This window comes from Malus sylvestris, chromosome 16, assembly GCF_916048215.2.
Source record: "Malus sylvestris chromosome 16, drMalSylv7.2, whole genome shotgun sequence".
NCBI lineage: Eukaryota > Viridiplantae > Streptophyta > Magnoliopsida > Rosales > Rosaceae > Malus > Malus sylvestris.
In genome coordinates, this window is record NC_062275.1 from 11,696,689 (window position 1) to 11,798,271 (window position 101,583).

A 101,583-nucleotide genomic window follows, 5' to 3' on the forward strand; every position below is an offset into this window, starting at 1 on the left:
AAGACCAACCCCAACTCGGACTCAAGGCATCAAACCATTGATTAGTAGCTACAGGAAGAGAATAGAATTATTTCAGAATAGAAGAGCGCATTGTATATATATTATTAGAACGTGCCCGTCACATACATACATGAATAAGAGCGCATTGTATATATATATTATTAGAACGTGCCGTCCAATCTAATATCAATTAATTAGCAATAGCATGGAGAGACTTGAGATTATTAAAATATTTAGGCAAAGCTTCCTTTTTCGATGTTTAGAAGATTATTTAAAATATTTAGGCAAAGCTTTCTTTTTCGATGTAGAATATCTAAACATAGTTAATTATTAGATATTTGTGCGCACGTTGCTGCGGGATTGAAAATTTTATGAAAGATTATGTAACTTCATTCTCTTCATAAGCAATGTTTGAGTTAATTTTGTTCCACTTAAGCAACAATGAGAAATTGTAGAAAGGTAGGCTTAACGTATGTCAAATGTATTTCAATGGTACTAATTATATAGAATTGGGAAGTCAAATAAATCATATATAGTCACAAAATAGTAACAGGTACAGATAAGATTAATCAACATCTACCAAATCAAAAGTAGATGTGGAAATTGAAATAATAAACCTTGTTTTCTGTTCAAAAAGTCATGCAACTATGGGAACATGACTAACCGGATAGAACTGTGATTAACTCACTCCATCCGTAAACAAAAGAAACCCAAACCAAGTTCAGCAAGAATTTATATAGTGAGAAAAAGAGGGTTTCAAGTTTGACCCTTTGACTTTATTACCTCTCCTCTTTGTTGTGCCTTTGTAAATGAATACGTGCGTGCATTTTGATTTTAGAAATGGTTTTTTAAACAAAATGATACTTGAAATTGACATATTTTATTTTGGTGCTTGACAATGAAAATTCTTTATTTTGGTCATTGATAATGAAAATCGTTTGAAGTAGTCATTTGTCTACCGTAACTCATTTTGGTCATTTTGTAAAAAATTTGTCAATATTCTCGTTAAGTGGAATGGCTGGTTAGACAAAAATACCCTTAAAAAGGTGATCACATGGTTGTTCATGTTACAATCTAACGAGAATATTGCCATATTTTTTATGGAATGACCAAAATGATTTACGCTAGACAAACTCAATGACTACTTCTATAAATTTTCATTGTAAAAACCTAAGTGAGAAATTATGTTAGTCTTAGAAAATCATTTTGGCTAAAATTCTTTAAAAAAATAGTTTTTATATCGCCTCGAAGCATGTTTGCATTTTGTTGTTAAATTTTAATTTATTATATGGACTTGCCAAGTTCAACATTGTTATGATGATAAAGACACAATAAGGATGATAAAGACACAATAAGGTTTTCTAATAGATTACTCTGCTTTTTTCTTCTTCTATTCATATGCTTATTCTTTTGGTACAGCATGATTCTCTGATTACTTTGTCAATGAATCTTCTGCTTGCTAATTACAAATTCGAAATTTTCTCTATACAATATCAAAGAAAGAATATTAATCTAGAATCACACTTACATCATAAAAAAAACAGTACCGGTGCGTAATGATTTTTTTGAAGTATCAATAACAGCTCTTTAAACTTTATTTAATCTTCTTCTTTTCGCTTCATGGGTTGGAGATTCTAGGTTTTTTTTGTTGTGTTTCTTAATTGGAATTTCCTTGAGTACAAGAACAAATTTGTCCATCTCTTGGTGGATGCCTAATAAAAGGTTTTGCATATATCAATCTACAAGTTTAAGCTGACAATTGCAGAGATCATAGGGTGATTGAGAACCCTTTTTTGTGGTCCTATATATTAAGATCACCAACCGATATTGTACTGGCTCAGCTACTTATATACCTAGCTAGCCTTATTGCCAAATGGAAATAGAAAAACTTATCTGATCAGAAATGTAGCTTGCTATGTGAAGGGACTCCATAAATATATACACTAATTCAAGCAACTCAACCAATAGGAGACTAATTCTCATCTTATTGATTACTTTTATTCAGATTACTAGATAATATTCATTGCAAATCTTACTCAAAATAGGTAAGGCATATGAAAAAAATAACATTTTTTTTGTTTTTAGCATCAATCAATTTATAAAATAAGAGAAAAATCGAGAACGATTATATGATCACTTAAAATTTAGGGCTAACTACATTTCACATTCGACATGTTTGGAGTGATTTTTAAATGAGCTATGACATTTCAATTTTTTCACTTTGCACCGTGATGATTTGAAATTTAATCAATTTAATGATCCTTTCGTTAAACTAATAATGCAACAAGCGTATCACTCATTTGTGAGTTGACAAGTGGATCACGTTTGCACTAATGGGCCAAAACTAGTTATCATAGAGTTTCGTCTTCTCCTTGATCAATACTTCATATTCCAAAACGATAATCAATCACACAGTTTGATTCCACTGGTGTAAGTGTGGCTGTTCACGACATTGAAGCAGGTTCCACAAATGCCACATCATCCATTTAATAGAGGATCATGCGGTCATACTTTCTTTTGATGAGATAGTACTGATTAATCTCTGTTTGTTTGTTTTTCAAGCATTATCGGTTGCAACAAAGAACTCGTTTTTCTTTTCTTTTATCCGAGCACCTCTTTTCTTTTTTTTCCATTTTCCCCTTTTTTGGCAAATAATCCAAGCACCTCTCATAGCCTCAGGCTACTAATTAATAGTCACAAACCCCAAGCTACATTCTGAATCACTGATGAGTGATGAGAAGGTACAGCATTTGACTGCTCACCACCCGATTTCCCAGTGAATATGAAAATTAATCACAATTGTTAGAGCTCTAATCTTCTTATATTATTTTAGGGTGATGTGAGAGAAACCATCTAATTGAATCATATTTTGTAAACAACATAACATGGGCAGGTTGATGATTGGATTTTTTTTGTTTGTCAAATTATAGATTTTGTTAGATTAGATGTTAAATTAGCCACCGACGGGATTCGAACCCACATTGTCATGTTAGGCTCAACTCCTTTCCACCACTGTGAATTTCTTCTTTAAATCATTAAAAAAAAATCCAATTATCAATTGGAACGTTACGTGGTCTATGTGATCTACAAAAGATAGTTAAATACAGACTCCTTGATATTTTTTTTTTCTTCAGCTATCAGTCCCCACACCCTACTGTCTCCGGCTAATAGGTCAGCTTTTGTTCACCGCAACTTGGTATTGGTCCAATAATCTTGTACTAGCCTCTCCGCACGCGCTAATGCGCATGCGAGAGGCATTTTTGTATCACGGGCGCTGCGCGCCCAAAGATGTGTTGCTTTAAATATTCTTATATTTCTTAAGTGATTACTGAAAATGAATACGATCTCATTATTATGCCTAGAAGAACGACTTATATAAAAATAACTAACACAATATATTTTGAGAGGCGCGTAGCACCCGTGATTAAAAAGGCCTCTCACATGCGCGTGAGCCCCTGCGAAGAGGCTAGTGAGCATGAACGCTATGTGATGGCACACATATTCTTATATAAGTCGTTCTCCTAGGCATAATAAGATGACTACGCTACGTGATGACACGCATGCGTACTTGCTCACGTGCTTATTTCTTATTAGAACTTAGGTAAACATTTGACGTGGTTGTTGACAATTGGAATATTAACTAAGCATTGATTAACATGCTTATTTCCTATTGGTGACACATCAAATAATTTGCATATTTAATTTAAAAATTAGCCTATCTAACATTATTCTTCTGCACAAATATGAAGAAAACTCTTAAACATTTGCTATTAAAAACTAACATGTCAATCTGTGGTAATTAAATCTCTAATTACAATTGGTATATAGAGTACAATGCCCAGGTTCTTGTTATACTTGACCCTCTCTTATCTTAATCCCATGCGTCACCATGTCAGAGTCTAGTAATCTGCACACCATGATCACCTCGAACCTTATTCGAGGACGACGTCGAAGAGGAAGTGGTCGTATCCTATCACCAAGGGCTGGTAGTAAAAAAAAATTTGGTTAGAAAGAAATCAAACTTTAAACCAACTCCACCCTACTGTTTGTTAAAAAAAAAACATGAAAAATGTGAACTAAAAATAGAAAAACGAATTGGTTATCAGACAAATCCTTAAACTGCCCAAGAAAAGAATGTAAAAAAATAAAATCAAATTACCAGAAAACAGAAATGAGATGTTCTACAAAATCATAATTTCATAGTTCTTTCTTCAACTCAAGCAATTGGAATTGCACAGCCTAGCCCATACTGCAATTCCATGAATCATGAGCTCCAGGACCAGAAAATCATCCCTCTCTAATGTTGAACATTCTAGTCCTAACCCGAATTGGCACACCCATAATTATGTACTCACTCACTCCTCTAATTGTGTCAACCCTCCTATTCGCACAACCATATGAACATATGATCCACCACCTGCTCGAACGACGTCAATGCACTCACACTCTTCCCCATTTTATTTGCTCCGAATCACGTCAATCCAACCAGTTGCCCCATGTATTTCATCACATCCCTAACGCAGATCATGTGCCGGCATTCTATGTTCATCCCATGTTGTTTTATCGTATGCAGACTCGCGTCCCTTCAATCCCAAGCATCCTTTGCACTTCCAGAATGTCATTTCTTGCCAATTGGAAAACTATTCACAACCAAACTCAGAAATTAGGAGCCTTCGAGAATATAACAAACAAACTAAAAACTTAACTTTGAGAATATTAGTTTAAGTGGTACCTGAATCAGAAGCACAAAGCCAAGAAAATAAAGAGACCTATACCAAAATTAGAAGCACATAGCCAAATTGGTAAATATTAGTTTATAGATTTACAAAATATAAAGAGACCCAATTCTAGAACCAGAAGCACATAGCCAAGAAACTAAAAAGAAAAAACTCAATGGAGTGTGAAGAAATAAGTCAACCCACATACAAAACCACAAAGTAATCCAAAAAACCCAAAAATCACACAAATTAGTCAAATTCTTTTTGGCAGAAAAGAAGAACATACAATGGGAAACTTGTTGCTGGTGTAGCAAATAAGCATACAGGTCTTCCCCACAGCCCCATCTCCTAGAGTCACATACTTGATGAACCTTGAAGAGCTTCAAGCCATTGGAAACTAAGAAAATACTCAGAGAGGCAAAATCTACATAGAAAACGAAAAGAAAAGGTGGGTTGTGGTTGGGTTGTTGGGATATGCACAAACAGAATGATCCGGTAAAACTACAGGCTGCAGGATAAGATTCAAAACATATTAAACCAAAAACCAGTGTATAATTCGTACCAGTGTGAGATGATTGTTGGCAAATAAATAGAATCCAACGAAACTGAAATTCACTTAGGAGAAAGAGTAAGTTGTACCAATGTGAGATGATTCTAACCGACGGGAAATATCTGATGAATTTCAAAAGAAACTTCGAAAAACCACTCGGAGGAGATGAGTCTGCGCAGAAGACGAAAGTGAGTTTGTTTACTCTTTGTATATATTGTGGGGGTTAAGTGATGATTTAAGATCTTTAGAACGTGCGGTAAATGGCGGTTCCTTCTCCAGTATTGGCAACTGCTGCAACTGCTGTTCTGAGTGGAAGTGTGGAGAGTTTCGGTTCCATCTGGAGTGGTTTTCTTTTCTTTTTTTTTATTTACTATTTTTGTGTTTTTTTTTTTATGGTGAAAAGTGAATTTTAAAGTGTGGGTGTTTTCATCCGATGGTCCAGAATGTTCATGGTTAGGATAGGCACATATGCAGAGCATTCCGCTTTTTGTGGATAATTTATGAATGCTGTGATATTATCATTTTGACCTTATTTCTATTAGCAGTTATATGTTAGCTTTGTGTGTGAAGTGAGGACATTCTTGGCATTTCGGATTGTTTCACCATTTAGTCCTTCTCACTTTATATATATAGATTATCGGCACATTTTATTTTTAAGTTGGATTTATGTAGATATACTTTTAATGGTTTATCTATATATATAAAGTGAGAGCCCCAGTTTGGTGAAGCTTTCCAAAATGTCTAAAATGCCCTCACTTCGTACACAAAAAACCCAAAAATAACCGTCTAAAAATTAAGGTTAAAAACGTAATAGAACTGAATTCTCAACGACATTAATTCACAACCATTGGATACTTACACTTTAAATTCATTTTCAGCCTTTGGATCATAGCCTCTGTGAAGAAACACTCACAGGTAGAAAGATGGAAACCAACTATCGCACGATCAGAGCAGCAACTGCAGCGGTTCACAGACCCGACATGGAACCGCCATTTATCGCACGTTCTCGATCCCCACAAAGCATACAAAAGGGAAAATTGGATGATTTCTTCATCTGAAACTGGCAATCCTGAAAATCAATGTGCAGACGATGTGCTGAGGAAGAATGCGCACTCATTCTTTTAGACTAAAAACCCAGAAATCCTAACTTTCAAGGACGATCCGGTAAGCATTTTCTCTAATACTCACTCTGATATTTTGTGTGCTTTCCTTGGGTTTTTGCGTTTGTTCAAGTTTTTGATGGGTTTTAAGTTTATTATAGTCAATTTCGGGTTTTGTGGAGTCGGAAAATCGAAGACTAAGAAGCAGAGGAGGAGATCGGTGAAGAAAAATGGAGCGAAAGTAAAAGGAAAAAATGTGAGTTATTCTTTATTATTCTCTTTTTCCAAAAAGCAATTTTTGGATATTGTGTCTACTAGGAAATTGGGTTACTGAGTACCAAACAAATTCTGATTCCTGTTAAACTTTGTATTATTTTTGTGTTTCTCATTGCCAGGTAGCTTTGAAAACATTAGATAAATTGGATAATTTTCTCGAACAATATTATCCTTATCCTGGCCAGATTTTTAAAATGGGTTTTCGCTAGAGATTTTCACTTTCTGCTTCAATCTAGGTACTCTATGCTTAATTAAATTGTTCATCACTTACTTATTTTCATGTATACTAATTTGGAGTATTTAACTCGATTGTCATTTGAACCATTCGAAATTATTTAGATTTACCAGATTTTTTAACTGGGTTTTGGACCAATTTGTAGAAAGCTCTCTGTTTTGTGTATTGGTTATTCAGTTTGTCTTAATTTTTGCTTTTGTGGAATGCCAGAGACATTTAAGGAGTTACTGAATTACCAGTTGTTGTTTCTGTTTTACTAATGCTTTGGGGTAATGTGTGAATTGAATTCTGTTATTTAAACTAATACGTGTTAATTACTTTTGTGTTGTGTACAGACCCAACTTCTGTATGATTTCTTCATCAAACCTGCAATCCAAAAAATAAACGTGAGGATTTACACAAATCCTCGAGTATTTCTTCAACTCTTTACTTCTCTGTCATTAGGTACGTTCCATCACTCACTCTCTCTCTCTCTCAAATATTACAATGAGGAAGAACTCGCACACACTCTGTCAAATTTTCTGTATTTAGAAAATAAACCCTCAAATCGCTAACCTTGAAGAACCATTTGGTAAGCATTTTCCCCGCTACTCTATGTCAGATTTTTTGTATTTTTCTTGGTTTTTGTGGGTCTATTCAAGTTCTTGAGGGACCCGAAGTTTCTGCTAAATGACTATCTGGTTTCCATGTTTGACGCCATTTGGTTCCAACTGTTTTGTTTTCTTCCTCTTTCCTGTTTGGTCTGAATTGTGTTTTCGGATAGCTAATAATTAATTTTTGGTTAATTTTGAAGTTTTTTATATTTTGAGCCGAGCCCTGGTTTCAGATGATTTATCGGATTAAAGTTTTGTGTGAGTGGTTTTACAGCGATTCCTTGGTGGTTAATTTCTTGGTTTCGGATTAAAAGTTTTCTGCAAGTGGTTTCGAATTAAAAGTTTTCTGAAGGTAATTTCTTGGCGGGTTTTGTGTTTACTGTAATGAATTGTGGGTGATTATGCTCTTCGTTCGATTATAGTATATTCTTTTACACTAACCAACTCAACATACAGGTCTACAAAAATAGAGCAAATTATAGTTTTAATCAACTCATCTTTAACATATTTGGGTAAAATAAAGTGTTCAAAGAGAATCCAATATGTAGTGAGCTGTATTTTGTGGTATTGTGAGGATAAGATGATATATATGCCTCCGTTTTTGTCAACAGGAAACTGAGATTGTATGATGCGGTTGAAGACGCCAACATAAATGCAACAGAAAGAAGAAGGACAAATAAAGAATAGAGGGTAAATACATTAGTACTGTTAGTTGGTACTTTTCTCCTATCTTTTTTTTTCTTTTTTTTTCTTTTTTTTTAATGGACGAATACATATTCATTATTCCTATATAGAATCAGAATAACTATGTATTTCGTGTATCACCATTCTCTTTTCTTGAAATCTTATTTGGATGCTCCTGCTTATGTACCAAGTTCTTTCTTATATGATTAATGAAGTGTTCAAGTGACAAATTTGTGAACAACCATTAATTGAAAAAAAAAAAGAGGCTGTTTTCATGGCCTGACCTCAAATGAATTTGTATTAAATTAAAAGCCAAAATTTGTACACGACTTAAATTGGCACAAATTCAGCATTTGTATTTGGCTTCAAAAACCTACTTTGGCCTAATTTTTTAGAGATACCCCGTGTTTTTACAAACGCAAAACATCTTAACGCAAAACCATTTTTAGGGTCGCGTACCAAACATCTTAACAATAGATAAGATCCCAAAATATGTTAACGCAAAAATTTGGTTAGGAAACCATTTTAGCGTTAATTTATCTTAACGCGTACCATTTTTTAGGAATTTAAGATGTTTTGCGTTAAGATATCTAAAGACCAACCGTAAATATTTTGGCACAAATTTAACACAATCAGTACCTCCCAAATTACCAACATTGACCTCCCCAAGTCACATGCTTAATCAAATCCAAACAAATCCTAACCCCAAAAAATCATGAAATAATTAAAGCATCACATCTTCCACATTTCCATTCAAGTCCTAACACCAACCGGCAAGTGTATATAGGCCCGTCATTTCCTTGCACGGATAATTATTACACTTCAAAAGTATTTTGTCATCATTTTATTTTTGTTCTTTTGTATTATAGTGTTGTGTAGATAACGGTTTTTTTCTTCTCCTGTTCGTAGGCATCTGTGTAGACTTTTTCATATTTGTGGAATGTCACAGAATTTGTATTCAATTTAGGTTCAGTATGTTTATTTTTTAATTTTTTAGATAAATTTTTTCATGGAGCGTGCTCAAAATCGTGCAAGACAATGGCGTCAATCATTGAGTCCTGAAGAACATCAAAGATATCTAGCTCGACGACGTTTAATAGCACGAGAAAAAAGACAACAAATTCCAACTCTAAACGATGATCATACTATGACATCCCCCAGTAACATACAACAAGAAATTCCTGGTATTTATTTCATATTCTTTTTTCTTTAACTCATACTAATGCTAAAATAAAAAATAAAAAATAAAAACTAAAAAATAAAAAATAAAAAATAAAATATTTTTTTTTTAACTATGCAACAAGTAGGTCCCAGTAATATACAAGAACGAGTTCAGTTGGCTAACTATGATGTTGAGGTCGACCCCAATAATATACAACAACAAATTCCTGGTATTTATGTCAATTTCTTTATTTGTAATTGTTTCACACTTAAAAGACTAGGTAATTTCTTAGAACACTATTTTGTGAATTGAAATCTCATTTTATTATTTTGTTCGATACTCTCATATTGATCTCAATGTTGTAGTTATTTTTACTGGTAGTGTTACGAAATATTAGACTCACAACTAAATATATTAAATATTAAACACAAAATTTTTAACTAATCATATTATAATGTGGTCTATTTATTAGAACAAATTGAGCATGAAAGCGCGAGTTCAAGGGTTCTGTCAGATATCACAAATCGTGATGACCAAACTTCTGCTAGAATGCGTACTCATATAGGACAATTGCCACATTCGAATAGGTCACAAATATATGATGGGATGCTCTTAACTCTTCCCCATAATGGTGAGCTTAGTATATAATTCTATCTATATATAGATATATTATTAGTTACAAAGGAAATTCTTATACTGAGTGTTGGATATTCATGTAAAAATATCAGAAGAAGAACATGCAACTAGAACCAATCGTCATGTGCGACAAAGTAGAGGAAGAAGAAACCACAATTGTGCTAGAAATTATAATGAGAATCGGGGTATCCTGTGTTGCCGCTTACCTGCTCCAACCACATGTCCGTACTGCTACGCACGATTGTTTACTCGAGAAACTTTGAATATGTGTTGCTTGAAAGGAATAGTTACTTTACCCCCAATACAGTCTCCACCAGAAATGGTTGCTCTTTTCTCTGACCAAACACATGAGGGTAGACACTTCAGGCAAAATATTCGAGCCTACAATCACGCATTTGCATTCACTTAAATGGGAGTACACGTGGATGAAAGAATAAATATCGGTGGCCGTGCGATTTACACATTTCGTGCTCAAGGTGCATTATATCATAAGATTGGTGGACTTTTACCACATGAAGGAAATAGACCGTGATTTTTACAAGCTTATATATATGACACTGAGCATGAAGTTGAAAACCGAATGTGTGAAAGTGAAGTTTTAGATAGATGTGTGGTTGAAAAGATACAACAGATGTTGAACAACCATAATCCTTTTGTTCATACATTGCGAAGCCTCGGACAACGCCAAGATTTGCCGAATTGCAAGTTGATCCTAAAAGAGCAACCAATAGATCGGCGTCAGTATAGTCTACCATCAGCATCACAAGTTGCAGCAATTATAATAGATGGAGATGATGCCACCATTGCAAATGGAAGGGATATCGTGGTGGAGACAATTAGTGGAAGACTTTCTCACGTCCGAGACTATGTCGGATTTTATGATCCGTTACAGTATCCACTATTGCTACCTTACGGTACATATGGTTGGGATGTTAATAGTCGTGATGATGGTGGAAGAGCAATAACATGTTGCGACTATTATGATATGTTACAGGTTTGTACTGATAACATAATTTACTTCCCAATATATATATTTAAACTTAATTCCCATATTAAAAGCAATATATGAAATTTGCTTCTGCAGATACGCCATAATGGATCATCACTTTTGCTTCGAGGTGGGTGTCTCTTGCAACAATATGCTGTAGATAACTACATTAAAATTGAATCACAAAAACTTCGATGGCTGCGTTCTAATCAAGCCACAGTTAGAGCGGATCTCTATAAAGGACTTGAAGACTCTTTAAATGCAGGTCAACACAATGCAGGTATATATATCATTTCAGTTATCGTTATTTAAAAATATAACTTTGTTCAAAGTGTGTACAATATATACAGTTAATTGAAAATAAAAAATTCTTAGGTAGCATTGGGCGTAGAATTATTTTACCATCATCATTTGTTGGAAGCCCACGTGACATGTACCAACGATATCAAGATGCAATGACTTTGGTTCAAAGATTCGGAAAGCCAGATCTTTTTATTACCATGACATGTAACCCAAGTTGGGAAGAAATCAAAAGTGAATTACTCGCTGGACAAACTCCACAAGATCGTCCTGACTTACTCACTAGAGTATTTCGTGCAAAACTTGAGCAACTAAAAGAAGACATCATTGAAAAGGGTGTACTGGGCAGTATTGTTGCCTACACATACGTTATTGAGTTTCAGAAACGTGGTCTTCCACATGTGCATATGTTGGTGGTGTTAGATGAAAATGATAAGATCAATAACCCAGATGAGTATGACCGAATTGTTAGAGCTGAAATACCAAACGAAGACGTAGAGCCTCAACTTTACAATGTGGTGTTAAAGCATATGATTCATGGCTCGTGTGGGATTCATAATCCTCAATCTCCATGTATGAAAAATGGGAGCTGTAAAAGAAAGTATCCCAAACCATTTGCACCAGTCACTGTTCAAGGGAATGATTCGTATCCAATTTATCAAAGGCGAGGAAATCGATTGCCCGTCTCTCTTGATCGACAAGGAAACATAATGGTTGATAATAGTTGGGTCATTCCATATAATCCATGGTTGCTGTTAAGGTATGATTGTCACATCAATGTTGAAATTTGTGCAAGCATAAAAAGTGTCAAGTACTTATATAAGTATGTTTACAAAGGCCCAGATAGAGTGACAGTCGAAGTGCAATCAGACCCTGAATACGATGAAATAAAGCAGTTTCAGGATGCAAGATGGGTTTGCGCACCAGAGGCATTATGGAAGATATTCAAGTTCATTATTAATCGAATTTACCCATCTGTTGAGCGATTGCAAATACATCTTCCTAATATGCACCAAGTTCAGTTTCGTGCCGACGAGAGCATAATAAATATTCTACATGATGAGAGTACAAGAAAGACAATGTTAACTGAATTTTTTACACTTAATCATGTGGATGCAGAAGCGCGACGGTACTTATACATGGAAATCCCATCACATTACAGATGGATTCAAGCTCAAAGAAAGTGGTCTAAAAGAATGAATCGTTACAAGGTTATTGGGCGAATATATGCAGTTTCACCTGCTGAAGGTGAAAATTTTTACCTTCGGATTCTTCTTAATCATGTTAGAGGACCAACATCCTTCACAAACTTGAGAACAGTTAATGGGGTTTTGCATCCAACATTTAAGCAGGTAGCAGAACAACGAGGTTTGTTAGAAAGAGATGACAGTATTCAACAATGTTTGGTAGAGGCCTCCACAATTCAGATGCCATCGGCTTTAAGAAGATTATTCGTCACCATATTGGTATATTGTGCACCCATTGGTGTTCGAGGGTTATGGGATGAGTTCTATCCATTCATGATAGAAGATTATGTTTCCATGACTAACATAACTCCCACACTTGCTACCAACAGACTCTTGCGTGAGTTGAACATACTTTTGGTTCAATTTAATAAGAGTACAAACGAGTTTGATTTGCCCCAAATGACAAGAGGAAATGAATCAAGTTCAGGAATGACAAGATGCATTGAAGATGAGATATCCATAGGTATTCCACAACAAGATCTTGATGCAATTGAACGTTTAAATGATGACCAAAGAAGTGCGTTTAACATAATAATGGGTGCAGTTCAACGATCAGAGAATGCAACTTTTTTTTGTGGATGGTCCCGGTGGAACTGGAAAAACTTACTTATATCGCGCATTGTTAGCAAGCTTGAGAAGGTTGGGGCACATAGTATTAGCAACAACATCATCTGGAATAGCAGCTACGATATTGCCTGGTGGGAGGACAGCACATTCTAAATTCAAGATACCACTTAGTCTTGATGCATCATCGATGTGTTCGATTGGTAAGCAATCTGATTTAGCAAAGCTAATACAAAAGGCAAAGGCAATTATCTGGGATGAAGCAACAATGACGCATCGTCATGCATTTGAAGCACTCGATCGAACGTTCAGAGACCTAATAGATATTGACTTACCATTTGGGGGGAAAATAATGATATTTGGGGGAGATTTCCGACAAGTTCTTCCTGTTATCCGGAAAGGAACCAAGTCTGAACTAATCCAAGCAAGTGTTGTTAAGGCATCATTTTGGTTACAGGTAAAGATTTTAAAACTCAAACAAAACATGAGATCCATAAATGATCGTGAATTTTCAGAATTTTTACTTCGTGTTGGTGATGGGAGTGAAGATGTTATTATGGATGATATGGTAAAACTACCTGAATGCATGGTGATACCATGGGAGAGTGAGCATTCCATTAATCAATTAATTGCCAAAATCTTCCCTGACTTACAGGATCATATGAATGATGCAACCTACATGGTGGAAAGGGCAGTGGTAAGCATAACAAATGAAGATGTAAATGAAAAGATAATCAATATGTTTCCAGGTTTAGAAGAGACAATGTATTCATTTGATTCAGTTGAGGATGATGAAAGGAATTTGTATCAGCCAGAGTTCTTGAATTCAATCTCACTTGGTGGTTTGCCTCCGCACAAGTTAACTCTGAAAAGAGGTGCTCCAATCATGCTTTTAAGGAATATTGATCCGAAATTGGGATTGTGTAATGGTACAAGATTATTGTGTCGTGGTTCTTACCGAAATCTTATTGATGCTGAAATTCTGACTGGACAATTTGCCGGATCCAGAGTTTTCTTACCAAGAATCCCTCTCAAAAGTACTGATACTGCTGGGCTTCCATTTGAACTTACAAGAAAGCAGTTTCTAGTGAAACTAAGTTTCTCTATCACTATAAACAAATCTCAAGGTCAGACAATACCACATGTAGGCGTTTACCTTCCAGATCACGTCTTCAGTCATGGACAATTATATGTGGCTTTATCGAGGGGGGTCTCAAAGTCAACCACAACTGTGTTAGTAAAAAATGGCTCCATAGTCGGCCAACAAGGTGTATTTACACGGAATGTAGTATACAAAGAAGTCTTGCTTCATTCCAGCTAATTATGGTGATTCCTAATAGGTAACAACTTTATTAACGTTAACCTTTCAATATGCATTTCTCACTTATCATTTAACTCTTTCTATTTGATTTTTAATTTTCTCACTATTGTTTGTAGATTGGCAATGAAAATTTGAAGCGTCAATCAGGAACAAATGGGTGGAAATTGCAGCATTGATGTCAATTTTCATACCAAAAGAAACAGTGACATATAGACTTTATGGGTATTGTGAAAAATGTACATATTGTGATGTAGGTTTTATATTTTGACATTTAAGTTGTTTTGTATTTTGCTACGAGTACTTAATGTTTTCATCTACTCTTTTTTTATTTACATCTACTTACTATTGTTCATGGACTTTAGGTAGGAACTTGCATCCAAAATCTCATGTTGTTTGACAATTGCACGAGTAACATTTAAATCATTACTTTACACAAAGTTAAAACGAAAAACATGACAACTTTTTAGGACGTGCATGGTAAAGAAAAAGTTCCTCTTTGCAGAATACATTTAAAATATATTTTGACAACTACAATGAAAAAAAAAAACTAACACAATACACTTTTAGGGGCGCGTAGCGCCCGTGATGCAAAAATGCCTCTCGCACGCACGCTAGCGTGCGGAGAGGGTAGTACAAAATAAAACGCAGTGATAGTATTGTAACAAAAAACAGAAACTTAAAAATGGAAACTTAAAATTCTTTTTATTGAAAAAAAAAAAAACAGAAACTTAAAATTCTTTTTATTGAAAAAATGAAAAGAAAAAAAAAACTAATGAAATAGGGATCGTGGTGAATCACTCAAAAGATGGAAACTGAAAAAATTGCAACACGTTCAATGTAAAGCAGTTTCTTCAAATTGAACTGCCAATATCTCCTTCCATAAATATTTTCCCTGAACTTCTGTAAATTTTAAATTTTAAATTTCTTTTATGATCAACTTTTAGAGTTTTGGTTTGCAGACGACCATACTATTACAGATGGGGTTTTCGATTTCTTCATCAGATAAGGAAAGTGGTATCTCAAGACTTTTTACTTCTTCTGGTACTGTTTTTTATTTTTTTTATTTTTTTTATTTTTTAAATTAGGTTCTGTAAACAATTAGGACATCTGTGTGAAATTAGGCAAAAGCAGTTTCCTGGTCTGCTACGAGATGCTGAGTTTTGATTTAAAAATTAGGCACTATCAGCAATTGCTGTATAATATTTTGCAGTCTGTTTAATAGTGATATCAGTTTAGTACACTTTCGTTTTTTTCCCTTCATTTCTGTTTTTCTCTATCCCTCCCTCTCTCTATGCTTTGGGTTTTGTAGTGTTTGAATTAATGGGTTTGTGTTTGTTCTTCGATTAATGCAGAAGAATGGCGTCGGCAACAATATTTCTAAATTTTCATATTTTTCAGATCCCTTTTTTGATCAAATGGGTGGTTGAACTTTGATCCAAAGGTGTTGCTACATCGGCAATTCGACTGCAGGCGGATGTTGCATATTTTCAAGAAGATTAAGCAAGACCCATAATTGGACGGTATGCTCCCAGTATATTACTTGGTGAACTCATCTCCTAAACCTACGAGTAATGGGGTGCAGGAAAGTATAAAGACATACTAAATTCACTCGTGGGAATTTCAAGTGGGGTTTGCTTAATATTGTTGCTTACCATGCCATACTATATTATTTCTAGTTTGATCTGTTTCTGGATATCTGTCATTTACTCTATGTTGGCATTCACACGTGAGTGAACTCATCTCCTAAACCTACGAGTAATGGGGTGCAGGAAAGTATAAAGACTCATAACTGCATTGGCAGAGTGTCATCATTGGAGCGAAGTCTTGCGTCTTTATAGATTTGGAGAAAGCGTATGATAGGGTCCCAAGAGACATTCTTTGGAGGATTTTAGAGAAGAAAGGAGTACGAGTAGCATATATCCAAGCTATAAAGGATATGTATGAAGGAGCAAAGACTGCCGTAAGAACTCATGAAGGACAAATTGAAAGTTTTCCCATAACTGTAGGATTACATCAAGGCTCATCCTTAAGTCCTTACCTTTTTGCGTTGGTAATGGATGAGTTAACAGGACATATTCAAGATGATATTCCTTGGTGTATGCTTTTCGCAGACGATATAGTGTTGATAGATGAAACTCAGGAAGGGGTAAATGCAAAGCTTAACCTTTGGAGAGAAGAGTTGGAATCTAAAGGTCTTCGCCTAAGCGGATCAAAGACAGAATATATGGAGTGCAAGTTCAGTGCAAATGGAGGTCAAAACGAGTTAGGGGTGAGGATCGGAGATCAAGAAATACCAAAGAGCGACTGTTTTCGTTACCTAGGATCTATCTTGCAAAAGAACGGAGAATTAGATAGAGATCTCAACCATAGAATACAAGCTGGATGGATGAAGTGGAAGAGTGCATCCGGCGTGTTGTGTGACCGCCGTATGCCACTGAAGCTCAAGGGAAAATTTTATAGGACGGCAATAAGGCCGGCGATGCTGTATGGCACAGAATGTTGGGCGGTGAAGCATCAACACGTACACAAAATGGGTGTAGCGGAGATGAGGATGCTTCGTTGGATGTGTGGGCACACGAGAAAGGATAAGATTAGGAATGAGGATATCCGGAGTAAAGTAGGAGTAGCCGAAATTGAAGGAAAGATGAGAGAAAATCGGTTACGGTGGTTTGGACATGTGCAAAGAAGGCCTACTGACGCTCCGATTAGAAGATGCGACTATGGGACAGAGGATCAGGGCCGAAGGGGTAGAGGAAGACCTAGGAAAACTTTGGAAGAGACTCTAAGAAAAGACTTAGAGTACTTGGATCTAACGAAGGACATGACACAGGACCGAGCACAATGGCGTTCTAAGATTCATATAGCCGATCTCACTCAGTGACTTGGATTTTCCAAGTCTCCAACCGAGAAGTTTTCCCCACTCAGGAAATTAAGGGAACACTACCTCAACCTACATGCTCCACTCACAAAGCTTCAACAAAAGAAAATTCAAAGAACTTAGCGAAGAAGGCTTTGGTGTATTTAACACAATACGTTGAAATGAAGGAAAGCTTATTTATTGATATCCCCGATAAGCTACAAATATGTACATATACATAAGTCAAAATAAACAAACAAGAGGGAGCCTTCACAAAGGTTGCTTAGGAGAAGTCTCAGCAGTCGGTAGAGCCCCAGAAAGAGAAGGCACCGGAGGGGGATCATTCGGAGCCTCAGTACTGGACAAAACCCTAGAAGGAGGAGGCATCAGTGGTTGATCATTTGGAGCTTCATTACGCGGTACAGCCCCAGAAGACGAAGGCAATAAATGCCTTTGGAATAAACCCACAAATCTCTGATGATCAAGTAAAACCTGACCATCAGATTCCTTCATCTGGTCAAGCTTCCTCTTCATGTTTGTAGCATAGTCATGTGCGAGCCGGTGCAATTGTTTATTCTCATGCTTGAGCCCTCTAATCTCCTGTTTGAGACTCATCACTTCAGCCGCCAATGATTCAACTTGGCGGGTTCGAGCAAATAGGCGTTGGGCCATATTAGACACAGAACCTGCACACTGAACACTGAGAGCCAGAGAATCCTTAACAGTTAACTCATCAGACCGTTTGGAAAGTAGTCTGTTATCTTTGGGAGTGAGAAGGTTCCTGGCCACCACCGCAGCGGTCATATCATTCTTCATCACGGAATCCCCAACGGTAAGAGGACCAGTAGGGGAGACAAAGGATGGACGCCATATGTTGTCAGGAGAAGGCGGGGCTGCCTCTTCAACAAGGTTCAAGTCAAAACGACGGTCGGAGGGGTCAGACATTTTCAAAGGTGTTGAAGAGAGAAGAGGTCGGACAAATCAAGATCTTAGAAGAGCAAGAATGGAGCTTCTACTGGTGGAGATTCAAGTGTGCTTTGGAACTTAATGCCAGCCCCTATAAAAATCTGCACTCGACGGAGCTTCAGAAATCGAAGAGGCGTCTGCTCAGAAATCGAAGAGGCGTTTGCTTTCTCAAAAGCTGGGCTGCGCAAAGACCACGAAGGCCGATCTCAGAAATCGAAGAGGCGCTTGCTTTCTCAAAAGCTGGGCTGCTCAGAGACCACGAGGGCCGATCTTAAAAATCGAAGAGGCACCTACTTTTCCAGCCTTGTCAGCACCTGTCACACGCACACTCAGCTTTGCGGAAATTATGGGCATTCGGTCGAAGACTTCTGGTGAAGTAGAAAGCACATGAGTCTTACTGTTCAACCCACACGCAACAGTAGCTCATGGGTACCACAGATAACTTTGCCAAAGTTCTCTGCCAAAGTCGAACACGTGAAGCTTGCAGCTCCCACTACATCGCTATGACCAAGAAGGGTAAAAGAATAGCAAAGAAACAACACTAACAAAGTTTAGACACATAAATTTTGAAGGTCCAGCTACCATATTATTACCCACAAGGGTAAAGGAACAGTACCACTGCTGGATAATTGGAAAGTCCCTGTGTGTCAACCTCTGTGCTTCGTGGCAAGGTAGACTAGCAAACATGCCCAACCTTTAATCACATTCGAGAAAACACTCCCAACAAGATTGCTTGCTCCAAAATCGAAGAGGCACCGTCCTCCGAATCTCGAGAGCCAGACTCCCAACATGACTACTTTCTCAAAAATCGAAGAGGGTAAAGGAACAGTACCATTGCTGGATAATTGGAAAGTCCCTGTGTGTCAACCTCTGTGCTTCGTAGCAAGGTAGACTAACAAACATGCCCAACCTTTACTCACATTCGAGAAAACACTCCCAACAAGATTGCTTGCTCCAAAATCGAAGAGGCACCGCCCTCCGAATCACGAGAGCCAGACTCCCAACATGATTACTTTCTCAAAAATCGAAGAGACACTGCTCTCCGAATCTCGAGAGCCAGACCCCCAGCATGATTGCTTTCTCAAAAATCGAAGAGGCATCGTTCTCCAAATCTCGAGAGCCAGATCCCCGATGGGATTGCTTGTTCGAAAACCGAAGAGGCAACACTTTCCCAACTTCAAGAGCCGGATCTCCTTGGATAAAGCTGTCTGTAATCTTCACACGCAACATCAGCTTTCCAGATACCACAAACCACTTTTTCAAAGTGCTCTGACAGCGTTAAAACATGTGAAGCTGACAGCTCCCACTACCGTGCTATGACCAAGTAGGGTAAAGGAATAGCATTACTACTTGTTGTTAAGGAGACTCCTATATATGTCGACCTCCATCCCCAACGGACAGGCAGAACTGCAAAAATGCTCAACCCTTCCTCATATCTGAGAGGGCACTCCCAACGAAGCCTTTCGAAATATTTAGCTTTCTTTCCCCCCGATAATACCTCTGCAAACAAGCTATACTAGAGCAAGAATATCTCATATCATCAGGGTTAAAAGCAAGAGTATCCCATATCATGCTTTTTCCCTGTCTTTTCCTTTGACCTTGTTCTTACCTGCAAGACAAGGAGAAAGAGAGCAATCAGTCAGTACTTGGAATCAAGCTTCCAGCCAGGAACTGACTGCCTGGAACCCCTTACCTGATTACTTACCTGACATTGCTCTCGAGTACTCATCTTCAACATCTTATGCTTCCAAGGAAGATACCGCATCTGCCTGAGGAACAGATAGGGCAAGGGAGAAGGATACAAGGAAGCATGTGGAGACAAGCGTAACAGCACACGTGCCGATACATCCATTACTCTGTCAAAGCAAAAGTATCCCATATCAGCAGGGTCGAACGTACTCTAGATTTGATGGACTTGTTTTGACCCTCAAATTCTTCAGTCGGCCTTATACTCTGGAGGAAACCAGAAAACCCTCCAGCTCAGTTCAAGAATAAGCCTGTGGAAAGTTACTTCTTCAAAAGCAAAAGTATCCCATATCATCTCTTCTCATTTTCTTCTCTTTATCCTTCATGCTGCCTGCAAGATAGGGAGACTGTGAACAATCAGCCGGAGCTATGATTGCTTACCTTGTCTGTCACCTCTTTCAGCAGATCCCCTAGCTCGGCGACTTGGGGGACTCCCACTACATGGTTTGTATCGCGCTTGACCAAGCCTGAAACTACAAGTAAGCTTCAAGTGAAATTGATACATTACCTTGTGCATCTCCACCAGTTAAAGATACCACCCCTGGATGGAGGAAGAGTACTTCCAGAGAAAATGCCCCATCTACCTATGAGACAGATAAGGCACGTCAAGACAATACCACACTCCGATACTTAGAAGTTTCGTGATTACGAGATCATTCTCCCACAATATTTCCTAATGTCATTTGTACTAAATCATTCACTTGTACTCACTAAAGGAGAGCTTGAACCTATGTACTTGTGTAAACCCTTCACAATTAATGAGAACTCCTCTATTCCGTGAACGTAGCCAATCTGGGTGAACCACGTACATCTTGTGTTCGCTTTCCTATCTTTATCCATTTATATACTTATCCATACTAATGACCGGAGCAATCTAGCGAAGATCACAAAAAGCGACCGTTTTCGCTACCTAAGATCTATCGTGCAAGAGAACGGAGAATTAGATGGAGATCTCAACCATAGAATACAAGCTGGATGGATGAAGTGTAAGAGTGCATCCGGCGTGTTGTGTGACCGTCATAGGTCACTGAAGCTCAAGGGAAAATTTTATAGGACGGCAATAAGGCCAGCGATGTTGTATGGCACGGAATGTTGGGCGGTGAAGCATCAACACGTACAAAAAATGGGTGTGGCGGAGATGAGGATGCTTCGTGGGATGTGTGGGCACACGAGAAAGGATAAGATTGGGAATGAGGATATCCGAGGTAAAGTAGGAGTAGCCGAAATTGAAAGAAAGATGAGAGAAAATCGGTTCCGGTGATTTGGACATGTGCAAAGAAGGCCTACTGACGCTCCGGTTCGAAGATGTCACTACTGGACAGAGGTTCAGGGCCGAAGGGGTAGAGGAAGACCTAGGAAAACTTTGGAAGAGACTCTAAGAAAAGACTTAGAGTACTTGGATCTAACGGAGGACATGACACAAAACCGAGCGCAATGGCGTTCTAGGATTCATATAGCCGACCCCACTTAGTGGGAAAAGGCTTTGTTGTTGTTGTTGTTGTTGTTGTTGTTGGTCAGGAGCCATGTACGTGCCCAAACATCGATCCACATTGGAGTTTTTCATCTCAAATTCTTACGGTTCCATGTGTATGGAAGCTATTCCCCTACTTAGGAGAGGTAAACTTGAATGACTTGGTACCTATGTCTTTTGAATCGTTTTTTTTTTTTTTTTTTTTTTTTTTGTTCTTTCCCTTTTCTGTATTAAGAAAGAATTCCTGGGAATATACCATTCTGCAATTAAGGTAATCTCTTTCATTTAGGTTTTTGCAAGACGAGGGCTGAGCTAGCATTACATTAATCAGATGTCACTCTGTGTGAAAAATCATGCTGCTGTACTTCCGAAAGATGCATCAGTTGAGTTACCCAGTTATGCCTGCCTAATTGGAAATATATTGGAATCTTCTGGGGTCGCTCTGTCTCAAACTGATTGCTCATTTCAAATGGTAAATACCGGACTGCTATCAGAATTAGAAATGGCAACATGTTGATTGTTTAGCATGTTTTGTTCAAGTTGTTGCATAAATTTATGTGCTCAAAAATCAGGGAGATCTTATGTTCAATTTTAGCAACAGATCTACTATTGTGAAAATTGGAAGATTAACTTAGTACAAGTGATAGGTTTTTGACAATGCATAATTTAATCTCATATGTATGTAAAGTTTCTCGTTGTGCTCACTCATACACATGCATACATTATATACATTATATATATGTACAAGTGATAGATCCGCGCTTTCTTCTGCAATTAGTAAGCCATCTTGATATTATGTACTTCTATTTTCCATGCAAGTACAATTATGTTAAGCAAATTGGTCTTTACCGCTAAACTCTAACCAAGAGTTGTTGTTTAATGCTTTGAGCAGACAAATGTTTTGTTTGGAGGGATTTCACTTTCCAGTGGCTTGCACCACAGACCGGACGATAAAGAGGTGTCAGCTGTTGGTGCGGCTTGTGCTTTTCTACATGTTAGTTTAAACACCTTACCTCTGGAGGGAATCATGACCATACTAGCTTATAGAACGGAACTTGTTCCGGTGCTTTGGAATTTTATGAAACGGTGCCATGAAAACCAGAAATGGCAGTCAGTGTCTGAGCAGTTGGCATATCTGCTGCCCGGAGATGCACCTGGCTGGCTATTAGCTTTGGCTGTATTCTGTCCTGTGTACAAGTAATGGTTTTGCTTAGTCGACAGCCGGCACTCCATGATCACGTCGAATCCTTATGAAAATGAATCCAGAACAAAATCGCGCTAAAGCTAGGGCGTCACCCGTAAGTGGCGCGCTGTGTGGCCCGAGCACAGTGATAAGTGAGCAAGGGTCGCTGTATCTCCATCGGCACCCGGATGCAGTGTTAAATGAGCAAGGGGGCCATAGAAACTTCTTTTCGAACGACTCCACTCAAAGTTGTTTGGGAGCATATGCTCCTATCAACTTTACCCGGGACACACAAAAGAAGTACTTTGATCCTATTAGACGGGGGAGGGTGAAGAAGCTAGGACAGAAGGGTAGAGTTCAAGAGAGCAAAATGCGTTTAGGAACGTGGAATATAGGAACCTTAACGGGAAAATCTATGGAAGTAGTGGAAGTTATGGTGAGGAGAAGGATAAATATTATGTGCCTACAAGAAACTAAGTGGGTTGGTAGTAAGGCAAAGGATCTAGAAAACTCAGGGTTTAAACTTTGGTATTCGGGCACAAATAGAACGAGAAACGGTGTTGGCATCATCGTGGACAAGACCTTGGTACAAGATGTTGTAGATGTCAAGAGGGTAGGAGATAGAATCATGGCAATCAAGATTGTAATAGGACAAGAACTTATCAATGTGATTAGTGCGTACGCACCTCAAGTAGGGTTGGATACTAGTTCGAAGGAGAAATTTTGGGAAGATCTTGGAGACTTGGTGCAAGGAATTGCTCAGACGGAGAAGTTATTTATAGGAGGAGATTTAAATGGACACGTGGGCAGGGAGACAGGCAACTATGGAGGTTTTCATGGTGGCCATGGTTTTGGGGAGAGAAACGAGGATGGGGAAGCTATCTTGGATTTTGCAATGGCATATGATCTCTTCTTAGCCAACACCTTCTTTAAGAAGAGAGAAGAACATGTGATCACCTACAAGAGTGGGTCGTCAAAAACACAAATAGATTTTCTTCTAATGAGGAAAGGGGATCGTATAACTTGTAAGGATTGCAAAGTTATACCAGGAGAGAGCGTGGCTAATCAACATCGCTTGTTGGTGATGGATGTACATATTAAAAGAGTAAGACAAAAGAACAAGACTTGGAAGTGCCCAAGGACTAGATGGTGGAATCTAAAAGAAGAAAAACAAGCCATTTTCAAAGAGAAGGTAATCACCAAATGTGTGTGGGATAGAGAGGGGGAAGCTAGCCAAATGTGGGATTCCATGGCTAGTTGTATCCGAAAAGTAGCTAAAGAGGTATTAGGAGAGTCCAAGGGCTTTGCCCCACACCAAAAGGAATCTTGGTGGTGGAATGAGGAGGTACAAACAAAGGTGAAGGCTAAGAAGGAATGTTGTAAAGCCTTATACAAGGAGAGGACCGATGAAAATGGTGAAAGGTATAGAAAAGCGAAGCAAGAGGCGAAGAAAACTGTCAGAGAAGCTAAGTTAGCGGCTTACGACGATATGTATAAACGACTAGATACCAAAGAAGGAGAGTTGGATATCTATAAACTATCTAGAGCAAGGGAAAAGAAGACAAGGGACCTAAACCAAGTGAGGTGCATCAAGGATGAGGATGGAAAGGTTCTTGCTACAGAGAACGCGGTTAAAGACAGATGGAGAGGTTATTTTCATAATCTCTTCAATGAAGGACATGAAATGAGTGCTTCTTTAGGGGAGTTGAGTAACTCAGAAGAGTGTAGAAACTACTCTTTTTATCGTCGAATCCGGAAGGAAGAAGTGGTTGTAGCTTTGAAGAAGATGAAGCATAAAAAAGCAATAGGCCCAGACGATATACCAATCGAAGTGTGGAAACTTTTGGGAGAGACAGGTATAACATGGCTCACTGACCTTTTCAATAGGATTTTGAAAACGAAGAAGATGCCAAATGAGTGGCGAACGAGCACTTTGGTGCCTATCTACAAGAATAAGGGCGACGTACAAAATTGCATGAACTATAGGGGTATTAAGCTAATGAGTCATACAATGAAGCTCTGGGAGAGAGTCATTGAGCATAGATTGAGGCAAGAGACACGGGTTTCGGACAACCAATTCGGGTTCATGCCAGGGCGCTCAACCATGGAGGCAATCTATCTCTTACGAAGATTGATGGAAAGATATAGAGATGGGAAAAAGGATTTACACATGGTCTTTATAGATTTGGAAAAAGCGTATGATAGGGTCCCAAGAGACATTCTTTGGAGGATTTTAGAGAAGAAAGGAGTACGAGTAGCATATATCCAAGCTATAAAGGATATGTATGAAGGAGCAAAGACTGCCGTAAGAACTCATGAAGGACAAACCGAAAGCTTTCCCATAACTGTAGGATTACATCAAGGCTCATCCTTAAGTCCTTACCTTTTTGCGTTGGTAATGGATGAGTTAACAGGACATATTCAAGATGATATTCCTTGGTGTATGCTGTTCGCAGACGATATAGTGTTGATAGATGAAACTCAGGAAGGGGTAAATGCAAAGCTTAACCTTTGGAGAGAAGTGTTGGAATCTAAAGGTCTTCGCCTAAGCCGATCAAAGACAGAATATATGGAGTGCAAGTTCAGTGCAAATGGAGGCCAAAACGAGTTAGGGGTGAGGATCGGAGATCAAGAAATACCAAAGAGCGACCGTTTTCGTTACCTAGGATCTATCTTGCAAAAGAACGGAGAATTAGATGGAGATCTCAACCATAGAATACAAGCTGGATGGATGAAGTGGAAGAATGCATCCGGCGTGTTATGTGACCGCCGTATGCCACTGAAGCTCAAGGGAAAATTTTATAGGACGACAATAAGGCCGGCGATGCTGTATGGCACAGAATGTTGGGCGGTGAAACATCAACACGTACACAAAATGGGTGTAGCGGAGATGAGGATGCTTCGTTGGATGTGTGGGCACACGAGAAAGGATAAGATTAGGAATGAGGATATCCGGGGTAAAGTAGGAGTAGCCGAAATTGAAGGAAAGATAAGAGAAAATCGGTTACGGTGGTTTGGACATGTGCAAAGAAGGCCTACTGACGCTCTGATTAGAAGATGCGACTATGGGACAGAGGTTCAGGGCCGAAGGGGTAGAGGAAGACCTAGGAAAACTTTGGAAGAGACTCTAAGAAAAGACTTAGAGTACTTGGATCTAACGAAGGACATGACACAGGATCGAGCACAATGGCGTTCTAAGATTCATATAGCCGATCCCACTCAGTGACTTGGATTTTCCAAGTCTCCAACCGAGAAGTTTTCCTCACTCGGAAAATTAAGGGAACACTACCCCAACCTACATGCTCCACTCAGAAAGCTTCAACATACAAGCTTCAACAAAAGAAAATTCAAAGAACTTAGCGAAGAAGGCTTTGGTGTATTTAACACAATACGTTGAAATGAAGGAAAGCTTATTTATTGATATCCCCGATAAGCTACAAATATGTACATATACATGAGTCAAAATAAACACACAAGAGGGAGCCTTCACAAAGGTTGCTTAGGAGAAGTCTCAGCAGTCGGTAGAGCCCCAGAAAGAGAAGGCACCGGAGGGGGATCATTTGGAGCCTCAGTACTGGACAGAACCCTAGAAGGAGGAGGCATCAGAGGTTGATCATTTGGAGCTTCATTACGCGATACAGCCCCAGAAGACGAAGGCAATAAATGCCTTTGGAACAAACCCACAAATCTCTGATGATCAAGTAAAACCTGACCATCAGTTTCCTTCATCTGGTCAAGCTTCCTCTTCATGTTTGTAGCATAGTCATGTGCGAGCCGGTGCAACTGTTTATTCTCATGCTTGAGCCCTCTAATCTCCTGTTTGAGACTCATCACTTCAGCCGCCAATGATTCAACTTGGCGGGTTCGAGCAAATAGGCGTTGGGCCATATTAGACACAGAACCTGCACACTGAACACTGAGAGCCAGCGAATCCTTAACAGCTAACTCATCAGACCGTTTGGAAAGTAGTCGGTTATCTTTGGGAGTGAGAAGGTTCCTGGCCACCACCGCAGCGGTCATATCATTCTTCATCACGGAATCCCCAACGGTAAGAGGACCAGTAGGGGAGACGAAGGATGGGCGCCATATGTTGTCTGGAGAAGGCGGGGCTGCCTCTTCAACAAGTTTCAAGTCAAAACGACGGTCGGAGGGGCCAGACATTTTCAAAGGTGTTGAAGAGAGAAGAGGTCGGACAAATCAAGATCTTAGAAGTGCAAGAATGAAGCTTCTACTGGTGGAGTTTCAAGTGTGCTTTGGAACTTAATGCCAGCCCCTATAAAAATCTACACTCGACGGAGCTTCAGAAATCGAAGAGGCGCCTGCTCAGAAATCGAAGAGGCGTTTGCTTTCTCAAAAGCTGGGCTGCTTAGAGATCACGAGGGTTGATCTCAGAAATCGAAGAGGCGTTTGCTTTCTCAAAAGTTGGGCTGCTCAAAGACCTCGAAGGCTGATCTCAGAAATCGAAGAGGCGCTCGCTTTCTCAAAAGCTGGGCTCCCCAGAGACCACGAGGGCCGATCTCAGAAATCGAAGAGGCACCTACTTTTCCAGCCTTGTCAGCACCTGTCACACGCACACTCAGCTTTGCGGAAATTATGGGCATTCTGTCGAAGACTTCTGGGGAAGTAGAAAACACATGAATCTTACTGTTCAATCACCCACTTCCCACACGCAACAATAGCTCATGGGTACCACAGATAACTTTGCCAAAGTTCTCTGCCAAAGTTGAGCACGTGAAGCTTGCAGCTCCCACTACATCGCTCTGACCAAGAAGGGTAAAAGAATAGCAAAGAAACAGCACTAACAAAGTTTAGACCCATAAATTTTGAAGGTCTAGCTACCATATTATTACCCACAAGGGTAAAAGAATAGTACCACTGCTGGATAATTGGAAAGTCCCTGTGTGTCAACCTCTGTGATTCGTGGCAAGGTAGACTAGCAAACATGCCCAACATTTACTCACATTCGAGAAAACACTCCCAATAAGATTGCTTGCTCCAAAATCGAAGAGGCACCGTCCTCCGAATCTTGAGAGCCAGACTCCCAACATGACTACTTTCTTAAAAATCGAAGAGAGGGTAAAGGAACAGTACCATTGCTGGATAATTGGAAAGTCCCTGTGTGTCAACCTCTGTGCTTCGTGGCAAGGTAGACTAGCAAACATGCCCAACCTTTACTCACATTCGAGAAAATACTCCCAACAAGATTGCTTGCTCCAAAATCGAAGAGGTACCGCCCTCCGAATCTCGAGAGCCAGACTCCTAACATGATTACTTTCTCAAAAATCGAAGAGACACTGCTCCCCGAATCTTCGAGAGCCAGACCCCCAGCATGATTGCTTTCTCAAAAATCGATGAGGCATCGTTCTCCGAATCAATCGAAGAGGCGCTCGCTTTCTCAAAAGCTGGGCTGCTTAGAGACCACGAGGGCCGATCTCAGAAATCGAAGAGGCACCTACTTTTCTAGCCTTGTCAGCACCTGTCACACGCACACTCAGCTTTGCAGAAATTATGGGCATTCTGTCGAAGACTTCTGGTGAAGTAGAAAGCACATGAATCTTACTGTTCAATCACCCACTTCCCACACGCAACAATAGCTCATGGGTACCACAGATAACTTTGCCAAAGTTCTCTGCCAAAGTTGAGCACGTGAAGCTTGCAACTCCCACTACATCGCTCTGACCAAGAAAGGTAAAAGAATAGCAAAGAAACAGCACTAACAAAGTTTAGACACATAAATTTTGAAGGTCTAGCTACCATATTATTACCCACAAGGGTAAAGGAACAGTACCACTGCTGGATAATTGGAAAGTCCCTGTTTGTCAACCTATGTGCTTCGTGGCAAGGTAGACTAGCAAACATGCCCAACCTTTACTCACATTCGAGAAAACACTCCCAACAAGATTGCTTGCTCCAAAATCGAAGAGACACCGTCCTCCGAATCTCGAGAGCCAGACTCCCAACATGACTACTTTCTCAAAATCGAAGAGAGGGTAAAGGAACAGTACCATTGCTGGATAATTGGAAAGTCCCTGTGTGTCAACCTTTGTGCTTCGTGGCAAGGTAGACTAGCAAACATGCCCAACCTTTACTCACATTCGAGACAACACTCCCAACAGATTGCTTGCTCCAAAATCGAAGAGGCACCGCCCTCCGAATCTCGAGAGCCAAACTCCCAACATGATTACTTTCTCAAAAATCGAAGAGACACTGCTCTCCGAATCTCGAGAGCCAGACCCCCAGCATGATTGCTTTCTCAAAAATCGAAGAGGCATCGTTCTCCGAATCTCGAGAGCCAGATACCACAGACCACTTTTTCAAAGTGCTCTGACAGAGTTAAAACATGTGAAACTGGCAGCTCCCACTACCGTGCTATGACCAAGCAGGGTAAAGGAATAGCATTACTACTTCTTAGGGAGACTCCTATATATGTCGACCTTCATCCCCAACAGACAGGCAGACCTGCAAAAATGCTCAACCCTTCATCATATCTGAGAGGGCACTCCCAACGAAGCCTTTCGAAATATTCAGCTTTCCTTCCCCCCGATAATACCTCTGCAAACAAGCTATACTAGAGCAAGAATATCTCATATCATCAGGGTTAAAAGCAAGAGTATCCCATATCATGCTTTTTCCCTGTCTTTTCCTTTGGCCTTGTTTTTACCTGCAAGACAAGGAGAAAGAGAGCAATCAGTCAGCACTTGGAATCAAGCTTCCAGCCAGGAACTGACTGCCTGGAACCCCTTACCTGATTACTTACCTGGCATTGCTCTCGAGTACTCATCTTCAACATCTTATATTTCCAGGGAAGATTCCGCATCTGCTTGAGGAACAGATAGGGCAAGTGCGAAGGATACAAGGAAGCATGTGGAGACAAGCGTAACAGCACACGTGCCGATACATCCATTACTCTGTCAAAAGCAAAAGTATCCCATATCAGCAGGGTGGAACGTACTCTAGATTTGATGGACTTGTTTTGACCCTCAAATTCTTCAGTCGGCCTTATACTCTGGAGGAAACCAGAAAACCCTCCAGCTCAGTTCAAGAATAAGCCTGTGGAAAGTTACTTCTTCAAAAGCAAAAGTATCTCATATCATCTCTTCTCATTTTTCTTCTCTTTATCCTTCATGCTGCTGCAAGATGGGGAGAAGGTGAACAATCAGTCGGAGCTCTGATTGCTTACCTTGTTTGTCACCTCTTTCAGCAGACCCCCTAGCTCAGCGACTTGGGCGACTCCTACTACATGGTTTGTATCGCGCTTGACCAAGCCTGAAACTACAAGTAAGCTTCAAGTGAAATTGATACATTACCTTGTGCATCTCCACCAGTTAAAGATACCACCCCTGGATGGAGGAAGAGTACTTCCAGAGAATATGCCACATCTACCTATGAGACAGATAAGGCAAGTCAAGACGACACCACACTCCGATACTTAGAAGTTTCGTGATTACGAGATCATTCTCCCACAATATTTCCTAATGTCATTTGTACTAAATCATTCACTTGTACTCACTAAAGGAGAGCTTGAACCTATGTACTTGTGTAAACCCTTCACAATTAATGAGAACTCTTCTATTCCGTGGACGTAGCCAATCTGAGTGAACCACGTACATCTTGTGTTTGCTTTCCTATCTCTATCCATTTATATACTTATCCACGCTAATGACCGGAGCAATCTAGCGAAGATCACAAAAAGCGACCGTTTTCGCTACCTAGGATCTATCTTGCAAGAGAACGGAGAATTAGATGGAGATCTCAACCATAGAATACGAGCTGGATGGATGAAGTGTAAGAATGCATCCGGCATGTTGTGTGACCGTCGTAGGCCACTGAAGCTCAAGGGAAAATTTTATAGGACGGCAATAAGGCCAGTGATGTTGTATGACACAGAATGTTGGGCGGTGAAGCATCAACACGTACACAAAATGGGTGTAGCGGAGATGAGGATGCTTCGTGGGATGTGTGGGCACACGAGAAAGGATAAGATTGGGAATGAGGATATCCGAGGTAAAGTAGGAGTAGCCGAAATTGTAGGAAAGATGAGAGAAAATCGGCTCCGGTGATTTGGACATGTGCAAAGAAGGCCGAATGACGCTCCGGTTCGAAGATGTGACTACGGGACAGAGGTTCAGGGCCGAAGGGGTAGAGGAAGACCTAGGAAAACTTTGGAAGAGACTCTAAGAAAAGACTTAGAGTACTTGGATCTAACGGAGGACATGACACAAAACCGAGCGCAATGGCGTTCTAGGATTCATATAGCCGACCCCACTTAGTGGGAAAAGGCTTTGTTGTTGTTGTTGTTGTTGAAGTTAGTTTTATGTATTCTGGGTTGATCCTAGAGTATTGTGTAGCTGCTTGAGGTGGGATTACCTGTGATTCGTCTGTTTCCCTTTTGTTATGGATCAGGCACATGCTTACAGTAGTTGATAATGAGGAGTTCTATGAGCAGGAGAAGCCACTATCATTGAAGGATATCAGATACCTAGTTATCATACTCAGACAGGTAATTCTGTAGTAAAATTATCAAAATAATGATGTTCATTGTAGAAATGACATGTGGTTGTCCTTTGGTTAAATGTAGTCTGTAAGACTAATCAGTTGTTTCCTGTGTATGACAAACAAGATGTACAAAACTGTATCGATTGCTAATTCTGCATGTAGTGTTGATTTGTGATGTTTACTCTGTAATTTCAAATGAATAGATGCATTATCTGGACTTTCTTTCTTCTGCAGGCCCTATGGCAACTTCTTTGGGTGAATCCTACGGCTCCCAGTAATTCTTCGAAACCTGTCACAACCACCTCTTCTAAGAAGCACCCTGTGGAGTTGATTCAACATAGAGTTAGCATTGTAGCTTCTGAACTCCTCTCCCAGGTATTAACAAGCTATATGTGTTGCGTCTGTTTTCTTTGGAAAAGGATATACCCTTCTTGTTGTGCATTTTGTGTTTGCCCTCTCCCTTTGCAGGTTGTGTATTTTTGGTTCTCTTTGTAGAGATATGCCCCCCCCCCATACAATGAACAGGAAATCTTACACATTTTGTTTTTCCAATTTGTTGTGTGCAGTTGCAAGATTGGAACAATAGACGAGAATTCACATCCCCCAGTGACTTTCATGCTGATGGTGTCAATGAGTTCTTTATTACACAGGTAAACATTTCCTAGGACCAAGATCTTGCTAGCACTGGTTTTAATGTCTTTATTTTTCAGGCCATAATAGAAAATACCCGAGCAAATGACATCATGAAGCACGCTCCCTTCCTGGTACCATTCACAAAAAAAGGTCGTACCCAGTGCACAAGGCTCCCGCTTTACGCAGGGTCTGGGAGAGGTGAATGTCGGCTAGCCTTACCCCCATTTATGGAGAGGCTGCTCCCAAGCAGAGTTAAAATATTCGCTGTAAGTATTTAAGTTGTTAGAGGAAAAACGATATGCCGATCTTTATGCGCTTAAGTCTTATCATGTTGAAAAAAAATTAATCAGTTTATTCAAACCACTTTGTCAGTCACAGTTGGCAGCAGCTAGACAAAGACATGAGTCTAATTCTGTATTTACCAGAAACCGATTCAGAATACGGAGGGATCGTATCTTGGAAGATGCTTATGACCAAATGAGTGCGCTGTCTGAAGATGATCTTCGGGGACCGGTAATGCATCTGTTTTTGTTTGTATACATTCAATTGATGAAGGTTGTGGTTGGGAGTGTGTTTGACAATACTATGAATGCTATGGTTGCTACCAAACCAAAAATAGTTACTTTGTAATGTTTTGCTGATTGCTTTTTGGGGTCAAATAGGCACTGAATTTTCGGAGAAGTGATTGTCCGCCTATTTTTTGCAAGCACTTATCCTCTCCTCTTCTTATCCAATACCACAATAACCGCCTTACCACCTTGAGTCTATTTGCAGATTCGTGTAACGTTTGTAAATGAATTTGGGGTTGAGGAGGGTGGAATTGATGGTGGCGGGATTTTCAAAGACTTCATGGAGAACATTACTCGGGCAGCCTTTGATGTTCAGCATGGATTGTTTAAGGTTAGAAAGTTTTCTTTCATTCATGCTGTTGTTTTTGAGAAGAAACAAACATTTTATAAAAGAAAAGAGAAATACACTGAAGTGGATAAGAAATCTCCCATTTACAAGAAACAAGAAAAACTCTCAATAGGATTTGGCTACAGCAACAATAGCTAGACCTAACTCACTTTACTGCTGCTAACAAATCCCACAGTAATTGAGAAAGAGAGTAATTATTAAAATCATTTGAGACTGAAGCCCATAGGGCTGCCCAATATTTTACTCTTCCCCAAAGTACTTCTACCCCCACACCCGTATAAAGGTCGTACCCAATGCACAAGGCTCCCGCTGACCTAACACACTAAAAAAATCTGACCTAACACACTAAAAAAATCGAAAATAATCCACAACAAAATGGCAGAAACGATGACAATCTATGCTGACAGTAAAAAAACGAATTAAAAAAAGGAACTTATCTTTGGAAATCCAGGCATGCAGTGGCAGATTCGGACGACCCGTATGATTTTCTCTGACCATCCCCACTCTCCCACTTCTGAAATCCATCACCCATACCCCTCCCCCTCGCTCTCTCTCTTTCTTCCTCTCTCTGTCAGAGCCTCCATCCCCCGAAACCCTCATTGAAGGACAACAAATGAAAACCTACACGGCAACCCCCAAATTCCCTCAAAACCGAGAGGACAAAATTGCCCTTCCAACCCAACCCAAATTTGATGGGTTTCTTGTAAATAAGGTGAAATCAAAGGGTAATCCGTCCTAAACAATGCGGACAAAATTATCCTTCTAAGTTCTAATAAATACCCTTCAAACCCAGCCTAAATCTCATGGTTTTATTGTAAATGAGATGAAATCAAGAGGCAAACAATTGACTGTAGCTGAATGAACAGTCAAATCCTCCTCAATTTTAGAATAGATAATAATTGTTCATGGATTTGGAATATATGGTAGCCTGGCAATCAAGCTAAAACGTATGTAATATATCCTCCACTTCAATCACAGTCCTACCTACTTTAGCACCTTTTGACTTATGTCATCATCTTTTTAATAGAGTCCTTCAGGCTTACAGCTACGAACAAAAATATCAATGACATTTAGCCATCTGTTGAAGGCGTTGTGCTTGCGCAACAACAATACTACTCCAGACTCGCCATCTTGCAATTATAATCCCAACCATGAAATTAGTACAACTTCTGCACCTAACTCTTCTCATTTCATTACCGGAGATCCAGCTAATAATGAGGCTGCTCCGACGGCTCCGGACTACCACTGCCCAACACAAGCAGCCCCATGTACTGATGTGCCCTCGTTTGTTCCTCATGACAATGGCGTTGATTGCGAGTGCTTGAAGCCGCCAGGTCAAGATATTGGTAGTTGTAGTTCCTCAAGTGCTGGACTTCATGATCAACCAGCTGCTACACCTCCTCCCCTTACGCCCATGAATACTAATGAAAAGGGTAAGGGGAAAAAGAAAGGGAAGAAAAAGAGTACTAGTGGCCGATCAGCCGGAAATGTTTTCGAGGTTCGTGGGAATACCATTAACGGATGCCAAGGCGACAAGGTTGGAATTTTCGACTTTGGAAACACCTGTACATGATGAACACTGTGCATTATATATTCCCGTCGATTTGTTGGCGAAATCGTTGTTAATATTTCTGTTATGTTGTTATGGATTTTCTCTGTAGTTACAATTGAGCGGGATATTTAATTACGTGAAGAACACTTTGCATTCATGTACGTAGAGAGCATCATACAAAATTCATCCTTTCGAATACAATACTTGAAACTCTCAAAACTGAAATTGGACAAAAATCCAAAGCATCATATTACCCTTTTCTTCCACAAAAGGAGCATCTAGCTCGTCGTAAGTCAACAACGTAGAATTACATTGCTCCGCCGCAATCGCGCCGTCGCAGAGATTTTTCAACTGGGAGTCGAAGTCGCAAACTCAAATCCACCAATACGGGTTGCCGCTGCTCCAGAAGTTGGGGTTTCACCGCCCAGTGCGACATGCGTCTGATCCCACCTCGACCGTGGCCATTTTGGAGTCGCATCGGAATCTACCGACAGATTTCTGCCAGATTTTACCTCTATATTTTAGCCGTAGTTTAGACTGCAAATTTGGCCTTGATAAGCATTGTGATTTTGGGTGACTTTGATTGGTGATTTTGACGGTTTGCTGTAAAGTTAAACCATTGTTTCCAAATTAAAAGATCCTGCCATTTTGATTATAAATGTTGAGCCAACTTTATTGGGCTGTTTTAGTTTGATTTTTGTGTTAACCATTAAATAGAGTTACATGGGTTTTTTTTGTTTGTTTGTTAAGATTTTAGATATTTGAGGCCTTATCAGTAGTTTCACTGTGTTTTTAATGATCTAAATTAATGAATTTTTTATTCTTTTTATAATTGTTAAGCAGCTGATCACCGCCTTTTTAATTCCTAGACATTTGAAATTAAGAAAATGCATGTTGCCCGCCCAATCAGCCAAAACCCTCCTAGGTCGCGACCCTAACATAGATAAAAAATCAATAACTTTCTTTTTTCATTTTAATTTTTCAACAAAATGTAAGAGATGTGTTGAATACTTGAATGAACATTCATTATATGTTTGTTCCTCATGTTTTCAATATGATCTAGTACTTTATAATTTATATGTCATTTTATTTTGCAATTTATGTGTCCCAATATAATTATGTGTGTTTTTTTTTAAGTATAAGTAAGCACTTATTTATACAATATATAATAAATTTTCTTAAATCCGCTTAGGCGCTAGACCCCAACCCGTCATCCAACTAACGCCTAACATCTTTAAGAACATTGGCTATGAGTGGATAAAAAGTAGGTAGCTTGAAAGAATAACACCGACGATCGAGCCCTAGTGTCTAATATCTTGCTCGTTTAAATGCCTATTCCAATTTCACTTCTTTACATGTAAATCCTCACTCAATTAATGAAATTACATTGAAAATTCATTACAACTGCACTAAAAAAACCCTGCTAAACAAAGAACTCTCAAACAGTTCTAAAATATCTCAAATATATTGCATTTAATCATTTTCAAGTACTTCAATGTAATTTTTGTGATGTATTCTTAGCAAGTTAGCCTAAAAAATCCATGGCAACTTGTATACGTAGAATGTCTACTTGGTATTGGGATTTGTCTTTCAATAGTGAGCTTAGTTATTTATTTGTCTTGGGTAAGAGCGGAGTTAGCATGGGGTCATTGGTTGTGCTTGATATTTGTTTATATATGGCATTTGACTCCTATAAACAGCCAAGACAAACTAAATTACAACATTCTCCTCCTATATTTTATATTTTCTTCGGTCATATTTGTCTTCATTTTCTCTCTTGTATGAAATACTTCAGTTGAAAAGCCTTGACAGTCATCAACATTACACCACAGTATCTTGCATCCACCCTCGACAAGCCTTTACAAATGTCAACATATGTCGGCATATGCTAATAAGAATTGGAAGGTGTCTACTAGGTGCTCGACGAAATGGCCCAATAAAGTTTTTTTGGTTGATATTATGATCCTATTATTTGAAAATTCTGATTACGCCACTAATCTTGGGTGACTACATTCACATAAGCAAAGTTTGGTCCTTTAGGCTTAAGATGGACTCGGGTTCACTTCCACCTTTTGCCCAAACCAAATAATTCCTTTCTTGGGCTCCCTTGTTCTGGACCATTCTAGGTCTTTTGAGTTCAACTTCTTATGGGCTTTTTATACTGCAGTGATACACCCCGACAGGAGTCGAGACGTGCTGGCCGTTACGTGAGAGTGACGTAGCCATGAGCGCAAAGTGGAAGCGACAAAGAGTAAGAGAAATACCAACAATTTAAAACCAAACGATTAACAATCCCAATTAAGAAAGGATACTAGTGAGAGTTTAAGTGTATAAATACACTTTCAGAGCAATAAGAAAATCTAGTTGCAATCAAGTAGGACAATTACTAAGATACAACACCAGAGGGTGAATCCTACTTTTTCAGAATCTGTCAGAACACCGTTGGATTCCTCGTGGCCACCAAACTCTGCTAACTAAAACCTAGAGGGGCGAAAAACAAAGTTGAGTGGGTCAGTAAAACATAGTTACATGAAAACCTTATTTTCCTTTGAATATACTAACCCATCACCGTAAAACAAGTAAAATTTTTCCCATAATTAATATATAAGAATATACATAAATACATGTGTGTAATTATATCATTTCAATCATGCTTCACATAATCATAAACATATGTATGACATGCCAAGATATAATAGAGTAAGCAAATCAGGTAAGAATAATTTCATAGAAATATGATATGATAGCCGGAACTCCTGTGGTAGTCTGTACGGCTGAATTCATATCTCAAAAGTCAATCTAACCGGAGTCACTACAATGACCTATACGACAATATACTGCACAAAAGTCGAAACCAAATGCAAGGGTCTGTACGACGATAATGGGTGTAATATAATTATGCTCAATACTCCTCTCACATAATAGCCGGACGATAAATCGCTAGTCACCTACGAGTCAAAACCATAAATAATGTATGTACGACAAGACTGTGCACCTAAATTGGATTTTCTCTGTAGTTACAATTGAGCGGGATATTTAATTACGTGAAGAACACTTTGCATTCATGTACGTAGAGAGCATCACACAAAATTCATCCTTTCGAATACAATACTTGAAACTCTCAAAACTGAAATTGGACAAAAATCCAAAGCATCATATTACCCTTTTCTTCCACAAAAGGAGCATCTAGCTCGTCGTAAGTCAACAACGTAGAATTACACTGCTCCGCCGCAATCGTGCCGTCGCAGAGATTTTTCAACTGGGAGTCGAAGTCGCAAGCTCAAATCCACCAATACGGGTTGCCCGCTGCTTAGGAAGTTGGGGATTCACCGCCAAGTGCGACATGCATCTGATCCCACCTCGACCATGGCCATTTTGGAGTCGCGTCGGAATCCACCGACAGATTTCTGCCAGATTTTACCTCTATACTTTAGCCGTAATTTAGACTGCAAATTCGGCCTTGATAAGCATTGTGGTTTTGGGTGGCTTTAATTGGTGATTTTGACGGTTTGCTGTAAAGTTAAACCATTGTTTCCAAATTAAAAGATCCTGCCATTTTGATCGTAAAAGCAAAGTTTGGGGAAACCAATGGGAATACGTGGGTAGACAATTGGTTGCTGTTGAGAAAATGGCATGCATTTTCCAATCATATTGGATGTTGATATGGTGGTTACAATACCTTGTTTTTTCCCTCTTCATTTTTCTATGCAAAGCGAAGGATGGCGATTGGAAACACGGACTGAGCCAAAATTCGTCGGGAGTAAAGTTCAAAACATGATAACTTATAAACGTTGAGCCCACTTTATTGGGCTGTTTTAGTTTGATTTTTGTGTTAACCATTAAATAGAGTTACATGGTTTTTTTTGTTTTTTTTGTTTGTTTGTTAAGATTTGGATATTTGAGGCCTTATCAGTAGTTTCACTATGTTTTTAATGATCTGAATTAATGAATTTTTTATTCTTTTTATAATTGTTAGGCAGTTGGTCACCGCTCCGATTAATTCCTAGACATTTGAAATTAAGAAAGTGCACGTAGCCCGCCTAGATGCCCGCCCAGTCAGCCTAAACCCTCCTAGGTCGCAACTCTGACATAGATAAAACATCAATAACTTTCTTTTTTCATTTTAATTTTTCAACAAAATGTAAGAGATGTGTTGAATACTTGGATGAACACTCATTATATGCTTGTTCCTCATGTTTTCAATATGTTCTAGTACTTTATAATTTATATGTCATTTTATTTTGCAATTTATGTGTCCCAATATAATTATGTGTGTGTGTTTTTTTTAAGTATAAGTAAGCATTTATTTATACAATATATAATAAATTTTCTAAATCCGCTTAGGCGCTAGACCCCAACCCGTCATCCAACTAGCGCCTAACATCTTTAAGAACATTGGCTATGAGTAGATAAAAAGCAGGTAGCTTGAAAGAATAACACCGACGATCGAGCCCTAGTGTCTAATATCTTGCTCGTTTAAATGCCTATTCCAATTTCACTTCTTTACCTGTAAATCCTCACTCAATTAATGACATTACATTGAAAATTCATTACAACTGCACTAAAAAAAACCTACTAAACAAAGAACTCTCAAACGGTTCGAAAATATCTCAAATATACTGCGTTTAATCATTTTCAAGTACTTCAATGTCTACTTGGTATTGGGATTGGTCTTTCAATAGTGGGCTTAGTTATTTATTTGTCTTGTGTAAGAGCGGAGTCAGCATGGGGTCATTGGTTGTGCTTGATATTTATTTATATATGGCATTTGACTCCTATAAACAGCTAAGACAAACTAAATTACAACATTCTTCTCCTATATTTTATATTTTCTTCTATCATATTTGTCTTCATTTTCTCTCTTGTATGAAATACTTTAGTTGAAAAGCCTTGACAGTCATTAACAATACACCACAGTATGTTGCATCCACCCTCGACAAGCCTCTACAAATGTCAACATATGTCAGCATATGCCGATAAGAATTGGAAGGTGTCTACTAGATGCTCGATGAAATGGCCCAATAAAGTTTTTTTGGTTGATATTATGACTCCATTATTTGAAAATTTTGACTACGCCACTGATCTTGGGCGACTACATTCACATAAGCAAAGTTTGGTCCTTTAGGCTTAAGATGGTCTCGGGTTCACTTCCATCTTTTGCCCAAACCAAATAATTTCTCTCTTGGGCTCCCTTGGACCATTCTAGGTCTTTTGAGCTCAACTTCTTATGGACTTTTTATATTGTAGTGTATATTAAATTTGCATATTTAAATTACTCAACTTAACAAAAATCATTAGATCAATTGATCTGACAATACGGTTAGAGGGACGCTGATTAATCATATGATGGTGCCTATCAAGTTGTTGAAATATCTCTGTGAGTCTTTTAGGCCTTCGAAAGAGTAGACTGTCATGACAAATCCTCCAACTCGTCCCATTTTTTTAAATGAAAATTGATTTGACAATATTCTAATAGTTCTTGTTTCAGCATGCTAGTTATATGTGCAAATTTGATGTGCATCAGAGAATTTTCAAAACTTTTGAGGCCATCCACCCTATATAAATTTCTCGGAACTTAATCTCCACTTCTAGAATTCAATTTGAACAAAATTTCCTCCAAAAAAATTTATATTTGCAATAAATCTGTCAAGCATTGTAAATTTGTAATGCATATTGCAAAATAATAATGTTATTAAGACACAAGAAATTAATACATTTGTTAATAAAAGAAAGGTGAACTGCCGATTTAGTCTCTGAATTATCATCTAAGTGAAAATTAGGTCCCTAAATTTTTTTTTTAGAAAAATAGGTCCCTAAACTCATTACAAACAACCAATTTCATCATTCCCGTTAAATTTCAAGCTTTTCCATCCAAATTTTTATTAACTTGGGTCATGTGACTTGCACATGACATAACTTGAAGGATAAAATCGTCATTTCATCGCTCATGAAACACAACCAGGAGAAACATCCATCTCCTCACTTTTCCCGCTCAAAATTTCCCAAATTTTGAAATTTATAAAGCCTAATTTGCAACTTTTTAAGCTGGGAATCTTATACAAACATTAAGGGCTTTAGATTTGTCCATCCCAAAGCAAATTTCATGAAAATAATTTCAACTCTCAACAACAAATTTCATTAAAATAATTCCATACTATATTTTCTCTATTTTCGATCCAAAAATAAAGTCTAAGGCGCCAATTCCACATCATGCCAATAACATAACAAAACAAGGTTAGGCAAGCAAAGCAAGTCATGAACTGCCTTTCTTAAGTCCTAGGCAGTGTTTACTTTGTCATTATCTGGATGGTTTCCCTTGATGTGGCAGCCATCAAACCTAACCATAGTCCTACACCCTTCTATGAATCCATTCCTGCAAACATCATAGCATATATACATCCTATAAAAAACAAGATCATCACCCCTCAATTTTGTCTTCACTAGCATTGTACTCCCTAGATTCTGAACCTTGACCTCATGACAATAATCCCATAATTTACCATACTGCTCCTCAATGCTTACTTGTATTTTTGCAGCAACAAATGACTTAGCTTTGTAAACTTGATCCCGAGTCACATCAATGTTGTAGTGCTTTCTCACCATTTCCATGAAATTTAGAACAAATATGTTAGGATTTATCCTAAGATCCTCATCAAACCTTTCAGCCAACCAACTTGAGGTTGCAAACTTTGCCTTTTCCTCTCTACCACAAGTATGACCTTCGATGAATGTCTTAATCCTAAAAGTCGGCCCTCTTTTAACTCTGCTTGCATACAACTTCCAAGGACAAGGTCCTTCTTTAGATTCACCATCACAAACCATCTTAACTCTCACAATGTCATTTTTCGCAAGCCTAACCATCCTTGCACAACTATTTGCATAGTACTTTAAAGCTTCTCTACACTCTCCAATAGTAGGAAATTCTAATCCCAAACAAAGTTTTGGATCTCTTAAGTCATGATCTCTATTATATTGTTTAAATCTTGGGGCTTCTAAACTTTTCGACAATTTCAACTTATTTTCTTGCTCAGATTCAGACCCATGCAGACTATCAAGTTTCTCGGTATCATACTCATATGTTTCCTCCTCACCTGGTTCTTTATACCACTCTTCGGTATCTTCTGGTACAACAATTCTATGAAACTTTTTGTCATCTTCATCCTCACTTTGCTCATAATCACTATCTTTGAAATCTTTATCATCTTCATCAGGTTTTTCTGCTTTATCAACAACATCATCAACTTCTAACTCAGCATCCACCAAGGCACCACCACTAACTACATATTCTTCTCTATCATCCTCTTCATCACACTCATCATCTGCAACATACTCTCCTTCAAGGTCTACATAACCAACTTCTTGAGCAACATGTGAACCCTCAATCAAAATAACATCTTCTACATTGATCTCAGTTATAGCATTTTGCAATGATACTTGAATCTCTATATTCTACACTTCTTGTGACTTATCTGTGAGGTAAATCACTACTATGCTTCTTTTGGTTACACATTTTGCACATTGAAAGTAATCTGCATCACAAGTAATAAGAACCCACCATTTCCTTTTCTTCATATAAAAGAACTTTGTGGTCTCTGTATTGTACCCATACTCTGCTAGCTTCCATAAGTCCCACATGGTTGTACAATCTCTATTAATATTGTCCTTCCAATGCACTTTTTTCCCCAAGTAAAAGCCATCCATTAAATAACCCCTATGGTGAATTTCAAGGGAGAATAAGTATGTTGTAGCTGCATAGTCAGTAAAATGAGAGTCAAATACCACAACTTAGTGAGCCATTATTGGTTGTGGATATGCATACCGAAACTAATATTGTCACATCCCAGCCCAGGACGGACCACTTTCCAGGCCCGCTCCATCACCGTAGCACGATATTGTCCGCTTTGGGCTTACCATTCCCTCACGGTTTTATTTTTAGGAACTCACGAGCAACTTCCCAATGGGTCACCCATCATGGGAGTGTTATGGCCTCCTTCTCGCTTAACTTCGGAGTTCTTACGGAACACAAAGTCAGTGAGCTACCAAAAGGCCTCGTGCTAGGTAGGGATGAGAATATACATTTAAGGATCACTCCCCTGGGCGATGTGGGATGTTACAATCCACCCCTTTTAAGGGCTGACGTCCTCGTCAGCACACTTCCGGCTAGGGATTGGCTTTGATACCATTTGTCATATCCCAGCCCAGGGCGGACCACTTCCCGGGCCCGCTCCACCATCGTAGCACGATATTGTCCACTTTGGGCTTACCATTCCCTCATGGTTTTATTTTTGGGAACTCACGAACAACTTCCCAGTGGGTCACCCATCCTAGGAGTGCTCTGGCCTCCTTCTCGCTTAACTTCAGAGTTACTACGGAACCCAAAGCCAGTGAGCTCCCAAAAGGCCTCGTGCTAGATAGGGATGTGAATATACATTTAAGGATCACTCCCCTAGGCGATGTGAGATGTTACAATCCACCTCCTTTAGAAGCCTGACTTCCTCGTCGGCACACTTCTGGCCAGGGATTGGCTCTGATACCATTTGTCACATCCTGGCCCGGGTCCACCACATATCGGGCCCGCTCTAATATCGTAGCACGATATTTTCCGCTTTGGGCTTACCATTCCCTCACGGTTTTGTTTTTAGGAACTCACGAGCAACTTCTCAGTGGGTCACCCATCCTAAGAATGCTCTGGCCTCCTTCTCGCTTAACTTCGGAGTTCCTACGGAACCCAAAGCCAGTGAGCTTCCAAAAGGCCTCGTGCTAGGTAGGGATGAGAATATACATTTAAGGATCACTCCTCTGGGTGATGTGAGATGTTACAAATATCACCACAAGGTTTATTTCTCTAAAACAACGAAGGAATGGTTATGCCAAATGAATATGCATAATATGTATGAATTTGTTTCAATCACTAAGTTAGCAAAACCCCAAATCCCAAAGATTCAACCACAAACCAAAAAATTCAAGTCTTTTTTTTGAAAAGAAAAACCAACGCATTCAAGTATGAAAACATTAGGACCACACAAACACCAATTTAATTCATTAGGACCACCCAATTTGACATTAAAAATAATAATAATAATAATAAAAACCCTAATTTGATAGTATTAAAATCCCTAAAACCTAGTACAACGAGGGAATCTATGCAAGTACAGAGAGAGACAACATAACTTGATTTTTTATTGAACCAAATTAAGTATTCAATAAAAATTCATCTGATGAACCAAATTAAGTACACTTACTGTAACGTGGAGGCTCCCCTGGAAAGACATCTCTTCATTTAACCAACGTTGAAAATTCATAAGATAGATTTGTCAGTTTGAGAATTTTTTGAGCAAAAGTTTCAAAATCGCCTTAAAGTGCAACGCACCTAGATCATCAACCAATAGGCGCAAGAAAAGCCGATGAGCGAAGCAGGTGTTGTCTCTCTTCTCTCTTGACAGAGTCCTGGTTACCTTAAAGACCAACATCAGAGTATGGGCATAGAAAATGAGGATTTTACCCTTTTACATATGTCATGTGCAAGTAACATGGCCTAAGTTAACAAAAAATTGGATGGAAAAACTTGAAATCTAACGGCAATGATGAAATTGGCTGTTTGTAATGAGTTCAAGGATCTATTTTTCTGAAAAAATAATTCAGAGACCTAATTTTCACTTGAGTGATAATTGAAGGACTAAATCGGCAGTTCAAAAAAAAAACTGACATAAATTGTTAACATACCCACTAACACAAATGAGTCGCGGAATGATCCACTTTTATTCGATACTATGCCAAGTTTGTACATTCAAAATGGTATTATCGATTGAGAAAAACGTCTAAATTCATTCGATTTTCTTATATAGATTTGTTATTCTACTAAAAAAACCCATTGTCCATTTCTAATAAATACTAGGCGTTGTAATACTAATAGGGCAGATGATGCCCTAAACTAAACTTTTGAATTAGATTTGAGCTGTGTCATAAAGTAACAAAAGTACGATAAAAGATCATATTATAGGACTGAAAAAAAAAATAATAGAAAAAAATAATAAAAAAAGTACACATTGTTGTATGTATAATTTACTGAACAATTATATAGGCCAGAGACAGTGGCGAAGCCACAGAGGCGCGAGGAGGTGCGGCTGCCCCTCCGGTCGCCGGAATTCATGCCTAAGATCCAGATTTCCGCCCCTCTGCTAGCAGCTGCCGCTCTGCTTTGCCGGTGCTAGTTTTGGTACTTTGCGCGGCGCCGCTACGTTTCTGGTTTTTTTGTTTAAATCCTAGGCAAATGGCGTAGTTGTGGAAAGGTAGAATTAAGTGAAACAGTGCGTAGACAGCCAAAGTAAAAGGGATCGTTTTCGAGGATGGGGGCCTAGTGCAGTGGCACTAGAGCCAAGAAAACTCCCACCCATCCAAGGTTCGAATCCCCCCACCCCCAAATTTAACTAATGACAAAAAAAAAAAAAGAAAAAAAAAAGAAAACAAAACAGCAGGAGACCACACTTGTCCCCCACCCCAATTATGTTAAAACTTAAATGGTTAGTGTTTCATTTTCTTTATCTTGACCGTCCATTTCGTTTGGCAAACCCACCACTTTCATTTAAATCATGTTATTTTGTACCACACTGCAAGACCCGTCTAGGTTCCACAATTTTTAATTAATCAAAGTATAATTACAACTTTTAATTATATTAACAAGGAATAAAAATAGTGAAATTTTAACTTTTCGTGTTAGTATAATACATGTGGCATGAGTATAAGCGAGAAGGTTGAAATAAAAGACTAATGTCACATGTATTCCAACAACACAAAATCTAAAAATTTAACTATACCCACTATTTTTGTTCCTTGTCAATATAATTAAATTAAAGTGTGATTACTTATGTTTTGGTGATCTATTTGTTCGAGTTTTCCTAGCTAAGTTTTTAAATCCAATTAACAAGAGATATAACACTCGTCAAAGAAAATGATGAAATGAGATATTAATGGTTGACTGATAACATGCTTGTTTATTGATAATGAGCTTATTATGCGATATTTTTATGACATGAAACATCGTAGACAACAACTGTAACTTGTTTGTATTGATAAATTAAGAATGACATTAATGCTATTGACTATCTAAAAGGATTTGGTTATCTACAGTTTCTTGGGACTTTTACCCTTTTAAATATCGCCCCTCCCCTAAACAATTTCTGGCTTCGCCACTGGCCAGAGAGGGGTGCGGTATAGATAGAGAGAAAGAGAGAGATGTAATTGTGGGTGTGTTCTATTCCACCTTATTGTGCTTTTATTTATAGTAATAGGAAAGGGTAAAACTTTTCCTTTAGGATTATAATATTTAATAAGTAATCTACTCCTAATAAAAATATAAGATACATTCTTATATCTACTATCATTTACACAATCACATTCCTATTTCGATAGCACTGCAACACACACATGACGTGACAAATTGAAATGTAGGGAGTGGCCATACGACGCCGTTACAAGTCGCATGCAAAATGTTTAATAATTTGGTTTCGCTTGACAAGCATCTCTACAGTCGAGTGGGTCGCATAGAGGTCCAAAACGTTGCGTTTCGAGCCCCTTGCATCTTCCTCCTTTCTTTCGGTTTCCGTTCGTCCTCTGTCGCAGAGGGACTTGAAAATCCAAGCAAGTAAAGGCCCAACGCCAAAACCACAGAGCTCCCTCCCAGAATCTAAAAGAACCCCTCTTTTGGCTCGTGAAACACTCTCTGACATTCCCAATCTTCCCCTTTTACCCTTTTCAATCCAAAGAAAATAATTGAATTGATTTTTTTTTTCCAGTTTTAAATTTCTGGTTTTTCCACTTCTGGATCCTGAATCCTGGAAGCAAACGCCACACTAGTATCCTGAAAGATGCCGTCTTGAAGGTACTCACGGAAAGATGTTTTCTTTTTGGAATTTAATTATTTTCTGCAGTTTGGTATTTTTTTTTCTTGCTGTGGGAATTTAGATAAGGGCTTTGTGTTTTCGGGTTTTGTGCAAATTGTGTTTTGCTTTGTTTGTGTGCGTGTGTTTGTATTGAATTGTATTGTAGTGCAAAGGAATTGAATTTTTAGGGTTTTATTGGTTGGCACAGAGGAGTGCATTGTGGATTGTGGAATGTAAATGGTTTTTATGAGTGTAATGGTATTTTGGATTTTCTGGGATTGCTCATTTGGTTAAATCAATTGCATGACTCATTCAGCAGGTGGTTTTGGTTTCCTGATGAGGTAATTTGAGTTGATTGTTTCAATTAGGTTCAATTTAGGAGTTTCGAATAGGTATTCCAATTATATTAATGCTATCTGACATTTAATGCTGCTTATATGGTGTTGGTGTGAATGTTAAAATGGTTTGATGCACGGGACTCACTTTGCATTTTACCCTATGGTTTAGTTTAAGGTTTTGGTGTTTGTGACTCAACAAGTGTTTTCTTAGGTAGATGTTGTTTGTTGATGAGCTGAACTTAGTATGTTATGGACTCCCACCCTCCAATCGAGTTTTCAGCGTAGGGATGCATAGAGTCCATGTTTGTGATGTCGGCACTGTTTCTGTCAAGAGCATGTTTTTTCTACTTTTCTATGTCAAGTTACCGCTCTGTTCCTTAATCTTCACTTACCTTCATGGAATTTTACTTGTAGGTTTTACAGGAGCTATGGCTCTTCAAAAATTTCCGTCTCGCGATGCACCTTCTGTTAGGTTTAGTATGAAACCTTTGAGCTTTCTCAGTAAGGTTCATGACAAGAATCAACCTGAGGACCTAGAGACAACGCATATAAGTCATGCTAAGGAGCCTGATGCGGATATTGACCTGGGAGAAGTGTATTTTCTTATTATGCATTTTCTGTCTGCTGGACCGTGCCACAGAACTTGTGGACAGTTGTGGAATGAACTTCTTGAACATCAACTTTTACCTAGAAGATATCATGCTTGGTATTCAAGGAAGGGCATCCACAGTGGGGATGAAAATGATGATGGGAAATCATTTCCATTAAATTACAACATGCTAGTGCACAGGTATGTAATGTGCTTTTTTTCTTCTTCTTTTTCTTTTTTTTTATAAGTCGACTTATAATCGGCAGTTCTTAGGTAATCTTTTTTGGATTTCACTGCGACTTGTGATACTAAATATTGTGTGGCATTAGTTAATTACTTAAGACGGATTTAGATCATAAAATGATAATTGGACAGATATAAGTCATAAAAGAATTTTGTTTTCCTTAACAATGTAAAACATGAGTTGTTTTCTTTATGGTTTTTAGTTAATTACAGAGAATTATATATCCTTTTTTTGTTTGTTTTCTTCTTTTCTTTTTCTGAAAATAAACAGTGGGTTCTGAGTGCCAGTGTTCAAGTATGTATGCTGTTTTCTAAATACCAATCTGGGCGACTCTTATGTAATTTATAAATTCTTGAAACTTGATTAATACTTTTTCCTCTGGGTGGTTGGAGTGTGGTGCGATTGCTTTGGTTAGTCTACTTATAGCTCTGCTCATGACTTTTTGGGATCATGATAACTTATCCAGCAGCTGTACTCTTTGTTTCATTTCGTCTCAATTCAAATGGATGTTTTGTAGATCTTAGTTTTTCTGGTTATCCTCTTTCTAAAACCCATGTACAGAGCACACTTTTCCTTTGCTGCTTATTGTTCTGGTAGTTCTATTCCAAAAAATTTCATGCCAGTAGGTGTAGTCATTGAAAAAAAAAAGTATGATTGTATTATATTCGTTTTTTTCCTATAATATCCTATTGATTCCCTTTCCTCATCGTTTAGGTATCCTCACATTGAAAATGATCATTTGGTAAAGCTTTTGAAGCAATTGATTTCAAGTGCAGCCCCACCATCGAGGGGTATGAGTGGTGGAAATGCTCCAAATGCAGCTGATGTGCCTACTCTCTTGGGACTTGGTTCATTTTCACTTCTGACCTGTAGGTGACATTTATTTAAGCTTTGAATTTTTTAATTCATATCACTACCTTTAATTGTTGAACTTACGATTTTCAAGTAATTGACCAATGTTTTCCTTATTTGCAAATTTGTTTGTTATATGAGTGTGTATGTGTATGTATGTGTGTGTGTGTGTGTGTGTGTGTGTTACATATCTTACATTCATTTTCAAGTTTTCATACTGTTATCATGTTCAGTCATCCGTTGGGGGTTTGAAAGTGTTTCCCTCTCTTTTTGGAAGTTATTTCTGCAACATATACATTTGTTTTACCGGTTATCATTCTCATTTTCATTCACTGGTCGAAAAAGGTGTGATTCTTCATTATATCTAAAAAGGAAAACCTTCTGCTTTTCCAGATGAAAGGGATCAAGTGCACAATGAAATGAAGCGCCCTCCTGCTCATATGCGTTGGCCTCACATGAAATCTCATCAGGTTCAAGGGCTACGGTTGAGAGAAATTGGGGGAGGTTTCACCCGACATCATCGTGCACCGTCTATTCGTGCTGCATCCTATGCCATTGCAAAGCCCTCGACCATGTTTGAGAAGATGCAATTTACCAAGAGGCTAAGGGGTCATCGAAACTCTGTCTACTGTGGTATGTTTTCTCATTTGTCAGAGTTCACAGTTGTTAGGTAGACGTGAAAGTTCGTTTTACATATCTTACTACTATTAGCAACGAATTGAGTTGCTTCAGTTCGTAATGAATAATAGGGTTTTTTTTATACTTTCTCTCTCTGTCTAGTTTGTCTGCTTATACATTTTTAGTATCTAGTTTCTGCCCTTGTTGATCTAGGATTCAGAGAAATTGATATATGAAAAGGAGAGGGAAATAATGGTTTTTTTTTTTTTTTTTTTAAAAAAAAGGAGAGAATTATTGTAAGCTTTTGCCTGCTGTTTCATTTGATCAAGTTTGTAGTTCACACCTTTAAAATGTTGTATATATCTCATGGTGGTTTTATCTGGACATGAATGGTGCAGCAACATTTGATTGCTCAGGGAGGTATGTGATTACTGGTTCAGATGATCGCTTAGTGAAGATCTGGTTAATGGAAACTGCATTTTGCTTGGCCAGCTGCCGTGGACATGAAGTAAGTCATTAATGGCCCCTCAAAGATATAGTTTTCCCTTGTCGCGCTTTATTTATAATTTTATACTCATTTTATGATTGAAGGGAGACATCACGGATCTGGCTGTGAGTTCCAACAATGCTTTGGTGGCATCCTCCTCAAATGACTGTATGATTCGAGTAGTAAGATTCATCTTTTGCCAATATATAAGGATTCTGTGTCTATTTTTGCTTTTTTACTTTTTAGTTTTGACCTTTGCTGGAAACTCAATGTTGACTTGCTTTAATTTTTCATGTTTACCAGTGGCGCTTGCCAGACGGGCTGCCAATTTCAGTATTGCGAGGACATACTGCAGCTGTTACTGCCATTACATTTAATCCCAGGCCAGGCTCTATGTACCACCTTCTATCGTAAGGCCTATTCTCTCACTCTATTTAAATATATTTCCATGTGGAGTTTCTAATTAGCTGCCGGTAATTTACTCTCCTGTTCGACCTTGCTGATCATTATGCAATTGCAATGTGATGCTGTTATTCTTTTGTTTTTCACTGATTATCTTTTTGTGATGCTGATTTCAGTGACTTCTGTGTGTGCAAACAATTTGTTATTGAAATTTTGTACTACTAAAACCATTTTTTGAATGTGAGAGATCTTTAGGGATGTGAGAGTAGAAAATGGAAATGGAGGATCTCTGAATTCGATAAGTTAGAGGATGACTTTGGGAGGGGAAATATCCAAGATTAGAATAAGATTTGAGGTAATGGTTTGTTCAATGTATTAAAAGCGTGAGGCGTGGGCGAGGCGTCCGAGGGGAAGCCCAGCCTAGGCGTGAGGCGAAGCCTCACGGGACCTAAATTTTTTAATATATACACTGAGCGTACACATATATTATATTAAAAATAAGAAGATTATTAATCAATAATCACCCTGAGCACACACATATATTATAAATATATATATACACACATATATATACATATATTATATTATATATGCATAAAATAGAGGATGAAAAGCACAATGAGCACACATATAACAATGCATGCAAACAACACACACATCCATTATATAAAAAATAAAAATCAGAAAAAAGGCATAGAGACAAAAGTGCAAGGAAGAGGTATGAGGCAGTTAAAATCCTACCCAAAATTTGGGTTTGGGAGTAAAGAAAAAAAAAAAAAAAAAAACTCACTAAGGCGCGCCTAGGCGGCTCCGGCGAAGCCTAGGCGGCTCCGGCGAAGCCTTTCGCCCACTCCAGCAAAACTGAGGCGTTAGCCATGACGCCCAGCCTCAAGGGCGCCCTAGGCGCGCCTCAAGGCGAGTTTTTTAAAACATTGGGTTTGTTAAAGAAAACCTATTTGGAGACGGAAAGCCCTTGGCTAAGGAAGGAAATAGAATTCTAGACTGGTTGACAGGGTGGTGAAGTATCAGCATAAGCTGAATGTGAATGGTAAACTAGACACCAGAGGTCGTAGCATTGCTGAGGATGGGAAGGCTATTGTGATATGAGGGATTTTAAGATGGATTTCATGGGTTTCTTTGTTCTTTGAGAATTTATGCTTTTGGTTGATGATAAGAAGGTAATGGTTTTGTAAATTGGATTGTAATAGGCAATTTATATGGGTGGTTTGGATGGTGAGGACTTGAAGAAACTCTTGGAATAAATGTAGTGTAGAGGTAGATGTTTTGAGGGGTCACATCACAAGAAGGATTCTTTGTGAGCTGCAGTTTTTACTGTATATTCCCAAAGACCATTTTCTTTTGTTTATGGATTGGATGGCTTCGAGACTAAAGAGATTCTTTTACGTTAGCTGTGTTTAGCTGTGTAATTTTTGTTTTCCTATTTAGCTGGACTGCGTGTTCAATATCATTGTAGTTTCTAGTTAAAGAATTCTGTTTTCACTCTCTCTTGCTTTCTATATTTGTATATTTATTTATATGTTTCTAAACTCAATCGATTCTTTATTTTACTGATGCTGTTAAATAATGTTAATCTTATATTTTGTTAGCTTGCAACGTGTTTTTGGTGGAAACCATTATGATTGGAATTGTTAGGCCTTTCTCCTTGTAATTAACCTTGTGCTGTTTTTTGGTCATTTGCAGTTCATCTGATGATGGAACTTGTAGGATATGGGATGCCAGGAGTTCTCAAGTGAGTCCAAAGATGTACATTCCAAGACCTTCAGATGCTGTAGTTGGTCAGTTGTTTCTCTGCTGCAGCAGCTAAGTTCAATAAACTTATTAAGTGGTGAAAGAGAACTCAGTTCGGTCATACAATTGCTTTACTGCAGGGAGAAACAGTGGTCCATCTTCAAGCACTGTTACACAGGACCATCATATCTTCTGTTGTGCATTCAATGCTAATGGAACAGTCTTTGTCACCGGTAGCTCGGACACTCTTGCAAGGGTATTTAAAACCTTCATGTTCCTTGTTATTATTTCTGCAGTCTTCGGTTTAGTCACTATCTTCACTTACTTTTGCTTCAGTATAATGCAAATTTTCTGCCTCTAATGAGTACTGAATAAACTCATGAATTGTATCTTAAATAGTTTTCAGTTCAAAAATAAATCAGGAAAATAAAACCATTTATATATTTCTACTAAGAGCTTGCTGGTTTAAGGTGTGGACTGCTTCTAAGCCAGGCTCAGATGAGCCAGACCAACCAAATCATGAGATTGATGTGTTATCTGGCCATGAGAATGATGTCAATTACGTACAATTTAGGTTAGTTTGTGCTGAAATTTTGCTGACAACATATCTATCAATCTTTGCATGCTGATTATGTTGCTTCATACACTGCAGTGGTTGTGCTGTAGTATCTAGATTTATGGCAGCTGACCCCTCAAAGGAAGAGAACGCTCCCAAATTTAAAAATTCGTGGTTTGTTTCTCCTCTTCCTTGTGATTGTAATGTTAACTTTTTCTCTGATATGTTAAATTTTTTCTCTCATCTCTGTGCCCTTATATTCTACACTTTTCCTTTCGGGTTTAGATTCACTACCAATAGTATATAATCCACTTTATTTTCCAGGTTCAATCATGACAATATAGTCACTTGTTCTCGCGATGGGAGTGCAATTATCTGGATTCCCAGATCACGAAGATCACATGTAAGTTTTAACAAAGATAACTTATAACTTCCTTTCTAGCCTGCCCATTTTCTCAACAAGCTTTTCTAATGAAACAGTTGTATCCACCAACTTTTGAATTTTTCGCTTTGTATGGAAAAAAAAATGTATAGCTAATTTCACATTCCAGGGAAAAGCTGGTCGTTGGACTCGGGCTTATCATTTGAAAGTTCCACCTCCACCAATGCCCCCTCAGCCTCCACGAGGAGGCCCTCGCCAGAGGATTCTTCCAACTCCTCGTGGTGTTAATATGATTACCTGGAGTCTTGACAATCGCTTTGTACTTGCTGCTATCATGGGTAATTTGTTTGTTGTTTCTCATGTATAGTTTATGTATTAGAATATTATTTCTATGCACCGTAGTAATTTTCTAATGCCTTTGCATAGAGTAAATAAACCTAGGCCTCGCAACCTTTCACGGACTAGGATTAAGTTGAAGGCCTTAAATTCTGTAAAAAGGTCGTACCCAGTGCACAAGGCTCCCGCTTTACGCAGGGTCTGGGAGAGGTGAATGTCGGCTAGCCTTACCCCCATTTATGGAGAGGCTGCTCCCAAGTCTCGAACCCGAGACCTACCGCTCATGGGCGAAGGCACTTTCATAGGCGAAGGCCTTAAATTCTGTAATTATTTCAAAATTATTCTTGTAATGCAGATTGCAGAATATGCGTGTGGAATGCTTCTGATGGTAGCTTGGTGCATTCTCTGACAGGTCATACTGAATCTGTATGTGGCTCAATCTCTTCGTTATTGATTATCCTTTTTTTTTTCCCTTAATTCTCTGTTCGAGAATTTTGTTATTTGATCTTGTTATTTGATCAAGTAGTGTGCCTCCAGAAGTGGAAAAAATATATATCTTACTGAACACTTTTCTGGTAGCTTATCTTTTCAATTGGTTGCCATAGTCGTCCTTCTTTATCTATTGCTGCCTTGTCTACAATGTGTTAGTTCTGTACAGAAACTGGGGCTGTTTTGATCATCCGTATCTCATGTGCTAGTATACTTACGTATTGCTTCTGCTGTTTATTTTTTCCCATCATCTTAATGTAGTATTCTAGTCTTCTAGCTATTTCCATTTCCTTTTGTTGATTTATTGTCTGTCATATTGTGTCAAAAGTCTAGGTCTAACAACCTTTCACGAACAAGTAAACTTAAATCACTAAATATTCAATTCTGTTATTGATAGACATATGTGCTGGATGTTCATCCCTTCAACCCCAGGATAGCAATGAGTGCTGGCTATGACGGAAAAACAATTGTCTGGGATGTGAGTTTCCAGTATAATTATTCTGCTTGCAATTTCAATTTATGTTATATGGTTCTGAATGCTTTGCTGACTTGTGATTTCAGATATGGGAAGGCATACCTATTCGGATATTTGAAACTTCCCACTACAAATTGGTAGATGGAAAGTTCTCGCCGTAAGTGACTAATAAGAATTCTCTATTTTGGAAGCTTTTCTGCTAAACCTCTCGTATTGTCACTAAATGTTCTTTATTCTCTATAGATTTATGACTATGAGATCCTGAATCATTGGTATTCAAATTGGCTATATGATATCTTTTTTATATGGCACTTTTTGCCCTCATTTTTGATGATTCTATGTAGCTTTAACTCTAACTTTCCATGACTAGTTGTTTTTTGCTTCTCTTTTGCCTGGAAGATCTATCAGTTGGTATCCCCGCACCCCATTTTTCTCTTTTCTTTCTGGCTACTATTTGGTGAAATATACTTTGCTTTCCTAACTGCTTTCCTGTACTTACAAAGGATTCTTTCTTTGTAATATAGGGATGGAACATCAATTGTCCTCTCTGATGATGTTGGCCAATTGTACATATTGGACAGTGGCCAAGGGGAGTCCCAGAATGATGCAAAATATGATCAGGTATGCTTTTTCCCTTCAAATTTTCTAGCAAAATACGAATGTATGCCTTTAGTTCAGTTGGATTTTGTTTTCATGCTTTGTTTTTCAAGTTGTACTTAATTGTGCATGCACTTTGACAGTTTTTTCTTGGTGATTATCGCCCACTCGTTCATGATAGCTTTGGAAATGTTCTTGACCAGGTTAGTTGGCCATTTGCACTATTGTTTGTAATTGGTTTTCATTTTCTGGTTAGCTCAACTAGTGAATAAATTACGTAAGTGATAATTCAATGGTAGGGACTATTGAATAAAATATACATTACCAGTAAATAGAAAATAAATAAACCAAGGTGAACTGTCATGTTTGTTCTTTTGATGTGTGGTTGATGTACAAACAAAGACCCCTCATTTTGGCCATGCAATTTCCGTGCATGACAAAGTTCACTGTGTGTGGTCTCAGTGGTGGTTATGATGGATGGGTAACCGTATGCAGGAGACTGGCTAAGAGAGGTTAGTTTAGCTGTTTGGGATAGTGGGACCAGTTTCAATATTCCTTTTAGAGAGTTGAAAGTTTTTGGTGTGTGCCAAAACTCAGTGCCACCTTAAAATTATAGTATAGATGTATACATGATTGACGAAACATAATTTAATTCTAATATATTTGCAATGCTCCTACGTTAGATGTATAGTAGTATTATTTGTATTACATGATGTGGCCACTTCTTAGCTTGAAATATCCACAACGTTTGATTCAGGAAACTCAGCTTCCAGCATACCGGCGGAATATGCAAGATCTACTTTGCGATTCAGGTTTCTCTCTACTCCTTGTTTTGTAGGAATTATTCTCTTCTGGAAGTTTATTTTCTCAAGCACTGTTTTATGGTGGCAACGCTAGGCATGATACCGTATGAAGAACCCTACCAGAGTGCATACCAGAAGAGGCGGTTAGGAACTCTGGGTGCCGAGTGGCGTCCTTCCTCTTTAAAACTTGCTGTTGGGCCTGACTTCAGTCTAGATCCAGATTACCAAATTTTGCCTTTGGCAGACTTGGATATGTTGGCTGAACCTCTTCCAGAATTTTTAGACGCCATGGATTGGGAACCAGAAACTGAAATACGTAGTGATGATACGGATTCAGAGTACCATATTGCTGAAGATTATTCCACCGGAGGGGAGCAAGGAAGTTTAAGTTCAAATCCCTCTATTGATCCAGAGTGCAGTGAAGAAAGTGAGGATGAGGATGCTGAAATGGATGGACTTCGAAGATCAAAAAGGAAAAAACAAAGGGCTGACGTAAGTTCTCTTTCAATAACAATTTATATTTCAGAATTTGGTTAGGATCTGGCTGAATGTCTCTCCTTTCTGTTATCTCTTTCCTCAGATTGAAGTCATGACTTCTTCCGGGAGGTGTGTCAAAAGAAGGAATTTGGATGAGTGTGCTGGCAATTCATTCAGAAGTAACAGAACAAGGAAATCAAGACATGGACGAAAAGCTTCAAGAAAGAAATGTTCCTCATCATTGAGACCTCAAAGAGCTGCTGCACGCAATGCTCTTAATCTATTTTCTAAGATTACTGGAAGATCTGCAGATGGAGAAGATGAAGATGGATTGGAAGATGATATGTCAGGAAGTGAATCCCCACTTCAGGATTCAAACATTGAGAGTGATGAATCTGATAAACAAAATCAGCAAGGCAAGCGTTTGAAAGGAAAAGAGGTTTTTCTGGATGAGTCTGAGGACATGGCTAAACCTATTGAACGCCCTGAGTTTCTAGTAAATACTGGGAGCAGTAGGAGGTTGGTGCTTAAATTGCCAAGACGGGAGTCAAATAAGCTCGCGTCTAGAGAAAGCACTGTACATAATTGTCGTAATGAGGATTTGGTTGATCAATCATATAGAGTGCCTCAAGAAGCAAATGAAAATGATATAAGTCCTCAGGATCCAATTTCTGTTCCGGGGGATAAAAAATGCAGCACATTTGAAACAGCAGTGAGTGGGCAATCACACAAAGTAGAAAATCATTTAGACTTCAAAGGGAGAATTAGTTGGGGAGGGTCCAGAGCACGAACAGCGAAGCGCCAGAGATCAGGAGAATTCATGTCATTGGATGCACTTGCCAGAGCCAGTGCAGTTGTTGGGCACAATGAAAAAGACTACACAAAACCTGAAAATATTTCTCCTCGTTCAGAAAGCCAACGGTACAGGGATAGGATGGACACAGCTGTAGTGAATGAGGAAACCACTGGTGCTAGTATCTCCGAAGGCTTTATTGGTGAAGCCAATGTTAAAGAGCATTCAAATTTTAGTGAATGCAAGGATCATGATCAATCGCCTAAATCTGTTTACATGGCTCCTTGGGATGCAAGTACTTCATCCTGCCTTGATAAGGATGGGACTGGTTTCTCTTTCGAACAAAATGAGAAGCTCATACCTGTCTCAACGAAATTAAGGTTGAGGAGGATTTCAAGGGATCCTAGTCCATGCAAAGAGGAAATTAACTCTGTGGTAGAGATGGAAAATGGTTGGACGATGGAACAGGGTCCAGTTGTGCCAGAGGTTAATGGAACCCATAAATTTATTCCGGATCATAGATATGATGGTTCACGAGAACCAGACAATCAATCTGATAAGAATGTTATTGGTGGCACACATGAATCTGCCGAATCCAGTTTACAAAACAACAAAATGTTCAGTGCTGTTTATAGAAGGGTGAAACCACATAGGGGTAGAAGTAATTCAGAAGGTGATAGTGGTGTTAAGGGAGAAGGTTGTTCGTATACTTCAAATACAAGCAACCACAATATCATTGCTGGAGACATTCAGGATGACACAACTGATGGAGGCCGCAGGACACGGTCCATGGGGTTGAAGGCGTCTGCATGTGATCCAAGTAGTCCAGATCATGATCCTAAGTTAGCGGAAGGACATGAGCCAGGTTATACATTTAGAATTAACCGGAAAAGTTCATTGGACAAGTTTCAACTTGGGAATGAAGAATGGGGATCAAGTTCAAGGACAACAGTTGGGTTGAGGTCTAGTAGAAACAGAAGAAGCAGTTATCTTGACATGAGCCCAATGGATAAAAGGAAGCCGCATCAGTCAGCAAAGAAAGTATCATGGTTAATGTTGTCAACACATGAGGAGAGCTCTAGATATATTCCCCAGATAGGGGACGAAGTTGTTTATCTGAGACAGGTTTCTCTATATCTTTCTGCTGGCTTTTTTTTCCTTTTTATTTCTTCCTTTGCGCAGAGGAGGGTGGAGCTTGTACCTTAGCGCCACAATACGGCATCCCTAAGTGACCCATTGGTCGCACAAGTTGCTTAAACAGCTTTTCTTGAATAGGGATAGAGCTGCATCTGTTTGCCCTCCCCCCGCCCTGCAATGTCCCAAGCTTGTGCACTGGGCACCCTTGTTTTGGTTTTGTTGTATGAATGTCGATAATATCGCTTACTGTGGTAACCTCCTTTTCTCTTTCCTTTCTTACCAGGGGCATCAAGAGTATTTCGATCTAGGTGGATTGAGAGAAAACCCACCATGGAGGTTTATAAAGGGGAGAATAAGAGCTGTAGAATTTTGCAATGTTCAAGACCTAGAGTATTCTTCACTTGCAGGGTCTGGGGATAGCTGCTGTAAATTGACGCTTCAATTTGTAGATCCTTCTTCTGATGTGTATGGTAAATCTTTTAAAGTGACCCTGCCGGAAGTTACTGGTTTCCCAGACTTCATTGTTGAAAGAACACGCTATGACTCTTCCATAGAGAGAAATTGGTCATGTAGGGATCATTGCAAAGTCTGGTGGAAAAATGAGGGTGAGGATGACGGTAAGTGGTGGCATGGCAGGGTTACGTCTAAACGGTCTAAATCGCCCGAGTTCCCAGACAGTCCTTGGGAGATGTACACTGTTCAGTACAAGAGTGATCCTAGTGATACACAGCTGCATAGTCCTTGGGAGCTTTTTGACGAAAATACTCTATGGGAGCCTCCTCGCATTGATGATAAAAGCAAAAAGAAGCTGAATGCGGCCTTTTCCAAACTAGAGCGATCAGCCGGAAGTCGCCAGGTATAAGGAGAAAAAACCTTTTACTTCTAAATTTTAATAACTCGAAAAAAGAATTTGGCCAATGGCCTCATTTAGTAAACTCTGAAGATTTACAAGGATTTTTATCAACATTGTTGTGTACAATTCAGGATCCTTTTGGGGTTGACAAACTGATGCAACTTCAACAGAAGCCAAAGTTTACAAACTGGTATGTCTGTCATCCTTACAGCGTGACTCGTACGTACCGTTGGATTTCCATGTCGTGCACGCTCTGTCCGTCAAACTGATGGTGATGGAACTTCTTTTTTTCAAATGCTGTCTGGGTATTGACTTGTAGTCTTGTTTTATGGAATTCTCTCAGGTGCGTGGTTCCGATATCTCTTGATGTGATCCAGTCTAGGTTAGAGAACGACTACTATCGAAGCCTGGAAGCGCTGAAGCATGACTTTAAGGTTTTGCTGTTAAATGCTGAAACCTATCTCGAGAGCAATGCGGTCAAACGCGCATCAGATAAAGAGCTTTTAGGGAAATTGAAATGCCTATCAGACTGGTTCACAGAGACAATATTATCCTTGTAGGTTGTAGCTCCCATGGTTTTGTAAAGAATTTGAGTCATTAATCTTGATTTTAGGTTTTACCCCCTTCTATTCTTTCTTCCTTAGTTCAATTTTGGGTATTCTGTAGTTAGAGAAATGGTAGTGTAATTTTTTTTTTACCAGGGAATTCATTCTTGTACAGACATTCGGTTTATTTTTGCAATGGGAAAAAAGAGTCAGCCTTGCAAGTCTCGTTTTTTCTCTCGTGATTTTCGCACTCCATTTTTTTCTTCACTCTTGTTTTCGCCTCCTGATACTCCTTTGATTTATTTAAAATAGAAGTGCGAAAATCACTTCCGATTCATTACTTGTATCCGGGGTGGATTTCACCTTCCCCGCCCCGGGATTTCACACAGAAAAATGGCCGCGCCTGTTACCCTTTGTGATTCGAAACTGCAAGGAAGCATAGTATTGTGGCAAAAACAAAAGTAATATTTGAATCGACACCAAATTGGATGTCAAAGGATGGTCTGAACAAATGCAGAAGTGCCTTCAACACAAAGTCTTTAGAACTAATCTCCATCCCAGTTACATTTTTGGAAAACGATACATTCGTTTTGAACAACATGTGTTTCCGGTAGAAGGAGAAGTGAGAACATTAAGTGGGGGTCTTGAATCCTAGTCTCGCCACCTGTGGCCGCAGTTGGGGTTGCAGCAAACAAAGAACAATGTCATACCCTCCTCTCCTCTAGCAGTTGCCTGCACATGGACAATCAACTTACAGAATTAGCAGCAGTTATAAATCTCCATTATATAGAGTAAACAAACAGCTATGAGGTGCAAGTTTATGGCACGTGACGTCAGCTGACATTTCAAAATGGTATCACTGCATGTATGGTCTAAGCGGACATATATGTTGAATCCCACGTCGGCCATACAAAAAGAAAAGTAATAGTTTAAATATCCTAACCCCACTCTAACTAATACCGAGGCTTTTTGTGATAAAACCTCATACCTGACGGATTGTACAGATGGTAATTACTAAGTTGAGGACAATATCGGTGTTGTTGAAAGTGGGCCGTATGGCCTGTCTCTTTGATAATTCTACAATATACCCCCCAGAGACGGAAAGAATCCGACTTCCCAGTGATACAATGGTGGAAATTTGGTCAAAACAAGAACTCGTGCTGAATACAAGTTAAGCGTCTTGTCCAAGAACCCACACTCATGGTCGCTCATTTAATAGAGACTTGTTAAATAGTCAACTGAAATCTGAATCCAAAGGCGGGAAGCAATAATCCATGGAGTTCTAAAACTTTACGAACTCCTGAAAAAATCTTCTAACCTTGATGCATTTCTAGAGTTAGCTAAACCATAGTAATAGCAAATAACGTCATGAACCCAATTGTCTAATGATAAAGAGAGAGTTGGAATTTCATCAAACAAGGGACGACTTGGAATATTTAGCCTTGCGCTCTTGAACACCAAAAGTTAAATGAAAACTAGCAATAAAATTCACCACAACAGACAGAGGATAGGGCATATATAACCTGAAAGAATACAGCTTCTCCATGTTTGCACTTTGCACAACGCACGGCTTTAGTTCGAGGAAGAGTAGGATCTGCCGCTACATCCTGCAATATCTGAGTGTGCTCGCCAACGGGGTGGTGTATCTCATTTCTATAGACACAGTTGTTCTCAGCAACCTCCTGCAAACAAAGAAAAAACATAAAATCTAATAAATTCATAAAACATTCTCTAATGTATGGTTCCTTTTCTTGTCAGCCCTATGAATTAACTGGTCACCTTAATTTATATGTTAAAAGAACAACTAAATAAAAACGAACAGAGAAGAGTGCAAATTATCGGAATTTTGTTTTCGGGTTCTAGCAGAAGAAATTAATAGCAAAATGGAAAGACATTGGGAACCCTAACTCAATTCCAAAATGTGGGTTTCAGAACAATCTACATTTGTAAAAAGGAAGAGGACTAATACAACTTACTCAAAAGAAACCAAGAAAAAAGTTCCATCCTTGTAAGACGCTTGAGTAGAGGCCAGATTAACCTCAGGTTATGGGAATTAATTATCTTAGTCCTAATTACCCAAATGGATTACGAAGCATTAGGGAAAACTGAAGAAAGTCGAGGTTCCACTATAAAATGAAGGGAACTTTAACGAAAAGCTTCTGGTACTGTTCACTTTAACGAAAAACCATATTTTTACACTAAAAAGTCAATCCTGGTACTATTCACTTTACCCTTTATTTTATCCTTATCTTTAAAAATCAAAGTTTTCAAGTTTTTTTCATTAGTTTTCCTTAAAAAAATTGACAATATAGAAAGTAGTCCAGTTACTTATATTATAAGTACATGCAATAAATTTTTTTTTTCTTGACATGGGATTAATACTATTGACACGCACCTCACGTGTGGAGAGATGAGAAGTTCCAACGTAAAACTAATTGGCAATACGAGGAGTAGTCCAATTAAGCACATGCAAGGTCCTATCTTTCCCGTTGGATTAATACTCCCAACACAAACCACAGCACTAAAATTGAACAAATCATGCAAAAAACTTGCAAAAGAAGAATGAGAGAAAGTGCTGACCTGGTGATCGCAGTTGCGGCAGGCGTAGAGGAGAATCTTATGCTCCTTGTCCTCCTTCGGGTACAGAATGTTGTTACTGAAAACTAACAAAGTTTAAAAGGAAACTTCACCAAAAAAAAATGATAAACTGAAATTAAAAATTAAATACAGTCTGGTGGGATTTACAGACCATTCGCGGCAAAATTTCATGGTACTCATCGTGGACAAGCACTGAGTTTTAGGGCTTGGGAGCTCTCTCTCTCTCTCTCTCTCTCTCTCTCTCTCTCTCTCTCTCTCTGTGAGTGTTCTGATTAATGGCGGGTTTTCTGCTCTTCTTCTTCTTCTTCTGGTGGTTTCTTTCTTTACAAGTTTAGATGTTTCTGGCGGCACTATAAAATTAAAAATAGTCTGCTTCAGTCTTAAGCGTAATTCTATTTAAGGGTATTTTAGGTAAACTACAGACGTGGAGGTATAAACAGTAAAGCGCCAAAGGACTTTTTACCTTTTTTTTTTATAATTTTTTTAACATATAGAAACGATATATTTACACTTCGAGAGTGAGAATTAAATTCATTTCAAATTCGTTATTTACGATATTCAAACTTAATCTCAAACACAAGTAATGTTAGGCCAATTAACTAGAACACTTCCAATATAATATTAGAGTAATTTGATTTGTCAAATTATTTTGAACAGCTAAGAATACAATAGTGAATAGCTAAGAATGCGCTCGATGAGAAGCCATCACGATTTCTGAAAGAATCATCGACTGTTATGAAACACTCATTTGGGCATATGCCGATAGCCAGTGGTACAATCAACTCGCTCTCACAAAGAAACAACATTTCAAACAAAAACGCAGGCTTCCATCGTCAAACCAACTTAGTTTTTGAAGAACAATAATGGATACCAAAGAAAATCTTGATCTATAGAAACAGCCACGGCAAAGTACGGTACAAGTTCAAATACTGCAAGAGCGAGAAGAAAGATATCGCAAGGAAACACCTACAAAGATTATTTTGGTCTAAATTCGCAACACGGAAAATCCTTTAGGACGCCTCAAAATCACAACTGAACTAAATCGAAACACGACACATGTTGAACCAAATACACAACTACTCTTCACTATGCTGCTCGATCACCTCATTTAATGCTTTCTGCTGTGCCTCTTGCTCTTCTTCCGGCTCCTCCTATCATCAGAATCAGATTCGGAAACTGACTCAGAATCAGAAGATTCAGATGATGAGCTGTACCTTCTTCTACGCCTTGCCATCTTTTGCTTCTTTTTCTTCCTTTGGCGCCTCCTGTCCCCCTCTGAGTCAGAAGATGAACTGTAATCTGAACTACTCTCCTCCGAAGAAGAGTCAGATCCAGTAACTGATGATGCCCCACTATCAGTCTCAAAAACTGAAGCCTCGCTATCGCTGCCAGAATCAGAAGCTGACCGATGCTTCCTCTTGCTTATTTTTGGCTGCTTTTCACTCTTCTCTTCCTTGATTTCTGGACCGTCCAAATCATACGATATTTCAACCTTCATCTTCAGTTTAGGATTTTTGAGTTGCTGGGTCCTAGACGGTCGCGAGATGTAAACACGTTCATTCTTGCATTCATATGTCCAATGCCCAGGTTGGTAACACTTCTGGCATTGTGAAGCTGCACCACCAACAGTAGATACATTTGACTTGAGGTCTTTCCGTTCACCCAATCTCACAGCCTTTTCAGTACTCATCAAATACATCTGTCTCTTGGCTTCCCTTTTCTCCTGCCATCTGCTGGGTCCTTCTTCCTTCTGCCCATAAGCATTAACATTCCGAGCAGCTGCAGCAGCCGCCCTTTCAGCCTGAGCTCGACTAAGACCTTTTGCAGCACTCATGGCTGCAGCCTTGATCCTCTCCGCTGCAGCTTGAGCTTTCTCTTCTTTCTTACTCGACATGTTCTAATTCACAATGTTCAAATCCGAATACAAGCAATTGCCTACTCGACAAATGCCAACTGCCTGAAGTTCCAAAAAAAGTATCAACACCACAATCTCCAAAGCACTCACACTCTGCATTTAAATGATAATTAGGGCATTCACATTCATTGAATATTGCCATGCCCTGGTCAACAAAGTAAGAAATCCCGAAATAAAAACAAGTATTTTGCTTTTCAGTAAATATAAAAGGCCAGAAAAAAAAACATTTAAATCAACTAGTTTTAAAACACATGGTATACACAGAATGCAGCATTAAAACCGACAAAACTAACCAACTTTGTATGGCTGGTAGAACTTTCAAACTGCCAAAATCAGTCAACACAAATCATAATAAACATTTCATTCACACACAAAATCTACTCCAAAATAGAACTAAGCTTATCGGATGGTAATTTGTCCACGATGAAAGCGACAAGAGTTACACAAGATCTCCCTGTAAAAAGTAGGGCTGATAAATCTACAAGAATCCTCGGACTACATATGTAACGGAAACGAATCCATATTCGAACATTAAATATTTATGCTTTGATATACCTTAGTATAAACAAAACCTAGTACATTAAAAACTTTTCTTACGTCGATTTCTGAACTTAATAATTCATTCAATCGGCATCATCAGTTTTAATTCAAAATGTAACCTACAATTAAGCATTTTCTTCAACAAGACTATCAATTCAACCTAATTCTGAGTTGAGGAAACTGCAATCTATACACTTTTCCCCCTCAACCTACTATGGTCGATAATTCCAAACAACATCGAATTACAGCAATACTTGAAAAACAAGACCCGAAATTTCCCCCAAATCCCACAATCGAGAACCCAAAACAATTGAAAAGAGCATGCTTTCCCTACCGATCTGCTCACAAAATGTTGCCGAGCCGGAGATTTGGCCAATTCAAGGAAGGATCTTTACAGCAATAAATTTGCACCAGAACCCTAATCACTAGTAAAACAATAAAATAAAGAAAAATCCAAGAAAATAGAGAGAGAGGTTACCTTCTTCTGTTCGGGTATCGGCGAGGGAACTTGAATTAGGGCAAGAAACGCAACGCTGTCGATTTGGTCTCGAGGGTCAAGGGTGGTGCTTTGCACCTTTTTAATTAAGATTTACAAAAATGGGGTCTCTTTTTTTATATCGACACGAAAAAAGTTGATTTTTTTTTTTTTTTTTTGGTATACACGCAAAAATTGATTTTGACACGGCTTAATTAGACATTTGATTGGGTAGCCTTGTATTACCGTTTAGAGACTAAATATAGTCTTGTTCAGAATTTTAGTCTGATAAAAAATTTCTTGTAAACTATAATTCTGAACAAAAGTTATGTTTAGTTCATTCGGTTGAAGATGACCTAACAATATAAGCGGTAATATAAGTTTTCATATTCCTCTTAGAGTAGAGAAATTATTGCTTTTCAATAAAAAAAAATGTTTGTTTATGACGGTAATCTTATCACAAAGTTACCATGTTACTAATTAAGATGTTATAACATGAATAAACGAATTATACTTGGGAGTATACTAGTATTAAAATTACTTACATGTTATGAGTGGATTGTTAACACTAAACTCTATTATTATAATCACATATTAATTAGTTTATCTATTGTATTGGACTGCATGGTCTACAATTGGTCATCAACCACTTGATTTAAGTACCTAAGACCCAAAATTGTTATTTGGTGTTGGGATCAACTAAATTGAAGATCAACTCAAACAAGTAAGGAATTTTCTTCACAATCAATTAAAGATGCTTTCATCATCATTCCAATATATTATATCCTAATTAAATATCTTGGGGAAATTCTTTCCTTATTCATCCTACTACGGATGACACAACCTGACCAATAGAAAGCTGCCCGTGTAAACAAAATCTTACACCTAGGCCGGCCACCTCCTTAAAAATACTCTATCTACAACATTTACTGGTAAACATTGGCCACACACTTAAGATCTAATTAATGCTCACTCTTTTCAGAGTTACTGAATTAGGTATCGGAGATTCATTGGCCAACCTCCCACCTCATGGGCTCGTGAGGCTTTGATTTTGATCAAAGGTGTTTATTATTTTGTAAGTACAAATTTGTCAAAATTGAAGTGGGCATATTTTTATTGCCATAGTAGCATCCTACGACAATGATGCATAACATAGAGCTACATGATGTGCACAAGACGCCATTGTCATATTAGTTGCTCTCAGTCTTGGACCCAAGACAGTTTGCACATTGGGATGTAACTTGTATTTTGCAGTACCTGCAACTGATTTTGCTTACATGGAAGGTGGGCAATAACCAAAAATCCACTTTTATTGGGTCCTGTGGACGGAAATGGATCATCTCCGCATATTTTTCATTAAATCTACTAAATTGGGGATCTGGACCATTGAAATTTAATCTAATGGCTACAAACAGGGTCCCTTTTAAAAGTTATAATAATGTTAGCCATTTAATCAAATTTTAATAGCCCGAATCTCCTGATTTAGTGAATTTGGTGAAAGGGATCCGTAGATGATATTGCTGTAAATATTATTAATCATAGATTCATAGCTGTCCATTTGGGGTTAATATGTAAGTAGTTAGAATTTTTTTGTACAGTAAATCATACAAATGAGAAGAAAAAAAATAAACGCTTTGATTTCTCCTTCTATAAAGTAAACTTTATAGGCTTCTAATGATAAAATAAAATAAAATCACTTTGAGTTCTCCTAATCTCGGACTTGGATTCTCTGCCCTTCCAATCCGATGCCCTCCCCGTGCCCTCCTGTTTGTGTAGTCACGGTTAAGCCACGTCAATATTTTATATTACTTTTTTTTTTGTCTTATTATTTTTATAAAAAACAATATAAAATGTTAGCATGGATTAACCGTGACCACACAAAACAGGAGGGCATGGGGAGGGCGCCGAAATGGGAGGGCAGAGAATCCAAGTCCCCTAATCTCTCGTATCCTTGCATTTCTCTGTACTCTTTTTTATATTTTATTTCCAAAATGTTATCAGCATAAATGTTTCTTAATTCTATACTCTCTTTTTTTTTAATTTTAAATTCTGCTTTTTTTTATATTTTATTTTCAACAAGCTTATTCTCTTAGTTTTAGTTTTTATCAAATAGATAAGAGAATGGCACAAAACTACAAAATCAAATGAGCGCAGAAAGAACTGTTCTTTGAAGGATTGTGCTCCCTATACATTTCTAACTAGAACTTTTGCACTGATAACACCAATTATTTATCCTTTAATCCTACAATATATATTTTTAAATATTTTGGCCTTAGTTGCAGATTCATTCCAATGAAAATACGTTGTAATATTCATAAATATTCCATGTTTTTTTTCCTTTAATTTTCTGAAGTATGTACTGTTTTTAAGGGCTCGTGCATGAAAACCTAAAACTGGGACGAGGGTAGGACTGCGGCTCCGCCGATACCTGAAAAAGGGTCCTCTGTCGAGCTGGATGAGGATGCTCATAACAAACTGATGAGCTACTTTCATGAATAATGATCTTAATATATAAAAAACAATGCTTAGTTAGGCCAAAAAGGTTGCCCGACTACGAAAAAGGAACCTTCGATAACCATCATCCGAAGTCCTCGATACTAAACCAGTAAGTTAAATCCAGAAAGCAAAATCCTAACCAGAAGTTTCTTAAACAAGAGATGGATGGCAGTACAGTCGCATCTCTACATTATCAAAAAAAGAAGAAGGCGGGACTATATATGACCCCAATCAGCAGCCTAAAATATCCCAGAAAGAAGATTTGCAGCGGTTGATATGGCAGCTCCGGTGATAGCGCCATGCACAATCTGCTCATGGGACGAACCCTCCGATGTGAGGGCCAGGGCCACTCCTGTAATTGCTCCCGCAACTGCACTGTTTTTCTGCACCGAAGAACCAAGCAACAATGGCTATAAGCAAAATACAAGTAGCAAGATCTTAGTAATGCTTGCAGCGTTCAATCCATGATAGAACATAGTTAAGCATTACCCAATCGTGAGCTCCACGAGCCTCTGCCAGGCCATATGTGAGACCTGAATACACCCCCGCAGCCAGCCCTGAAAATTAAAATGTGTCAACTTCCTTCCAATCGCAGTGGTACATGACACTGTCTCCAAACTGCGCACACGTAATTGTAAGCAGGAAAAACTGAAACCTCTAGCTTGTCTAATGTCCATACTAGAAAAAGGTTACTTCGGTACAAAACGAATTACAAACATTGTTAGCGTTAGCGTTAGCTAAGGTACTATGTAAAACTGATGCATATATTTCATGTTTTGCAATTTAATTTAGAAAATGTACTTACCCCATTGTAAGGATTCCTTTCCTGTATTCTTCACCTATAAAACATTGTGACAATGAATCAGTGACCACTAACAGCATCACAACTTCGTTAGACCTTATTCTAGCTAGAATTCGAAGAAGTACAAAATTCACCAATGGTGGACAAACCAAAAAGCTCCAATGTAGATAAGGCCAGACCACCAGAGCATTCAATTATTTATGAATAATTTGTGGTGGCAACATTAGAGCACCTCTAACATATAATCGATTTGTAATTTGAGTGTAACTGCAAAATACAGAACCAGACGGCTTCTCTATATAACCAAATCTTAGTAATAATTGGAATTATATACTTAAATGGGAATTTTCAACTCACCATAGCTTCAAGAGATTTTCTGTTGTTTTCACCTGCAAAGCACATAAACAACCGCTTGAGACACAATTGTTCAATATACCAACAACTGATGGACAAACACAGACATAATATTACAAAGGTTTCTCATATTCCACATTCGTAATTTGGGCATTCTGCATCAATAAAAGTTGTAAAATTAACCATGGAGTAGTTAGCTGCATACCTCTGAGATCAGGGAATCGTTGTTTTTTGTTGCCTGAGACTGAGATTTCGGGTGGAATACCATTGGTACTTGAATCGAATCCTGCACATAACGATGAACATGAATGCATAGAAACGCATCAACGTTTATCTGTCTCTCTAGGGGGAATTAAAATGACAATATGAAGTATAATCAAACCCTTCACATTATTACAATCAACACATGCACGCATGCATCACCACTACAATGAATAAATCAAATAAAGCCATAAACCGATAGACAACATTAATTACATGCGGATAGCTCAAATCCCAAATATTATTTGTCCCATCAAGTTATTCAGATACTTACTTAAAATTTAAACGAATGGTAATTATACATCCACAATACACACAGACACATATACACAGACACCAAGAAATTCGAAAGTCGAAGGAAACAGATAATGGTTACCTTCAGTGGCTGTGAAATAAGCCTCACGCGACACGGCCTGAATTGCTCCGATCTGTGAATTGCAGCAACACGACCTTATTAACAAAACGCAGAGTACGTACTTCTGTTATATATCACAAACACACACACGTGTATATATATATATATATATATATATATATATATATATATATATATATATATATATGTGTGTGTGTGTGCGCGCGCGCGCAGAGAGAGAGAAGGGTAAGGAGAGAAAACCCCAGCAGCTTTGACGAAGCTCTCGGCGATGCGGTTGAGGAGAGGGTGGCCGAGGTCGGAGAAGCCACCCTTGTCGAAGCTACGCAGCTCCTGCATCAACGACGGCTTTGTTTCCAAACTACTACTGCCGCTGCTCGTGTTCAACATCTTCACACTATTATCTGTTTGATTTGTTTTATCTGTCTGCTCTTCCACCAAGAGATTCAACACAAAGTGAAATTTGAGGTTATTCTGATGAGTGATGAGATTGCACCGGTGAAAAAGAAGAAGAAAGAGAAAATGAACAAGTGAGGTAGACACGTACTCATGCAACCCGACGTACGTGTCTTTCTTCTGCGTGATCACACTGCGAACTCGGTGGCCAGCGACTTCTTCCAAATGTTTGCCACCTGTCCCCTGTTGACCTGTTTCATAAACAAACATGAAACATCCGTGCACCCAGGACGACCGTACATCTCACATTTTCATCACTACCATATACTCTACCCTTCACTTCCGAACATGATGAAACCACAACATCCTTAACTTCAGACCCATTCTGTTATTCTTTGGTGAAATTTAGAATAAAATTATTGATTCCATTTCTGTACAAGATTTATATACTAGAGTCCCATTCTTTCGATCACGGATAAAAATCGTGAATGATAGCAATCAATTCAGTTCATGTCTTAAATTTCACCCGATTGTGCAAATGCGGATTAGGACAATTAATTACGCAATCTACTTCGACTATACACCCAAGTTTTAGTCCGCTCCTCCAAAGTAGAGTTCTACAGATTATCGTCCCGTCAAAAACTTTCATTCCAAGGTAATATTCATTCAGATAACCAAATTTTTATAATGCTACACTTACCATCTATTTATATCATCATTTGTATCATCTCTCTAATAAATGTAGGATCCATCAATGCATATAAGTCTCATCTCATTTCTTGCGGGATAAAGCTACCAACAAATTAAAACATACAACACTTTCTTTGGGCTTGCATGTTATTAAGGCAGAAATCCTTCCAAAAGTTGCCTTGGATAATTAAACTCGAAACTGATTTACAGTGAGCTACAAAACGAAAATTTCGCTCCCTCACCCAAAACCCTACTACATTTTTAAGGGAAAAAATGGCCTCTAAAAAACTCAAGCTCACTCCCTCTCTCGATTACGACCAACCCACAGCACACCCCCACCACAAAAGTACTTTTAGCATTAAAAAAACAAAGAAAAGAAAACACAGAGGAACAAATTAAAGAAAGCACAAAACTTGGATATAGAGAATCAATGCTGATGAATGTTTTACAAAAACACCAAAGTACTTCAAAGCCCCAATAAGGCCAAGTGAAGAGTTGATGACAGTACCCCCACATGGATGACTTCCTTTGTTGCCTTTTTTTTTTCTCCGCGTCGCAATGGCACTATACAGTATTCGCTCCTACCATTGTCGATGGAGGCCATAGACCAAATTCATCCTCTCTTTCTTCTATGTCGGTTCGCTTGCTCTCTTCCAAAAGTATGTTCATCTGCGGGCTGGCACCGCTTTCTGGCACCAAGCACGCATTCACAGTTTGCATAAAGAACACGTAGTAGTAACCCCATTGGCTAAATATAACTTACGACCCATTTACCGCCATTTCCGGTGAAGATTTTGGTGGTATCAACGCGCAGTCCTCTCCACCCAACTGTCTATTCTCCGAAGTGCCATGCAAGTGATCCGAGCAGCCTCTAGAAGTAGTAGGCTCATTTTCCCTATTATCTGCATCATCTGAATTGCTGTTTTCAGAACAGTTTTTAGAAACAGCACGGTCATCATTCTCTTGATTTTTCCCTTCGCGTGAGTTGTTGACTCCGTCAGCCGTGCGAGTTGTATTGATGCTGCTTGCAATTTTCTTATTAGGTAGCACTGCCTGGCTTAGAGTTGTACACAAAGCAGCAAACACACTTTCTTTTGGCTTGGAGTTTTTACCCAACCGTTGCCTCTTTGCTAGCTCAGTCTCCCTATCCTTAGAAGCCAATTTCCGCTTCAACCTAAGGGACTCCATTGTTCCTTCATCTTCATCAGAAGGTTCAGGATGTTTCCTGGGCGGTGGCTTGTAGTCTTCGTCATCCTCATCATCATCATAATCTACCAGCCCGACAGACCTTGGACTACAATAATCAAGATGAACATATGGGCCATATAGCCAAATTCTGAAAATGCACTCTGATAAATCTACACTAGAACAGTGTACTACCTGGATGGTGGATAACTTGCAGCAACTCCATTGGATAAAACAGGTTGAGGTTGAGCCTGTACTTTTTGGGTATTTGGCATTGATGCAGATGCTGTATCTTCTTCATCACTGATTACCAAGTTCCATGTTCAGTGGCTATGGGTAACAAGATAGCGGGAAAAAACACTGTCAATACACAATAAACATCCAACAATAAAAAAATACCTGTCCTCATTGAAATATTCTTCTTCTTCTTTCTCCAAAGCTCGCTCATCATTTCGTTTTCTAGGGTCTGACACATTAGCGGTGCCTTTGGTTCCAAAATGTTCTAGGCACTGCAAAAGCGCTTGTCAAATACAAAAGATCTAAATTTAGGAGTGGAGAAAGTATAGACGGAGCATAGTACCTGCTCATATTTTACTTTGAGGGAGTGAACAGATGCAAAATTCTCAAATCTGACCAACTGATCCCAGAATGAATCAACCAAGTATTTAACCAAAGACTTCAAGTTTTCCTGGAAAAAGAAAAGAAAAAAACAGATAAGATGATACCTTCAAGACGTACTTTAGCTCCAGATTCTAAGTCTAAAAGAGAGTGGCACCTTGCGGATGAACTCAAAAAGTTCTAAAACAGCCGAGTTCAGCAGGTTATATCGATTTCCATTATAAACAAATGCATCGACAATTGGCTTGAGAAGGTTGTTCTTAACAATATGATTTACCAGATGCTCATCCTGCAGAATCATGCATTACCCAATTGTTACATGAACAACTTAGGCCAAAAAGAAAAGAAATAAAGCATACTTAACATATCAGAGCAGGTAGAGAGACATAAAGAGAGATAGAGAGAGACTAAATGTACAACAGGGCACAAAGATAATAATAAACACTCTTATATGTACTGTGGAAGCTGAAAAAATTGTGCAGAACCAAGAACGTTTTTGAAATGTAACATTCTTTTTATCCAGAATCCCCACTACCATCATACTGATAAGAAATTCTCATATGAGTCCACTATGCTCAAATCAGAACAATATATACCATTACAATGCATTGACTTCTAGTCTTGCATGGCAATTCTCTCGTCTTAACTTCACTTTTGTTGAAGCACAAGGCATAATGTACTTTACATTTACATGCAAAATTTTTTTGAAGTTTCTGCTATAGATAATGGGTCCAAGACAACAAAACTGATCACCCTCCAGATCATTTCGGTCTATTTGAAATTTTAGCTGAGCTGAAGGACAAATAGAACCTTTTAAACAACTTTTTGCAGAACTTTTTTAACAATCAACATAAACTCACATGACGTGAAAGAATAGTGCGAACAAATCGAACTGCAGCAACAACCAGATACTTTTCCCTTCTTTTTGTAACCAACAAAACTTTATCCATCACATTATTAAGCAGAAAGTTGCACCTACAAATGAAAAAAAAAGGCAAACATTCCAATGTCAAAGGTCAGCAGCAGAAAAATCCATTTATGAAAATTGTACAAAGGATCCAAAATATTACTTTATTCTGAATGGATGGTGAAGTACACAAAAGCAAAGCAATTCGCATATATTTGATAATATTTCAGGCTTCGCGACACTCTGACTTTCAACCCTTCCACCAGAGATGGAAGATCTATCAGTTGATTGACCATTGCCTTCCAAAGGACATGACGCTGTTATAACATCAATCAACTGCCCCAGATGCTTCTCATAGAATATCTCGATAATTGCATCTCTCTGTAGCAAATCAAACAAGATAAAAGACTCAATAACCAAGTCGTGTAGTACCAGTATGAAAATGAGGCATTTGAATTTTTTTTTTCTTACATGCAAGTTTTACCGACATGATTTTCCAACAATTCAGCAGAAACATAATAAACTACAAACCAACATTCAAATTGTTACACCCGCAGAAATAAACCGTATTGCAAAGTCCATACAAAGCTTTATATATGAAAGTTCTGAATTTGTGATAATCCAAAAAATTCATCATATTCTACATGAAAGAACAATCCAAAGAATTATGAGATGGACTAGAACAAAACTGGTCATGACAAGTAACTTGAATAAAAAAGGGTGAAAAATCATTAAAATGAAAAGGAAAAAGCAATGACCTGGCCCAAGTAAATGATAAAAAAGCAATCAAACATATGAAATCTACAATTAACCATAACCCTAGAAGCATAGAATGAATTACTCCACTTGTGATGATACTAGAAAGAGGCTCAAGGCAAACAGGGTAAAGGAAGACCTTGGAAGACTTGGAAAGAGGCTTTAAGAAAAGGCATGGAGTACTTGGAGGTAACAGAAAACATGGCACAAAACAGAGCGCAGTGGCGTTCTAACTTCTAGGATTCATACAGCAGACCCCACTTAGTGGGCTAAGGCTTTGTTGTTGTTGTTGATGAAGATCCTAGTAAAGGTAATCTCCAATATGATGGTTCAATAACCTAAGGCATAAAGCCCCTTGTTATTCTTCTGATATCTCCATAAGTATTAAAATTATGCGTATAATATGCAAGGGAAGATGATTATTTAAGAGTTAATGAATATAAAAAAAAGCTCATAACGAAAGCTCCTAAAAGAGAAAAGAAGGCAATTAATATCCAACAAATGGTGTCAACATGAGCACTAACAACTTCCGAAGTAAATATTACATGTACGTATTTGAACACAAGTACAAAGAGAGATACATAAAAATTTACATACATAAGTACATATATGTTATGCCCCTCTAACCTAAGTGGACCTACTGGTGAAGTTAATGGTGTAGTGCCAGTGGTACATAACTGTGAGAGCCGTTGCAGTTCAAGAATGAAAAATAGTATATATACTATTACTATTGGACAAGAGAGGAGAAGAAAGATGATATCCACAAAAATATTTTAAATTTAAGGGAAACTATAGGTGAGTTATACGAAGAGTGACAGTAATAATTCATTTAGCAAACAAATATCTATAGTAGATACCTGAGCTCCTGACAATGTGTAAGAATCTAGTAGACTACGAAGAATTTCAAGAAACTGGCAATGCATGTCCTCTCCGAAATCTGTAATCATTCCTTTAACCTGTGTAGACAATTAAATATTAATATTGAGTATTGACAGAGAGAATCTAAACACTTGCATCAGAATCTAAAAATTTCAAGTGACGGGGACCGGTGTTGTCAACTAAACAGGAAGCAGCCAAAGAGCGTCAATGTCTTTTCCACACCAAATGCTTAAATGCAGACATCAGATTGTACATATTACGAGTGTGGGAAGACAACTAGACTCCTTTTAGATACACTTGCCATGTCTGTTTCACCTAACATCAGTTCCTAAATTTTTAATACAAATATAGGCAATCCCCAAAGCAATCACAAGTATAACCTGTTGCTTGCCTAATTAGGTGGTTTTCTCCTTCTGTTATTAAGCATAACCATACATATTGTAGTTGATTATAATTTTCACCTCACAGGCCACAATCAGGTCATCTATACGACATTGAAATTGAATAATTCACTATAAGAGTTCTTTGAAGCTCAACTAACACAGGTGAAGGTGATTTCCAGGTGCACATGTCCATTCAAGGACAAACACTAATTTGGAAAAGTTCATACCAAGAGTCCTAAAAGTGGAGTTCCTTCCAGACGAACAACATATGAACGCAGAAGGTTTGGATCCTGATTCATGAAAAGATTGAGGATATCTGTCCTGCATCCATTATAATCACCAACTGTTAGGATTATGACACAAGGAAAAAAACTGAGTGAGAAGCAGCAAACTAAATACAGACGACAGATTCATAAACGTCTGATTACCCAGTTAATACAAGCTTTTTGTCTTGACTCTGCAACGCATCAGTTACAATGTCAAAGATTCCTTCATTCATGAGATCCCTACAGATATTCAGCATTTCACACTTTAAAACAAAGACATTAAAAGAAAATATTTTTAGCTAACCACCATAACGTAAGCAACAAAAATTTAAAAAGGCAATAGAAAGTTACAAAACATAATAGCGGGTAAACAAATGTAACTTCAGGATTTTTTTACCTAAATAGCCGAAGCTGCTGGACCATCTGCAGGCTTTTGCTTAAACTACAAAACTCGTGCAAGAAATATACCTACAATGCAAAGGGAATGATAAGCACAATCAATTCTGAGTGACATCCTCAAAACTAACCAGAGAAATGCAGCCACACATTCTAAGGTCCCTATTATTACCATGGTCATACAAAAATGCGGTAAAGTTACAGGTGCCAACATTAGGAAAATAACCACATAAGACTTTTTATCAATGTTAGAGACATTAATCAGTATTTCTAAATAAATTGGAGGGAAAAGAAAATCAAAAGAGAGAAATTACACGATCTAAAAATCTAATTACATATTCAAGAAATCTCCCTTTGGGGACTGCAGTGCACCAATATCATGCCTCAGAAGTCAGAAATACAATGAAAGAGCGCTTATGGAAATCAAATTACCAAGTTCTTTTTAGATTCTGCGGAGGTGGATGGCAACCGTAGCCTAGCAAACAATTCTTGAATAAAGGTACTGTCATCCTTTAGCAAAGAAACAACCTACAACAAATAGAAACATTAAAATTAATATAACGTAAAGCCAACAAGTTTTAAAGAATGACTTATAAAATCTTACAATAGCGTTGTTTGCATGAATAATGGAATTCAGATTTGCAACCGTGGCCTCATCCAATACTCTAGCCAAAACAACGTCCTGAAAGTAGTAGAAAGTAAGAATTGCAACTAAAGAAGTACGAAAAACAAAAAAGTTAAACAGAAAACAGGCAAACCTTTAAATATCCAACTTTATACGTCTGGTGTATCTTTGACAACACCATAGCATCTTTAATCGGTATGGCCTGTGCAAAATGAAATTATCAATCCAGATTCACAGGGAAGAAAAAACCAACTCCCATATAAATTAAGATGCTATCCATCATCCCTAGTCCTTAGCCCCAAATCCCAATAGCATAAAAATTATTACCTCCTTAAAAACAACATGTTCTTTCAAAAAGTTACGATGGTGTTGGACATTAGGTACTTCAGGGTCATCTGCAAACCAAGATTCAACATCAATATCAACATACTACTGAATCATAATGAATTAAGAATCAAATTACCAGGCTACAACTAAATCAAATTCCGAGAACAGAAGGTTATATGAAAGAACACAAACCAATTACAGAACTCACACTCAAGGGAACCGATGATATCCATGATTAAATCATCACCGAATATTTTCTCAAAGATCTGAGGACTATTCAGGAGAACTGCAGGTATAAAACAACATATCACTCAATATTAAAAAGATAGACATGCTTTGACCAAAAAATAAAGAAGATAGACATGCATTTATTTGGCAGATTCTGAGGGTGAAATACCAAAAAGGAATACTTACTGATCCCCCTTACTATTTTGTATATCATGTGAAGACTGTCAACATTTTCCAAGTCTTCACAGATTCTAAATAGGCCCATGAGCTTCCGAAAAAACTCTTGCTGAGTTAAGATTAAAAGACTCATTAGGAAAAAGCAATATAGTATATATATGAACCAAAATGGTGTTGATGAAGGTTAAAGTAATAACAACTTTTATGATTAGGATAACATGTTTCGACCTACTGCAGCAATTGAATTTTTTTATATAAAAATGAGAGAACAATGCCAAATAATCCACTGCACATTTCTTCAGAGATTCACAAGGTTATACATAGCTTACATCATTCAATATCAATTCTGTCAATCGCATCTGGTCAGCAATGCCACTCTCAGCAACAGTCTGCAAGACAAAATCCACATGATTGCCATCACTTTGCAAGTTTGATAAAAAACAATATCTCGAAAATTAAACGAAAAATGTGAAAAGCAAGAAAGATAAAATTAGCATATGAGATGCAAAATAACTAAACCACCTTAAGGATTAAAGGAAGCGTGGATAGCTCAACCGTAGGGAGCTCCCTCAACTCACTGTTTGCATTGTGAAATGTCTCATCTACAGATATCGAAAAAGATCAACAATTCATGTCACTGACTTTCAAATATAAAAAAAATTAAGAATACACAAGCACAATGTAACCAATAATAAACAACAAAAATTTGAATATAGAAACCATGAGGGTGGGTCCCTACATATATTTTCCTCATTTTCTTCAAGACGCTTCAAGTTTTCTGTGTATACATGAACATTATTTAAAGGGAATTGTTATTAGCACTCCTAAAATCTCATTTGGCACTGCAAATTCTACAATTAGAAAGAAAAATACACGTGAGGAGTGTAGAATGAGATTTTTGGAGTGCTAATAACAGTTCCCTATTTAAATTACCCAAATTTCATTTTTATTCGTATTACTTGAAACAATTTCACTCTTTCTCATACAACAGATATAAACACTGTAATCGTAGATAAGAAAAGCCATATTGTTATCAAAACACTCTTCACACAGAAAAGTGGAAATATTAATTGAACAAATGCGCTATTGACTTAACCCAGAATGGCCAGAAATTGATGGACAAATTCTTTCTTCAGGCATTTAGGTACCTTTAACAGCTTTATCGTGCATTCATGTGTTAATATCTTGTTTTCACAAGCAGATTTGTAGTCTTATAATGTAGAGATTGCATGAAACTTTGTAGGGTTCCACTTCCAAAAATAAGCAATTCTTATTACACTAGTAAATTTTCTGAAATCAATGCTTCATGGCAGATAAATATTTCATCAAGGAAATTATTTGCATGCACTTTTAATTGAAAAATAGAGAGAAAACACAATAAGGGTTCACTAAGAAGAGGGTTACAGCAGTCGGATATCTAAAATGCAAAGAACAGAGAGGGAGTACATTTTGAATCATATTGCAAACACTTACTGTTAAGAGAATTAAAATGTATATTCCTTTGCACGCTGCATATGTGGTCCCTGAATAGATCAAGCAAAATAATTAGTAACAGCCATGTTATCAGGAACAACAAAGGGCAAAAATTAGGTAGTTACCATATGTAAGAGCAGCCTGTTGGCTCCTGAAAGCTGAGAGCTAATTCAGTAGAATATTCTGGATCCCTCCACGAGATAATTGTATCTTGACAAGAAATGACCCAAACACCATAATTTAGTATCAATCCTAGCCACACGAGAATACCATATAATAGCAAAGCAATACTATGTCACTTAAACTTAAAATACCTTCTTGCTTTCTGTAAATGTCATCCGAGCTGATTCGATGCAGAAGTAATGTCTCATTGTCTTCTTCATCAATAACAAACAAACCCAGCTCTTCTGAACGCTGTTTTACCACAGTTGCATTCAATCAAAGTGCAGGGCAATTTTAGAAATCATTTCTAAGATAATTTGACTCCAAACAACTAATTTCTCAAAAATTTAGTCTCTATCACATTAACAAATCAATGAGACTAACACACCTCCATGTAGTCAACTGTGACATGACCAGTTCCCTGATCATCCCATTTTCCTTCCTCACTCAGACGGTAAACCTTTACACGCTGAGATAAAAGAAAAATTAGACCAACAACTTCAACTACATGCTATATACCAACATCATTAATTCAAATTTAAACTACAAGATGGCCAAGAAGCAGATAGATATTTTTGAATTCTTAAAAGTTATGGACGTTAACTTTCTTCGATACTAATATTAGAAGGGAAAAGAAATGGCTTCATAATTGTAAACGCAATTTAATAGGAAAAGAAAAGGCAAAAACAGGTAGTAGACTATTATGCCAAGCAAAGATGTGAGTATAGTAACATGTTCACATTCAACATTAGAGATCCTCGTAACAAGTGAACACATTGATCAACACATAATAAATTATCACAGGCATTAACATAGCAAATCGTGCAAATAAGCTACACAAGCAATGTAATATACCATAAGGCTCTATGACACCGAGTTGAACACAAAACCTCTCTGCTCACATTTGATATTCTTCATTAGAGAAAGAAAAGAAAAAAAAAAACTAAAAATAATAGCACTGTGTCGATATTAAACCCAGCACATACTAGTTCTCTAATGGAAATATCGTGTTTATATAGTGCAAGCATTATGGACTATCTCTGAAATTGATAGGTAAAGAAAAACTCTCCTAACACCAAATCAATTATCAAGACGGTCTTATGATCAGATTAACACTGAAGAAACAGTATAACGCCAGGAGCTATATGATTGGTAGAATAAACTACATGTCAGACACACCTACATGACACTAGCATTCCATAGATACATCATGTGGCGTGTCAACATTTTCTCTCCACCCACAACTTCACCAAAAAGGCTGAACAAGAATTGTACACTTTGATGATTTTCCAGAATGACCACAATGACAATGAAGACGATGAGCATATAGCAGCACTTAGCACAGTAAAGGTATTTATTGTCTTAGGAGGATCATTTTCTATATTTTGATTGTTAGATTTGAATTTTATTAGATGTAGTGTTTCCATGAAGTTATTTGCATGCTTTAATGAAATTGGTTGCCATCTAAGTTTTAGATTTATTTGCATCACGCTATGTCATGTCATAAAGATTTTCCAAGAAAACATGCCCATATTGTGTTGGTTCTTGGCACATAAATAAGCAAAAGTCTAAATGCAATACCATAAAGAGATAATTACCAAAGTCAAGAGTTTGTATGCATGTGCGAAATTCTAAAGCTTGTGAACACATACAAAAATAAAAATTAAAAAAAAAAAGTGAGAGTAAAGCAGAAACAAATAAAGTTAGAGGTTAAGGTAGAAAAGTTACCATAAACTTCAAATTGAATTGAAGATCCAACTTTCCATTTTTCTTAACATGATAAATAGGGTTAGGTTAAGGCATTAAATTTCAACAGTATCGCAATAGTGTCACTTATTCAATGTAATTGTCTAAGATTAGGAAAATGCTAGGGAGAGCACATTTAATCATGTCATTTTACATCATTCAACTAAAAAAAAAAGACTTAATTACGGGAATTATAATGGTCCAAAAGACACTAATCTAGCACAACGAAATAGATGATGTCATGGTCACCAAATAAAAATAAAATAACAAACGTCATAGAAAGGTTGTAAAATCACTCGTCAGCAACCTGTCGCCGTATGAGGAAATTTTCTAAGGAAGAACAATACTTCAGCAGAAACAAAAGGACAACAATCCTCCAAAATCTGCTGTTGTCAATATGGAGACAACAGCAAAATTCAAAACACCACCACCAAATTAAATCGGTGCCCACCTTTCAAAGTCCAGAACGTAACCCACCTTTCAAAGTCCAGAACGTAACTAGCTTAGGAATAAAAACTTTGCATGGAGCTCAAACAAGCAGTGTACAACAGAAGATTTCAAATGCAACGCTCAGACCATGGAGACTCCAAGCTTTAACAATTAAACTGCTTCCGGTGACAAATAAACTAACTCATCCTCCTCCAACTTAAAAAAAAAGTAGTATCAAACATGGAGACTCCTAGCTTTAACAACTCCCGATTAAAAAGATAAATTCTATCACATCCTTCAACCCAAAGCTGTACCTTTTTGCACACTAACAACATAGCTTTCCTCAAATAATCAAAAGATATTTATGCTAATTTACCCCACACCACCCAAACAGTGGTTATTCGCCTTTGCAGTGAAGAACAGTGTCCTTAGTATTAATAGAATTGAAACAAATTATGCTAAGAAAGTAAGCCTGTTTACTAACTCTCTTGGTGTCACACACAATGCAACAGCTCTTAGAGCTCCAACCAGCTAATTCAAAAGGCACGACACTTTAAAAACCTCAAAGAACACAAGCAATATTAAATTTTACACCGAAACCCTAACAGAATAGCAATCGAGATGCTAACATTCCCAAATGAATATAGCCAGTCCGCCCCAAATGAAATTGAAGCCAACAAAATTACGCAGAAAGCAACCCAAAATATACAATTGGGAGTGAATAAAATCAAGCTCAAACTTCAAAACTCGCAAATAACAAAGAAACCATTACTCACTGCGATTCTAGGTCAAAGTATCGAGCTTCCTAATATTACAGAAAAAGCGAACTCACCTGCATCGAATTGGAATTGACCGGCGCTTTATCTGGCGCGCCCATCGTAGCTCCTCAGTCTGCGATTCGAATTCGGAGCTAAACTTGAGTAATTGGATTGGAGACTGTATAGAACAGGATGATAGGATAAAAAAATGTTAAATTAGGGTTTTGAGGGCGGGGAAAAAAGATTGGGGGATAGAAGGAGGTGATTAGGGTTCCCGGTGATCAGTAGAAAACCCTAACCGCCATTAACGCAGCAGTGTGAACCTCCGAATTTTCTCGCACTCTCTCTCTCTCCAGCGCTCACTCCCTCTCTCTCTCTCTCTCTCCGCTTTTTATTCTTTTATGCGCAAGTGTCGAAAGCCCCGAGCTTCCCCTTCGACAAGAGAAGCAAAGTGGGAATACAATTACGCATGTTGTTTATGGTCTCCCCGTTATGCCCCTGGATTTCGAGTGAAATTACGGGGGATCCATAGACCACAGAGTCCTATATTTTCCACGCGCTTTCTTTTCGCGATGGTATCACGAGGGAGTTGGTACTTGGTGTACACGTGTTGCTCTGCCCTCAAATGCGGGTCCCTTCCCTGCCTGTTTCTGAAGCATGCAAGCGTTCGCTTGTGATTGGTTGATGAGTTATGCGACACGTGGATCTTCTGGGAAAGTAGCTGTGACGGGACGCGGTAACTCCATCCGGTCGCCGAAGGACAGCCGTGCGGGAGGCAGCAAACTCTGTGCAACCAATGATGTAGGATTAGTCTTGTATGCTTCGGAAATCTAAAATCTACTTGACATGTGACGTGGCTTTGTTAATTGAACCAATGATTGAACGGTCGGGTTGGGAAAATGAGTGAACCTAGAGTTTGCAATTTTCAGAAATATTTCTTTATAATTTTAACAACAAATGAACTAAAAAAGTTTTTTTTTTTGTCAGCGTGTGATTGTATAAATTATATTAGGATTCTATAATGTATTTAAATAAATTTTTAATTGTTATTTTATTTCCTGGAGGGTAATTAAAGGTGGCAAATTAACTCAGTAAGTTATTTATGTTGTACTAGTTAAGACCCGTTTAATCAAATATCATCACATATTATGGAAACATTTATCAATGGGCAAAGCTCTCTTGGTACATAGTTTCAAGGTCAACTATGTTATTTTTATTCTTACATCATTTCCACCGGTTGGTGGAAGGCAAAGGTAAAGGCATGTAAGTTGTTTGCTATTCACTTTGAGTAGTGCTTGCCTTTGGACACCTTCACATGTTTGAAAAGGGCACGAACAAGGGTAACTACTATTCACAAATGTTTTTTTATGCTTTGAAAATAAAATGATTGTTTAATTCTAAAAAATTATTTCAAAAACATAGCATTACAACAACATAATTAACTTTAAAAAAACGAAAAACTCCCTTAATAATATAGCCAGCTAAGAGATTGAAATAATCGTATTCTTAATAGCATTCGAGCTAGAAGATTGTAGTAAAAATGAATATTGAGTTGTGATGGAGAAATAAAGAAGATGGTTGGGTATATATAGAACAATAATATAACAAATATATTCTTATTCTTAATTTTTTTTTCTTTTTCATTTTCCTGATTTTGTTTCTTATTTTTGTTAATTTTGTTTAAATATTTGGATGTTGGATTAATTGTTGGCTGTTGATTTTCAAATTGATTTAAAATGTGTGCTTACGTCACCTTACCCGAAGGCAATAGGCCAAACTTGAGAAGGCTAAGCATTTGGGCTGGCAGTGGTGAGCCCATCACTTGCCTTTGGTTTATTGGACTACTAGAGAGGGGTTTTTGAGTTGAAGGGCAACATTGTTGCCTTTGCCCTTGCCTTCACCAACTGGTGGAGATGCTCTATAGTTTGAGGAAAGTCCTACTTTTGTCCTTGTAGTTTGCAATTCAACTTTGTAATTAAATGACATACAGTAAGTATGTCAGCTTTATCAATGAATTCAGCAAGTGAGAGGCACACATGACAGTTTTACACATTCAAAAAGTTAAATTTATCATCACATGTATCATTCACATGTTAATTTCGTGAAAATTTTGACAAAAATAAATGATTATTCTTTTTTTCTTTGAAATAAAGAAAACTTCATTGATAATAACGAATATATACAAGAATGTGTCAGATGTGTATATTCTTCCTCAATGTTCAATATTTTCATCATAAAAAATTCGCACAAATTCGCAAATAAGGAATGACTATCACAACAAGAACATGAGTACCAATATAGATCTACTGCAAAGACGGCAAACACAATAGATCTAACACCGGGGCACACAAAAGTCATTAGAAAAATAACGAAGCCACAAACAACTCGTTGAAACAATACAACATAAACCCACTAAGTATGACAAAACAAAACAAAACGAATAAAAAAGAGTAAAATGTAGCAATGAACCAATGATTTCTTAACTTTAACTCAATTTGAGCAATGATCCCTTAACTAAAAATTCATTTCCATCGGTCCCACAACTCATCAAAATGTGCAGTTATGGTCCCTTAACTAAAAATTCATTACCATTGGTCCCTTAACTTTAATCTAACTGGAGAAACGGTCCCTCAACTTTAACCCAATTGGAGCAATGGTTTCTCAACTGTAACCCAATTGTAACAATGATCATTCCAACATAACTCATTTTGACAAAATTCTGATGAAGTTGACAAAAAAAACAACCATAGCTACACGTTTTGATGAGTTGAGGGACCCTAATTGTAGCAATGGTCATTCCAACATAACTCATTTTGACAAAATCATGACGAAGTTGACAAAAATGATCATAACTACACATTTTATTAAGTTGAGGGACCAATGATAATTGATTTTTAATTGAGGAACTATTGCTCCAATTTGATTAAAGTTGAAAGATCATTGCTACACTTTACTCAATAAAAAAAAAACCTGCTATGAGAACGAAAGCATCAATCATCGAATCTCCTCAGTAAGATTATACGTTTATAGTAAGATATAGCCACGGTAGGAGGAGCCACCATAAATTTGGCCAAGTAAGGCAACTTAGTCACTATCAGCTGCACACAATTACCATGAAAAACAAGCCATTAAAAGTAAATTTGAAACCACCACAACTATAAATCATATCCAAAATCATGAGTCAATTCCAAACTCATAGGACATAGTCTGGATTGAGGAAGAATGCTCCAACAAAGTCTAAGAAGTTTATTGTAAAATGGCAGGAAAAAGAGAGAGAACGCTAGGCATCACTGGACACTAGTGAAAAATGGTAAGAGAATAGTGGGGAAGGAACGAAGGATAGGAAAAGATGGAAAAAGGTTGATGCCCATCCCAAGCTAGGTCGATGACTCGGATCTAGGGTTTCTTTTGAAAATGAAAAGGGTATGTTTTTTCTTTTCTTTTCTTAAGTGATCATCCTTTGCAAACAATTTGCAACTACATAAGTATATTGTGAAAATTGAAACTACATAACCTAACTAAAACTTCAAAGTTCAACACAATCATATTTTGGCTTTAAATTATCGTTTTGCTTGATATTTAGGATTGATTTAGCTATTTATCAAGGTTCTAAAAAACGTTAGGCGCTAGTCGGACGGGTAAAAGGGGCCTAGTGCTTAGGCGGCTAGGACTAAAAAGAATACAATTAATATTTTATTTTTAAAAACGGTTGTATGGGTTAAAGGAACCGTAGAGAAACAATTTAATATGAAAACGCGTTGACATTGGTAACTGACTCATTAACTCAGTGAGTGGTGACTCCTTGAAATGAACACCTCTTTGATAAAAACAGAAACGTAAGTGAACCCACTGCCTCTTGTTCTCCTTCTGAAGCTGCAAACCAGGTGCGATGAGATCGTGAGAGATGCGACGCGAGACGGTGTAGAGATGTAGTGCATTTGCGACGAGATGCAAGTCTAGGAGATGCAGTGATTGTGAGAGATGTGAATGCGAATGGATGAAGAAAGCCTGCAATTCACGGCAAAAGTGCAAAATTGATGGCGAGATTTCAAAATCATAAACCTCCTAGACTGGCTGCTTACCACCGCCTAAATCGCCTAGAACGCCTAGAAAGCGCCTAGGCGGCCGCCTAAACCCTCCCTGATTTTCATCAACGATTTGGACTAAATCGGATCGGCCCTTCACTGTTTAGCGCCTAGGTGTCGCCTATACCGACTTTTAGAACACTACTATTTATATGTACCAAATAAATTGACGATTATGGTAAATAGTGTCTTTGCATGCGTAACTTGTCAATCATCACAATTTCATACTAGCCCACAGTGTAATAGCAATTTTTTGTACATGGGCTTGTGCAGTAAAATATAGGGGTTTGTGGCGAGATGCTTTGATAACATGTGAAGAAAAAGAAATAAAGTAAAATTTTGTATACGCAAAATGACATTACTGTTCATAAACTAAAAAATATTTTTAATGAATTACATATAAATAACAAAATCGTCTTTTCACTTGATTGAGAATGAGAATTTTGCCAAGGTAATATAGATTTTCACCTGCGGTCGTCACACTAGTTTACACGCAGTCGGCTCCGTGCGCATTTTAGCAAACATGCCAACTAACCAGAAAGAAAGGTAGTTCATCCGCCGCACTTTGATATCTCCGTCAATCCTTCTACCTCTTTACTACTCAACGGACCATTCGAGGCCTCCTCCCTTCCCATAATAACACACTCCATCTCTCATTTCCTTCATTTTCTCTCTCTAGATCCTCTCTCTCTCTCTCTCTCTCTCTCTCTCTCCTCTCACATTCCCAAAATGCAGGCCTCCCTCTCTCTGCCCGCCCTCTCCCACGCCGTCCCCAGATCAAACTACGTCGTTCAATCCGCCCTCCCTCTCCCGCCGTACAAGCCTATCAATCTCCGATTCTGCGGCCTCCACCGCGAGGCCTTGGGATTCTCGCATCTCGCCCACTCCGACTCGCACCGCGTCCGTCTCTCAGCTCCTTCCCGCTCTGCAACAATCTCGGCCTCGTCCTCCTCCGGCAATGCCAGCCCTCCCAAGTCGTTCGACTACGACTTGCTCATCATCGGCGCCGGCGTCGGTGGCCACGGCGCTGCTCTCCACGCCGTCGAGAAGGTACGCTCACTCTCACATTCTCCACACACTCCTTTTAAATTTTGCTGAGAATTTCCGGCCCTGAGCTTTGGATTCAGCTCAATCATCAGTGATTGATCGCTGTTTTAGCTTAAATTTGACTCTATAAGCTTCGATCGTCTGTGCTTTTTGCTTAATAGAGTATACTGGCTACAAAGCTTTGATTTTTATTTTCCTGGCTTCTTCTACATTAAGTTGAATTATTCGGTCTAAGGTACCGAAATGTACATGCCGTAAGTGTATCTGCGTATGCTTTATGTTATAGCAAGAAACACATTAGCTACAAGCCTACAAACTTTTAGTTTTTGCTTGAAAAATTAATTCTTGGACTTATGATCCTTTAAGTTGGATTAATTATTTTCTTTCCTCAACCGAAAAATGCAGGGTTTAAAAACTGCCATCGTGGAGGGAGATGTGGTGGGTGGAACATGTGTTAACAGGGGATGTGTTCCATCTAAAGCTCTTCTGGCAGTTAGTGGTCGGATGCGTGAGCTTCAGAATGAACATCACCTTAAGGCTTTAGGTTTGCAGGTAAATCATAGTGCTATAATATCAATTCGGTTGCACGTACGTGTATATTCACGTGTAAATGCAAGAAATTATCATAGTAAATTGGTTACTTGCAGTAACTGTCATTTGTGAAAACATTTGTATCTTATGGTGCTGCTTTCTTGTGACTTACGGTAGGTTTCAGCCGCTGGATATGACAGACAGGGAGTGGCTGATCACGCGAATAATCTTGCAACAAAAATACGTAATAGTTTGACCAATTCTATGAATTCTCTTGGGGTGGACATTCTGACAGGTGTTGGTACAATTTTGGTAAGTAGTACGTTCTTTCGAATATATTTGGTGACAACACAAACAAATGTTCTTGTGTCCAGTTAAAAAAATGAAGCCTGTTTTGGTTACATTGTTGAGCTCGTTAGAGCATGGCTATAATTAAGTTTAAGATCTCTCATACAACATAAGTGCTGGCATCCTGATAGTTATCCTAACATTGGTTCTCATGTTTATGAAAAATATAGGGCCCTCAAAAGGTGCAAATTGGATCATCTGACAAAGTAGTAACTGCAAAAGATATAATCATTGCCACCGGCTCTGTTCCTTTTGTTCCTAAGGGCGTTGAAGTGGACGGTAAAAAATTATATGTTTCTTCTCTTGTTATCTAATGGTTTGATCACATCATTTTTGGTTTTAGAAGACATGTAAAAATAATTGATTTGAGAACATTGCTTACGTGCTTAAGGGATCTTTGTGACTGACTATATAATGGACCTGCAGGAAAGACTGTAATTACAAGTGACCATGCACTCAAATTGGAGTTTGTTCCAGAGTGGATTGCAATTGTTGGAAGTGGTTACATAGGTCTTGAGTTCAGTGACGTATATACAGCTCTTGGGAGTGAGGTAGTTCCTTTTCTTTCTATTTTCATTTATCTTCTGATTTTTACAATAATTCTATGTGAAATTTGCTAATTTTATGGGTCAATCAGTAACTTTCCTTGTGTCTACCAGCTCAAAACCCACGTTTTATTTATTTTAATTTTTCAAGCCTCTTTTTTTTACTATCTAGGAGTTCTTATCTCACAAGGCTTTGTAGATTAATGCCAAGTATTTTGTAGGTTACTTTCATTGAAGCTTTAGATCAGCTTATGCCTGGTTTTGATCCTGAGATTGGAAAGTTAGCCCAGAGGGTTCTAATTAATCCACGGAAGATTGATTATCAAACTGGGGTATTCGCATCCAAGGTAAGCTGATGATTGACTTCTCTATTAAGTGTTTTCAGGATTTCTGTTTCAGTTTTTCACCTTCTTTTGTCTCTGATAGATCACACCAGCCAAGGATGGGAAACCAGTCACCATTGACCTAATTGATGCAAAGACCAAGGAACCAAAAGAAACTCTTGAGGTAAATAATTGGATCTGTTTGAACTGATGGTATGTATCTGAAGGATATAACATCCTGCCAATAGTGGATTGGTCCATATGAATCTGATAGACACAACCACATCCTTTTTTAGTTGAATAATACCCTTGTGAAGGAACCTGTTCCCGTATGTATATTGTTAAGTTGCAAATTTATAGATTAACCTGCTGTGGTTCTGTGGTCAGGCACATGTTTAGACTTCCAAATTGATGATTTAGTAGCTTGAGTGCTTGCCTTAAAATTAGTATAGGCATAACTATTACGGTTCATATGTATGAAAGGTTTTTCAAGGCGTTTGTGATAGACCGTTGTGCTTTAATCTTCTCCCAGGTAGATGCAGCACTAATTGCAACTGGAAGAGCCCCATTCACACAAGGTCTTGGATTGGAGAATGTATGACATCTCGATTAACATTTATTTAATTCTGGATTATATATAAAATTATTCAGCAAAAACAGCAGCAGCAATAGTTTCTGACATTACTTTTGTGCAGGTTGATGTCGCAACACAACGTGGCTTTATTCCTGTTGATGAGCGGATGCGAGTAATAGATGCAAATGGCAAATTGGTATGTTGCAAATTTTCTTGTGACCATGAACCCTCTCATCAACTTATTGGTTGTTTCTGACCTGAATTTCGAATATCAGGTTCCTCACCTATTTTGCATTGGTGATGCTAATGGCAAGATGATGCTTGCTCATGCAGCCAGTGCACAAGGAATTTCAGGTTAGTGCACCTAACTAATTTCATTTGAATCTCCTTCTCACTCACTCTCTCATGCACAGAAACTTAACCCATCTTCAATACCATTTTTTAGTGGTTGAGCAAGTCACAGGTAGAGACCACGTGCTCAATCATTTGAGCATTCCTGCAGCATGTTTCACTCATCCAGAAATCAGTATGGTTGGATTGACAGAGGTGAGTAATTGCCATATTTTTGTTTTTATGAGGTTACACTTTTAATTAGAGATCTTGAAGTTTTCATAAATATTGGAAGTTTTAACTAAACAATTACAATTTTCAGCCTCAAGCAAGGGAGAAAGCTGAAAAGGAGGGATTTGAAGTTAGTATTGCCAAGACCAGTTTCAAGGCCAACACAAAGGCGTTAGCAGAAAATGAAGGAGAGGGACTCGCTAAGGTGCTTTTCCCTACCTTTTTTTTTCTCAAATTAATCTTTAACTAAAAAAGGTCGTACCCAGTGCACAAGGCTCCCACTTTACGCAGGGTCTGGGAGAGGTGAATGTCGGCTAGCCTTACCCCCATTTTATGGAGAGGCTGCTCCCAAGTCTCGAACCCGAGACCTACCGCTCATGGGCGAAGGCACTTGCCATCGCACCAAGTGCGACCTCTCAAATTAATCTTTAACTACACAGAAAATAATATTTACTGGTGCTGTCAATGAATTGTTCTTTATGGCTGTTATGTACGGTGGATATTAACGATCTTCTTTCTGCTTTGTTTTCATGCAGTTGATATACAGACCAGATAATGGAGAGATTCTTGGAGTTCATATCTTTGGGCTACATGCCGCAGACCTTATTCATGAGGCATCAAATGCGATAGCACTGGGGACACGCATTCAAGTAATTCCCCATTTAAAGCTAATGTGTGTGCATACCGCTGCACTCCTAACCTTCAGTTTACTTATATTTAACGTCCATTTGATCTTGCAGGAAATCAAATTTGCAGTCCATGCACACCCTACTTTGTCCGAAGTCCTAGACGAACTTTTCAAGTCTGCAAAGGTGAGCTGCTGACGTTAACTTCTTAAACCACGCTTCACAACTGTACTAGTTCTTTTTCCTTGTGTGTTTTCACCCAGATACCTTATTAAATTATTGTGGGGCAGGTAGCTCATGTTTCTAGCCCAGTAAGTGAACCAGTTGCAGTCTAATCTTCCTCAATACTCAGAGTATAAATTTTGAAGATATTTGCTTGTAATAGGGAGTGTCAGCAAGTTTTATATCACAAGAAAGAAGAGATCAACACCCAGAGAAAAGAAGGAACTTGAGGGAATCAAGGACGACTTGGCCCGAAATATTTTTCGCCTTTGTAGCTTGGATTCTTAGTTCTGTTCATGGCTTGAAGAAACACTTGTATTCATAATTGTTATCATATGGAAGCATTGTTTTATTCGTAGTTGTAGACAATATTTTTCGCATAAGAGGCGGGTTTACTGCTAAACTCCACTGTTGCTTTAGCATAATAGCAGTGATTGACAATAACTGGAGAATGTAAGGTGGATCAGTTATTTTCTGTTAGGTTGGTTCCGACCAGTTTTCGTTCTTAAAATTTAAATTGTTCAGTTCTGTATAGTTCAGGGATGGAAAATAAGGTGCTATTTATAATTCTTTTTCGTCAGTCAGAAAATCATCTCATTAGCATTGGAATGAGAATTACATGAACCAAGTCGAGCATGGTAGCGCAGACTTGTAACTAAGCAGGGTATTAAAGCGATTGATGGGTGATGGAGCCTTGGTCAAGTGAGGCATGGTTGGTTGAACTCTGTTCACCACTATTGTGAAGTCACTTTAAACACGCCCTAAACCCCTCGGGTTAGTAGGAGCGCCCCACCCTTACGAGTCGGGTAGCAAACAAACAAACACAAAGAATTACATAAACCAACAAATTATGCGACATTATTTGACTGACAATTAGGCTCATAATTTTCAAAATTGCAAGCACAGTTTAATAAACATTTCGTTTTCAGTTTTTTCGAAAATTGAAAACTGAAATGGTTTTGGTTTCCAATATTTTAATTTTTTTTAAATTGAAAACTAAAATAGTTAAAAGTAGTTACCAAACACACTTTAGATTTAAAAATTTTGAAAACGAAATGGTTATCAATTGTTTCCAATTTTTTTTTTAATTTTAAAATCAAATAAAAAACTCCGCCTGTGTAAGTTTATCTTACATTGCCGGTCCCAAGCCCGGATAAAGGAGGAGGGGGAGGGCGTCAGGTAGTCGACAGCCGGCATTCATCGGTTACGTCGAATCCTTATGAAAATGAATCCAGAACGAAATCGCGCTAAAGCTAGGACGTCACCCGTAAGTGGCGCGCTGTGTGGCCCGAGCACAGTGATAAGTGAGCAAGGGTCGCTGTATCTCCATCGGCACCCGGATGCAGTGTTAAATTAGCAAGGGGGCCATAGAAACTTCTTTTCGAAGGACTCCACTCAAAGTTGTTTGGGAGCATATGCTCCTATCAACTTTACACAGGACACACAAAAGAAGTACTTTGATCCTATTAGACGGGGGAGGGTAAAGAAGCTAGGACAGAAGGGTAGAGTTCAAGAGAGTAGAATGCGTTTAGGAACGTGGAATATAGGAACCTTAACGGGAAAATCTATGGAAGTAGTGGAAGTTATGGTGAGGAGAAGGATAAATATTATGTGCCTACAAGAAACTAAGTGGGTTGGTCTTAAGGCAAAAGATCTAGAAAACTCAGGGTTTAAGCTTTGGTATTCGGGCACAAATAGAACGAGAAACGGTGTTGGCATCATCGTGGACAAGACCTTGACACAAGATGTTGTCGATGCCAAGAGGGTAGGAGATAGAATCATGGTAATCAAGATTGTAATAGGACAAGAACTCATCAATGTGATTAGTGCGTACGCACCTCAAGTAGGGTTAAATACGAGTTCGAAGGAGAAATTTTGGGAAGACCTTGGAGACTTGGTGCAAGGAATTGCTCAGACGGAGAAGTTATTTATAGGAGGAGATTTAAATGGACACGTGGGCAAGGAGACATGCAACTATGGAGGTTTTCATGGTGGCCATGGTTTTGGGGAGAGAAACGAGGATGGGGAAGCTATCTTGGATTTTGCAATGGCATATGATCTCTTCTTAGCCAACACCTTCTTTAAGAAGAGAGAATAATATGTGATCACCTACAAGAGTGGGTCGTCAAAAACACAAATAGATTTTCTTCTAATGAGGAAAGGGGATCGTATAACTTGTAAGGATTGCAAAGTTATACCGGGGGAGAGCTTGGCTAATCAACATCGCTTGTTGGTGATGGATGTACATATCAAAAGAGTGAGAAAAAAAGAACAAGACTTGGAAGTGCCCAAGGACTAGATGGTGGAATCTAAAAGGAGAAAAACAAGTCATTTTCAAAGAGAAAGTAATCACCCAGTGTGTGTGGGATAGAGAGGGGGAAGCTAGCCAAATGTGGGATTCCATGGCTAGCTGTATCCGAAAAGTAGCAAAAGAGGTATTAGGAGAGTCCAAGGGCTTTGCGCCACACCAAAAGGAATCTTGGTGGTGGAATGAGGAGGTACAAACAAAGGTGAAGGCTAAGAATGAATGTTGTAAAGCCTTATACAAGGATATGACCGATGAAAATGGTGAAAAGTATAGAAGAGCGAAGCAAGAGGCGAAGAAAGCTGTGAGAGAAGCTAAGTTAGCGGCTTATGACGATATGTATAAGCGACTAGATACCAAAGAATGAGAGTTGGATATCTATAAACTAGCTAGAGCAAGGGAAAAAAAGACAAGGGACCTAAACTAAGTGAGGTGCATCAAGGATGAGGATGGAAAGGTTCTTGCTACAGAGAACGCAGTCAAAGACAGATGGAGAGGTTATTTTCATAATCTTTTCAATGAAGGACATGAAATGAGTACTTCTTTAGGGGAGTTAAGTAACTCAGAAAAGTGTAGAAACTACTCTTTTTATCGTCGAATCAGGAAGGAAGAAGTGGTTGTAGCTTTGAAGAAGATGAAGCATAGAAAAGCAGTGGGCCCAGACGATATACCGATTGAAGTGTGGAAAGCCTTGGGAGAGATAGGTATAGCATGGCTCACTGACCTTTTCAATAGGATTTTAAAAACGAAGAAGATGCCAAACGAGTGGCGAAAGAGCACTTTGGTGCCTATTTACAAGAATAAGGGCGACGTACAAAATTGCATGAACTATAGGGGTATTAAGCTAATGAGTCATACAATGAAGCTCTGGGAGATAGTCATTAAGCATAGATTGAGGCAAGAGACACGGGTTTCGGACAACCAATTCGGGTTCATGCCAGGGCGCTCAACCATGGAGGCAATCTATCTCTTACGAAGATTGATGGAAAGATATAGAGATGGGAAAAAGGATTTACACATGGTCTTTATAGATTTGGAACAAGCGTATGATAGGGTCCCAAGAGACATTCTTTGGAGGATTTTAGAGAAGAAAGGAGTACGAGTAGCATATATCCAAGCTATAAAGGATATGTATGAAGGAGCAAAGACTACCGTAAGAACTCATGAAGGACAAACCGAAAGCTTTCCCATAACTGTAGGATTACATCAAGGCTCATCCTTAAGTCCTTACCTTTTTGCGTTGGTAATGGATGAGTTAATAAGACATATTCAAGATGATATTCCTTGGTGTATGCTTTTTGCAGACGATATAGTGTTGATAGATGAAACTCAGGAAGGGGTAAATGCGAAGCTTAACATTTGGAGAGAAGTGTTGGAATCTAAAGGTCTTCGCCTAAGCCGATCAAAGACAGAATATATGGAGTGCAAGTTCAGTGCAAATGGAGGCCAAAATGAGTTAGGGGTGAGGATCGGAGATCAGGAAATACCAAAGAGCGACCGTTTTCACTACCTAGGATCTATCTTGCAAAAGAACGGAGAATTAGATGGAGATCTCAACCATAGAATACAAACTGGATGGATGAAGTGGAAGAGTGCATCCGGTGTGTTGTGTGATCGTCGTATGCCACTGAAGCTCAAGGGAAAATTTTATAGGACAGCAATAAGGCCGGCGATGCTATATGGCACAAAATGTTGGACGGTGAAGCATCAACACGTACACAAAATGGGTGTAGCAGAGATGAGGATGCTTCGTTGGATGTGTGGGCACACGAGAAATGATAAGATTAGGAATGAGGATATCCGAGGTAAAGTAGGAGTAGCCGAAATTGTAGGAAAGTTGAGAGAAAATCGGTTACGGTGGTTTGGACATGTGTAAAGAATGCCTACTGACGCTCCGGTTAGAAGATGCGACTACGGGACAGAGGTTCAGGGCTGAATGGGTAGAGGAAGACCTAGGAAAACTTTGGAAGATACTCTAAGAAAAGACTTAGAGTACTTGGATCTAACGGAGGACATGACACAGGACCGAGCACAATGACGTTCTAAGATTCATATAGCCGACCCCACTCAGTGACTTGGATTTTTCAAATCTCCAACCGAGAAGTTTTCCTCACTCGGCAAATTAAGGGAATACCACCTCAACCTACATGCTCCACTCATAAAGCTTCAACATACAAGCTTCAACAAAAGAAAAATTCAAAGAACCTAATGAAGAAGGCTTTGGTGTATTTAACACAATGCGTTGAAATGAAACAAAGCTTATTTATTGATCTCTCCGATAAGTTACAAATATGTACATATACATGAGTCAAAATAAACAAACAAGAGGGAGCCTTCACAAAGGTTGCTTAGGAGAAGTCTCAGCAGTCGGTAGAGCTCCAGAAAGAAAAGGCACCAGAGGGGGATCATTCGGAGTTTCAGTACTGGACAGAACCTTAGAAGGAGGAGGCATCGGAGGTTAATCATTTGGAGCTTCATTACGCGGTACAGCTCCAGAAGACGAAGGTAATAAATGCCTTTGGAACAAACCCACAAACCTCTGATGATCATATAAAATCTGACCATCAGATTCCTTCATCTGGTCAAGCTTCCTCTTCATGTTTGTAGCATAGTCATGTGCGAGCCGGTGCAACTGTTTATTCTCATGCTTGAGCCCTCTAATCTCCTGTTTGAGACTCATCACTTCAGCCGCCAATGATTCAACTTGGCGGGTTTGAGCAAATAGGCGTTGGGTCATATTAGACACAGAACCTGCACACTGAACACTGAGAACCAGAGAATCCTTAACAGCCAACTCATCAGACCATTTGGAAAGTAGACTGTTATCTTTGGGAGTGAGAAGGTTCCTAGCCACAACCGCAGCAGTCATATCATTCTTCATCACGGAATCCCCAACGGTAAAATGACTAGTAAGGGATAAGAAAGATGGGCGCTATATATTGTCTGGAGAAGGTGTGGCTGCCTCTTCAACAAGGTTCAAGTCAAAACGACGGTCGGATGGGCCATACATTTTCAAAGGTGTTGAAGAGAGAAGAGGTCGGACAAATCAAGATCTTAGAAATGCAAGAATGGAGCTTCTACTGGTGGAGATTCAAGTGTGCTTTGGAACTTAATGCCAGCCTCTATAAAAATCTGTACTCGACGGAGCTTCAGAAATCGAAGAGGCGCCTGCTCAGAAATCGAAAAAGCGTTTGCTTTCTCAAAAGCATGGCTGCTTAGAGACCACGAAGGCCGATCTCAGAAATCGAAGAGGTGTTTGCTTTCTCAAAAGCTAGGCTGCTCAAATACCACGAAGGCCGATCGCAGAAATCGAAGAGGCGCTTGCTTTCTCAAAAGCTGGGCTGCTTAGAGACCACGAGGGCTGATCTCAGAAATCGAAGAGGCACATGCTTTTTCAGCCTTGTCAGCACCTGTCACATGCACACTCAACTTTGCAGAAATTATGGGAATTCTGTCGAAGATTTTCTGGTGAAGTAGAAAGCACGTGAATGTTACTGTTCAATCATCCACTTTCCACACGCAACATCAGTTCACGGGTACCACATATAACTTTGCCAAAGATCTCTGACAAAGTTTAGACACGTGAAGCTTGTAACTCCCATTACATCGCTATGACCAAGAAGGGTAAAAGAATAGCAAAGAAACATCATTAACAAAGTTTAGACACATAAATTTTGAAGGTCTAGCTACCATATTATTACCTACAAGGGTAAAGGAACATGACCACTGTTGGATAATTGGAAAGTCCCTGTGTGTCAACCTATGTGCTCCGTGGCAAGGTAGACTAGTAAACAGGCTCAACCTTTACTTACATTCGAGAAAACACTTCTAACAAGATTGTTTGCTTCAAGATCGAAGAGGCACCGCCCTTCGAATCTCGAGAACCAGACTCCCAACATGATTACTTTCTCAAAACTCGAAGAGACACCGCTCTCCGAATCTCGAGAGCCAGACTCCTAGTAGGATTGCTTTCTCAAAAATCGAAGAGGCACCGTTCTCCGAATCTCGATAGAGATCCCCGACATGATTGCTTGTTTGAAAACCGAAGAGGAACCGCTTTCTCAACTTCGAGAAGCTTGTCTGTAATCTTCACACCGCTTTCTCAACTTCGAGAGCCAGATCTCATTGGATAAAGCTTGTCTGTAATCTTCACATGCAACAACAGCTTTCCAGATATCACAGACCACTTTTTTAAAATGCTCTGACAAAGTTAAAACACGTGAAGCTGGCAGCTCCCACTACCGTGCTATGACCAAGTAGGGTAAAGGAATAGTATTACTACTTGTTGTTAGGGAGACTCCTATATATGTCGACCTCCATCCTCAACGGACATGCAGACTTGTAAAAATGCTCAACACTTCCTCATATCTGAGAGGGCACTCCCAACGAAGCCTCTCGAAATACTCAGCTTTCTTTCCCCCCGAGAATACCTCTGCAAACAAGCTACACCAGAGCAAGAATATCTCATATCATCAGGGTTAAAAGCAAGAGTATCCCATATCATGCTTTTACCCTGTCTTTTCCTTTGGCCTTGTTATTACCTGCAAGACAAGGAGAAAGAGAGCAATCAATTAGCACTTAGAATCAAGCTTCCAGTCAGGAACTGACTGCCTAGAACCCCTTACCTGATTACTTACCTGGTATTGCTCTCGAGTACTCATCTTCAACATCTTATGCTTCTAGAGAAGATACCACATCTGCCTGAGGAACATATAGGGCAAGTGAGAAGGATACAAGGAAACATGTGGAGACAAGCGTAACAGAACACGTGCCGATACATCCACTACTTTGTCAACAGCAAAAGTATCCCATATCAGCAGGGTCGAACGTACTCTAGATTTGATGGACTTGTTTTGACCCTCAAATTCTTCAGTCGGCCTTATACTCTGAAGGAAACCAGAAAACCCTCTAGCCCAGTTCAAGAATAGGCCTGTGGAAAGTTACTTCTTTAAAAGCAAAAGTATCTCATATCACCTTTTCTCATTTTCTTCTCTTTATCCTTATGTTGCCTGCAAGATAGGGAGAATGAGAACAATCAGCCGGAACTCGAAATCAAACTTCTGATCTGGGACTGATTGCTTGGAGCTCTGATTGCTTACCTTATCTGTCACCTCTTTCAGCAGATCCCCTAGCTCGGCGACTTGGGGGACTCCTACTACATGGTTTGTATCGCGCTTGACCAAGCCTGAAACTACAAGTAAGCTTCAAGTGAAATTGATACATTACCTTGTGCATCTCCACTAGTTAAAGATACCACCCCTGGATGGAGGAAAATTACTACTAGAGAAAATGTCATATCTACCTATGAGACAGATAAGGCAAGTGAAGACGATACCACACTTTGGTACTTAGAAGTTTTGTGATTACGAGATCATTCTCCCACAATATTTCCCAATGTCATTTGTACTAAATCATTCACTTGTACTCACTAAAGGAGAGCTTGAACCTATGTACTGTGCAAACCCTTCACAATTAATGAGAACTCCTCTATTCCGTGGACGTAGCCAATCTGGGTGAACCACGTACATCTTGTGTTTGCTTTCCTGTTTCTATCCATTTACATTATTATCCGCACTAATGACAGGAGAAATCTAGTGATGATCACAAACTTAATACTTTCTGTTGTACCAAAGTCCTCACTGCTTTTGTGCATCAACAATCCGTAAGTCTTTACCTTTTTACGTTGGTAATGGATGAGTTAACAGGACATATTTAAGATGATATTCCTTGGTGCATGCTTTTCGCAAACGATATAGTGTTGATAGATGAAACTCAGGAATGGGTAAATGCGAAGCTTAACCTTTGGAGAGAAGTGTTGGAATCTAAAGGTCTTCGCCTAAGCCGATCAAAGACAGAATATATGGAGTGCAAGTTCAGTGCAAACGGCGGCCAAAATGAGTTAGGGGTGAGGATCGGAGATCAGGAAATACCAAAGAGCGACCGTTTTCGCTATTTAAGATCTATCTTGCAAAAGAACGGAGAATTTGATGGAGATCTCAATCATAAAATACAAACTGGATGGATGAAGTGGAAGAGTGCATCCGACGTGTTGTGTGACCGTCGTAGGCCACTGAAGCTCAAGGGAAAATTTTATAGGACGACAATAAGGCTGGCGATGCTGTATGACACAGAATGTTGGGCGGTGAAGCATCAACGCGTAGGTGTAACAGAGATGAGGATGCTTCGTTGGATGTGTGGGCACACGAGAAAGGATAAGATTAGGAATGAGGATATCCGAGGTAAAGTAGGAGTAGCCGAAATTGAAGGAAAGATGAGAGAAAATCGGTTACGATGGTTTGGACATGTGCAAAGAAGGCCTACTGACGTTCCGGTTCGAAGATGTAACTATGGGACAGAGGTTCAGGGCCGAAGGGGTAGAGGAAGACCTAGGAAAACTTTGGAAGAGACCCTAAGAAAAGACTTAGAGTACTTGGATCTAACGGAGGACATGACACAAAACCTAGCGCAATGGCGTTCTAGGATTCATATAGCCGACCCCACTTAGTGGGAAAAGGCTTTGTTGTTGTTGTTGTTAAAATCAAATAAAAAAAGTTAAACCAGCCAAGCGTTTATTATAGCATGTAATGATAATGAACAGTTTGAATGATTTTTCACTATAAATAAAGCATTTTCTGATTGGAGTAAAATGTTCTTCTCCCTCAAGAAGAATAATTTAATTGATTTAGGTAAGATATTAGAGTGAACTAAAAATATTTAATTAAGGAATAGGATATCATGAAATTTCAGACCTGAACAGTGATGAAAAACTGTTAGATTTCGAAACTGTTAGATTTTTTGTGGGTGTTGGAGGATGAGGGAGATTTCTTTATCTTCACTTTGGGGGCTTTGTGTATCTTGATCTCTGACGAATTCATGAGGTGCGGGTTCATGCTGGATGGCTGGTGCTCTGTTGTTTCGGGTTGTAACTTGCTAGTGATTGTGATGAAGTCTTTGTGCTACGCTAAGATTTTGGCAAAGGATAGAGTGTCACTTAGCCTTATAGTGATTGCGGGTTTGCCAACGAGATACACAACGTCCAACTCAAGGTTTCAGATATCACTTTTGGAATTGTAACCTGATAGAACCTCCGATTCAGTAGATATTTCAGTTCCATTTAGCAACGTTGTTTCCCATGTTGTGGAGTTATTTGAGGAGTAAGAGCCGGTGATGGATTAGACTTGGGATACTTTCTTGTATCACAAATAAGTTACACAACCTCATTTTGTGTATATCACCACATCATCAATAAAATTGAATTTTTAGTCGAACAAATATATGAATTTTTTTTTCTTCTGGAATAATAGTTGCTTTATTAAAAATACCATAGGATAGTACAAGCCAGAGCAAAAAAAATGACAATAAAAAATCAATGTGAATATCGGGAACAAAAATTTACATCTTACAAAAGTTACCTTGTCTGACAAATATCAATGGGAAAACAACAAAAAAGACAAACAAATCGGCCACTGTAAAAAAAAACCTTCACGAAGAAAACCAGACACACAAGACACTGACTAAAAAACATGAAATGTCAGCCCTTTTTCGGGAACAGGATTCTCTTTCCTCCTCTCAAACTCTCATTTGTCATTTTCTCTATATAAAATTTCAAAACAAGATGTTAATGTAGGTTAATTGTACCCATTGAAATAAGAGGAAATGAGAGTGGATAGCAATTAGGAGGGGAGAGAATCCTACTCCCCTTCATCAGGCGATGCACAACTCTACTTATCAGCAGCAGCAAAACATTGGTCCATTTTATTTGTGAACAACAACATCCTCTACAACAAGTGTTTACAATATCAATATATGTGATTTGTGATCAACAACATCCTCTACAACCAGTGTTTACAATATCGATATGTGACAACCCGTCCTTAATTTTACGATTTTATTTATTTTAAATGAGTGAATTGACGAAAATACCTCTTGAGGCGAAGGTGTTGACTTTTGTTGACCTACGTATTGGGAAACATATGAAACATTCTTTTAGCGTATCCTCGTGCTCGTCACCACGAACGCGAAGGCCCAAGCGAAATCAAGATTGGAATTGCGATGAAGATTTTACAGAACTATGAATTCGAGAAATACTTTTGTGAAAAATTACTAATTTATATTTTATACATTTGTTTTGAAATCATTATATTATTATTTTATTATTAGTTGAGAGAAAAGAGTGGGAGTATTGGCCAATCGGAAAGATAAGGATAAGAGAAAGAAGGGATGGCATTAGCTACCCAATCAGAGAAAAAGGAGGACGGATCAATCAGGAGAAGATGGAGGAAAGTCTGACCAATGAGAAGAGAAGAAATGAGGGGAAAGGAGGAAGGAGATAAGGAGAAGAACCGGTCGGGTTCCCCTTCGACCCGCAACCCGGTGATTCTCATCCATTTTTCCAACAAGTTCTACCCAACCCTTACCTGCATACATAACCCTAACCACCATTCTTTCATTTCCACTAAAAATCCGAGGGTTTTGGCCTTGATTTCGCAAGGAACAAAGTCGTTGGCTTCGAGGACACCCGACGACAATTCGCTGTTTTCTGCAACCCTTCCCGTCGATCTTCACCATTAAACAACTTCTCTTGAGCTCAGGAACAATGCCCATTCAGTGGTTGGAGCGTCAGAGTTGATTTCAGGACGAATCAAGAACACCCAAATTCTAGGGTTTCTGTGGGTTCGTGGCGATTTGAAGCTTTTCTTGGCCAAATTGGACTTGGACACAGGTATAAAACTTGCTCTACTTGTTGAGATTTTCATTCCTGTAAAATTTGAGAATTTTTGGAAATAGTTGAATTTTTCAGCGAGTCGAGTTAGCTCGTGGGCCAAGACCCCACCTGCCATTCCTAGACTAATTTGGATACCCCAATTCCATATTTGACACCTGATTGATGAAATTCCGTTGTTTGGTTATATTTCCGTTAAGGGCCACCACTTGGTTATTATATGGTTCGACGATTCGACTATTAGATCGTCACCAAACTTTAATACGTAATAGTACATAATATTTAAGGATATTATGAACTGATGGATTAGGAATCTAACATATGGATCTTCCCAGATAGGTTTTCTAAGTTTGTAAATCTAAACGTCAGCCGGCACTTAATTTTAGCGATTGGCGGAGATCCGACCGTTGCATCGTTTTGAAACTTTAGGATGTTGTTCTTGGAGCTTATTAAAACTCTTAGGAAGTTATGGATTGGAAATCCGAGTTGCGGATCTTCTGGATCGAGTTACGTAGGGTTGTTGACCCTACGGTCGACCTTCGACCGACGATTGACTTTTGGTCAATGGGTTTCAAATCATTCTAGAACGTCCTTGGAGATGTGTTTTATGTAAGTTATGTGTTCTATCAATAACAATTATGAGACGTGATTTGATAATTGTTCTAGGCGACGATCATTCGTG

General features: G+C 38.5%; 10 protein-coding genes, 3 long non-coding RNA genes and 1 pseudogene across 29 annotated transcripts; 8 read left to right on the forward strand and 6 right to left on the reverse strand.

Annotated features, from left to right (window-relative positions):
* Nucleotides 1-3,686: 3,686 nt before the first annotated feature.
* On the reverse strand, nucleotides 3,687-5,867 carry LOC126606845 (uncharacterized). Of its 3 annotated transcripts, XR_007617393.1 has the most exons (5): nucleotides 5,281-5,851; nucleotides 5,005-5,142; nucleotides 4,733-4,769; nucleotides 4,160-4,640; nucleotides 3,687-3,983 (listed from the first exon to the last, which is right to left on the reverse strand). It is a non-coding gene; the product is annotated as an uncharacterized LOC126606845 (long non-coding RNA). The 3 variants fall into 3 exon arrangements; XR_007617391.1 differs by having other exon boundaries at nucleotides 3,687-4,640; nucleotides 5,358-5,867; XR_007617390.1 differs by having other exon boundaries at nucleotides 3,687-4,640; nucleotides 5,281-5,867.
* A 135-nt stretch (nucleotides 5,868-6,002) lies between these two features.
* LOC126606610 (uncharacterized) lies at nucleotides 6,003-8,386 on the forward strand. 4 transcript variants are annotated; one of them, XR_007617272.1, is made up of 4 exons: nucleotides 6,003-6,432; nucleotides 6,530-6,624; nucleotides 6,764-6,880; nucleotides 7,215-8,386. It is a non-coding gene; the product is annotated as an uncharacterized LOC126606610 (long non-coding RNA). The 4 variants fall into 4 exon arrangements; XR_007617271.1 differs by lacking the exon at nucleotides 6,764-6,880 and having other exon boundaries at nucleotides 7,215-7,824; nucleotides 8,084-8,386; XR_007617270.1 differs by lacking the exon at nucleotides 6,764-6,880 and having other exon boundaries at nucleotides 7,215-7,323; nucleotides 8,084-8,386.
* A 2,148-nt stretch (nucleotides 8,387-10,534) lies between these two features.
* On the forward strand, nucleotides 10,535-13,209 carry LOC126609112 (uncharacterized). The gene is made up of 3 exons (XM_050277116.1): nucleotides 10,535-10,948; nucleotides 11,039-11,222; nucleotides 11,318-13,209. The coding sequence occupies exons 1-3, from the start codon at nucleotides 10,535-10,537 to the stop codon at nucleotides 13,207-13,209; spliced, it is 2,490 nt and encodes an 829-aa protein (XP_050133073.1).
* Nucleotides 13,210-13,783: 574 nt separating this feature from the next.
* LOC126608715 (uncharacterized) lies at nucleotides 13,784-14,557 on the forward strand. Its single transcript, XM_050276706.1, has 2 exons — nucleotides 13,784-14,393; nucleotides 14,491-14,557. Exon 1 carries the CDS (start codon nucleotides 13,793-13,795, stop codon nucleotides 14,372-14,374), a length of 582 nt encoding a protein of 193 aa, XP_050132663.1. The 5' UTR covers nucleotides 13,784-13,792; the 3' UTR covers nucleotides 14,375-14,393; nucleotides 14,491-14,557.
* A 577-nt stretch (nucleotides 14,558-15,134) lies between these two features.
* Nucleotides 15,135-16,351, forward strand: LOC126608455 (uncharacterized). 2 transcript variants are annotated; one of them, XR_007617875.1, is made up of 3 exons: nucleotides 15,135-15,211; nucleotides 15,334-15,894; nucleotides 16,144-16,351. It is a non-coding gene; the product is annotated as an uncharacterized LOC126608455 (long non-coding RNA). The 2 variants fall into 2 exon arrangements; XR_007617874.1 differs by having other exon boundaries at nucleotides 15,138-15,415; nucleotides 15,727-15,894.
* Nucleotides 16,352-21,453: 5,102 nt separating this feature from the next.
* Nucleotides 21,454-32,932, forward strand: LOC126608459 (E3 ubiquitin-protein ligase UPL6-like). Of its 6 annotated transcripts, none has more exons than XM_050276337.1 (10): nucleotides 21,454-21,560; nucleotides 21,704-21,886; nucleotides 22,307-22,611; nucleotides 31,001-31,097; nucleotides 31,328-31,468; nucleotides 31,660-31,743; nucleotides 31,804-31,876; nucleotides 31,979-31,992; nucleotides 32,099-32,239; nucleotides 32,501-32,931. In XM_050276337.1, the coding sequence occupies exons 2-10, from the start codon at nucleotides 21,746-21,748 to the stop codon at nucleotides 32,780-32,782; spliced, it is 1,278 nt and encodes a 425-aa protein (XP_050132294.1). In that variant the 5' UTR covers nucleotides 21,454-21,560; nucleotides 21,704-21,745; the 3' UTR covers nucleotides 32,783-32,931. The 6 variants fall into 6 exon arrangements, with proteins under 6 accessions (XP_050132294.1, XP_050132295.1, XP_050132293.1 ...); XM_050276338.1 differs by having other exon boundaries at nucleotides 32,105-32,239; XM_050276336.1 differs by having other exon boundaries at nucleotides 31,804-31,992; nucleotides 32,105-32,239; nucleotides 32,501-32,932.
* A 7,540-nt stretch (nucleotides 32,933-40,472) lies between these two features.
* LOC126609113 (uncharacterized) lies at nucleotides 40,473-42,073 on the reverse strand. Its single transcript, XM_050277117.1, has 2 exons — nucleotides 42,016-42,073; nucleotides 40,473-41,593 (listed from the first exon to the last, which is right to left on the reverse strand). The coding sequence occupies exons 1-2, from the start codon at nucleotides 42,071-42,073 to the stop codon at nucleotides 40,473-40,475; spliced, it is 1,179 nt and encodes a 392-aa protein (XP_050133074.1).
* Nucleotides 42,074-45,720: 3,647 nt separating this feature from the next.
* LOC126608456 (uncharacterized) lies at nucleotides 45,721-59,022 on the forward strand. The gene is made up of 24 exons (XM_050276330.1): nucleotides 45,721-46,074; nucleotides 46,828-47,203; nucleotides 47,961-48,115; nucleotides 48,492-48,731; nucleotides 49,115-49,224; nucleotides 49,308-49,385; nucleotides 49,507-49,613; nucleotides 51,307-51,401; nucleotides 51,495-51,610; nucleotides 51,825-51,928; nucleotides 52,007-52,084; nucleotides 52,235-52,313; nucleotides 52,462-52,630; nucleotides 52,984-53,054; nucleotides 53,515-53,595; nucleotides 53,679-53,749; nucleotides 54,117-54,213; nucleotides 54,333-54,392; nucleotides 54,947-55,001; nucleotides 55,087-55,484; nucleotides 55,573-57,387; nucleotides 57,683-58,255; nucleotides 58,384-58,442; nucleotides 58,596-59,022. The coding sequence occupies exons 2-24, from the start codon at nucleotides 46,842-46,844 to the stop codon at nucleotides 58,810-58,812; spliced, it is 5,190 nt and encodes a 1,729-aa protein (XP_050132287.1). The 5' UTR covers nucleotides 45,721-46,074; nucleotides 46,828-46,841; the 3' UTR covers nucleotides 58,813-59,022.
* A 219-nt stretch (nucleotides 59,023-59,241) lies between these two features.
* On the reverse strand, nucleotides 59,242-61,763 carry LOC126608462 (DNA-directed RNA polymerases II, IV and V subunit 9B). The gene is made up of 4 exons (XM_050276348.1): nucleotides 61,547-61,763; nucleotides 61,378-61,453; nucleotides 60,321-60,479; nucleotides 59,242-59,529 (listed from the first exon to the last, which is right to left on the reverse strand). The coding sequence occupies exons 1-4, from the start codon at nucleotides 61,573-61,575 to the stop codon at nucleotides 59,449-59,451; spliced, it is 345 nt and encodes a 114-aa protein (XP_050132305.1). The 5' UTR covers nucleotides 61,576-61,763; the 3' UTR covers nucleotides 59,242-59,448.
* Nucleotides 61,764-62,259: 496 nt separating this feature from the next.
* Nucleotides 62,260-64,470, reverse strand: LOC126608460 (uncharacterized). 4 transcript variants are annotated; one of them, XM_050276345.1, is made up of 3 exons: nucleotides 64,329-64,432; nucleotides 64,185-64,239; nucleotides 62,260-63,352 (listed from the first exon to the last, which is right to left on the reverse strand). In XM_050276345.1, the coding sequence occupies exon 3, from the start codon at nucleotides 63,287-63,289 to the stop codon at nucleotides 62,504-62,506; it is 786 nt and encodes a 261-aa protein (XP_050132302.1). In that variant the 5' UTR covers nucleotides 63,290-63,352; nucleotides 64,185-64,239; nucleotides 64,329-64,432; the 3' UTR covers nucleotides 62,260-62,503. The 4 variants fall into 4 exon arrangements, with proteins under 4 accessions (XP_050132302.1, XP_050132299.1, XP_050132300.1 ...); XM_050276342.1 differs by lacking the exon at nucleotides 64,185-64,239 and having other exon boundaries at nucleotides 64,329-64,470; XM_050276343.1 differs by lacking the exon at nucleotides 64,185-64,239 and having other exon boundaries at nucleotides 62,260-63,403; nucleotides 64,329-64,449.
* Nucleotides 64,471-66,777: 2,307 nt separating this feature from the next.
* On the reverse strand, nucleotides 66,778-69,308 carry LOC126608461 (outer envelope pore protein 16-2, chloroplastic-like). 2 transcript variants are annotated; one of them, XM_050276347.1, is made up of 8 exons: nucleotides 69,159-69,308; nucleotides 68,855-69,037; nucleotides 68,615-68,666; nucleotides 68,183-68,263; nucleotides 67,981-68,012; nucleotides 67,627-67,660; nucleotides 67,311-67,378; nucleotides 66,778-67,204 (listed from the first exon to the last, which is right to left on the reverse strand). In XM_050276347.1, exons 2-8 carry the CDS (start codon nucleotides 68,999-69,001, stop codon nucleotides 67,061-67,063), a joined length of 558 nt encoding a protein of 185 aa, XP_050132304.1. In that variant the 5' UTR covers nucleotides 69,002-69,037; nucleotides 69,159-69,308; the 3' UTR covers nucleotides 66,778-67,060. The 2 variants fall into 2 exon arrangements, with proteins under 2 accessions (XP_050132304.1, XP_050132303.1); XM_050276346.1 differs by lacking the exon at nucleotides 69,159-69,308 and having other exon boundaries at nucleotides 68,855-69,114.
* A 784-nt stretch (nucleotides 69,309-70,092) lies between these two features.
* LOC126608457 (uncharacterized) lies at nucleotides 70,093-81,443 on the reverse strand. Its single transcript, XM_050276332.1, has 24 exons — nucleotides 81,087-81,443; nucleotides 78,468-78,548; nucleotides 78,232-78,331; nucleotides 78,043-78,127; nucleotides 77,918-77,967; nucleotides 76,967-77,046; nucleotides 76,774-76,833; nucleotides 76,454-76,553; nucleotides 76,248-76,325; nucleotides 76,040-76,107; nucleotides 75,846-75,914; nucleotides 75,692-75,769; nucleotides 75,520-75,615; nucleotides 75,089-75,159; nucleotides 74,854-74,931; nucleotides 74,653-74,746; nucleotides 74,021-74,119; nucleotides 72,571-72,788; nucleotides 72,361-72,475; nucleotides 71,658-71,789; nucleotides 71,463-71,570; nucleotides 71,282-71,391; nucleotides 71,078-71,185; nucleotides 70,093-70,991 (listed from the first exon to the last, which is right to left on the reverse strand). The coding sequence occupies exons 1-24, from the start codon at nucleotides 81,129-81,131 to the stop codon at nucleotides 70,457-70,459; spliced, it is 2,658 nt and encodes an 885-aa protein (XP_050132289.1). The 5' UTR covers nucleotides 81,132-81,443; the 3' UTR covers nucleotides 70,093-70,456.
* Nucleotides 81,444-85,604: 4,161 nt separating this feature from the next.
* Nucleotides 85,605-90,385, forward strand: LOC126608458 (dihydrolipoyl dehydrogenase 2, chloroplastic-like). Of its 2 annotated transcripts, none has more exons than XM_050276333.1 (15): nucleotides 85,605-86,147; nucleotides 86,550-86,696; nucleotides 86,853-86,987; nucleotides 87,194-87,302; nucleotides 87,450-87,574; nucleotides 87,790-87,915; nucleotides 87,995-88,075; nucleotides 88,424-88,486; nucleotides 88,587-88,661; nucleotides 88,741-88,819; nucleotides 88,911-89,011; nucleotides 89,118-89,231; nucleotides 89,563-89,676; nucleotides 89,767-89,838; nucleotides 90,038-90,385. In XM_050276333.1, the coding sequence occupies exons 1-15, from the start codon at nucleotides 85,827-85,829 to the stop codon at nucleotides 90,197-90,199; spliced, it is 1,824 nt and encodes a 607-aa protein (XP_050132290.1). In that variant the 5' UTR covers nucleotides 85,605-85,826; the 3' UTR covers nucleotides 90,200-90,385. The 2 variants fall into 2 exon arrangements, with proteins under 2 accessions (XP_050132290.1, XP_050132291.1); XM_050276334.1 differs by having other exon boundaries at nucleotides 85,607-86,147; nucleotides 89,943-90,385.
* A 124-nt stretch (nucleotides 90,386-90,509) lies between these two features.
* LOC126609114 (uncharacterized) lies at nucleotides 90,510-92,357 on the forward strand (annotated as a pseudogene).
* Nucleotides 92,358-101,583: the final 9,226 nt, after the last annotated feature.

Coding starts and splice junctions, on each gene's coding strand:
- LOC126609112 (XM_050277116.1), top strand. CDS start 10,535: ATGTGTGAAAGTGAAGTTTTAGATAGATGTGTGGTTGAAAAGATACAA. Junction 10,949..11,038: donor ACTATTATGATATGTTACAG/GTTTGTACTGAT, acceptor TTGCTTCTGCAG/ATACGCCATAATGGATCATC. Junction 11,223..11,317: donor TGCAGGTCAACACAATGCAG/GTATATATATCA, acceptor AAAAATTCTTAG/GTAGCATTGGGCGTAGAATT.
- LOC126608715 (XM_050276706.1), top strand. CDS start 13,793: ATGTTTCCAGGTTTAGAAGAGACAATGTATTCATTTGATTCAGTTGAG.
- LOC126608459 (XM_050276335.1), top strand. CDS start 21,746: ATGTCACTCTGTGTGAAAAATCATGCTGCTGTACTTCCGAAAGATGCA. Junction 31,469..31,659: donor CTTCTGAACTCCTCTCCCAG/GTATTAACAAGC, acceptor TGTTGTGTGCAG/TTGCAAGATTGGAACAATAG. Junction 31,993..32,098: donor GCAGAGTTAAAATATTCGCT/GTAAGTATTTAA, acceptor CCACTTTGTCAG/TCACAGTTGGCAGCAGCTAG.
- LOC126609113 (XM_050277117.1), bottom strand. CDS start 42,073: ATGGAGCGGGCCTGGAAAGTGGTCCGTCCTGGGCTGGGATGTGACAAT. Junction 41,594..42,015: donor ATGTGACAATATTAGTTTCG/GTATGCATATCC, acceptor AGATCAATGTAG/AAGATGTTATTTTGATTGAG.
- LOC126608456 (XM_050276330.1), top strand. CDS start 46,842: ATGGCTCTTCAAAAATTTCCGTCTCGCGATGCACCTTCTGTTAGGTTT. Junction 49,614..51,306: donor TCTATGTACCACCTTCTATC/GTAAGGCCTATT, acceptor GGTCATTTGCAG/TTCATCTGATGATGGAACTT. Junction 58,443..58,595: donor AAGCCAAAGTTTACAAACTG/GTATGTCTGTCA, acceptor GAATTCTCTCAG/GTGCGTGGTTCCGATATCTC.
- LOC126608462 (XM_050276348.1), bottom strand. CDS start 61,575: ATGAGTACCATGAAATTTTGCCGCGAATG. Junction 61,454..61,546: donor ATGAAATTTTGCCGCGAATG/GTCTGTAAATCC, acceptor GTTAGTTTTCAG/TAACAACATTCTGTACCCGA. Junction 60,480..61,377: donor GCCGCAACTGCGATCACCAG/GTCAGCACTTTC, acceptor CTTTGTTTGCAG/GAGGTTGCTGAGAACAACTG.
- LOC126608460 (XM_050276342.1), bottom strand. CDS start 63,289: ATGTCGAGTAAGAAAGAAGAGAAAGCTCAAGCTGCAGCGGAGAGGATC.
- LOC126608461 (XM_050276347.1), bottom strand. CDS start 69,001: ATGTTGAACACGAGCAGCGGCAGTAGTAGTTTGGAAACAAAGCCGTCG. Junction 68,264..68,614: donor TTATTTCACAGCCACTGAAG/GTAACCATTATC, acceptor CGTTATGTGCAG/GATTCGATTCAAGTACCAAT. Junction 67,205..67,310: donor CTCGTGGAGCTCACGATTGG/GTAATGCTTAAC, acceptor TCTTCGGTGCAG/AAAAACAGTGCAGTTGCGGG.
- LOC126608457 (XM_050276332.1), bottom strand. CDS start 81,131: ATGGGCGCGCCAGATAAAGCGCCGGTCAATTCCAATTCGATGCAG. Junction 77,968..78,042: donor ACAGGCTGCTCTTACATATG/GTAACTACCTAA, acceptor TGATCTATTCAG/GGACCACATATGCAGCGTGC. Junction 74,120..74,652: donor CTCCACTTTTAGGACTCTTG/GTATGAACTTTT, acceptor TTGTCTACACAG/GTTAAAGGAATGATTACAGA.
- LOC126608458 (XM_050276333.1), top strand. CDS start 85,827: ATGCAGGCCTCCCTCTCTCTGCCCGCCCTCTCCCACGCCGTCCCCAGA. Junction 86,988..87,193: donor CAGGTGTTGGTACAATTTTG/GTAAGTAGTACG, acceptor TGAAAAATATAG/GGCCCTCAAAAGGTGCAAAT. Junction 88,076..88,423: donor AACCAAAAGAAACTCTTGAG/GTAAATAATTGG, acceptor ATCTTCTCCCAG/GTAGATGCAGCACTAATTGC.